Consider the following 144,179-nt stretch of genomic DNA (forward strand, 5'->3'; position numbering starts at 1 on the left):
GCCCTGGTCTGGGATTTAGGATCAATCTGTTAGGAAAGCAGTAGAAAAGAAAGTGTCTTAGGTATTCATTTATTTTGGGGTCTTTTTCAATGAAGGTTTATCTCTCTTTCCCAGTGAGGCGTCATCCTCTGTGTAACTTTTTGCCCTTCATCTTTGCTTGCTCTCTGCTATTTCTCTTTTCCCTCTTGTCTCCTTTCATCTTCATGCCTCTTTTTCCTGACTGCATTCCCCAAATCCCATTCCATTCTAACCTCTTCCTCTACTCCCACCTGCCAGAAGGATCACCAGAGGAGAAAGTAACCTTTGTTGCTCAAATCTCTTGCTAGATTTTCCAGGTTAGACCCAGTTATGGTTTAGTTAGCAGAATCAGTGAACCAGGGAGATTGCCTCTCCCAGTTATTGTTTTAGTCTTCTGGAGATGTGTCTGAATTCTGTCCTTCTTCACTGGAAACAAACTTTTCCTTTGTTTGAATGATCAATTTGCATCTGTTATGTGATGAACTGTTTTGTCCTGATGTGTTTAGCAGAGCTGGCTGAAAGCTTCTCAGCTATGCAGGAAAAATAACCAAAATTTGACACATTCTCCTATAAACAAGGATATTGGCCAGGTGTCTTCTGCAATAGGAAAGAAGAATACTAGGGGGGAGATTCTGGCTTGGTGTCCCTACAGTTGTGGTGGAAATGTGCCTGTATGAGGGCCAAAAAGATCTTCCTTTTACCGCAGCAGGATCCACACCTTCTGGTCTGGCTTTCTAGAGCTTTGCCAAAGGGAATAGAGACGCTGGAACTGGTGGTCATTTGGCTACGTCTGGTTGCCTGCTGCTTGCTTTGCCAGTGGCTGTAACTGGTCCTGCTCTTCATTTCCCCCATTTATGTTGACTCCTGGCTCAGAATGGCCCAGAGATATATTGGTAAGCCCATAGGAGCCTCATGTGCCAGTAGAGTATTTGTAGCTTGAAAATGTCTGGGTCAGAATGGGTACAGAAGGAGTGCTTTTCCAGTTTAGGGAACCATTTGGAGTTTGAACTGTCGTATTTTGCAAGAACCTGTCATCACTTTTTGTGTCATAGGCTCTCCAGCAATGTTTTCCATGTGCAAGACTGATTCTCTCACACCCCCTTTCTGCCTTGTTTCACAGAAAACTGCATCGATTCTCCTTCTCTTTCTCAGGCTGTCAGCACCCTGACAGTGATTCAGGTCTTCACCCTTTCTATCCTAGGACAGAGAAAAGACTATATGTAGCCAAAAGTTCAGTGGAAAGATGAATAACTAGAAAAAGAAGGGTTTTCTGAAGAAGATCAATCAATTAATTGATTAATTAATTAATCAATCTTGGCACTTGATTTTAAAACTTCCTTTGTAAAGCACCTTCATGCAGGATGGGGTGGGGTGAGGTGGGGAGAAAAAGAACTATTGATGGTCTGCTGTTTATTTACTGGACATTGTGGATTGAGAACTGGCTGAATGGCAGGTCTCAGAGGATTATGTGCACAGAGAGAATGTGCTTCTGTGTCCAGTTCTGGGTTCTCAGTGCAGGGGATATGAGCTCCTGGAATGAATCCAGTGGAGGGCAATGACAATGTTTAAAGGACTGCAGCATCTCTCTTGTGAGGAAAGGCTGAGGGGGCTGGGCCTGTTCAGCTTCAAGAAGAAACGACTGAGAGGGGACCTCACCAGTGTATGTAAATATCTGAAGGGGAGGTGTCAAGAGGACGTAGCCAGGCTCTTCTTGGTACTGCTGAGCCACAGGATGAGGTGCAATGGGCAGAAACTGGAACACAGAAACTGCCACCTGATCTTGAAGAATAACTTCTTTAATGTGCAGATGACTGAGCACTGGAACAGGCTTCAGAGAAAGGTTGTGGAATCCCCCTCACTGAAAATATTCAAAAGCTGTTTGGACACAATCCTGAGTAACCTGCTCCAAGGAACCCTGCTTGATCATTGAGGTTGGACCAGACGGCCTCCAGTGGCCGCTTCCAACCCAAACCGTTCTGTGGTTCTGCGAAATGTGCTTTTTGTGGGGACGTTTTCTAACGTGCAGAGCTCACGGCCGCATTCCCTTAGTGCCATGCCGGCATTCCCGGTGTCCCGGTGCCGTGTCCCGGAGCCCCCGAGCGCCCGCGCCCCGCTCGGCGCGGCCCGGCCGGTTCCTGGCGGGGCAGCGCCACCTGCCGGGAGCGCCCGGCACCGGCCCGGAGCGCCGCGGGGAGCGAGGGATGATGGATGGATGGATGGATGGATGGATGGATGGATGGATGGATGGATGGATGGATGGATGGATGGATGGATGGATGGATGGATGGATGGATGGATGGATGGATGGATGGATGGATGGATGGATGGATGGATGGATGGATGGATGGATGGATGGATGGATGGATTACCACTGTCTTTCAATCAAAAAATTCCTGCCTATTTCAGTGAGTGGTATCTGCTCTGAGGAGCCACGCATTTGATGAAATATAAACACCTGACTTATTCTGCACCTCTCACTGTGGCAAAACAGCTTCTTCTCAGTTGAGAGACAAAATTTTCTCTTTTCAAATAAATATATTTTAAAATTTGATTTAGGAAATTGAGTGTCTCTGCTTGGTTAAAGGATTAATATGTTGGCTTTGGTTGGTGCCGTTAGAAAAATGCACTCAAGACTTGATGTGGTGTAGGAAATAAAATCAGCAATTTCTCAGTAAGTAAGCTCCACTAAGTGAACTGAGAAGATATACGAGACCACAACAAGCTCTCTGTAGTACATTTTTTGACTTTGTTGCTTAGGATATAATCTTCATTGCGTAGAAGAGGATAAGGGACACGAGGAAGCTTCACTTCCAGGCTATGCATGGCCAGCAAAGCTGAATCTTTCTGCTGCAGCTCCTTGGGTATTCTCATGATTGTTGTGGTGCCATTTTACCTTTGATGGAAATATGGTTGTGTCGATGCTTCCTTTTAAAGCGAGCCTTTTGTCACAAGGCAGACTGTCCCTGGGAATGCCTCTGTGTGCACCCTACTGGGGAGATGGGGAACTCTGAGTAAGGCTGGAAGTCAGCGCTGGTTTATTTCCTTTTTCTTTGCCCTCTCCCCTGCATGAAGTCTTCCTTTGTTCCCGTTTCCTGTCCGGGATTCTCACAGCCCCACAGGAGGGTTTCCCAGTCATCCGGAGTCACTCTGCTAATGTAAGGAAGAGGAGGACACTTGATCAATGCCAGTTCACACCCCTGCAGCAGAGCCGAGTTAGCCCGTGGCACTCTGCAACTGGGCAGCGCGGGGCTGCTGCCTTGTTTAATGAACAGGTGATTTTCCTTGCTTCTCCCGCTGTTTGTGCGGGCTCGATAATGCAAACGTGTCGCGGGAGAGAGCAGAACAATCCTCTAAGCTCCACTTCTGCGGGAGCGTCCGTCACCACCAATCCCTCGCAGCCCGCAGGATCCCTCTGCCAAACCCACAAGGACACTGAGCCGCAGCGCCCAGCTGCTGTCAAAAGATGTTTTTTGTTTGACATCTGCCCGCCACCGAGGCGGGGCCGTGCGAGCATCTCTGGGTTCCCCGCAGAGGGAGCGGCGCTGGCGCGGGGCCGGAGCGGGGCCGCTCTCCAGGGTGCTGAACCCTGAGCAGCCGCCGCGGGTTCCCGTCCCTGCCGGCAGCCCGGAATGGGACCAGCCTTTGTGCCCAGCCCCTGTACTGCACAGCCGAGCCAGGACTCCCCGCAAGCGTGTCCCGCACCGTGGCAGGCAGAGCACGGAAAAAGTAATCCTCACTCCTACCCTCCCATTTAAAAACCACCCAACCAAATATTTAAAAGGAGGCCGTTGTGGGCTTTGGGAGTTTTCGTTTTGTTTGTTTTTGGTTTGTTTCTTTGTTTTCCACTCTTCCTACAGGCTGTGGCTGCTCAAATGCATCTGGGTAGAAGTCATTGGAATAGTATTAGAACCTCAAATCTACAGTGCAAGCAGGACACATTATTAGTGTGCCTGGGCAAGCTGTTTCACAGAGGAGATGGTAGCTAAGGCTGAGAATAACAAACACGTAGGCAAGCAAGTGAGGGTTAAACTGGCATGATTAGGGTGACGAGAAACTAAACACGAGACGATGGACGGCATACTGTCTCTCTTTATGACTTGCAAATTAGAATGGAAATTAAAAAGCTTGAACACAGAGATCCCCACGCCTCCCAGACACGGACAACTGAGCAAAAGATTGTCTGTAACTGTCTTTCATTAAGTAGTGTCAGGCTTTCATTCCCCCAACCTTCACCAGTTGTTTACAGGAGGGTTTTCCATCTCGCGTTGGAGAGTAGGGTCACGAAGAGGCAAGAGACTAGGACAGAGAAGACCCGAGACCAGCTCTGAGTTGCCAGGCCCAGAGAGGGACAGGAGAGCCCTTGGACCAAGCTTTTTTACCCAGCTCTCCCTACGAGGCAGGTCACGACCTGGGGAATACTAAAGCCTCTGCTTTGCTCCAGACTGGGAGATCCACGTTGTGGCCTGCCCTAAGTGCAGGCGGGACATGATCTTGGAACCCCTTACTGTGGTGGGAACTGGAAAGGGGCTCTGTAGGCTGGGCTGGGCTCCGCAGGACAACAGGTATGGTGAAGAAGCACTGTTAAGGTGAGCAGAGAGCAGAGCTCCAGGAAGAGGCGCCCAAGCGCAAAGCTGGAGGGAGAGCTACCCAGAGGCAGGATGGAGCTGGCTAGCCCGACTCACCTCGGGGACAGAGAGGAAATCTGCCTCTGGGGGTGAATTTAGCCACACTTCTCCGTGTGTTCCCCCCGTCCCTTCTGGTGCAGGCGTATCCCCCGTGCGGAACCACTGCTGAGCCGTTGCAGTCACCCGGAGCTGGTACTGGTATCCTCCTGACTGGTGACCCGGAGAGGGCCGGGGGCTTCTGCGAACGGCCTCCCCCCGGGCCCCAGGGGTGTCCCAGCCCAGCCCTGCAGCTTCAGCCGGGCACCCTCAGCTCCTCCGGGGCAGCCGCGTCCCCTCCTGCGTGCGAACAGGCGGGGGAAGGCGGGGGGCTGTGTCTGCCTTTCACGCCGGTTTCACCGATACCATCGTTATTTTCTCCGCAGTCTGCAAGGGCTGAAGTTTCCCTTGATGGTCTCAACTGCCCGCCCCGCAGATCAATTAAACCCAGAGCCGGCCCGATCAACATGAAGGGGAGGCCACACAGCAAACAAACAAACCAACCCCAAACAAACGGGCGCCCCCGCGGCTCCCAGGGCTCCCCCAGCCCCCGGGCTGCCCGCGGTGGAGAGCGCCCGGGAACGCCCCGAAACCTGCAGCGCCCTGCGGGGAAACAGCTCCCCTTCAGCCGCAGGGAGCGGGTCCGGACACCCTCGGAGCACCCCCGGCTGCCCCGCGGGTCCCGAGAGGGATGGGGCCGGAGAAGGGGTCCCCGAGGGGTCCTGCTGCCCCTCTAAATTCTGGGTCCCGCTTGGTTTGCCTCGGGGCCGACTTTGAATCGGGCTGTGCCCGCCTCCCCTGCCCACCCTGCCAGCCCGCTTCGCCATCGCTCTCTTTAAAGAACCACTCATTTATCGTGTTTTCCTAATTATGTTTTATTTAGCTATTCATGAGCTATTTGGTGTTCCACTGACTAGGGTTATTCCTGCTCTGCTTTCCTTTCTCTCCCTCCTCCTCTTCCCTCGCTTTGATGTCCTCTTGCATATTATACAAACAAGATCAAAAGCTACTTTTACCACCTCCGCCCACCTCACACAATATTTGTTACGGGAGAAAGTGTGTTTCGGGTCAAAACGCTGGCTTGTTAGAGAGAGGTACTAACCAGCTGAAACCGGGGGGAGGGAGGGGAGAGCGGGAAGGGGGGGCACAACATCAAGTACATGAACTTTAAAGTGAGCCCTATTACCACGTTATTTAAAGGTCTGATCGTGTCAGGTATAACACTGAAGAAAAATGTTATGTCGGACAAAATGCTTATATTTTGCTGCAGTATTAATGAGAAGTTTGCCCTGGGCTATTTCCCCATCTCAGAGGGCAGCAGATGCAGAAAGTCCTTGGGGAGCAGATCTTTGAAATTTCATCAGCATTCATGGGTGACCTAGCCTTTTCAAGCACAATGATAGACATGATAAATCATCTTTGCAACGAATTCTAATTATCCTCTATATGGCCAGGTTGCCTCTCGAAAAGCAGATATCTAACACTTTTCCATATTGCTTCCAGATTTCAGTGAGGGTGTCAAAAGTCTTGTGCCATCCTTCTTCTCTGCTGCTGACCATGTTATGTGACATCAGCCCTAAACCCCTGAGTGTGCTGGAGTCAAACTACTCTATTAAGTTACATGCTTGCCTGTATTGAACTAAATTTAATTCCTTTCCTCTCTTACCCAATGAAATTATGTGGTGCAGTGTAAGATAGGATTAGAAGTATATCATTATAGCAATTAATACTATAATGCCTCCATGATTAGTGTGCTACATTGAATTTCATGGATTTTTTGCTCACTCTTGCCTAGATTTCCCTTGGGTCCTCTAGCCCAAACCATTGTATTCTTAGTAAATTAAATGTGAAATCACAGCAATATACTTAATAAATCCACTATCACCTGTATGGTGTATTAATAAAGGGGTCCAGTGCAACCTGTACAGCATCACCTTGCAGCCTGGGATGCACACACTGGGAAGGCCTTTTCCCTTGAGATGGGAGCTGCTTGCTGTGTCCCTCCTTTCCTGCCCAACTTTCTCTCTGCTTGCAGAGCAGGCCCAGGGGAGCCCAGCACTGCTCACCCCAAAGCAGGGCACAAGGGGGATGGATTTGGGCTTGTGCTAGCAGGAAGAACACCTTGCTCCATGGTTATTTGTGCAAAGGAATGTATTGCAATGCATTAACCCCACACCATGCTTGGGGACTTGGATGAAATCCCCCACCCAGGGAGGTTCAAGCCTTTTCCCACCTTCCCTCGGGAAAGAGGCGAGGGTCTTTAAAGAGAAGCCTGTTTGAAGTGGCCCTGATGGAAATGGGGTTATTTCAGAGGTACAGTAATGGCTGTCTGGTTATCTGCAGCCAGGGCTCTGTGGCAGGGAGATAAGATATTTATTAAGAGACCCATTTTAATGCTCAGGGATCGCTTTCAGAGGGCCCAAGAAAAATGGACTTTATCTAGTATATTATTATGTACAGTCACCCTGTTGATGTTTTACTTTAGTTTAGACACCATGAATAAAAGGTAATAACTTTCCCTTCAGCTTGTTTATCTGCAAGACACCTGAGGGCAGCGAGGTGGGGAGATATTTGCTTTAATAGGGGTGATTAAAGGGAGACTCTCCAGGATTAGGGGTGAGATTGGGGTTGCACAGGGACCCTCAGTGCCTGACATTCAGGGCATATTTTAGACCCAGACCTTCCTAGGGACTTTGCCAAGAGTCAGGAAAGAGGGATAAACTGTGTTGGGGAAGGAAGTAATGGTGGGCTGTAGGTGGCATGAGGACAGGGCTGGGCTGTCTTTGAGTATGGCGTGAGTGATTAAATTTGGTTGATCTGAAAATGTGGGGGATGGAGACAGATACCTCAGACCTTCTCCAGAGCAGGCAACAAGCCTTCCTGGCTTGGCTGAATTTTTCTCTGCTGTTGAATGTTTCCAAGCCAAGGTGGGGAAGACTTCAGTGAATGGGAAATGACATTTCACGCTTCTGGTTCTGGTGATGGGCACTGTTCTACCTCATGCTGAGCACCTGAACTGAGTACCTGGGTGGGGACACTTTTTACCTGGATTTTGCTTGAATAGTTTTTCCTTCTGCATTCCTCTTCACCCACTTTTTCCTCCTCCCTTGGTAATGTGAGGCCTTCCAAGCACAGGGATCTTCTTTATTAGGGGAACATCTCACTTGTGCAGGGGAGGGTGGGGGAAGACTTTGAATGCATAGTGGTGCTCAGCATGACAAGACGCTACAACAGGGTTGGTGGGGGTGAGAAGGTGGGTCTGGGCAAGGTGGCTCAGGAACTGAGTCCCTGCAGATACCATTCCCACAGGGGCTTGGGGACCACCTCACACATTGGCACATCTCTGGTCTGATAGCTGGACATCAGGAGGGAATGCAACGAGGAGCCCAACAAATCCTTGCACCTTTGCTGGTGCATCTCACCACTCTCAACCTCCTCTCCTCCCTCCCAGCACTGCTTTAGTGCCTGTCTATTACATCTGCACATCTCCGTCCTACAGAGCCACCCATTAACCCCTTCCTTCATCCAACACACGGAATCATCATGAGCTGGGAAGCCCATAACTGAGAATATTCAGAATAAACTACGGTGTCCTTTTGTGGCCATAGAGACTTAAGGCTTCTCTCCTCTTCCTTTATCTCCTTTCCCTCCCTCCCTCCCTCACCCTTTATTCCCTCGATTCCCTTCCTCATCTCCATCCCTCCTTTCCTCCTTTCCTCCCCGCTCCCCAGCAGCCGGCATCGTCCCGTGGCTCCCTCCCGACGTGCCGGGCTCTCTAGGGCCAGGCTGCGGGCAGGACCCCAGCCCTGCCCCTGGCAGCAGCAGCCGGTGTCCGGGCGGGGCGGCGGAGCCGGGATAAACAGATTATTCCACTCCCTTTCACTGCAGGCCATATGAAGCTGGATAATGCTTTTGTCAGGGGGTGGGATTATTTGTTTAGCGGGAAAATAGGCGGGAAGGGATTAGCGCTTTGCCCGGGGGCCCCTCCCCGCTTCCATCCATCCATCCCGCCCTCCCCGATGGGTTCCCTCAGCGGGACCCCCGAGCCCTGCCCGGCCCCAGGCAGGGACACGCGGTGAGGAGAGGCAGGCAGCCTGCAGGGAGGGCTGCCCGAGCCGGGAGCAGCCATCGGGCACCTGTGTCTCGGCCCCTCGATGAGGAGGAGCTCGCTCCCTCCTGCCGCCCGCACCCACTGCAAATACAATTAAGCAGTGGGGAGAAAAGAGGGGGAAGCTTTTGGAGGAGTGAAAGGCCGCGTGCCTTCAGGAAAGTGCTTTACTCTGCTCCCTCAGGCTTTCTTTCTTTTTTTTTTTTTTTTTTTTTTTTACACCTTTCCCTATTTTCTTTCTGTATTTTTGTGCGTGTCTTTCTTCCCTCCTAAACTGACTTCATCGGCAGCTTTTCCCTCCTTGGGCTCACCCCGGAGGAGGAGGAGGAGGAGAAGGAGGAGGGAAAAAACAACCCACCAACCCAGGCACTAAACCCACCCAGCAGTGGATGGGGGCAGGCAGGAGGCTCGCAGTGCGGGCTGGTGGCCAGCGGGCGGTGGGAGCCCCCTCGCTGGGCTGGCGGATGGCCGGCGGCGGGGGAGCTGGGCGCTGCGGGCCCCGCGCACCCCGCGCAGCGGCGGCCCCGGCCGCGGCCCCGGCGCCTGCGGGGCGCTGAGCGCTCCGCGCCCGCGCTCGCTCGTCAGGCAAGGTGCGCTGAGGGGGGATAAAACGGGAGCGAGAGCGGCGGAGAGCAGCAGAGAGACTGGCGGGTCTGCCCGGCTGCTGGCTACCTCACCCCGGCGGCGCATCCTGGCAGATGACGGAGTAACTCACCCGCGTCTGGCTTTTTTATTTTTTTTTTTTTTTTTTTTATTTCTCTCCCCCTTCTCTTTTTAAGGAGTGGGAGGTGTCTGCTATTTTATCCTTTTTAAATTTTTTCCCCTCTGCGCGCGTGTGTGTATACAAATACATCGCCTCCGCTCAGGGAGCAGGATATTTCAAACCCCAAACTATGGCTTTTCAAAAATCGCCCGATGCCTCCAACGCCACGAGGAAAAATCCCAGCCTCTTGGAGATAGGAGCCTTGTGCTTGGACTCGGAGATCATCTTCGGCTTCACCAGCCACCTCCTTCGGAGGAAAGCCAGGGTAAGGGGATCTTGCGGCGGTCCGGGGGAGCTGGGTCCCGGAGGGGGTCGAGGGCCGGCTCAGGGGAAGGGGGTGGCAAACTTGGCGGTGCGGAGTTGCGGGCGGCGGTGCCGGGCAGCTTTCAGCACCACGAACAGTCCTGGCGGCTCCGCGGAGGAACCGCGCTGCCGGACCCCTCCTGGGGCTTCCAGGGGACCGCGGCACCTTATGTGACCCCGCTGTCAGATGGGGAGTGGTGGCACCGCGTCCCGCTGTTTCCACGAGGGTTTTGTAGTTACTAAGAAAAGGAGATTGCTCAGCCCAGCGTCGGCCGGGGAGCCCACCCCTTTACCCCCCGCCCCGTCCAACCCGAGCCCTGGAGCCGCGGGAGGGTTTTGCGGAGATTGTTTGGGCACGGGAAATTTCGGAGCGACTTCCCAGAGAGCAGCATTGCCCCGAGCAGGCGGGAGAAAGGGAGAAAGGGAGCCGGGGCGCGGTGCCCTGGCGTGTGTCTGTGCCAGTCCCGGATCCCCGCCGGCCCCAAGAGGGGCACAGGCAGCCCCCGGGCACCAGCCCGTGTCCCGCGTCTCCGCTTTACTCCCGCACCCAAACTTTTCCCGGGCTGCCGGCGGGCGGTCCGGGAGGCGGGGGGCGGCAATCCCAGTGCAGGGGGGCTCTCTGCCCGCCGTGAGGGGCGCGCCTCGGGGCTGTGCTTGTCGCCCACGGGGCATGCACCCTTAGCGGTGGGGCCGGTGGGGCGCTTCACACACATGCTCGGGAGAGCCAGAAAAGTTTAAGCGGCGGCGGAAAGGTGTTTTTTGGGGTGGGATTTTTTTTTCCCCCCATATGTACGTGTTTCCCCACTCTTTGTGCTCGGTGGTGCTCACTTCACACCAGCACCCACGCGCGTGGTGGAGGGGAAGGGGCTCAGAAGCCACGTTGGCATCTCAGGGGAGCGGCTGCTGTCACCCGGCGCTCCCCGCGGGGCTCCGGCTGCAGCTCCGGTTCCAGCGGCGGCTCCGGCTGCTCCGGCTCCGTCCCGGGCGGGAGCGCGGCGCGGCGGTGCCGGCAGGGGGCGCTCTGGTCACAGGGACGGGCCCAGCCCGCGGGCCGCGCGCGTCCCGGCCCCGCCGCGCCGCCAGACAGCGGCGAGCGCCCCGCTCTCGGGGGCAGAGAACTGAAAAAAGGGAGAAAAGTGCTAAATACACGAGCCGGAGCGGCAGCCAAGTAGACAATTAGCCGCGAACGTTAATTTCTCCATCTGTCAGGTCAATTTTCGCGTGTAGGAGCATCCCGTCGTGCCCGCCGAGCGGCGGGAGGGTCGGTCCCTCGGGACCTGTGCCCCCCGGCACCGCGCATCTGCCCGCGGAGGGAGGGCACCGCATCGCAGCCCGCGCAGGAGAGCGGCGGAGCGGGGGGAGCGGAGCCAAGCCCGGCCGGACCCCTGACCCCCGCTGGCAGCTGGTCCGCACCCCCAGCGCCGCTTTTCTGACTCTGTGCCCTGCGGCGGGACCGCACCCCGCGCCCGGCCCTTTTTCCCCACTCCCAAGGAACTTGGGTTTTAGTGTGTGAAGGAAGCAACGACTTAAGTCACATTGATTTTGGCACTGTCCCGTAGGGTCGTTATGAAGTGGCATCTTCTTTCCCTCGCCGCTATCCCAAACCTAAACCCAAGCCCGCCCCGGCCGAGGCTCCCCCGCCCCCCTTACCCCACCCCACCCGCCCCCGCCCAGCTCCTCCTCCCCTGCCCTCGGAGCACTTTTCCAGCTTTTTTTGCCGACGTGCTCCCGTGCTCTCGGTCCTTCCCCGTGCCGCCGTGGGGAGCTCACTCTGCCTCCCTCTCCCATCCCAAACTTCGTCCCGTCTCAACATGGGAGGCAGCATCACCTAGAGCGGCAGCGCGGGCGGCGGGGACCCGGCGCGATCGCTGTTGGCAGCCCTGACCCCGCCATGGGCGCCCCGGGCCGGCGCCGCCGGGCAGCGCGCCCGCACTAGCGGAGCGGAGCGGGGCAGGGGAGCATCCCCCGCTGCCATGATCGCGGCCGCCGGCAGGAAGGCTCTGGGAGCTGATCCCCGGGCGCCGGGGGTAAGTTCCTACAACACTCATCTCCTCCCCGCGGCTGAGCTTTTCCCGTTTTTTTTTTTTTTTTACTCTTCCTCACTTTTTTTTTTTTTTTTTTCCCCTCGCGAGGAGGAGGGTGGGAGCAGCGCTGCCTGCGCGTCCCGCGTTGCTGAGCTGTGCTGTCTCCGCAGGTGGCGGAGGGGAGAGCGGTGCGGGAGCTCTCCCCGCGGAAGAGGCCGCCGGCCGCCGCCGAGGAGGAGCGCTGCGCCAGCCGCCCGCCGCCCGAGGGAGCGGGAGCCGCCGCGGGGGCCGAGCCGCGGCCGCTGGAGCGGGCGGCGGCCGGGGGCTGGTGCCGGAGCTGCCAGGCGCAGCTGGCCGAGCTGAGGAGGCAGGCGGCCCGGCTGGCTGCCGGCGGCTGCCCGCCCAACGCCCCGCTGGTAAGTGCAGCCCGGCACCGCGGGGAAGGGGGCGCGGAGCCTGGCACGGGCTCACAGCTACATCCCCAAAGGATCTGGGAGGGGAGCGTGAGGGCACAGCCGGAGATTTCCAACCGAGGAGGGTTCTTCAAAAGTTCAAGGATTTTCTGGACTTTTATGAAAAAGCGAAACTGTGTGGCTGGAACAGTTAACAATAAAACAGGGAGTTTGGGAAGAGCCGAGGAGCGGCTGTGCAGGTGCCGTCGGGGCCGTCCCAGTGCCCGGTTCCCGGGGAGCTTCCCGTGTCCCCCCGCAGGAGCCGGAGCTGCCCCAGTGCCCGGTTCCCGTGTCCCCCCGCAGGAGCCGGAGCTGCCCCAGTGCCCGGTTCCTGGAGCTCCCCGTGTCCCCGTGGGAGCCAGGGCCGTCCCAGTGCCCGGTTCCCGGAGCTCCCCGTGTCCCCGTGGGAGCCAGGGCCGTCCCAGTGCCCGGTTCCCGTGTCCCCCCGCAGGAGCCGGGGCCACCCAGCCCCGCTGACACCGCCCCGGGGATGCCGGCTCGGTGTGCGACTGGGCTTTGCCTTCATCCTTACTAAGAGAAGCTGCCGGTGGCACGCGTTCAGCTCCTCCTTCCGAGAAGCCCATAAAGTGCAGCTGAGAATCAAACACTTGTGTCTGTGGCGCTGGAGGAAACTTTGAGTGGGATGTGATTTTGCCCTCTGGATGCTTGAATGTGCCTGCCTGGCTGATAGGCTCACTCCTGTCCTTAATGTCCCTCGGGCAAGCACTGGCTGTGTCATTTTCTTCCAGTTTGTGCTGCACGGTGGCACTTAATACCCAGTAGGGAATGGAGAAAGTGCATGAGGATGCCAAGAGGTTCCCTCTAATACAGGTGCAGCTTTATTAGCATGTATTGTAATTGTCTGCACAGCTTTTCCTTCTCATGTTTTTTTTTTTTTTTTTTTTTTTTTTTCTGTCTATCAAAGGCCTTTATTATCTTTGTCCCTTTTTATTTGTCAGAGTAGGTAAAGCAAAGCTTTTGAGAGGTGTAAAAGTATTGATACAGAGTCTTGCCTAGACATCTGAAGAGATCCTGACAATTAGTTGATGGGGCAAAATGCAACAGAAGACCCTGAGCTTCTGTTTCAGGACACACAAAATGTGTGTTGGGGTTTTGATAACGTTTGGAAGTAACGTATTGTTTTCTAAACAATGCTTATCTGGATGTTTGCAAGAATAGGGGGGAGGGTCTGAAGAGGAAGCCAAACCCTACTGACCTTCGTTTTCATTCAAAGAGTTCCTGTATGATCTACAGAATTCCCATTGAATCTAAATATAGTTTTGTTTGGAAGTGCATTGTGGAGCAGTGTCCAAATGCACAGTGAGGTTTGCATTTTCAGGCCAGATCCAAAGCCTTTTGAAATCTACAGGAGTCTCTCTTTTGACTTGCTGCGTTTGGAGCAGGCTCTTATTTCTGTGGTGTAAAAGGTCACATATCTTATCTCATTGGATTCAGGACTGCTGGACCTTTTGTTTTCTGGATTGCTGCAAATGGTGGAAAGTTTAGTTTCCCTTGTGAAGTGCCTGAGATAGGCTGCTTCAATGAGGAGCACAGAAACCCCCGTTCCTGCTGCTGGGGTGGGCCTCTGCCATAAAGAACTGGGTCCTATCTGTGAGCGGATCTCTGCCATGGGAAAAAAAAAAATCCCAGTTTAGGAGTCAGGGGCCTCAGCCAGGTGTTCAGGTGAGGAGACCTGTGAGCAAAGGCCTGTTTGTGTGGTCTCCTTCCTGCAAGTCTCAGGAGACTTCCTTGATAAGCACTCGATGATGGGTAAATTAATCCCCCTTTTCTGCAGGGTTTCAAAGCATGCCCAGGAACGCAGTAAAATGGGAATCATCACAGTGTCAGAACCTCAGCAGACCTGAGCATGGAGTAACAGATACCTGGAATTTACTCACTGTGCAGCATGCAGCAAGGCTCAGTGGCTGAAATTTCTTGAAAACTGCTTTCTCTGACACTTGTGAGACCTGTAGCCTAATTGCAAGCTCAGATTCCCTCCAATCCTGGTGTGGTGAGCAGCTCCTCAGGAAGGAAGATGCAATAAACAGTTGCACTTACTGCCTTGTGAGTGTGAAGTAGCTTAGTGGGAGATAACAGTCAGGGGTTCGGCTACTCAGCTGCTGAGAATTGGCCTTGCAGTGGGAATCTGATGCAATATGTTGGCAGGGTGAGCACTGTGTAATGTCTGTGCCAAAAAGGCAGCTTGCTCGATCCCCCCCTCCTCTCTTTCTTGTTTAATTATATAACAAGACATCTGAAAAAGCAGCTCCTCTCTGGAAGAGTTTCATGCCCATACAATGCAAGTCCAAAGTTTCCTGCAAAGCTCTTCCAATGCACTGTCAAACTAAGCAACTACTGGATGAGTAAACACCAGAAGGCTGCTGCTTGGAGCATGCTGCTCTCAAAGGATTTACCTCCTTTGCCATAATAATTAAGAGATCTTTCAGCACAGATTCAGAAGGGTTTCCACACCTGGTTGAAAACCCTTTGGAAAGGTGGGTGGGTGCCTCTGAGATGAAAGAAGGGCTAGTTTCCTGCTGTTGATATCTTTCCTGATGAAAGAGTGGAGGTGTATTCTCATGTGTGGGGCAGCTGACAAGGGATTGAATTCACATTAGAATAGAAAACCAACATACTGTTTGCAGTCTGCTGGGATAACAAATCTAATTACTTGAGAGGGCTATGATTCATACAGTTTGTGTTGCTATCCTTTCAATTAGACATATTTAAAATATATAAATAATGTAAAGTTTCAGTGCTCAGATGATGTGCATTGATTACAGAATACTGTTAGTTGTTTGTGTCTCTTCAAAGTCCTCCAAATCTCTGTGGACAGCTGATAAAAAGATACACCTCTTTGCTTATGTTAAAACTCTTTAAACAGTCTCCCTAGCACTAGATTTACTGCAGCCTACACTCTCAATTCCCTTCATATTACTGCTGCTGCCTTTACAGTTTTCCACCACAGTGAGGCCTGTGTGTGAATCAAAATGTGATTTCCATTAAGTGTGGATGGAACCAAGCAAAGTTTAATCTGAAATTATCCCAGATTAACATTTTGGTATTACAGTGTTGGCATTAGTTACCAGGTCATGTACTGAACTAATGTAGGAGGGAAAAACAAGGTGTCTTGGTTTATCCCTAATTGAAAGTTTTGCTGGCTGTGTCCCTGGAGAGTTGGTAATGGGATACAGGATCTCCTACTGCCAGGGGTCTGGCTGGAGTGGAGAGCAGGTTGCTGTGCCTGGAAGTTGTTGCTGTTGGCAGCTGTGGGACAATCCATGGGAAATGGGTTGGTGGTCTGTGTTTCACTCCCAGTTGGCGAATAGCCTTGTCACAAACCACAATTACCACTAATTGGCATTATTGTTGGCAGTTTCAGGGAGACACTGAGGACTGAATGGGATGTAGATTAAATTGGTAATAATATTACTTAGCACCTAAATTCTTCATTGTGCTTCATAAATGCTAATTAATCAATTTGTGTGATTGCCCCTGTTAGGTAAAACCCAAACATGCTGTCATTTCTGAAGAGGTGTGTGCCAGGGTGAGGTGTGTGTCTCCAGAAGGAAGTGGAGAGGCAGGGACTGTTCAGTATGAGAGATGTGCTCTTGTAGCTGCATTTCTGGAGGTAAACTGTGCTGCCTCTGGCACAGGCAATAGCCTTTAGGATATACAGCTACTGTAAAATGGTTTTAGCTAATCCCTTATGAGCAGAGGAAAAAATCTCTCCTGGTGTTAGGAATACACTCACAGATGCAACTACATCCACAGAAGGGATTTATACTGGTGTAAATATTTTGGTTGTAGAAAAGTAATGCTTGTGCCCAGGTATACTGTATTAGAAGAATTTTTTATTGGTACTGAAAGGAGGCCAAGACCAGCAGAAGTTCACTTTGAAAGTGATTAGCTTTGATGATCATGTTTGTCCCAGCCCAGGGATTCAGACACTGCATTTCACTTATCCCCATCCACCCTCACCCCCTGACACCCCCAGCCTGAGCAGTTTATACTGTACCTACTGCCAGTGCAGGCAGGTGCTAAAGGCAACATCAAACAGAGCAGAAACATTCTTTTTGTGATATAGCTTGAGTTCAGGAAGTTCTTGCTGTCTTTGTTTTTTAAGAGCTTCTTTTCTTCCCTGTTCTGTTGTTTTAATTTTTTATCCCCATTGCATTATCTGCACTGTGTGTTACATGAGGCACACCACTGGATGGCTTCCAAGGGCCTGAAGGACCAAGAAGAGCGTGGCTGTATTGCTGGTGGGGTTGGCAATCTTTGTTCCTCAATACCTGGAAAGTCCTGTGCTCCCAGTTGCCCAGGTAAACTGCAGCTGGGTACAAAGGGTCACACTGCCAGCCCTGGTCTGCAGGGAGCCTCAGTCACCAGGACAGGTTATGCCTTTGTTGCTGGTGAGCCATGAATCATTTGAGGGAGCTAAGCAAGTCCTGGCCTGCTGTATCCTTGTCAGGGCTCAGTGTTACACCAGCCAGAGTTGGAGGAATCTCTGGTGCTCTGGAAAAAGAGGGAAGATGGCACTGGCTTTAGATGTGCTGTTTATGTGGCTGTGTCACCTGTGCAGATGCCAGGCAGCACTGCTGGATGAGCTCCCACACTCCTCCTTCTGGCCAAAGTGGTGGTCTCTTGGTGGCACACCTGTGTGTGCTGCTGATGGCATCACCTGAAGGGGAGATGAAAAACAGAGTTTTGGGATGGGAAGGCTCTTTCCTGTGGGTTTCTCCTGTATGCTAAATAACTCCCCCATGTTTCCACCACAGCAGAACTAGGGAAGGAGGGTTTAATAGGATGGATGTTCACTGCACTTTTTCTCCCCATACTTCTGCATTAATCCCAGCTGTTCCCTCATTGTCCCAGATGGCTCCATAAGAGGGAGCATCTTCTCTGCAGCTGCACAGTTTGGTTGACAGTAAGCTAGTACTTAGACATCTGGCTTCTGCCAAACAGCTAACAACACGTGGGTACTGCCCAATATCTCTCATAGTTTGTGGGAGTTGTAGGAACTTTTTCTGAGCCTTCTACCTAAATTTAAAGTCATTTGACAGGTTCAAAAGCTGTTAAGGAGGGCTGTCAGTAAGAATGATGGGAACAAGGACCATGCAGTAGTTCTTACTGCTTTGGGAAACCAGGCCGAGAGGACAGGCATGGGATTGAGGACTGTAGTCTTGATGTGTGAGAGTCAGGGATGCTTTGTAATTCCCACCTTGGCCACTCTGATGGCCTGAAATTGAGGCAAGGAGAGCTCATGTGATCTCTGGCTGCCAGTACCTGTCTCCTCACTGTGCATTGTTGGGTGTTCCAGGAGCCTGTGCTGCGTGTGGAGGACCCTGGCAGAGGCTCTGTGTCCTGAGTGTTTTTCTGCAGGGTCATGCTTCCCAGAAAGAACAAGGATTCAGAGCACAAGGGGGCTTCTTGCAAGACTTGAGGTGCATGTGCAATTGGTCTAAGCTTTTAGGAGCAGTCCCTGGCTTCATTGAGTTTTCCTGCCTGTGCCCATTGTTTTCTGTTAGTGTCTCACTCCTTACTAGTGGGGTAGCCCTTACTGCCTGGAATTTGGGAGTCACAGTGGTGACACAGCTGAGTCTTGACTAAGTTCGGAGTCCTCTGTTACATAGGGGCTCTTCTTATTGTCATGGGAGGTCTTTGTGCAACTGGGTTGATGTGGATAAGGGGAATTGAGTGGGAGAGCTGTCTCTTACAGGTTGCTCTCTAGAGGAATCCAATTTTCATGGCTCTTTACAAGCACTAAATGCACCTTAAAATGTTCTATATTTAACATTTCAAAAAGGTGTAAGTGGAGAAGTAATGTCTTCGTTAATAAATACGAAACTACGGGGCATTTTTTTAAGATGCACATTTAATATTTAATTTTGTGAGAGAGGCTCTTGCAGAGACTTGGCTGTGGAGTGCTCCAGGCAATGAGCTCAGATGTGGATTTCAGGTACGTGTGCAGTCTAATAACAGGGTTAGTGACAGCACTGTGTCAGATGTGTTGACATGAGCAGTTCCCTCCTGTGACTGGCGCAGTCGTTCCCCGTGTGACAGCGCGGGCTGCGGAAACTAATTGTAATGAGTTTGCTTTAGACGCTTAGGATTTTCAAGCATGCCCTTTTAAAGTACAGGTGAGAGGGATTATCTTGCAGTTTGGATGCTGGAGGCAAGAGACCTTCTCACTGGGGGATCTGGAGTGGGGGAGTGGGGATTGCACAATTAGCTGAAGGTACTGTGGTCTCCCGGGTAGCCGAGGGTAATTAGTGTTTCTCTGGCTCTTTCTCTGGCTAATTCCTTCAGCACCCTGCCCTATTAGGGGAAAGGGAGGAAACACATAAACCATTTCAAAATCCCAGGGGGTGGAAAAGAGCATCTGCTCCTAACATCTGAGGTTACTTTGAACCTGTTGAAATATGTAGTAGCTGCTTTATTGTTTTTGCCAAGAGTTTCCACCTACAGTGATCCCAACCTCTGACTTGTTAACAGTGAGGTTGTTGCAGGCAGTAGTCATCCTCCTCCTCTTCCCTGGCTCACAGCAGCTGACGGTGGCTGCTGCCCTGGACCTGGCACTGCAGGGTACAGGAGTGGGGATGACTGAAACCAACAAGATTTTCTTTCTTTTTTATGTTTCCCCCCAAGACCAGGATTATCCTGTTCACAGTTGCTGCATGTGTCTCCTGCTGCTCGGGTACCCCAAAATAGCTGCACTCTGTAGTCTGAGCTGTCCTTGCCACAGTGAAGATGCTGATGTAGGGAAGAGCCAGGTTAGTCCCTGGGTTTTCAGCTGGCATGTGAACATTTTGTCATGAAAAGTGAGCAGAGATTTTGCTTCACCCTGGTTAGACAAGGAGAATCTCTCTGAAAGCGTCTCCATGTCTTAAGGAATATTTTTCCATGCCAGTGATGTTCCCTTTCTCAAACCTGGATTACCTTCAGGAACTAGATCTGTTTGGATATTGGTCACACCGAGTATGGCAGGCAGCTGTCCAGTTGGAAGTACTGTATCTGCTCTTTATGATTTACTGGAAATCAGTGGAATTTAACTTGTCTGGATATTTGTCTTCTTGCCCTCTGACTGCAGACCTGCAGCACTGGAATAACTATTTTGTATTCATGTGTCCAAATATCCCCAAGTGGAAGAGGCATCATTAGGAGGGTGGGAATCTTGTCTGGTATTGGCTGTGCTTGTGATCAGGACCTGCCTGACTTCTTTTACAAGTGTCTACTAATTTTGTATAGTGACTTAAGGGAGAAAACTTGAGCCTTACTTTAAGGAGAATCATACCTCCTGTTGCTTCTCTTAACAGGAATTGTCCTACTGCAGGGATGCAAAATCTGAATTAATCCTTGGATCTGTCACTGAGTCTGTGAATTTGGGCAAGCAGCTTAATATCCATGGGCTTAATTTCTCCTTTGCTCAGCAAAGAGAAAATGCTTCCATCTTTTGTTCATTTCCAGTAAAAACATTTTTTTTATGGTGGAGACTCTCTTGCTTGTCTCATTAAGCATCATCAAATGCTGTTAGTAGAGCTGATCACTCCTGTAATGTGCATAATAAGAATATATAACATAGGGACATGTTATATAACATAGAAAACAGTGGACTCTGTGACTTGCAACTGACCTTTCAGGTCAGGTGTCTGGAAGGAGTTTCTGGAACTGGGGTCACTGCAACAGCAGAAAGAGCTGAAAAAGCCAGGGACTTCAGGTAAACTGTAAAGTAGTAACAGATAGTCCTGAAAATCTGCTAGTTCATCAGGAGAGGAGTGGTGAGGCTGGAAGGAGACTGAAGGTCTGTGGTGTGTGTCCAGTTGAAGTGGAGCTTCAGCAAGCAGCAGGTATCAGATCAGGAACAGGGGTTAGAGCTGTGCTGATGGTACCTAAAAAGGTGTTATCTGCATACTGCACAATGCCTCCCTGTGATGAAACTGGGAAGCTGCCTTTTGGAAATGTGATGTGGCCTTGTGGACTGGGGGCTCTCAGTGGCTTCAGTCCCTCCCACTGCTGTTGGAGTTTATGCCAAGGTGTATTAATTAATAGTTTTTCTTTATGTTTTACTTTTAAATTGAAAGAAAGCTCAATTTTATAGAGGAACTTAAGAGCAAAGGTTCAAATTATTATTGGTATAATTTGGAATATGGTGGGAAAATGTCACTTAGCAGGAGTAATATATTCTTTTCTAGGATAAGCTAAAGGGAATGTAAATCTTTGGCATATAGTTCTTTGGACTGACTTTGCTTTGAAACTGCTTGAGCCTTTAAGACATAGCTGGCAGATGTTCATTCTCATGTAGGAGAAAGAAGTGTTTAGTATAAATATATCCATCTATTTTAGGCAGCATAATGCCATTGTTGTGTGTTTGTTTTATCACCAAGAGTCTGGCTGCTGTATGCATTACCCTTATGTACAGTGAATCAGAGAAATCTCAGCTCTTGCTCACAGAAAGAGGCTTATTGAGTACAACCCTCCTTCTTTGAGTCAAGTCTTGAAATTTGTCTTTGATCAGCATTCCTGGAGTTTGTAAGCTGCTCTGGGTTTTGGCTGGGCTGGGCTGCTATTACCAAACATTAATACCTGTGCAGGATTGACTGGAGCACCAGACAGCTGTGGGAAGATGATCAATTTTCATTTACTCTTGGCACATCTTCCCCTGATGCTGCTGAGGGATTTTACACTGCTGGGTGAATGGGATGAGAGGCCCAGTACAAAACTGAAATGTGATACTTCTGGCTAGGCTGGGCATAGACTTGGCTTTCAGCATGGAATGGTGAAAGAGGAGCATTAGTAATGGTTCTCACAGCATTCAAAAGGTTATGTTTAAATGTGTTTCCTGTTCTATTGCAACATACCATTTGTTACAACATGGTTTGTGTTGCTGTCTGTGTGCATAAATTCATCAGTGCTGATTATACTGTAAATGGGCAGCGTTTGGCTTTGTGTTTGAACTCATTTGGGATGTTAAATGTACTCAGTTTGTATTGTGTTCTGGTTTTATTGCCTTATGTTGTTCTCACTGTATTGTATGTTGTAGCATGTCCTTTTGGCATTGCTGCTTTTCTCCTGCATCTCAGAATACAGCAGTTTCCTACAGCTTGCACATGGCTTTATCAAGTAAAAATTTCTTCTCAGGGGTTGTCTGGTGCTTTTGCGTCTTGTGTAGCTCCTGAGGAGTTCAGGGATGGTGTCTATACCCATGGCACATCACATGGCTTTCAGCAGAGTGGTGCTGCTGAGTGTTTTGGAGGAGGTGAGACTGCTGAAGTGGTTGAGATCAGTGGCACGATGCCAGACTGGTGGCACCTGTCCAATTCCCACCCCAAAGCAGGAGCTGTCTCTGGAGACTGTGGAATGTCACAGTCATAACAACTGTCAGAAACTTGAGGGCTGACAGGTTGTGTCTAGGGTCAGGAAATCTGGTCATCCTTGTTTGAGTCACTCTGCTCCTCCTGGGTCACCCTTGGTGTTCCCATACTGCTGGGAACTGCTGGCTCCAGGGAAACACTCATTAATGATGGGAAACAAATCTGCTCTACAAAGTTTGGCCTTTGAAGGATGGAGGTGAAGGACAGATGTCTTTGTCACTCTCATTTCTGGTCAATGCTTGGTGCTATTTCTCTGGTCAGTGAGCAGAAGATGGAAGGGCTGGTTTGTCCAAAATACCCTTTTTAGAAGATGTACCTTAGTGTGATCTACAGGTACTGCAGAGCTTATCTAAGCCATCTTGAAAAATATGCTGTGGGCAAAACATGGGGCAGGATTTGGCCTATAACTGTTTTGCCTGTAGCTTGAAATTCAGAGTTAAACCCAGAATCTCAGTTAAAATGTTCAGGTGTTAGTGTAACTTGTGTAATTGTAAATTATGAACTATTTGTTTGTCTTTCTCTGAAGATTTTGTTGCAAAGGCAGGCAAATACATTTGACATTCCTCCAACAAGCTCTCACATGGGTAATTTTGTGTGGATGATTGAGTGGCATGGAAGCACTGTAAGATATCGTACTTTTGTGGATTTTGTAAAGAGGAGATACAGTTGAAATAATTCATAATATACACAGAATCTCAGCAGACTGCTGAGAGAGCTTCTTTCAGCAATTACCTGTAAGAATAAAGTAAAAAGCATTTATTATTGATATTCACTTTTTATATGAAAAGAAATATTCTTTCTGATACTTTAAATTTTTTATTTGTTGCCTCCAAAGGAGTGTAGAGCAAGACAAATATGTTCAAGGAAGAAAAAGATATGAGTTAATACATTAAGTTTACATATTTTTCGTTTGATGGATTTATGGTTTTTAATTACATCTTCATGTCTTGCACTGGGATCCCTGGGGGCCCTTTCTGAGTTTCATACTTGTACTCTTGTACACAAGAGATGCTTTAACCTGCCACCTCGTGCATCTTACTGCTGCTCGACTGACCCCTGCTGAAGTTACTTGTTCTTCAAGTTTAAAATCTGAGACTTCCACAAAGAGCTCAATTATTAGAATATTTGTGTGGCTGAGAGAGTTTCTCATGCTGTCATGTTGTGCAACACAGGCTGTGAATGGGTTTCTCTGATTTTTGTGTGGGAGGTGGAGTTTGTGCTCAGCATTTGCTCAGTTGATCTCAAGGAGCAACACCCTGGCTCAGTCCTACAGGCTCCCTGAGGGCAGTTTGGCAGTGGGAAGTAGTCATGTCTTTGGTAACAGCCCTTTGGGGAGCCATAGCTGGGTTTAGGGAGGAGTATTTTCAGCATGCATCATCCTGAATGTGCATCTCCCGACTTCTGTCTCCGGTTACATGCAACGCTGGATTTTCATCTCCTAGCAGTTTGCATCGTGGTTCTTCTGTTGGCAGTGGAATCAATAACCTGTGTTAACAGGTGCAAAATGAAGCCTGTTTGCTCTGTGCAGTTTCAGTTGATTTACATGGGTGAATTGCAGAGGAAGCCAGGCTGCAGAACTGGTCAATGTTTATTCCAAATCCATCTCTCCGTGTTGGTACCATTACCTCTGTCTGCTTTTCTCCAGCCCATCCTCTTCATTTTTCTGTTCACTGGGAACATAATTACCTGTTTATGTGTATGTGTGTGGAAGTAGTGTCAGGATCTGTTTTTTATAACAATGAAAACTTATTGAAGAGGCAGCAATCTCTGGCTGACAATATTCAGGCTTTCCAAAAGAAACTTGCTTTTGGGACTGACAAGGAGCATGAATATTCAGGCACAACTTGAACTCCTGTTCTCAGATTTGTGCTGTGTGTTCTTTTATTATTCTGGTCATGGCTGCTCATAAGCGCATACAGCTCAAAAGCAAAATATCTCTGTGCTATAAAAATTTAGCTGGGTTTCATCTTCTTATTGCCAAGTCTTTTGATGACATGAAAGATGTGTTATATGCAGGATTGGCTTTCTGACTCACCCTGAGTTCTTCACTGAGTGTTTTATTCTTGTGGGAGGGTTTGGCTGTTGGAGGATTGGGTGCAGTGAGAAGTGTGGAGTAGATAGTTGAAGAACTGAAATGCAGAACACTTAACCCTGGGAAGTGAACACAAGTGAGAACACAAAGGCATTGTCCTCTGAGGTGCTTCATTGGAAGTCTCTACTTTTTTGTTCTGTTTTTACAGTTTTTATTTTAATTTCTTGTGTTAGAATCGTGGAATATCCTGTGTTAGAAGGTCCAACTCCAGGCCCAGGACAGGACCACTCCAAGAATCACAGCACACTGGTCCAGGCTCAATCTGATTTTTCCTTCTTGTTGCTGTAGCAACAGTCCTGTTTGCTAGTGTTAGAAAATTGTCCATGGCATTCTGTCCTCCTAAGAGGCTGTGCTTGTGCTTTCCTTGGGAAAGCTGTCTCACTGAGCATAATGGTAAGAAATGGTCCACCTGCTGCTAAGGAAGTGAGCTGAAAATGTCTGGTTATTCAATGAGAAAAAAAACATAGATTCACTGAGTGAAAAACATACTTCTTTCTGTACCTGAACAGGATTCCTGAAGTCTGTGCAACAACAGAGAGTTAAGGTAATCCTGATCTTACAGAGTGAGTTAACCCAGGAGTTTTGCAGCTCAGTTGAGTACAATACAGGAGTGACATCAGTGAGAGATTAGAATAAGCTCTGTTATCTTCAAAGGCTGTTTACTTAGTGGTTGGAGAATCGCTGTGTTTGTAGGCAGAGGTAGGAAATGTCCTGGGGCAGGTGGGAGCTGACAGCATTACACAGAGCATGAAGTGTTTCTGCTCATGCATCCCTGCATTGCCTGCTGGCTGCCACTGCCTTTGTGTACACCACCCATGCAGAGATCTTGAAGAGATTGCCAAGGTTATTTTGGATGCTGAACACTGAATCCAAGGAGCATCCTTCATTTCTACAAATCTTGGAACAGATCAGTGGTATTTTTCTTAAGTTTTCCTTAAAATACTGGTGAGAAGTATTTTAAAAATCTCAGAATTGAGTTCTGAGGATAGTTACCTACCCTTGTGTATTTCAACTGTTGCATTTTATCACAAGAAAGACAATTTGGGTTTGGGTTTTTGGATGATTCTTGGTGCAGCTCTTGGGTCTTTTCTGCAGTATTCCTTTTGACATCAGTTAAGTTACTTCTGATCTCCAGAAAGAGAACAACCTGATTTGCAGATTTATGAATAAAAGCTGCAATAAACTTAATTTGGAGCCCACTGGGATGCATGTCCCACATGCAAGTGTTTAGCAAGTCCTTTTTTTCTCATGAAAACATCCCTGTAAAAGTGGTCTTGAAAGTGAATTTTTGCCTCATTGGCATTTTTCAAAAGACAAAACACAGATGTAGTGTTCCAGGCAGATATATTCTTGTTCCCAGCTGTTTTGAATGCTCATTTGATGTTAAGTCTTTGTTCAATCCAGTCCTATGTCATTAATGACTCTGGAGTAAGTAGGTATGCAGAGCTGGAGGAAATCCTGTTTTATGTGTTCCTATTCTAGGAGAGCCTCAGAAAGAATAACAATAATGCAGCTCAGTGAGGTAATGGGTAAACATAGTAAGAAATAAAACGTGCTTGCTCCTTACTGAAGCAGAAAAATAGCTTATGAAGCATAATGTCTTTGATAAGTGTAGATAATCTGACCTGCCTTAGTGTGTGGATTAAGACATTAGCTGGGGAAGGTGAAATGGCTTCTTGTAAAGAACCTGTCCCTCTGGTTGTAAAGGAGGTGTCAGCAAATGTTAATGAGAATTAAAAAGGAGTGGGAGCCCAGTCATAACCCAGCAGAGTCACATGAGAGGCTCTCCCTGGTCAGTGAATTCCCACCTGAGGTCCAGGGCTGTGTTGGGCAGTTCAGCCTCCCCCTGACTCCAGGTGGGTGCTGCTTCCAGGCAAAGGGTGGGTGGTGCAGAGCAAAGCTTGGGTCTGTAGGTGTCCTCTTCATGGTCCTCCCAAGATGCTGTGGGAAGGAGAAAATGGGAGCATCCCCCAGCTTTTCCTTCCCTCTGCTGGGTGAAGCTTAGGGTAGTGTTCGTTTCCAAGAGGAGCCAGGGTTCTTGTAGGAAGTTCTTCATCAAGTTCTGGAGGAAGTTAAGGCTGGATTTAGAGCTTTTGAGCTGGTCAATGGATGGATAGCAGATAAAAAAGAGGATGAATATTTTGTGGACTGCTTTTCTTTGAGAAGAAAATGTGAAATTGTGTAGTTTTTCCATCACCCAGCTTCCACAGCAGCATGTGTGAATACAGCGAAACATCTGAACTCCAGCCCACTCACACTGTGCTGCAGGCCTCCCCAGGGGCCCAGGGCAATTCAGCTAGCATTACATTTTTAGATAAGCTTACCCCATTTAGCACATGCATTTTGATCAGCCTGTGATTACAGACCAGTGACTTGCATGCATATGTACCAGAGCCCTGGTGTTGGTGTTCCTTAGATATGCACTGGTTTTATGGACATTAATCTGGTGTGTGCACTTCAACTGTATTTCTGTTTCTCTACCTTCATCTTTTTGGCTGCAAAACAGCAGAGATCCCTTTTCCTTGAGTGAGTAGGCAGAATCATACTTGTGACATATTTTAAGACTGCTTAGAAGATATAAACTTCTTCAAGTGCTTGTGATCTATCTAGTTTTGCTTTGATTCCTTAAATGTCAGCTACTCTGAACAGTTCTAGGATTTTCCTCCTTTATTTGGGAAGTGTCAATTGATGAGAAGGCAGCTGATGTGCTGAAAGCATCACTCCCTTAGGAATTTGGTGTGTGAAGTGTTTAGCTGGGAAGAGAGCCCTGTGACAGTTACCCTTTTGTTTTTGTTTTCTTTTGCTTTTCTCCCCCTCCCTCCCTCTGCAAAAGCTTCGGTTTTGCCCGGCTGGTTTAATGGTTGAAGAATGCTGCAGCTCTGTTCAGCTGTGCAATGCCTTTCAGGTAGTGAGAGGTATCTGAGGAAGGAGAGGGATCCCATGGGAGTAACTGGCTGGCACTTGGTTGACCTAATCTGCTGGGTCTATACATAGTCCCAGCTCCTGCCAGGAGAGCATCTGGTGCTGCAGCAGCAGCCGGGGGTGTGACCCCTGCTGGTACCTGCGTGGGCATGTGCCTCCCTACCTGTCTGGGGTGTGGCTGCCTCCAGCACCTCCTGTGCTCCTGGAGAAGGCAGCTCCTTCAGGGGACCTTGGCTGGGTGGAAGGAGCTGTTGGAGCCCTGCTGGCAGGAGGGAACTGGGATACCTGAGCGTGTCTTGTGTAGAGGAGCAGCTGGTCTGGCTCCCTTATGCACACAGTGCAGCGCTCAGGGGAGGGGAGGGAAGGGTGGAAATGCATTTGGCATCACCAGCTTGTAAATGCCTGGTGGAAAGTGCAAGGTGGGAGGTGGCTTGAAGCATCTCCCTCTCCTAGACCCCAGCTGTGTTTCTGCTCCAGGAGGGGCTCCAGGAAGGATGGAAACCATCCAATTGCTGCTGCTTTCCAGAAACACTTGAGATCAGAGTCTTAGGAGTGTGTATCACCTCTCATGTATCCTGCTTGTTTCAGGTTATGTTGTGATGGCAGTCCTGATGATTATCTCATTTTAATTTTCAAGAGCATGATGTATGTGGATCCACCTACTGCGCTCAGAGATTTCACTGGGAGATTAGAGACATGTTTAGGAAATTAGTAATGAGAGAAAAACACGTAATTAAAAATGATATCAGTTTGGAAGCTCATCCATCTTCAGCCAGCTTGCTGGAAGAGAAAGAAGTCTTACACAATGCCTAGTGGTGGGAAAATGCATTTGGCTCTCCACATTTTAAACAGGAAGGAACTATTTAAATGACAGACTTACAATAGTAATTGGGGCATTTACTTTTGAACACTGGATAACATATTGTAGATGAATAATACTGCAGTAATTCTGTATAAAGTTAAGGCAGATCTTGCTGTATTTGTTTACTTTTAATGATACCTTCACACAATTTTTTTAGAACTTATTTGGAGCCTTTCTAAAACAATTGGGTAATTGTACTGAAAATAGCATTCATATTTTGAGGTAGTCATATTTACATATGCCAAATATTGTCTGTAGCATTATGAGGATGCACACTTAACAATTTATTTGTTTCCTGAGATACGCAATTTTATGTGAAATGTCTGAAATTCAAAATCTGCAACAGAATTTTAGCTCTTCATCTCCAATGACCATTATAAAATTGCCATATGTCTTAAAATATGCTCTACACAACTGCACTTGTTCAGACTGTGAATTTCCTCCCATTTTATGATTAAATCCTTAGTTTAGAATAATTTTATTCTTTAGTAGGAGAAACACCATTTGGTCATATATGGTGCATTATAAAATGTGGTAACTTTTAAGCATTTCAAACACTACATGTGCTTCATTTGAGTTTTTATGCCATTTTTCATGAACAATTAGCAGTACTTTGTTGTCATTTTTGTCATGAAATGCCCATAAACTCAATTATCTTCCTGTTTGGTCCCACTTACAAACACACAGAAAACCTAAGCAGATGTCAGAGCAATAACCAGGTGTACATTGTAGTACTTTGCAAACTTCTAATTGCTGCAGGGATGTTTCCCAGTTAATGGCTGTGTTTATTAAGTGCTGCTATCTGTTGTGCCTTGCTCAGGAGTGTACCTTACATGTGGTGTGCTCAGGCTGGTTTATCCAGTGACAGGTTGGTGTAGCCTTGCAGAGGGGTGTGCTTTTTCAGTTTTGTTGTTTGCAGTGTAGTTAGCAAAACTGCTGAATTGCTTGTGGTGTAGGGGCCTGTGTGATCAGGTATTCTGTGATCTTGGGGTGTGCTAATGGTGCTGTTGACTGTCCACCTCTCCAGAGGTGATGAGTGCTCTTATCTGGGAGGATGGACAGTAGTTGAGGATGGTGTGACCAAAATGACTCACCAAAGGTCAGCAGTTCTTGATGGTGCTTGGAGCAGGGAGCCCTTAGTTGGTGGCTGAGGGACCCTTTGTGTCTCAGAGCTGTGAGTGGAAAGGGTGGGGAATGCTCCTTGGCATTCCCTGTTGGGCTTACCCATGGAGAGCTGGCTTTCCTGGAGGGCTGTGAGGGAAAGCACAGGCTTACCTGACAGCCTGCTTGGGGTCTGTGCTGTTGTGCATGCCTGGGGAGATACAGGTGTGGGCTGAGGATACCTCCAGTTGCTCTGTGTTCACTGCCTAGGAGCAGTGGCAGCACAGGAAAAGGAGACTCTTGATTCATGACTCTCTGCAGTCCTGCAGGTTTGTACCCAGACCAGGCCAGAATGCCAGGATTGCTTCTGAGATATATTATGTATTGATGAAACAATGAGAGGGATCATCTTGTCCCAGGAATTAAATAATTGCTTCCTGGATGAAAGGACCCAACATCTGGCTCTTGGGTTTCATCTATTTTATCATGTAGATGTAACTGTTTGCTTTGTTCCTGCAGTAATGTTAACCTACTAATGTATGAAGCTGTTTCAGGTCAGTGAAAAACTGCATATAAATCTTCATTACATGTACTTGATTGTCTTTAACTCTTTGTAAGATATAATTAGCACTCTGTAATCATATTGGAGTGCTGTTTCTGTGATTACCCTGGCAGTTAGTGTGCAGTGCAATCCTGGATTTATAGACTGGAGTTAACATTAACTTGATTGGAATAAAGGACAAACAAGGGCCTGTGTTGTTGGCCAGGTAATTTTCTCACCTTTCTGCTGCCCAGTTCCATTGCCTCCTGCAGTTCTGAGATGTGGCTTCTGATTCAAAAGCTGTGACCTTCAGAATGTGGCCACTGATGGTGTCTGTGATGGGAGGGAAGAGGAGGATTGTGGCAGGTCTTCAAGGATGGTAACTTGGCAAAGCACTAGTGCCTAGAAATGTTTTGATCCTATTGTAATGAATAGCTGCTAGTTCCTGTTGTTGTTTCTGTTTTGATTGAGTGCCCAGCTGGTGTGTGGTGCAGATAGGATGTTGGGGCAGGGAAAGGAAGTAACTGTCAAAAGTGCATCTCCCTCAGGAAAGCAAGAATGTGGAGGCATGGTAGAATTGGTGTTTAAATAGCACTTATTTTTCCTTGGTTTTCATAGTGCACTGACCGTGTGCAATTTTCCACATGCTGGGTAATGGAAAATTGGCCCCAGAGGAAGTCACTTTGTAAGTCAAGTTTGGGATTATAAAATCAATCACTCTTGGGTCACTAATTGATGTGGAAGATAGGAATTTCCTATACAGTATGATAAGTTCTTTGGTTTTCTGGCAGGGTGTGCACAGTGCACTGTTTAGCCAACGATATTCTTTCCTGATTCTGTTGTTAACTCAGGAAAAGCATCAGGTCATTTGCAGCTACACCCAAATTGTGGGTTTGTTTCTGAGTGGTAAGGGGAGGGTGGAGGGAGTTTCTCATGTAGGATCTACATGTGTTTTATGAAGCTTGTTTTCATCTCTTTGTGGCATAACAGAGAAGCTTGGCAGCCATGTGGGAATCGTGAAGATTGATTGCTCTTGGTGTTAAGCATCTCGTATCTCTGAGTTTATATCAACACTCCCCCTCTTCCAGCAGCAGCATCTGGCTCATTGGCAAGCTCTGTGGACAGTTGTTTTCACTGCTCTGGAGATGCCTCTGGCTGTCATGTGGCTGCTGCCTTGGCCATGCTGCTTTGTTATTCTAGCTGGTCCCATTTTCATTATTTAGTTTTTGGCTTACCTTTGATTCTGATTGATTGCTACAGAGACTGTAGTCTTGAGTAAATCTTGCCTAATACTCTCATGCAGGGACCTCTATGAGATGCTGATGTTAATTTATTTCAGTGACTGTTTGCTGATGGAGCTTGGAGCAGTAACATCCCAGCCTGTGCCTTCTGTGCAGGTTTTCCCTGTGAATCACAGCATCAGGCATGTGGAGTAAAACACACATCTTTGAGCATATCCTGCATAATGGCTTTCTCTGAGACTGGTGCTGCAAGCATACATCAAATATTAACAGTGCACAGTCATTGCCTGGAATGGTGCTGAGAGTCTTGGAATCAGCCACTTGGATTTTTCAAGTTGACCATTGGGAGCAGAGTTTCTGGCCCTGCTGATATAAACTGTCACAGGAGCAAAGAGTAGTGTGTGTCAGTTCTGGATTTATATCCTCAATTGCTGTCCTTACCTGCTTGATTGTGTTTTTTATTCATATACTGTGTACTTTAAAAAACATTATTTTTTTCAGCAGTAGTGTGGTTTGGAAGACTCATGGGCTCAAATAAACGTGTTTCTTAAAATACTAAAGCATCTATTTTTATTAAAGAAGCCTATCAGGGTCACTACTTCTCATGGTTGAAATTACCAGAGCTGTGATGTGCAGGAGGTGGGACAAGGTACTTGTCTTCACTGCTCTTTAACACTGATGATCTCTAGAATTGCTTCAGTGCTGCCCACAATGGGGACTACTTGACAAGCTGTGAGATTTTATAAGGATGTTAGCAAGACATAAATGATTGCACAACTAGTTTTAAATGTGTATTTACGTCTGTAATGATAATACTAAGGCAACTTGGGTGTCAGGTTTTTTTTTAATGATTCACTGCAAATTTGACACATAATGCCAGAAAACCTTGTTTTAAAAAGAATGGGGAAATTGTCACACCGAGATGTAGCTCAACTCATCACCCAACAACTGCAAAAAGGCATTTTATTAGAAAGGGAGGAAGGCTGGTGAAAGAGTTCACTGCTAATTTGAAATTAGGAACAGAGATATTTCAATTTATGCATTCTGTATGAATGTTGCCATGGATTTCTTTAGGGCCCAGGTCTCACTCTGGGGCTATAATTTCTATTCTTGAAAGAGCCCTTTCTTCCTCTGTACTTGGCCTTTTCCAGCAGGTGATGAGGCAGCTTCTTTTCCAAGGTCCCAGAATACAAATTAAAATAAAAACATCCTTTTATGTAGTACCTTCAATTGAACGGAAACATAAATGTATCCTATGATGTTAGGCATTGTCTACAGTTGTGGAATTTCTATAGAGGTAACTTGGATACAGTAAATGTTTAAGAGCCTTGTTAAGTGTGACTGGTAGGACGAGCTAGTGCCTTTCATCTCTGAGTTGCTGGTTTTATTAGGATCTGGCTCGAAGGGTTTTGAAAGTTGTTGCCAGGTATTTGATTGCTTCAGTGTCTTGGGAGACAAGGTTTGTTTTGTGTGTGTGTGAGGAGCCTGAAAGAGTTTGCAGAGGTATTTTTGCCAATCATCTGTGGGCAGGTCTATGTGTGCGTGTGTTACAGGCAGACATAAGCTCACTTTGCCCATGGGTTTAATATGTTTATATCCCATGTCTCATCAGTTTACAAACCCTATTAACATGGCTTTTGAGATGCTTTGAGCATGGGTAAAGTGGGTTTCTGTCTGCCTGTGGGCACAGCCCTATGGATTTATGTTTGTAGAAGACAGACCTTAGGCAACGGGAGCTGCTCCTCTTTGGTTACACCAGTCCTTTGGATGGTGAGAGGTTGCACATCTTTAAGTTTTCACAGGACCACTGCAGGGCTTTCTAACAAGAGGGTTATGGGTGGATATTGATCACCAGACTTGTCATTCCACTCACGTGAGTGTGATGTGCTGGGCTGACAAAGGCAGTTCTCACCCAAGCCCTTCTTCTGGGAGCTGCTCTGGCTGTTCATCCCCAGCCTGGATTGGTGCTGGGGCTTGTCCTGACCCAGGTGCAGCCCAGCACTTGGCCTTGTTAAACCTCATGAGATTCCCATCAAATGGAGCTTGTCCAGCTCTCTCTGGGTGGCATCCCACCCTTCAGGTGTCTCAACAGCACCACTCAGCCGGGTGTCATCTGTAAATCTGCTGAGGCTGCACTCAATTGACCTTGATAAAGATGTTAAATAACACCAGTCCCAATATGGACCCTGAGGGACACCACTTGCACCTGATGTCCACTGAGATGGACAGTTAGGAGTAGCTGGACTTGCACCTTCTACTTTAGATATCTCATTTGGATTCCTAGAACTGATTCCTGAAGTTGTAGGGAATAAAACGTAGCGATTCTATAGTTTGCATCTGTAAAGGAAGATTGAAACTGGGATATAAAATGTAGCATAATTAATAATAAAATAAAGTTTTGGGTGTGGTGATGATGGGCTGTATTTGACAGAATTTCTCAAAGTGTATAGAGGGTCACAACTAGGACAAGAGGTATGAGATTAATATAGGAATGATGCAAGTGGGAAAACTTGCTGTGGGTAGGTTACTAATAGTAACTAGCAGTCATCTAAGTAGAGGAGTATTTTGAAGTTTGTGGCACTTGGACCTGAGCAGCAAATCTGTGCACAGATATGTTGCCCATCTTTCCAAAACTAGTATCATAGGGCTGGGGAGTGATCTTTAAAAGTAGTCCAGCTTCCTCCACTGGAATGGGGTCATCTATCTCTTGATCACCTCCCATGGATGTTTTTCACCTGCTCTTCAGAAATTCTTCAGAAAAGAACAAGTTTTCTCTACACCATTCTGTAGCAATTGCCATTACTTACTCACCTTTGACAGTTTTTCCTGAGTTACCTTTGCTTAAAAGTAGAATTATTTCCTATTTTCCATACCCAAGTGGATCTAGAAAGCAGTTTGTCACCAGTCTGTCTATGACCACTTTTTGTATTGGAGGACTCTGATTACTTTCCACTCTTCTAAAATAAATAAACCAAACTCCTTTAACTTCCTGCAACATCCTTGTTTTTTAAACTGCTATTTGTCCTGTAGACACTCCTCAAATGGTCTGTCTCCAGCTGTGTTTTATCTGGCTGGGATACTTCACCCTAATGGGATTCCATAGGAGGATCACTTGGTTCTTTGTGCAGTGTCCTCCACCAGCAGATATCCCTTTGGTTCTGCATATTTATCTTTTCTAATGTAGGCTGGGGTGAGCAGAATGAGATGAATTACTTCTATGCCCTAGCATCCTACCTGAAACTGAGGGACAGCAATGGACCATACTTCCATCCTAGTCCAGAGATACTGAAGACACAGGACCAACAGGTGGCTGAGGGCAGATTTGTGAATTTACTTGCTGAAGTTGTGCTGCTGAAGAGTGGTATTAAAAAAAGCCATCCAAGAATCCACTTTAAAGAGCTGCTGGATGAACAGCTTGGAGAGGGAGATGGTTTCTCATCCATGCCACCTAGTATGCAAAGGAACTGAAGCAGACTCTTCAGGCAGAGCGTGGCCAGCTTGTGGTTGAGGAGTTAGATGCTCTTCATCATTCCTTGACTATTCATCCCTGTTAGGTTTTTTTTTTCCTTTCCCCCCCCACCCTTGGTTAAGTCCAGGCAAGGAGAAAAAGTTAAAACTCAACTCCACTACAGTACTCCTTAAATTCATTGTAAACCTGAAATTTTTCAGCCAAGGAGGTTTTTGGGTTTTTTTGGTTTTTTTTGTGAAGCAGTCAAACTGAGGCACTGAAACTTAATTAGGATGAAGAATAAGTGAAATCCTCTTTTGTAATAATAAGAACTGCATGGTGTGCTAACTGTGCACTGTATGCAGTAATTTGTAGCATGCAAGGGAGTGCACAATGGGCAGCCTCTTGGTTGTGAAGGCTAAATCGTTTCTGTACAGTCTTCAAGTATTCATCTACCAAATAATTGATAAAATGAGCAAGTGAATGGGACACTAAGAGAGTGTGATCCAATGCCAAGTGCTGGTTTTCATAGTTGATTTTAAATCTGCATTATGCTAATGATGTTCATTTGGAAAATGTGTCCACTCCCTAACTTCTGCCGCTGAGTGTTCTGTTAATTGGATTCAGATGGTTGGACTGAAAAAGTGGCAGGGTTCATATACAGGGGAGTGTTCCAAGCACTTTTTTTTTCCTATGCAGTCTTTCTAAGCTAGAGTTGCTTTCACTGTGGCTGGTGTCCAGCTGTTCTTGAACTCTCTCATCAAAGGTCTGTCTGATACAAATGGGCACAGTTCTGCTGGGATAAATGAAGTTATGATCACTTAAACATGCTGAAGATCTCATCTGGGCGTGACTGCTCTCCCAGTCCATTGGGCTGGCTGGGCTGGGCTGCTGGTCAGAGTTCATCAGTGAGGGAGCCCATTTCACCAGGCTCACAGTGCAATTTGTAATTCTGGAAACACAGGCTGTCGACTGAATTCCAATAGCAGGAACAGCCTTTTGTTTCCCATGAAATGATATTAAGAGCTGGTGTTTCTGAGGCATTTTGACAAGGCAGCACGTTTCTGTGTAGTGGTGCTGTGCTCTGATTTTCATCCCTATGCTGACATTCAGAGCTATTCAATTACCTGGGCAGCCTCACTGAACTCAAACTGTTTGTGGGGTTGGTGGCATTCAATGTGATGGCATCAGACAGCATCATTTTCCCAAGCAGCTGTTCTAACCCATGAGCACTTGGTTTGCTTTGAAGAGGAAAGAGAAGTTGTGACTTTTTATGCAGTTGGGACTCTAATAGGCAGAGTTTTTATAATAAGATTTACTGTGCTCATAGGCTAACCAAAACTTATTCCCTGGTTTCAAAGAAAAAATAATTAGGGATGGAAAGCTCTTTATCTTTTAAACAAAAGTGTCTAATTTCTGTAAGAGGTTTTTTTGTCTGAATTTCTGAAAGTCAGCTTCATCCAAGTGGCTGTTTCTGTAGAATCAAACAAAGGCTTTTCAGACACAAAGTATTATGTAGTGATAGATATGCAACTATTTCTACACATACTTGCTGCTGTTCCAAGTGATAATACTTTTCTGAAGGTTTATTAAAAAATAAGAGGGAAATTAAAAAAGACACAATGTGTGTTGGAAGATGGTGTTTTCACATGAACAAAATCAGTACTGAATTTACATTGAGAAGTTATAGTAAGCCTCAGACCCAAGAGGGAAAATTAAAAGATTACTTAAAACCAACAATAAACATGCAAATTAAAAGTCATAAATTTTAAATGAAGTCATATGCTATTAAAAATAAGCATAAAATTGCATACTAGTTTGGATGTGTAGTTTATAGAACACACCAAATGTTAAAATTGGATGAAATTAAGAAAAACATTTTCCAAAGGCAAGTAAAATATCTGTTTAATTAGATTGTAAAGAAAGAAGATTAAAAGTAATATTTTGTGAAACAGTAATTACTGTTTTTCAGAAGTAGTCAGGTTCCTGTGTGTTGATCTAAATTTACCGGTGATAGCAGATCTCTTTGGGGTCTTTTGTTTTGTTTGTGTCTTTTAATTAATTTAAATGGCAACCACTACCTTTATGTTGTTTTCTTTGCACTGAACACACTGCATGGCTGTTTGCTCCAGTGCTCTGCCAGCTCATGAAAGCAAATCTGGGAGATCAGCTCATCCCCTCTGGTTCTGAGAGGTTAAAAGCCAACTCATTGCAGGGGACTATCCAGCAAGATAACAGGAAAGGCAGCTGAAGCCATTGGGAGGTGGGTTGAGGTGCTGATGGGAGCCTGAGATGTAAATAAACCAGATTGCTCTCATTTCCTCTTTCCACTGTATTATGCATTCCAATAGCACTATTCATCTTTATGACAGACACCTATTGCTTTAACTTTACTGCAGGCCACTGAAGTACGTTAAAGTGGGCAGGAAATGGAAATAAATAGAGTTCAGTGGAGCTGCCGAATAACTAAACAGTGCAGTCGTTTTTAGTGCAGGGCCATGCGGTTTTGAGCAGATTTATTGTATTGCTTGGCTTTTGTTAGAAAGATGGTAGCTCTTTAAAAGAGATACTGTGTAATTTTTCTCTATAAGTAAGAAAATGTGCTTGGATTTTTTTTTTTTTTTTTTTTTTTTTTTTTTTTTTTTTTTTTCAGAACTCTTTGGGATGCCAGAAATGAAAAGAAATTGGGTTGAGTCTCAGCTGGGTAGAGTCAGGGGGATGTGTCTGTGTGCACTACCTCAGGTTGTGGCTGGAAGCAGAATAATGGTATTGGAGATTTGAAGAAATCCTGCTAGGAGACAGAATGGGAGGAGAGCCACAGTCCATTGGCTTAAATTAACCTTCCACCTAAAGGTAGTGAGACACTACTGTAAAAAGGCCAAATGGAATTCAGCCTTAAAAATCTATCTACTTTCCTAATGCCTGCACATTTTGCTCACTTTGGAAATGTGGATTGCTCTCCTGCTTGTTCAGAGGAATGTTTTCAAGGACAGTGAAGTTACACTGCAAGTTCCAGATACCCTTAACCCGCAGGAGATGGGACTTCAGGTGAATTCTGTTTTTGTGAGAGCTTCATGTGTTTGTTTTTCCTTGATTGTTTATATTCTGATAAGATGAGGTTGGTGACTGAATGAATTCACAACATGGGTTACTTGAAGACTTAAAGCTCATATTTTCACTCCCTTGAGATTCGTCAGATAATTGGAAACTTTTCTTAGAAAGAAATCTTTAGCACTGTTTTTTTTTTTTTTTTTCCCCTTGATTACATTGAACACTCTTTGGGTTTGCTGAATATACTGCTTGCACTTTTAAATTTTGTTTTATTTTTTGTTTGTTTTCACAATGACTGCTGTATAGTTGAAAGCAGGCATCAGCCTTCAAGGTATTTGTCAATATAGAAGATATTAGGTGATATTTCACAATGCCATGTAAGATAAAAACTAATTTGTAAGCAGTGTGGCAGAGATCTGGAAGGACAATTAAGACAATCATTAACATTGATTCTTGTGCACTGGGATAGTACATTCCTTTTTCCAAAAGCATCCTTTTAAAATATTGTTCACCTCAGTGTGTATTTAATTATATATTTCAGTGTGACATTCAACAATTCTTTCTCTTAAATAATACTTAGCTCAAGACTTTAATTCAGTTCAATTCAGAATACTGCTCTGGATACACTTGCACTGCAGAAGGCAGTGCCAGGCAGAATTGCAGTAATTACTGAGGACGGTTGTTGGCAATTTGACTTTTCATCGTTTGTTCGTCATCGTTTGTTCGCACTCTGTGCATAGTTCCTCGCTGAAAGGATTAGGTTACAGATGGGTGGGTATTACTTCAGGGACTTCTTAAGTGAGAATCCAGATGCTTTTCTGCCTCCTCTTCTCTTGCTTAGTTTGGGAGTTAGAAGTCAGTAGCTGCAGGTAAGATTCAAAGCTTGTATCTTTGTTTCTCTTTTGCAATGGGGAAAAGCTCTCTATTCTTTATTGTTAGTTGAGCAGAAAATCAGCTGCAAACTCTGAGTAGCTGGGAAATTGCAGATTGAGCTATAATTTAAAAAGAATTTAATAATTTAATTTAAGTGCTGACTAACTGCTTCAAGTTCTCATAATAGTTCAGGTCCAGGAAGGTAATTTTGTGTTTCATGCTTTGAAAACCTGGCTATGACTTTGGTGTCTAAGCTGTAGCAGGGATTTTTGGAGATACTGGCCTCTGGCCACATGCCAGTTGCTTGGAGTTATGTCTGTAGTTTCAAGGGCAGTGGTCTGGGGATGTAGTGTTCTACATTTGTGAGCTGTGGGTTTTGTTGGTGTGCCCCACATGCTGCACCCCAGTATCTGAGACCTTGCTGGGTCCCCCGTTGCTTTCATGGGGAGGCAGCAGAGCTGAGCTTTATACCAGGGAGGGAATCCTGGATTACAGAGACTGTTCCCTTCTGGCTGGTGCAAATTGCTGATGTGCTTTCAGATCTGTGCTCCTTTTCCCCACTCCTGCTTTCAGAGGCAATGCCTGAAGGCAGGCTTCAGGCTCAATGCTCCAGCGCTGAAGGAAATGGGTGTTTTGCTGTGTGTTATACCGGGAGCACAATCCTGGTTTCCCAAGTTTGCCATCCTGCCAGCTGAACTTGCAGACCATTTCTGTGAGCTCCTCTCATGTGGGCAGGTTCCATGTGTGTGTTTAATCTCCCAGCAGCAGTTGGCAAACTGGCTTGTGTCTGTAAGAACTGCTTGCTGAAAAGCAGTGCTAAATTCAAGCATTCAGAAAATTTGTCCTCATATAAGAACATGTAATTATCTCATGCCCTGACCTTGCTGGGGGCTGCTGTGCTCCTCAGTTCCTAGGGGGACCATTTATTTTACAATTCTAACAGTCTGTGATGTTTGAATATCTGAAACTTGTATGCAAAAGTTATCAAGCTGAGTCTGAAATCAGGGTTTTCGTTCCTGCAGTGGGTGGGGAAGCTGTGAATGTTACAGCATCACAGTGATCTGCTTATCCTGCTTGTTCAGGAGGAAAGAGGAGCATTTGGAAAGTAGGTGTGACAAAGACAGCACAGTTTATTTATGCTGTGGAGGAACAAAAGAATCGTGTTCTTTGTAGCACAGCAGACTAAAGAGGTTTTGGAGCACTGTTTGGATCAGAGGCTTGTGTGTTGTATGTTTAATTTTTGTGCCATTCCCCTCAGCTATTTGCACACCTCTTTTGTTTGGTTTGCCTGTCTGCTGGTGGAGCTGGAGTGAGGATGGCTTTGGCTGTTTCACCCCTCCCACGTGTGTGTCACACATTTGGTCACTCTGGGTTTATTTCTTCCCTCTGTTAAACACAAGAGTGTAACTTCCACCCCAGCCTTGCTGAAGCAGGGGCTCCCCAGGAGCAGGCATTGTCACCGGGCAGGAAAAGCTCTTTAATGGGGCTGGATAAACTTTTAAGTTATGGTTAATGTTTTTAACATAACTCTTGTTTCCTCTGGCCTTCACGCCCAACCATTAGCCAGGTGTTTTTGTCTCTCAGAGTGGAAAAATAAAAGTAATCTAACTATGCAGCCTGGCCCTCCCTGAGGTGCTGGAGAAGGTTGGCCACAATGCAAACTGGGGGTCACAGAGGCTGGATGTGGGGGTTAAGAGGCTCCTTGTAAAGCTTGGCAAAATACAAGCATTAGAAATGAGATGCGCCCCCCCATTTTTTTTTTTTTTTACTATAAATAAATTATGAGGTTTAAATTTGGCATGCTGTGTGCCTATAAGCTTTGCTCTGTGTAATTTTATATATATATATATTTTTTTTTAAATGTATTTTTGTTCCCCCGTTTAATATGACATCCACTTGATTTCTTTGTAACTGTGAGACAGAGCTGACTCTGATCTGCCTTATGCTGTAAACTCTGTTTATGGAGCTAGAATTGGGGTCATTAATTTTCTTCACATCAAAAGAAGTAATTTCTTTTAAATGAGAAGCCTGTTTCACCTAGTAATTCGCTTTAATTGCTTATGTGAAACTTTTGACATTTGATAGCAATTTAAGCATTGCCAGATGAGGCTCCTGCAGTTGGGACGTGCAGGTGCTTCCTTGTGTGCCCAACTTGGATCAGAGATCCAAGCCCAGGGATGTGCCTGGCCACAGACAGGGCACCCAGTGCTGAAGGAGCTGTGTTTTGGGGCTGCTTGAATAGATGCTGTGTGTCAGCTCAGCAAGTGTTTGCTCAGAGGGCTCTCCCTTGGAGTAGTTTCTGAGGAGCACTGAGCACGGTGCTGTTTGTTTTTCTTGGGAGATAGACTGCATGGCCTTTGTTTTGCCCGAGGCTAAATAGTGCTTGCAGCACTGAGTGTCTGTTTTTTTAAAGTCTAACAAATAGCACTTTCTGCTGAAGGGATAGAAAAAAGTTTCTAAAATATGAATCACTTTTTTTTATTTTTATTTTTTTTTTTTGCCTGACTAATATCTCTTAATTTAGTATTACCATCTTCTGGGAGGTTTGGTGGGAAAGAATTTTCTTCCTCATGAGGGTAAGCAAATGGTGCAACTTCAAAGGCATTTCTAGCAGGATCTAAACCTCAATAAAGAGAAGAGACAAAAAATGAAGCAGTGTCTTACCCTTCACTTTTTATGCTGGTTCACAAATGTGAATCAATTTATTGTTCAGTCAGTGGCAGGAGTAGCTTTTCTTAGCCTGAGAAGTATGTTTTATTTTAAGTCAATAAACAATAATTTAGATTATTGTGGAAAGAGCAACTTTGGTTAATTGCTTTTGGCTGTGGAATAACTTGATGCTAGATATACTTACAATGGTTTCTATCAATTTTACTGTGCCTCGTGAGAGATTAAAACTATTGCAGGAGTAGTCCAACAGCTGAACATGAGATAAATTCTGTACTGCTGCTGCAGAAGTTAAGCAGTATTTTAGTACTTTTTGATTTCAGAGCAAAGCCAAAGCACCAGTGCCAAGACTTCTTTAAAGAGTTTTATTGATGTGCATTGTAATTAAAACCAGAATTAGTTTTCTAATAGGACATTCATTTCCTAGAGAGAAATTGCAGCTTGGCATAAAGTAATACATTTTTAAAAACAAGTGCCAATCTGGGGATATCCCCAACATATGTTGGATGGCTGATTTACCAGCTATGTGTGTCCTACTTATTAACAAGAAAATCAAATATTTTCATTTAAAATAATTATATAAATAAACCTTTGGCTGTGCTGTGATTTCATTAAAACCTTAATTGTTTGGAGAGCTCTGTGAGAGTGTGTGAAGTTGGGTCAGTTTTACAGCCTGATGTTAGTCTCGATAGCAGATTTACGACAGGGCTGGATTTAATCTCTCGACTAATCTTTACAGTAGCAGGCCTGGGATGGGAAGGCGTTTGTGTGTTTCAGGAGATAGGAAACTCTATCTCTGAAGTGGAAACACAGTGCTGGCTTCTAAAATGTCTCAGCAGCCTTAAAATGAACTAGCCAAGGGGTGGTGGGGAATTGCTCTGTGGAAACAAAATAGGTGTTGCTTTTAAATCAGGTCGCAGTGTGCTCATTGTCACACCTTCACACATGGCTGTGGGCTCAAATCTATTTCTCATTAAAGCAACTGTAGTGGAAGGGAATATTGCAACCATCTGGTTTGCAAAGATCAGAAATAACAGTCCTGTGGGCAGCCCCATGTAAACTGGCTTTTATGCCACTTGATTAATCATTTCTCAGGGTAAGAGCAGCAAGATGTTTACCAGGTCACACATTAATTTTTAAAAATACTTTCAAGTCTAATTTTCCTGGGTTTCTAATGGTGGTATGCCTTTGAATCAAGTTACCATATTTGTAGGTTCAGCATCTCAACTAACATTGTTCCTGAGCGGGGGAAACACGGGTGCCTTAGATGTCTCCAAAGGAGAGTTAATTAGAAGAATGAGCAGTTATTAAGAGCACCACTGCTCCACTGTTTAATTCTGATGATAATTTTCATGCTGGGTCTAATACAAATGAATTCACTTATGGTTTATTAATCGACTGCGGGCCTGTTAGGGTATTTAGCAGGAAAAATGCTGAGAGTTACCAGAACAGATTTAAAGCACTTCCGTGAGCGGAGAGCAAATCAGAGAACTTTATTTTCCTCTCTCCTTTTTATCTTTCTGCACTGCTGTAACTGAGTATGGTGTTTTTTCTCCCTTTTCTTCACTTCTTTAGGACCCACGATTATCAGCTTTAATTTTTGACAAGCTTCAAGTGCCTGACTATTTACAGAAAAACAGGAATGAAGGAGAGAGCAGATGTGAGACTTGTGCCACTCACTTGAATCAGCTGAAGCAGGAGGCCATTCAGATGATGCACACCCTGAGCCAAGGCAGCTACCCAGAGATGCCCGACCTGCCGCCCGGCGCCGGGGCGGTGGCCAGCATGGTACCCAGGATGGTCACTGTCTCTTCCCAGAGGGACCTGCCACTCCTTGCTGGGCAGGTGGGCAGGCAGCCTGGGAAGTCTCCCAGTCTCTTCTCTGCGGCAGAGAGGAAGAAAGGACTCGGGTGGTCTCAAGGCGTGGGCGGATTTCCCAACTCCAGTGTTCAAGTGACGGTGGCGCCCAGCGGTCTCAGTGGTGCCCTGAGCTCTGTCACCATCCAGGCTCAGCAGTACCTCGAGGGCATGTGGAGTATCTCCAGGGTGAACAGCTTCCTGCCTCAGGCTTGTCTAGTAAGTAGTGATAATTCAGCCACTTGAGTTGTGTTTGTGTGTGGACATACAGAGAGATACAGATAAAGTTTGAAATCTATACATATTTATCTTTTATCAGCTAGTGGTATTCTAAGCCATGTTTCATGAGTTGAAGAGCTTTGAAAGATGTTCTGTCAGATTTTCTTTCTTATCTCACATGGTGAGATCCTTTCCTCAGATGATTTTGCAGCTATTTTAGCTTCATGTATGCAGGTGATGTTATTTGTCTGTCACATACCTGGTAACCCCTTTAGAAGAACACAAAAGGCCAAGTTTGTCACACCTAAAGCTCTGGGAGCTTCATGGGATTATATCAAAGATGAACTTGACCCTCAAGTCTAGTGCTGAGCTTCTAACACTATGTGCAGTTCAGCAGTGGCTGCTGATGGGCTGTGATGCACAGCATTAATCTGCAGCTTAGATATCTTGCAAAACAGTTTGCTGCTGAGGAAGGGGCTCAGGAGGTTGCTTCAGAGCCACATGCCTGTAAATGTCACTGCACTTGGATTTTAAGCCTTGATGTTGATTTCTTGTATTCTGTGTGCATTTTACGAACTCTTGTGGGAAATGGAGAAGCTTTATAGAGGTGCATGTTACCTTTAAAGCAAGTTCATTATGTGGCTATCTATGGAACTGTGCTAAGAAGAAGAATACAGTATGTGGCTGGTTTTGACTAAGATTTATTCCTGACCAGTTTTCAGGTAGTGAATGGGGGAATGTGTGTAATAATGAAATGTGTACAATTTGAAGTAATGGTTTTCACTTAAAGATGACATAGCAGATCTTGTGAGATCAGGTCTTTTGGTGCCAAGCAGCTTTAAATTTGACATAATGCCTTACATGCTGTTGTATGTAAACACTACCTAATACTGCTTGGTAGCTTCAGCTGGTTGGGCTCCAAGATCACCAGAGATAAACATTTGAGTGCTGCTGTGTAACATTACTTTTTCAGGCTGACTTGTGTTTCCTTCCAGAAAAGGCTTGGAGACTTGATTCCTCCCTCCCATACTTTTCTCTCTTAAGGAAATTTGTGAATTCACATACATTCCACCTCTGAGGGATTCCCATTTAAATCCAGTGCATCACTGAGAAAAAGGAAAATTGCCCATTCAGCTCTTCACACTTTATAAGGAACTTCTGCTATGAGAGCTTTTCTCTAAATTGTTGCTCCATTCATTAGGGATCAATTTGGCCATGTAAGGTGTATGATGTTACCTTTAAATTGTCTTCTAGGTTATTTGTATATCACAGAAATAGAGAAGGAAAAATGGCTGGACTAAGAAGCCTGCACTCTGAAAGCAGAAGTATTTCCATTTGTCTGCTCATTCTCTGTCTGCCCTTATTCTTGTCCTAAATAATTCAGTAACAGCCAGCTGCAGATTTCCTCCTGCTTAACCATGCTGACTGATAGATGTGGTCTTCCCTAACCACTATGCTATCCTGAGATAAAACTGTTGCCTCATTTAACCCCTGTGAAGGAAAAATGTGTATAATGCAGCAGAGCTTAAGTGTGATTTAGAAATGTGCAAAGAAACTCAGTAGCCTGGAAAAGAGTGACCTTTAACGAAAGGACAAGCACTGTGAGTGTTGGAGGCAGCTTGGATGTGATCCAGTCATCTGCAGGGTTCATTTAGATTTATAAGCAATTTTTGGAGAGTCTTCAGTTTTTTATCTCTCTTCTCTCTTTCTTAATTTTATTCATTTAAACCCAAATGTAGTTACTGAAGACTGTGAGTGCATCTCTTTCCAGATGGTGCTTGTGTCTGTCAGAATTCTTCCACTGCCTTTTGTATTGTTAAGAGCCTTGTGTCTGATGAAGTTGTTTGGGTGGGTGAGGCCGAGAGTGCTTCCCCTACGCTCTTCCCCTGAGGAACCACAGGTGTTGAAGAAAATAGGGTTGGAGAGATTTCAGGAAACAGTTAGTCTAGCCCTTGTCTAGCACAGTATCCACTGCAGGACATTCTTGTCCAATGCTTATCTTACACCATTTTACAATTTTTCAAAGACTGAGATTTTCCGAGTTCTGTTGATTCTCACAGCTGAACTTCCTTTCCTATTAGAAATGTTTATTTGATTTATTTATTTATTTATTTTTTACTGGTTAGAGAGATAATTTTGTCATTTTTTCCCTGAAGTTAGAGACAGGGTTTAGGTTTCAGATTAACCCAGAAGAGAACTGTGCATATACATACTTTTAGTGATGTCTGTCTTTAGCAATACTTCCTGTCTTGTGGAGCAAAGCTGGTCTGGCTAGAGGAATTCTGCAGCAAGAACTAGGGCAGAAAGAACAGCATTGAATGTACTATTTATTGTATTGTGACTGGGTTTTGAAGACTTCAGCCCCCATTTAGGCAACATACTGAACAAATGCAGAAGGAAAATATGGTTCTTTTCCCAGGGAGTTTCTACTCTTGGTTGTGACACCAGTTATTTTGAACACCCTGTAAATACTCCTGTTTCACTGGGCACCTGTACTTAAGCCTTTTTTCCCTACCAAAGGGTGCTTGAAACAGGTGCTGAACTCCTGGTGGGAGGCCCCTACCCAAGCCTACCCTCCCAGTGATTTAACTCACTGCTGCATATGAAGTGGGCATGATTAATTTTATTCATTTGAGAAGGCAAAGGTAAAGGCTGGGGTTCATCTCAAGTATTTTTAATTGCCAGAAACCCAGGTGTTTATTATAACATAATTACTGAGGCTTCCTTTGTGGCTGTGGAAGACCAACAGGCACTTCCAAGAGGTTGTCTCTCCTTCTCATCTGGGATGTCTGTCTTGGCCTGCCTTGTCCACCAGTGGTGCCTGTGGCTTCCAGCTGGTGCTCCTAGAGCCCAGGTAGGTCATGTGGAGCAAATAAATCCCTTTTTGGATCCTTTTTTTCTGGGTGTGAAAAGACACCCCAGTGTACAACTGCCAGACCTCAGGAGACTCTGCAGCCACACACATTTCTCCAGAATCCGTATTTTTTATTCATGGTTAGTTCTAATAGTGGTGGTAGTAGAATTGTCTGTGGAGATTAAAAAAAGATTTGATTCTGCTCCTTTCATCTCCCCCCCAAACTCTCATGTATTACCTGTAATGTCACGGTTGTGAAAACACTTCTGGGCTGAACGTTTGGGGGTCAGAAGTGCAGGACATCATAAATTTTTAATATGTGCTTGGAGTTCAAGTGTGAAAAATCCATTTTATAGATTATAAATTTTTTGAACAGGAACGTGTGTTTGAAGCGTAGTGTGGGTGCTGCTCAAACCAAAATAATGACCATGGGCTTTGGGAGCTGTGAAGAGGAACAGTAATTAAGGATCTGGAGGAAGGTTCAGGGAGGGGAAGACTAGGATTGCAACCAAGGTGCAAAAGGTGAAGATGTAATCAGCTGCTTTACCCAAGTGGCCTGTTGTGAAAAATTACAAAAAATAATCACCAGTAGCAGTGATAAGTTGTCTGAGCAGACAGTGAACACAGTGGAGGGGAGGGAGCTGGTATAACTCTGGGTAGAGCACGTGATTTGTGCTGGACACCTGACAGCTATAATTAATAAATAGTTTTATATTGATGTTTTTAGTTCTAGACCTGACAAGTGAATATAAGGTTACTACTCAAATTAAAAAAAAAAAAAAAAGCCATTACCAGTGCTCAGCACTGCCACCCAGTTAATGCAAAAGGAGAGTACTGAGGGGAATTTGGGCTTCCCAGATGTGTTGGAATCTGGCTGAGAGGTTGGACATGAAAACCACTGAAAATACCTTGTATGCCTATTAGAAATATTTGCATTTATTGTGTATTGTAGAAAAAAAGAGGTCTTACTATATATTTTAAATTAACTGTGTTATTATTATGCAGTGTTATGTACTGCATAAAAGTGCTAAAGTAGCCATGCCATGTGCTATAAAGACATCTCAGTGAAATAGAGCTTATTTACAAATTGATTTTTCTTTCATCTTACACAAAATGAAATCCCAGTCACACTGCATTTCCTACTTGAATGTATACAATTGGTACTGGTTATAAGGCAAAGTGTTGTGGCTCCTTGAATACTTACCAGTTTGTAAGTGGATTTAAAAATATATTAAAAAATGCACCATTAAGAAATTGAAAAAGTTGGAGCACTGAAGAATTTGAAGTGCCTTAAGTAAAACTTTTAAAGCCTATGTATGCAAAATTGTAAAATTATCAAAAGTTTAATGTATGTTCCTGAGAGTATTCACAAATTTAAATTTAGGTATGAGTTTATTGCTTGGGTCTGTGAGTTTCAAAGAGGGAGGGTTCACCCACAGCAGAGCACATGTAAATGGGTGCATAGACTCTAAAATTAAAGAACTTAACGTTTATTTGTCTTATGTGAAAAACCTATGAGTTATTTTAGTCACAAATTCAAGCTTTCCTGTAGTTTGAATAAGTCTTCTCCTTACCCTAATCTAAACCAGATGGATTTGTCTGAGAGTAGCTCAGCCTCTGTTGACTTTCCTTAAAGCCTCTTTGTTTGTTTATAGCCAGGGTGACTTACATTTTGTTTAAAAGATGCAATAAAGGGCTGACTGTGGAAAACAGAACAATGACAAGATTTACTTTCCAGCATTTACTTTTTTACTTTGATAAATGTCATGCCAGATGGATTTTTAAATTAATTTTTAAAACCTTTCTTGATAGCTTTCTCAGTGACCTTTTATTAATACAATGTGGGAAATATATTTTGTAATGAAACAATTAGAATACAGTGCATTGACCATAAATCTTGTCTGTGAGACGTATGGATGTCTTTGAGCTTTGGGACATTTCTCAGACTCCACGTATAACATCTTGATCCTCAAGAAGTCAGTGTTAGACAGATGGTGAGGCAGGCACTGCACAGAGGCTTTTTTGTTTTCCCTTTAGCTCCAGTAGTGCTGGTGTCACTGCTCTTACAGGGGAAGTACATAAAGGAAAGGGGGTGGCAAAAATGACTAATTTTCAAAGTTGGTATTGGTCACCCTCCATAACAAGTCTCAACAGCAGAAGGAAACCTTTTGGTCCAAGTTACTAAATGCCTTCTCATGCTAACCTACTTTGTGTTCCCATGGAAAAGAGCTTTGCTGTGACTGCTGCACATCAGCTGGGCAGTCATCCTTGCTTTGGGCTGTGCTGCCTTGGCAGATGCAGAGGGAGGGTGTGGTGTGGGAGGACAGACTGCCACTGCCAGGGGGACCCTGCCCAGACTGGCGTGGAAAGAGTGGGCTGGAAATTCAGCCTTAAACGTGCAGCTGAAAGTGTAGCTCTCTGTTTTGTGTAGTTGGTGGGACCTTTGTGCTCTCTTATTCTGAATTATCCCCAGTGCAGGGTGCTGAAGGTGAAAATGAGGTTCCTTTTTAATGTATTTTCAGGTATCAGAGTGATACTGGAAAAAGAGTTAACAAAAAGGTTATTGGCTACAAGATGGAAATGAACATTTTCTTGGGTGAAGGTGTGGATTGCATTTCTTTTTACTGTGTTTGACATTTCCACCATAGTACTGCTTTTACAGTTGTGGGACAGGGTAACTATTTGAGGACTCAGACCCTCTTGTGGCTCAAATTACCACCTCAAACCAGTTCTTTTGATCTTTCACCCCTCCAGGCTATGCAGTTGTTATTACAGCTCTCATGAGGAAACAAGTCCATACTTGCCTCTGTTGACAATTGAAGTCAACAGGCAATAATAAAGAAAATGTTTGCCCAGACTTCACCTGTAACTCATCAGAGATAGATTAAGACAAGCAGACTTTGGAGATTATGTGGAAATGATAATCCACTGGATTTACCTTTGGCCCACAGTTCATTCTCTCATCTGGCAAGTGTATGATAAGCTACACTAAATACCCCAAATATTTACATTTTCTACTCTTGCCTTTCACTTGTTTCTTTGGCCTTTTCTGTTCAGTTTGCTCTTTCCAGCTTCTTTTGCTTCCTACTGGTTCATTTATACTCTGAAGTTGCTCCAGTATCCATCCTCCAGTGAACTGATAATCCGTGCATCCCGTGCCACCCCAGCACTAGAAGTCACCATACAAAGAAGGTTCATCCTTTCTGGCTGAAGCTGAGGAGTGGTGTCATCCAAGATTTGAGAAGGGACAGTTTTTATGAGGCTACTGTTGCACAGACCATATGGGTTAAGGGTGGGCTGCAGATGAATAATATCCTTTGGCTTCAGAATTAATGCAGCAGAGAAACCAAATAAATTCAGGCAGAGCTCAGACTTCAGTTGTGTGCAGGCTGGTGGAGGGAAAAGTCTTGCAGTGGTGTCTGTGTAGCACATGAAAGGAACTGATTTGTACAGCTGTGTGCAGGTAGCATTGCCCAGCTGTCCTGCTTGTGTAGAATAGTATTTGAACATAATCTATTTTTTTTTTTTTTGGATAGTGCTTTGAATTTGACATTTTCTCAACAGACTGTTTACTGGAATGATGGCATGTTGAGGGTGTGGGCCTTCAGCTGTGCACAGTATGAGCATTGCTGAAAGCATCTCCTGTTGCTTTGTGGCATGACCAGCTGAGCATGGGGCAAAAATCGGTGCTCTTTGTTACTTGCAGCTAGAGTCACTGAAGCACCCTGTCTGGTTTAAAAAGCATCAATAGAAAATGATGTATCTATTTTTGTGTTTCAGCACTTAGGAGAGAATTTATGATGTATGGATAGAGTTCATAGATATTTCAAGCATTTCTTATGTGTGTGTTTAATGGAATGGATTGCCACTTTAGTGAACATAGCATCAAATCAGCTCTGTTAATTGAAAAAGATTTTTCACATTATTGCTAATGATGTGACACAGTTTTGTTAGAGATGGTGCATAAAATAGCACTACTTCAAGTGACATTAATGTATGCATTTAAATTCCTTTTCTCCCATTTACGTGCATTATTGATTTTATTTCATTGTTGAGCAGCTAATGGATTTATAATTTGAATACAGTCACTGTAATCAATGATGGGATTATTAGATTTATAAATAGAACTTTAAAACTGCGATGAGATAATTTCACAATGACATTGTAGAGAGTGGGCTGCCCAACCAGGAGTACTGAGTGGATGAGGTCCTGCAAAGACAGACAGGAACAACCTTGTTTTCAGAGTCCTGGTCCTCATGAGGGACTTCAACCACCCTGATACCTGTTGGAGGGACAGCACAGCAGGGTGTAAGCAATCTAGGAGTTCCTGGAATGTGTTGATGATAATTTTCTTCTCCCAATGACAAAAGAGCCAGAGGAGAGGTGCTGTGCTGGACCATGGACAAGTTAACCAGGAGCCAGCACTGCCCTTGTGAACAAGAAGGCCAGTGGTGTTCAGGGCTGCATTAGGAAGAGCATTGCCAGCAGGTTGAGGGGGGATCCTGCTCTTCTGCTCAGCCCTGGTTCAGACCACATCTGGAGTGCTGTGTCCTGTTCTAGAACAGCTCCCCTGTTCAAGAAGGACACAGAGCTCCTGGGGAGCGTCCCATGGAGGGGCTGAGAAGATGAGGAGAGGACTGGAGCATCTCTTATTAGAAAAGGCTGAGAACTGGGCTTGTTTAGCTTGGAGAAGAGACAACTGAGTGAGTTAATTCTTCTGGATTGGCATAGCTGCTACTGTTTCAAATCTGGATGAGCTTGTTATTTTGTGATACCTTATCTGGAGGAAGAATTTGAAAGGTGCTGTAGGCATGAGTCTGTTGCTGTGTTTTTGTTGTTGCTGGGCACAGATAATGGATCTGTCATTCACAACTGTCTCTGTTGTGCTTCTCAAAAAAGAAGGTGATGAAGGTGTGCAAGGTGATGAAGTTGTACAAGGCTGTTTTAGGAGTCAGGTGGCAGTGGAAGGGTAAAGAAGGGGAGATGGCCCTTGAGATGCCTGGCTTGGGAAAGGTCTAAGTTTAGTTTGTTCATGCAAGGTAGCTGTGTGGACAAACCTTTGAGTCTTGTCACCCTCTCCTGATGACTCTGGAGTACTGATGGGGGATACAGAAATAGTGCAACCTCCTGTTGCTAGTTACTCTGAGATTCTCTTGAGAAGACTGAATGGGAATGATAAGAACATTAGTAATATCCTGCTGAGTCTCAGCTGCAGCCTGTCTAGCCCAGGGCTGTCTCCAGCAGTGAAGCTGGAAATGGTATTTAGGGAGAGCTGTGGAGCCTGGCTGTTTCCTGTTTCATACTCCCCAGCATGCTCAGTTGGAGAATTCATAGGGACACGTACCTGTCTGCTCCCTTTAGGATCTGTTTAGAGACCTGCTGTGCAGGAATTTATCCAAACCCTCTCTGACCCTGAACCACCAACTCCACAGCCTTCTGTATGGCAGCAGGTTCCATGACTTCACTACCCCAGTGCAAAGAAGTATTCACTTTTATTCCATTTATTCTGTACCTCCATGACTTTGTAATCCTCTGTCAGGTTGTCCTCAATCTTTCCTTCTCCAAGCAAGAGTCCCAGCCTATTTCATCTCTCCTCCTGGGGTAGCTGCTTTATCTTCTTGACTATTTAGTTGTTTGTCTCTGTCATTTCCCTTACTCCACTACCCTGTCTTGAGATGTAGTACTAGACTCAATTATGTGGATGCTCTCTTTGTTCTTTGTGCCCTGCCTTGTGATGCCCAAAATTTGCTTTCTGGTTTTTTTGGGTTTTTTTTGGCTGCTGCTACATCTTGATTTAAAGGAACTGTCAATGATCCTTGGATTTTCCAAGTTGTAGCTGCAAGTTTTGAGCTCAGTATTGCAGAGGAGTCATTTAGGTTGTTTTTCCCCTTTAACATGGTCTTATCTATGTCAAATCTTACCTGACACTTCTTTGCACAGTCACACTTTGGAATTTCTTCTGGAATTCCTTATTATTGGCATTTGGTTACTTGAAAAAACTTGGGGACATCTGCAGGCTGGCAGTTGTCACTCTAGTCATGGTGAATCACGTCTGGGTTACTTGGCCCCAGCTCTGGGAGAAAACAGTGGGGTCAGCAGGAACACCCACAAGAAGAGAGTGTCATCTGCACAGCTCTATCCCTAATTTGGGACTTTGTTGTCCTTCAACAATGATCACAGCTGTCCTTGTCTTTGCAAACCTAATGCTGCTTCATGAGCTTACCTTGGTCTCTAAATATGGGAGTGATAAACAGCCAGTTTTCCCTTCAGATAATGAGGGCTTGTACCTCTTCAAGTGAGCTACTAGTCAATGGGTGCCTTCCATGTGGTAGCTGTCAGGCAAATTGATCCCAAGGGATGTTCTTTTTAAAGCAGCTACATCTAATGTAGAAGCAGTTCAAGAGTGATTGAGATAGAAATTAGGTATGACAATCTCCGTCCACCTTTGCTTTATTTGATGACATTGTATGTCAGTCATTATAACAATACAGTGATTTTAACAAAATTTAGAACATGATAATTTCTTTTGCTGAATAGGGAGTAATCAAGATATAGTGAAATTTTTGTTGGGTTGCCCAAATCATTGAGAAATGCTGTTGTAGAGTCAGGAAGGTGACACAAAATCTCCCAGTTCAAAGCTCTGCATGTATCCTGGGTTTAGTGGCTTAGAAACACTTCTGGCCCATGGAAGTCAGTCCTAATGGAAAAGCATTTGTCTTCTTGTAGGAAACCCAATCCTGAAATGACAGAAATTTGCATTATTATGAACCTGTTAATGAATTCCTTTGCTTGCTCTTATCAGCCTTTGACAAAAAGCAGGTATTTTTATTGTATATTTGTCCATTTGTGTACTCAGGGAAGTACACAGCTAGATATTTTGGCTTTGGAGGTTGTAGCTATTGTGATAGAAGTCAACAGGGAGGGCTCTGGGCAACATTTCTGATGCTTACCTAGAGGCATTAGAAGAAACAGTTCCTCTAGCCTGGCTTTTTTAAATCCACTGCACATGAGAAGTCTTGATTTGAGAGTGTTAATGTGCAGCAGGATCTATGTCCTTGTTGGCAGCTTATTTCATGACCTCTTGACTTTCCAGGTGGTGGGTTTACATGTGCAGACAGGAGGGTGTTGTTCATGTCACTGGCAGTCAGATTGCTGTGAAGAAGGAAAGAAAAAAGAGAATTGCTTGCTGTGTCTTTTAGATGGGTGTCCTGAATAGCTGAAATGTGAAGGAATTGGTCTGTCTCTGCCTGCTGATATCTTTGCACCACCAGAACCCTGCCTGCAGGAATTGCTCACATTCTCAATCTGAAGGAAGGAAGGAAAGAATGAATGACATTTCATTTTGTAGATTGAGGCCTGCCCAGAACCCTAGTAAATTTTTCAAGGACCAAGTAGCATGGTTTGTGAGAGATCTGGGTCAGATTGAGATGAAAAGCCCTTGGTGACAAGGGAGAAGCTGCTGATTCTACATCCTGGTACTGCCAAGGACGCCAGGGCTGGATGTGGCTGTGTGTGTGCCCTGCCCAAAAAGAGATGAGGTCCTTTCTGCATGGAGCACAGGCTGCTAATGATTCTTGGTGGTAAAGATCCAGACCTTAAACCTACCTTAGTAATTCAGATGTTATTTCAAAAAGCAAGTGCTCTGAAGTTGCCTTTGGATTGCCTATATTACTCTCCAGTCTGTGACAGCAGATGGGTCTCCTATTTCTATTTAATTCTGCTTCTCTATAATTTTTCTCCTTCTGCTTCATCTTCAGAGATTGATCATAAGCCAGACATTAGCAATTCTTGTAGCTGAAAAACCGTTTTTGAGAGAAGGGATATTATGCTCTGCATTTGATTTACGTTGAACACGAGATGCATGTAAAAGTCTGAAACCACAGGTTTAGGCATTCTTGTTACCACATTGCAGCTGCAGGTTATAAATGACTACAGTAGTGTCTTGTAGTTATAAAATGCCCTACTTATTTCATAATGAGCCCTGGCAGAAACAAAGCCAAATGGCAGGAAGAAGTTTATCCAGAACACGTTTCACTTCAGCCTGGCATTTGCTGCCCTGTTAACTCTGTGATGCTCGTCAGTCAGGAGGAGACATTTCTCACTGGAGACACGTGCAGAACTTACCCACACTCATGGGAAAGAAGGGTTTATAGTGTGAGCATTATCCAGCTCCAGATTTACGTCATGTTTGTTCCAGTCAGTGGTAGTAGGTCTTAGAAGTCTTTGCATGAGTCATTTAGGTGGAAAATTATTGTTTTATCATATATAAACAGTAGGTTTAATATTTTGCAAAATCATTGCATCAAGCAGCTTCTACGGTTTAATTGACCATGATGTTCTAGTCAGAAAGGGGAAAATAGTAAGTTAGAGCAAATTCTCAAAGTTTTCTCTCTGCCTAACAGTTAGAAAGGGGTATAAAAAGTTAGAAAAGGGGAAAAAATCACCAATACAGACTCAGGCTTTACCAGAGCAGTTAGTGCTTCACCTGCACTGCCCCGTTAAGTGCTTTTATTATGGCACCAATTTTTTAAAGTAAAATAATTTATATTGAATTGTGATTCTGATAAACAGATGTGTGTCAGATTCATAAAGGCTCTTGTAATTTTCTTCATTCCCTCGTTAGCGATTCTGTTCTCAATACTCTTTTGCAGCTCTATCCAACCTTCTGGTTCTCTTTTGCCATGACAGCATTATCCTGGGACTGGTCTATTTTTCTATAGGTTTTTATGTTTTTCTTGCCTGTTGCCAGATACATATTTTGCATGCATTTCAGAGACCAAGTGGCATGACCTCGTTTGACTTCTTTGGATTCCTGCACATTCTCACATTCTCACAAAGGTCAATGTCCAGAGAATGGAAATACTCAGAAAACTTGAAACATTATGGCTTAGTTTTTGGCTTTGCACTTCAAATGTGTAAAGAGCTTGTTAGAATTGTAATTGTCCTTTGGATGATCATGGCCTGACAGAGTCCTGTGTATCTGGGAATTTCATCTAGGGCCAACTTCTTTATAGTGTAATTTTGGACTAGTCTGGCTTGCTTAAGCCTGGGCAGATGTTTCCTGCCATGTATCACAACAGTGAGCCCATATGCTGGGAATCAGGGATGGGACAGGGGGTGCCCCATTCTGCCCAGCACACCTCCACCTCTATAGCCTGAGGATGTCATGTCACCTCCATCTAATCCTGCCCTTTCCCCTTGACCCTCCTAACTGGGAACAACTCACACTGTAACTGCTTCTTGTGTGGCCCTGCCAGCTTCAGCTGTGTGTGTGGATGCTGCCAGCTGGGAATGCAGACCTGCCCCCATGTTCTCAGGGTGGGTGCTGGGACTTGGTCCCAAAACCCTCCTGTCCATGACACAGGCATGACACAAAGCACTCCCAAACCCTCCTGTCCATGACACAGGCATGACACAAAGCACTCCCAAACCCTCCTGTCCATGACACAGGCATGACACAAAGCACTTCCCAAACCCTCCTGTCCATGACACAGGCATGACACAAAGCACTCCCAAAACCCTCCTGTCCATGACACAGCCATGACACAAAGCACTCCCAAACCCTCCTGTCCATGACACAGGCACTGACACAAAGCACTCCCAAACCCTCCTGTCCATGACACAGCCATGACACAAAGCACTCCCAAACCCTCCTGTCCATGACACAGCCATGACACAAAGCACTCCCAAACCCTCCTGTCCATGACACAGCCATGACACAAAGCACTCCCAAACCCTCCTGTCCATGACACAGGCATGACACAAAGCACTCCCCAAACCCTCCTGTCCATGACACAGGCACTGACACAAAGCACTCCCCAAACCCTCCTGTCCGTGACACAGGCATGACACAAAGCACTCCCAAACCCTCCTGTCCATGACACAAAGCACCAAGACATTGCTGGTTCCTGCACATGCAGAATGCTTGGTGTGGCATTTTCAAATGTTGTCCTTGACATGCTCCTACTGGTGCCAGCTTTCATGTGGTTTTGGAGAGAGTAGAGGGAAGGGGTCTTATAGAGCAGTTTTGGAAATCCTTCCTTTGAGGTTTAGCTTCTTTCCAGAGGGTTTTTGGTTTTTTCCGATGGCTTTTGTCCAGCAAATACTTTCTTAAAAAATTGAAACAAACATTACACTCTGGATGTGGAGCCCTATGACATTTTAAATATTCAGTGCAGTCAGTAACACTTTGTAGTGACAAGGTTGTGCTTTCTGAATTTGATCATTAATGATTTATGAAAATTTATTAAATGGAGAGTCACAGTTCCCTCTCAGCTGCAGTCTGGAGCCTTCTCTCTGTGCAGACTTGAATGCTTGGAAAAGTCTAAAGTTGCTCAAATTCCTCTAAAGAATTCTGTTTTCCACACACAGTTCTCAGAAAAGTATTTGTTGAGATGAGGCAGGTGCATTTAGGAAAAAAAAAAACCAAACCAAACAAAAATAACAAAAAAAGCCTCTTTCTTTTTTTGTGGTGTGGCAAACTGGAGTGTCCAGGGCCAGGAGGGTCACATTACTGGTCTTTGGTTTTCTTGCCTCGGGGTAAATGACCTGGACCTGACAAATTTGCTCATACCTGAGCCTTGCTCATCAGCTGAGAGATGTTGCCTCTCAGGGAGAGCTGTATATGGCTGTGCTGGAAAATCCTGTCACTTTGGATGGTGGGAACAGTCCTTGAAATGAATCCTAAACTTGGAAGAACTTTTGCTGCTTTTCAGCTTCTCACCATGCAGCAAAACTGATGTTACCTCTGTGTTTAATATTAATTGGGTAGTTGAAGACAACTAAAATTACATAGGTTGTCTTCTGCAGTAGTTTTCTGATGATTTTATCTTGTCTGTCTTCACTTTTTGTTCCTTTACAAGAATCAGTGCCTTCTCAGTGGCTTCCCCTCATTCTCTTTATATGTTCATACAGAACTGAGAATAAAACTTACAGAAACAGAAATTAAGTTTGAGTTTTCAAAGGTATTTAATGTGGGAATAGCAATTTATCCAACTTAGATATGTTGGTTTGGAAAGCATATTAACCATCTGCCATCTGAAATACCAGGCTTGATTTGAATATTTGAAGTTACATGCCTGATATAGCATTTACACAGCCATTGGTCTCAGAAATGTAGGCTTTTAACTTCTCACAGAAATAAACAAGCAGTGTAAAAGGAATGTGTGTTACATGTGGCTTATCTTTTTGTTAAATGTGAATAGTTTATACAGGAATTGATCTGTTAACAGATTCCAGTCAGTTCTTACAAGTCTGTTACACTTTGCTGTAAGATTTAATGAAGCTTTCTGCTAACTCTACAGAGTTTAGCTTTAGATCATGCCATCATTTAGATTATACATTAACGAGTGTGATTGGTTAGAAACATGTTGCTGCTCCTATCTTTTTTTCAAAATGTGGCTTAAACACAATTGTTTTGTGTTAAGGTCTCTTGTCTAGTGTAGTGCCTCTTGAAAGTGAGTGAAAAATTATGTATTGAGAATTCAACTTGAGCCTGTAATTTTTAATTTGAGACAGCAGCTTCTGTGGCAGAGGATTGTGGTTGTACTCCTGACAGTGTATGGGGCAGTTTGACACAGATGTTGTCCTGCCAGTGGCTGCAGGTTGGCTCCTCCTCTTGCTGGCCATTGTGCCACTGCTGCTGAGCATGGCAGTCCCTGCTGTGCCACGCTGTAGGCTGCAGAGGCTGTGGTGTAGATTTTTTTAGTTTGTAAATTGCTGAAACCAGTGCTTTGCATGACTTCATGTACTCTGAAGGTCAGATGTCCTGCTGGATTTTACCCATCTCCATGTTGTCCCACATGCCATATTCTTTCTGTGACTGCTACAGGTCAAGACCACACGTTTGTTGCTTCAGTGCATTAATGATCAAATACCTGCTTTATCGACCCCCTCAAGGTTCATTACTCCATCACTTAGTTATAAGCAATTAACCACATGAGTGGATCTGATCCTTTTCCAAGCTTCCCTGTTCCTGGCTGTCATTGCCAGTGCATCATGGACAGCATGGACAGACAAACTCCCTTTTTAAAGTACTTTTTCCTGCCTCACCATTTCTTTGTGCCTGTCGTGATCTCTAGCAGTGCTTGGTCTTTCTGCTTTCATCACAGAGAAATCTGATGTCATGAAATTTCTGTATTACAAAGTGAAGGGTTTTGCAGAGGGTTGTTCAAAGTTTCCAGTTTGGCTTCTAGCGTGAGCAGCTCACTAGGATTAAGTTAATCTGCATGAATATTATTCTGTGTCTCAGCCTCAGGTCTCTTTGGTGAGCTCTATAAAAGAACTTTTTTGTGTAGCACTCTATGGTAAAGCATTAGTCAGCCACTCCATAATACTGATAATAGTACTAATCTTGAAAGAGCAGACCTTCAAAAGAGCTGGGTGCACTTTCTTCTTGTTGACTTTGTTGGGAATTGGGAATATAGCACTCAACCAACAGGAATGAGTCCAGATGAAACTCTAGAGAGGCTTTCATGCATCAGTTGAGCACTGCTTGGTTGGCAAAGTTTCTGTCCTTGGAACCTAATAACTGGGTTGCCTCAGTTCTCATGAGAAAATCTTTATTTGTATTGTCAGTGTATGAGAAAATTGAGGGTGTGTATGTAACTGGGAGTGCCCTATTGCCATGTCTGCATAACTGTAGTTGTAAAGCATGATCTATGGCAGCTCAAAATTTAAAATTTGGTGGCATCCCAGGAAGTACCTAATTGTGCTTGTGCTTCATTACCAGGCTGTCTCCTTTCCTGGAGTCTATTTTACCTAATTAGTTGGAAATGTCAAAGTAGTATTTCAGATGACAGAAACATCATATATTATCATACATGAAGCAATTAACTCTTTTGACAAATATTTATTGTGGTGTCATCTTTAATTAAATCTTCAGGACTCCCAGGCAGAGAGCAGGTTCTTCTGAAGAGGAGGCTTCCCAGCACTGTCAATGAGCATTTGACTGATGGGGCTTAATTGAACTCGGTGGTTGAAAGAGTTGGTGGCCTAAACATAAAGATACAGACCTGACACAATTTCACAATACAGATGTCTAAAATTTTGGCAAAATCTCAAAACAACTGCCCCCTTCCAAACTGTGTCTCAGACACTGCAAAAGCTTTATGCTGGAGAAAATGCATCTCCAGTCTCTCCTGTCCCTCCACTGGAACGTTTGCAGGAGAAAAGTGTTGTACACTTGTGCTGCTAAGAAAAATAATACTGATAAACAGGGCTGTATATATGTTTCTGAAAAAATCAATTTTCTTTTATTTAGTTCTTGGGGTTATTCATGTGGAAACATATCACAAGTGTGACTGTTTGGTTAGTTCCTCTTAAACAGATAGGTCTTGTAGGTGATGTGCCACTGAGAAATAATTCCTGACAGTCATAACTGAACCAGATAAACAGTTCTGCCAGCTCCCAAATAACACTGTAAAACAAAAGGGTTCTGCTTATCGTTTTCATTTCTTCATGCCTGTCAAACTATTTAACTGTGCATTACTCCTCACAAAGGTTCTCTGTGTTTTTCTGCTCCTCTGCTGTGGTGGTTTTTCATTTCTCTGTTGCTGAACCTTCTGCACTGATCTTCGCCTTCACCTTGCAAAGCCTCTCTTTGGAGGTGCTGTGTGTTTCCCCGTTGTGGACGTGTGTTGCAGTGCACTAACCTGCAGGTGTGTTTTTGTCTTTACCAGGCAGACGCGGTGCCCGAGAGCGGCCGAGACGCTCCCGGGGCTCAGATCGGCGCGGGGCAGAGCCCGGAGCCCGCGGGCGGCTCAGCCGCGGCTCCCGTCCCGGCCGGCGCCTCGGCCGCAGCCTCCTTCTTCATCAGGTACGCTCTCCTCCTGCTGTCCATAACTGCTCCTGGTCTGCTGACACCTGGCAAGTGCTGTGCAGTGTTTGCCGTGGTGCTGCTTGCTGGAGGGTGGGGTTGGTCACCACCACCAGTGGCTTTCTGCCGCCGCTGCAGAGCAGGGATGGGATGGGGACACCCCAATTCTCTCTGTAATCTCTACTGACCAAAACCCTAGAAAACATGCCTTGGGCTTTGTGTACTTCTCAATGGCCATCTTCACCACAAGTCTGCTATTCTATAGGTTTCTTTCGAGCAAAAGCTGAAATAACAAATCTTTTTCACTCAGATCTAGATTAAAAAAAGGTATTTTTTTATTCAGTAGCATGGTCTATGTGTCCAAATAAAAGTTTCCATGGTTAGTAGAAACAGTTAAAATAGTTTGACGTTGTTCTTTTAGCAATAGTCAAAAACAATCTTTTTTTTTTTCCATTCTGGTGTCTTATCATAAAAATATGATAGTTTTGTTTGGATGTTTGTTGTAATTAGCAGTGTTGATTAAATGTAATACGTTGTCAAGCAGATGGTATTTAAAACAACAAAACTCAGGGCTTTGTACTTGCATTCCAACTCCTTTTTTAATTCAGAACTGAACATATTTTGAGACAATATTGAAAAGCGTATGTCTGTGAATGGCACTGAAGTAAAATTTATGCACCGAGAATCCCTCGTAGAATGTAATCACAATAGTAATTGTATTGTTTCCTTTTCATTGGTCTTTAACATGTTTTGTACCATTAAATAAATGATGTTTGCTATAAGTTACAATCTTAACCTCAGAAAGGGCTTGACTTTCCAAGTTCTGTTTTTTTTGAAGAACATAGTACAATGATTTGAAGTGTCAAATGCCTGCGTGTCACAGTCTGTCTGTACACAAGAGGTTGGGAAATGACTGCCCCAAGAGCAGTATGTAAGTTAGTGGATTGTCTCTGTGCTGTAAAGTCAACACAGAGAAATGGTGGCATGCAGAGGATTTGTTTCATTTAAAGATAGGTATCTGAAATAGTCAGTGGGAATGGAGAGGAAAGGTAAAGGGAGAAGCTCAGACATCTCTTTGCTTGTTTAGTTAACTAAGCAAGGACAGATGCATCCTTTGCAAAGTATTTAGATGGGGCTGCAGCACAGCTTTTGTTACTGTATTTCATATTATGGGTGTGATTTTAGCTTAATCTACTTTGGATTTATTTCAGTGTTAATCTGTGTGTCATAAGCAAATGAAAAAAAAAAATTCCCTTTCACTGGGGAAGGCAAAAAGTAGGATTCCTTCCTTGAAACTGAGAGAAATTAGTGTCTAATAGTATAACATAAAACCCAAAATATTTTCTCTCAGTGATGCTTTTGTCACTGGTCAGCAAAACTCAGTTCTGTATTTATTGTGAAGTGAGTTTCGTTGGCTTAATTCAAAGATTCTTGAAGTCAGCAGCAAGACTGCAAATGACATCATTGTATGTTGGATCAGGCCCTAATTGCTTCTCATGAATCTGTCTTTACCTTGAGTGAATCAGAATTTTATAGCTTTAGCAGCTCTGTGCTAGCTAAAACATTTTAAAACCCCATTAGTTCATTGCTTATTCCCTACCCATGTTTCCTATGTTCAAAATTGATTCTCTTGAATTTTTTAACTGATGGATGGAGCTGATGGAAATTTTTTTGCACAAAGCACTTTTGTTCCTTATTCTGTTGTTGTTGAAACATAAGAAAAAAGAGGTTTTGTGGGGGAGAGAGATCCATCATTGATCCCTGGCACTTGTGGATAGGTTGAGCAGATCCTCAGGTGGGTACAAAGGCGTGGCCAGGCTGCTCCCCCAACTTTGGCACTGATCTCAGGAGAGGCTCACTCTCCCATTGCTGCTTCTCTTCTGCCATTGGGCCTTAATGGATCACAGTTTCCATGCTGAGTCCTCCACCCTCAAGCCATGCAGTCCTCTCAGCAGGAGGGGAAAGGAAGAGGAGGAAATCCTCAAGGATGGGTGAGAGACCACACAAGTACTGGCAGAAATGGCTTATCCAGCAGCCACAAATATTAGGATATCACCAGTTTGAGGGGTTTTGTTCAGTAAATGGGCTCTCAGGGTTCTTTGCTTCAACCCTTCCATTCCTTTCTGCTTCCCTTTGCACCCTCCAGCCTTGAACATGTTGAAGATCATCCCTGCCTGGACTCTTTTACAGCAGCATTCACTTGTTTCTCCTTCATCTCTCTGTTCAGCTAATCCTCTCTCAGGAACCACCTGGAGATGAAAGAAGAGTCATGGCTGCAGTACCATGCTGTAGTCCCTGTTCATTATATTTGCTGGTTTGTTTTTTTTTTTTTTTTCATACTGAAAACTCCTCAGCCACTTAAAATCTGAACTTCATACCAAGGCCAGTGTGTGACTCACCTTATGCAGAGCCTGGCAGATTTTGTTCTTGTTCTCTACTGGAATAAATGCAGTTAATATATTGACAATCACACAGGCATACCATAAATATATTTTTTGCAAATAATTGGCCTCTCTTTGGCCAAATCTGCTGAGGACCTTCAACTTTTTACATGAGCCTTTTGTAAGAGGAGCTGTGGTTGAAACTTTGGCTTCTTAAAAGGGCTGTTTTGCCTTAAGAATGAAGTAGCTAGGCAAAAATATGCATATATGTTAATGTCCAGTGTATTTGGGTGCAGGGTTAGTTACTTTGGAAGACAAAGCCTTCATAGGGTGCTTGTGGAAGCTGCATCTGTGGTTTCCTGAGCCACAGCAACACTAGATACAAATTTTTTTCCAAATGAATTAAGTATTCCATTCTTATTTTTCATGAAACAGCATTCACTGTGTTTGTACACATCCTAGTACAATTAGCTTTTGGGTTGAGACATGGTTTCTTGGCCACATATAAATGCCTTTTCCACGTAAAAAATGGAGTTTCTATTTGCTGAAATAACACCCTTACTCTCTTGCTTGTGGACTGTTTTGTGCCTGGGAAGGGAGATCTGTGACAGATTTTTTTGATTGGTTGTTTTCTTTTTTTACTCCAGTTTGTTCTCCCATGAGAATCAGTTTTGTGTTTGTAAGGTCACAAACTCTGAGGACAGGACAGAGTTCATGTCTTCACCTGGAAAATAATAGCTGAGAGATGCAACAAAAAGGATACCTGGTCATGAGAAGTCCCCATGGTTAAAATAAATATCTTTAAGATAACACTTTGCAGGGAATGCATTGATTTTGTTAAGCATATGTGCAGCCTGAATCTACATATTCATCCAAAGCTCTTTCTCATTTGAATGTCATATTTAATTTCTTCAAGCTTAATTATGTTCTTCTTTCAAAAAAAGTATTTTATTCATTACCAAGAAATGCAGAGAAGCACTAAGTATTCGAAATCAAAGCCAAATATTAAAGACAGCAGACAGAAGCGTATTAAGAAATTAAATCAGTTTTAAGCTTTTTTCCTCGCTGTGATCTGTCACAGAAGGAGGAAAGCTTTGATTAACATCTGACTGTCACGCAAGCAAATTGCCAGACATTTCTCAGTGGTTGTGTTACCAGAGGACCAGAGGATTTACCAGAAAATGGAGCTTCTCAGTAGGTCACTGGCAGAGTGAGAAAGCCAGGGTGAAAAGCACAGCTTATGTTCATGGATGGCTGTGAAGAGACTCCCAGTTCACCCCTACATTTCAAGAGAAGTTTATTCTTGCATTCTTCAGATTTAAGAAGAATGCAGCTGGCTTTGTCCCTCGGTGTGGCATGAGCTGTGCCTTGCCTAGTGCTCCACACTTCATACCAGTTTCCTGGAGGTTTTTTTGTGTGAGCAAACTGAACAAACTTTATATTACTAAGAGAAAATATGTGAGATAGTTGTAGGATCTCACCTTGTGTGGGCTATGCTTGCAGCTAAGTAAATATTGGCATATTTTGTTATAAAGCTGTAAAAAGCTTTTTAACAAAGTTGGGTTTTCTTGTCACGCGAACAGCGGGGGAAGAGAGGAAATTGTGTTTCCAAGATCAGGCAGGAGAAGGGCAGCAAGGAGAATGGGCATGCACTTGGGAAGAGGTTAATGGGCTCTCTGACAAAAAAGAAAATAGCAGTCCCTTGGGAGAGGAATGAAGACCCCAATAAATCGAAGCTGTCACCATGAAGGTGCCGTTTCCGCCCGTGGGTGGCTGGTGACGGGTGGCAGCAGTGGCTGTGCAGCTGGATGGGGTGTGGGGTTTGCAGAACAGGGATGCCTGCCCTCAGTGCACAAGCTGGAAGGCAGATCTGAGCAGTGACAGGGCAGTGAGCAGGAATTAAAATTATTTAGAAGAAAATCTGTGTCTAAGCAAGCAACCCTGAGCAGCCCTGAGCAGAAGACAAACTGCATTAAGTCCCTCGTCTAAAATTCTCATCTTGTTTGATGTTGCTGATCTTTTCAAACTGGTTTGCTTACAAGGTTGCATTTGCTGCTGTGGGACTGATGCCTTTGAAGTGGGGAATAACTGTATAGGTGCAACTCCATTCCCTTTTATCCACCTGCTTTTGTTTAAAAAATTAATCTTCCAAACATAGCACTCATTAGTTTCCAGGTTTCTAAATTATTTGTGATGTTGCTGGGCTTTGCTAGATGAAACCCATTTAAGATAATAAATCTGGAGAATCACAGTGGTGAATCACACACATTATCTTTCTGTTCTCGTCATCCTGCTGCCTGTTTGGGAAAGCTGTGTCAATTTAGGCATGATATAAAACATTGCACATGATATGCTATTTGCAAGCAGATTTTCTTAACAAAATATACAATCTCTGAGTAATGTAACTGAACATCTGAAGAGTTAAAATAAGCGTAGTTGTCTTTTTACAGAGTCAGGATATTCCATCATATTTTAATGCCTGTGAATTTGGATTAAAGAATCTAATTATTCACTAATGAGCAGTAATGGTACATATAAACTAAGGGTCACTATCCTATTACAGGCACCTGATGGTTCACTGATAAGCATTTGGTCATTAGATTGACCATAAAATATAGTCAATAATTGAGGTTACTCATAGAGCAGACACCTTATCAGCTTTAGGCATGGTGGGACAGCTTGTCAGTACTCTCTGTCCTGATTGTGCTGTGACTGAGCATATGATTAGGGTATTGAAGCAGTCTGTATCTAATGAAACTGCAGGAAAGGCATAGCAATATTAGCACAACCACTAAATGACTAATGTGTTTTTGTTCCAAGCCTTAGACACTTCAATTAGTTCCAATAAACTCTGATCTAATGTAGTGGTAGGCAGAGAATTCAGATATTTTTTGTACAAGCTTTCAGTACACTAGTCAAAATTTGTAACGTTTAGGGGACAGATGAAATCTGTGTGGCTTTGAATAGAAAATGGTGAAAATAATAAAGCCTGTCATTACTGGTTTTACTTCATGTTTTTTCAGTGTTTTTTTTTGCATCTTTTAAATTTAGAGTACTGGAACAATGCCTCATGCCTGATTTAAAAGATGAACCTGATGGCAGCAAATTAGATGTCTACATTTTGCTTTAAAGTCCATTCATGCAGTTCATGTAAGCTTGTGCATATAGATCTAAACTTAGAATGTATTCTTTAGCATTTTGTACCATATGGAACATTAGTCAAATAGTCTCATCTTGAAAGCTTTTGTAGAGATATTGATTTTGCTGTGCTTCAAACTGTTGCAAAGAAAATAACCTCAGAACCTATTCTTTTATGATTTTTTTCCTCGAGGATGCCTTAACTTTCATAAATTATTTAATATGGTGAAGGATGCAAAATGCCTTTTGTCTTTCTGTTCAGGCTTCTCTGATGCGACCTTGGAAAGTAACCATAGAAACATGTTAAAAGCATCAACTGAAAATCAGTAGTTCAGTTTGACAGTGATACAAATTCTGTGAAAGAAGATTATGATGTATTAGGAACACTTGAGGCATATATTACTGCTAACCTGTTAAACCTGATTATTCCATGACTATCAGTACTTTCAGAATTTAATTCAGGGAGAAAAAAAAAAAAAGAGAAACATATTTTTTTTAATAAGTTGCCATGTTTAAGATGTTTCTAGGTAAATCACTTCAGCCTGTCATCCTCTGTCCTGTTAAAAGCAAGAATTATATTTCTGCTAAGCTCATAATGTAATTCACAGTTCCCTGAATTTAATAGCTGTAAACTTCTGCCCAGTACTCTGCTGGGGTGCATGGGTATCCTGGCTTTGTGCAGAGCTGACAAATTAAATCTCTTTGACAGATAATATGAATAACTGGATTATGAATAAGTAGTAGTTCATCAAAAGGTGAAGAAAATCTATGATTCATTGTATCTTGAGTTAGAGATTTTTGTGCTGACCTGTGATAGTTAAGCTAGTCTGTGAGGCTGAAACAGAAATCCCTGCTGTAGTTGCAGGTAGCCACAGTAATTCTTGATGAATCATGGGTCAAGAGAAGAAGCAGAGTCACTTGTTAGAGCTTCCTCAGTAAGCATAACCCCCACCCAGGAAATCATGTGTTGATGTGATGTGGGAAAATTCAATTTGAGCTAGTTACCTCAGAAAGTGGGGTACAAGTCCCTCCTGGTTGGGGCTGCTTTGCTGTCAGATACATTCAAGCCCCATGCATGGTTTGTCCCTATTTCACAGTGCCAAATGATAGGAGCTGCAGGGCTCCTCAGGGATGTGATGGCATTAATGCCAGCACCCCTCAGTGCCACCCCTTCTGTGTTAAATCCCCCAAAAGCCCCACTTTCTCCTGCTACCATTTGGTCACTGCTCAGGAATGGTGGCTGAGAAATCCACAGCTCTCCCTCAAGCTGTGGATATGCAGATGAAGTGGAGCATCCAGCCATTTCAGGGGCAGCCAGATACATAATTAATGTTTTCTCCTTAATGTTTCCCTACTCTGGATTTAGAGTAGAGGACTGGATCAGCCTGATCCCTGTGGTGTCCTCCCCACTGCATGGGGCTGGAGAGGGGATGCCCTCCTGTCCCCCTCTTCCTCTGCATGGAGGCAGGAGAGCAATACAGCCCTGATGCAGATGTGCAAATGGAGAGGGAGCAGGTGTCACCAGGGGCTGGTCTCAGCTCCCAGTGCCATGCCACGCTGCTGGAATGTGCTGTCCCTGTCCCTGCAGAGCAAACGTGACCTGCACGTCTCACAGCACAGTGGGGACAGGAGATGGGGCAGGGTGTGAGGCTTTGTGCAGTGTCTTGTATCACTTAGGGCAGCTTAAGCTTTCCTAGTTGCTGTGGCAGCATAATACTGCCTGTAATTAGGGACAAACAGAGAGTGTATGCTTTAGGTATATCCCATTTCACGTTAGCCTGTGAGGAGGATAAATTAGGAGATAAGCCTGAATTTTTTGGGCTTTGTTCTTGGAAGCACAAATGACTCTCAGGACAGTGTGTTTAACAGCAGAACATCATTGCTGGTATCACTGCTAATACAGCACCATGCATTTACACAGTGCATTACTGGTGTGGGGTGAGCCAGGCTCCCTGCTAGGAACAGCTCATCTGTGATACTGGGACTGGCAGGGCAGGGATGAGACACTGAGCTCTAGTTCAGCTAAGGGAGAGCTGAGGAAATTGGAGTAGCTGAGACAAGAGGGAAAGTAGAGTTTGGAAATGAATAGTGCTGAGTTAGAATGCTACACAAAGCATGGAAAGGTCCCAGAGGCTGACAGATCTGTGGTCAGGGTCTGCCTGCTGGTTTAGAGGGATGAGGTTCTGGTGATCAGCCAAGGTGGGGAGCCCATGGTGAGGGTTTGACAGAGTCTCAGGGAGAGCTGGGTGGTGACCAGATGGAGCAGGACTGGGCATCTGTGAATCCAAGCCATTGCCTTGGAAAATGAATCTTCTGTATGGGATGTTAGGGATCATGGTATGGGAGAGATCATGGAAGACAGCAGTGTCAGGGAGATGTTTGGAAGGAGAAGCCTCTGTTGGATAGCACAGACTGTGGGACTTTTGTGGGAGCAGGTTGGAATGTGCAGGAGGTGGCAGATTAAGGAAAGGAGGGAACCTGGAGCCAACCAGATTGGCAAGAAATGTGAAAAGAAAGAGGCTGTGAAAGAGGGAGAAAAGTGGATCTAGTAATGTTGGGACCACGTGATGAAGTCAGGATTTTGGAGAGGATGTTCCAGGTCTTAACTCCAGTTTGAGAGCAGAAGCAGAATTGGGGCACATCAAAGCACTTCCAGTGTTTTCTGCTGACCAAATACCTTAAAAATCTTTGTAATTTGAGGCCACACCTGAGGAGGGCTGATTTTTGTCAGCCCTGAGTGCCTTGATGAATGATAATACAGGAGGTTCTGCAGCAGCAGAGGCAGCCCTCCCAGGGGATGTGGGGACTCCTTGAGCTGCTGTAGGTGGCTCAGTGCAGACAGTGTTGGCAGCAGTTGGGTCTTGCATTAGCTCTATATACTGAGGCATTCTTGATGCCCATGAGAAAGAAAAAAAAAGAATTTAAAACAGATGTGCCCACAAGTAGGAGAGAATTTGTGCCTTCAGAGCTGCCAAGGTTTGCATTTACTTATGAGGGTAAATGGTGGTCAGTGGATTTTAAGCTAGGAAAAGGTCTGAAATACTTGACTGGAGTCATGCAGATATTTCTTCTTCCTTTGTCCTCTCTTATATCTTCTGCTTGCCTGGACTTAATATTTTCTCCCTTAATTTTTTTTTTTCTTCTTTTCTTTTCTGCATGACCCTTTCTTTATTTTGTCCTTTCTCCCTAGCTGAATGCACTTGATTATTCTATATTCCTGAGTGTGTGGAATCTCACTGCTGCCTAGCTACCAGAGTCTGTCTTTCCCCTTGGATTTTTCCTTTCTTTCTGCCCTTCCTAGCCTGTCAAGAGGAGCACTTCTCCTGCCTCCCCCTCAGCCCAGCCCTCCCAGTCTGCCTGCTTTTTTGGTTCCTGGACTCCTGAACACCAGCACTTGCTCTGACTCCGTAATTTGGGGCTCCTCAGCTTGGCAGCAGTGGCAGCTGCACTGGTGGTTTTTCTGCAGTGGAATCGGAGCATTCCATAGGTAAAATGATAATGGTGACTTTCCTGTGGGGATGTAATTTGACAGTTTGCACCTGTTTTACAACTTTATTAGTGACTTTCAGACTCTTCCAATAACTATTTTAATACCATTGTTAAGACAGACAGACTTAGCAGGTGAAATAGTTTTATATCAGACTGATAGTTGATTGAATATTTAATTTTCATGGCGAACTTGGAGTCACTCTAACACTCAGTTTATGGTCTGCAAGATGTGGTTTGCAGGGCAGATGGACTTTGAAGTGGCACTGTCTCTTTTCAGAGCTAAACTGCTTTGCTTGCTTGTGCTTGTCGCAAAACAAGACATCCCACATCAGCATTTATTACAACAACAAAATGTCAAGCCAAAACAATGCACCAGCACTAGAGCTGCAGTGCTTGATCAACTGCAGGATTACTCTGATGCTACTTTTTAATTCTCTATGAAATATCTAATTCTCTGTGAAATACTAAATTTTGGCTTTCTAAAACTTCCTTCATCCTTCCTGATGGAGTATGGAAGGTGTTTCTTTTGGCAGGACATTTCAAAGAGCTTAGCCAGATCTCACTCATCATTAGTTAGTGCTGCTACTTGATTTGCTTTTTGCTTTGTTTTTGGCTTTTTTATGTCCTCAGTGTTGGAACTCACTTATTAGGAAGCACTTGACCTCTGGAGAAAAGGACTCCATGGATGTTAATCAGCATATAATAAATCTAATCTAAATGTTATTAGTGGAGCTTTCTGGACTTTAGGGCAAGCTTCAGAATATTGTTTGATTATGCATCTCAAGCAGGTCTTCAGGAGTTGCTCATTTTTACTGAAATTTGAAGTTACCATCTTTGGGTCAGAAATAGTCAGATCTCTCCATCTGCAGTGATGGAAAAACATGCATCTCAAATTTTCCTTCCAAGTGCTGTTTTAAAGGGCGCTGCAGTATCAGCCTGTTATACCTCTGAGAAGTATCACTTCAGAACTGATGTCAGTTAAATAAATCATAGTAGCCCTGGGTTTAGAAGCCCATGTGTCCCTCCTCTGTTTAAAAATACTCATTGTGTAGGCATAGCACTTCTGTACTTGGATGATTTCCACTTCATCATTTAGTGCTGTCAGTGACCATTTAACTCACTAACAGTAGGAATAAGTAAATTCCCCCCTGAGAAGTTATGTGCTTGGCAGTATAGGTGTCAGGCCTTTGACTAAGCATCTGAAATAAAACCCAGCTGAAGTGGGAATGGATCCTCTGTGGATTTTCTAGATGTGCAATAAAATATGGTACTGAGGGAGCTGGAATTGATGAGAAAGGTGTATCTGTGGGGATGGTGTCTTGGGTCAAAGGAAGGTAACAGGAGAATGTAACCCACCTCAGAGCTTTTATTGTGAAGAAGGCATTCTATTCAAAGATGCTAGCTTGTATCCAGATTGCTATATGCAATCAGGAACATGTCTTCTGGTCCTTCTCTTTCCTGTTACATATTTGTCTGAACCTGGTGTTCCAGACAAACCCTTGTTAGCCATGTCATGTGTTTTATCTCTCATCTTTTCCACTTACAAATACATCTACCTCTTCCCTGGAGCAGCCTGAATGAGCAGAATGATTTTTGTACACCAGGAGCTGATACTACAAAGCAAAATTTTAAGTAATCGATTTAAGTGTTACTTCAATAGTGAAGGGCTAGTTAGCACCATTGTTTAAATTGCATTACTTTGTAGTTTTAAAAATGTCTTTCTTACTTTTTCTTGACAGAATACAAATGAGACTAGAATTCTGTTTTGCTCAACCTGACTGTTTAATGCATCTGTGTCTTGCTGGCAAATAAGTCCAAGTTTTTTTTTTGTTTTTTTTTGCCTAAGGAGTGAGCTTAGATTGATGTGGTTCTGCCTGCTTTAGCTCAGTTAGCTCATGAAACAGAGTGGGGAAATATTGCTGGCATTCAGGTAGCTGTATTTTCAGTACATAGCTATCCATGCAGTGTGCAGCCTGGGAACTGACATATTTCTGTATTAGGTGTTGACAGTCTTGCTTACTTAAAGATTAACCTACACAGGTTTTCAGCAGTTTGTCATATGGTACAGTTGTAAACAGCAAGTGTGGAAGTGCAGCAATATGTTCATCTGCTCTTGCTTTGTTTAACATCATTAGTGAGCAGAGCTGGAAATGGTATGTGGCAGGCTGCTGTGACTAGCTGTTATTCTGATGTGTGTATATATATATATACTCATATAAAAGTCAGTTCTTTAACACCGGTTCTGGCTGCTGAAGCAATATTCTTTGGCCAGAAAAATGTCTTAAACCTGCAAGCTGAAGAGCATATGGCAGTGACAATTTTGTACCAGCAACCTCAGAAGCTGCTGGTTTGGGAAGAATGGTTGAAGTGCAATTGTCAGTGCTTGTGAGGATCTCCCCCTTTGTGTTTCTTAAACTTGGGGAAAAATTACAGAGAAGTGGTGAAAATTTCTTCTTGGATACCTGTATGCAAATTGATTGAATGCTTGAAGATGGGCTAGATTGGTTGCTTCTGTTAATTTAATAACCAGCTGAGTGGAGGGACCAGCTCTTGGGTCTCTACAGCATGAGGGATCTCTTCTGATGTCAGGAGTACATTGCAGGTTTGTTTTATCTTCTCATCTTCTGGAGATTGTTTTGAGTTTATCCCAGAGTGGCTTTGCCTGGCCTTTCTGTACTGTGCCTGAATTCAGGTGAGCCTTGATTATTGCTCACTGATGCACAAAGCCTTTATTCCATACTTATGTTCAGTTATGAGCAGAGTAGGGGGCAAGCAGCAAGGATGGTCAGAAATCAAGGAAACCTGACATGTGAGGAGAGGTTGGATGGATTGGGACTTCTTAATTTGAAAAGAGGAGGCTGACTGGGGTGTGGTAGTGGTTTTCATCCAGGTAACAGCTGCTGAGAGGGAAGTAAGCTCCTGCATTTCTGCTGGTGGGGTGGGGGAAAAATAGGGAATGGGAGACATGAGATGTGAATTTCCTGAGTAAGTGAAGTTAAAAACTGTGTAGTAAAAAACTGTGAAACGATGATGTTCCTAATATGTCAACACTGCTGATTTTTATTTCTGCCTTGCTGATTTTAATAACAGATAGTAAGAGAAAATTACAAGGTCAAAGTGAGAGGCTGAAATTCAAGTCTGAATTTCAAGATTATGCTATGTGCACGAGGCAATGCATGAACTTTGTCTGGAATTGGAGATACTTGCTCTCACAGTGTTGGTGAGGTAACATCCTCAAAATACTAAATGTGGTTTGACATTTTGGAATGTTTCAGAATAATGGGTTTCTATTGAAACTTTATTACCCTCACCCATTATAAAAATGCCATTGTTTAAGGCTGTGCATTGTGATCCAGATGAACTAATTATTTATTGAGGAAGTCAAAACACAGAAATAAGGAACATTAATTGTTTGTTCTTCCTGGTAGTGAGTCTCAGCAACATTGCTGGGACAGCTAAGCAAACAAAGGTTTGGTGCAGAATTTGTGTAATGGTATGAAATGGGGAAAGTGTCTATGTCCTCCAGAAGTTGTACATCCATCACAGGAACTGACTAAACTTGAAGGAGGAAGAGACCATACCTTCAAAGTTTATCATATGCTTTATAAGAGGCTCCTTGGGCAAAATTTACTCTAGAAATATAGATGGTGCCTGTTCTTTCCAAACCTTCATGATGTATTTAGACATTCCTTGTTTTCTTTTTAAAAATGGGTTTTCTAAACCACACTTTTTTTTCCAAGGTGAATGCTGTTAGTGGAAACAGATACCTTGCTAGTTTTCAATTTTCCTTGGGGTTTTGGGTAGCAGCTGCATTGTTGTTTTTTTTTTTTCCCATTGTGCTGCTTTCTAATTTTTGACCCACAAATCAAACAGCAATAGCAGTAATAAAAATAATAATGCCAAGCAAGTTTATCCTGTGAGTTGTGGAAGGCTGGGACAGGGTGCTGGAGGATGTATTGTAGGACATCCGTCTATTTGTTGCCTATTTTGATGAGTGATTAAGGAAACAATAACTGGAACTGCAGATAGGATGACAGGCTGTGACTTTCCCACTGCTTCCTTTGGAACTGGCTGGCAGCAGGAAAAGATTGGGATATTGGTTATGTGGGGGGATTTATGCCTTGTTGAGCTGAGAACTGGGAAAGTTTGGGAAGGCTTTGCTTTAAAGTCAACTGCTTCTCAGTGTAAGCCTGCATCCATAATTTTTCAAACTTGGGAGATGGCTCAGATTCAGGCTAAAAATCACTTCTGTGATGTCTGTCAAGGTCAAACCAAAAGTCTTGAGTAAGCATACTCTTGTGTAAAGTCCAGAGTTCAGGATATTTAAGGCTTGGACTGTACACTTCTTTGGCCTTGACCCTTTCAGTGAAGCCCTTCAGCATTTTCACATTATGAATAATGATAGTGATCTCTGAAAGATAAGACTGGCTAATAACACTAGAACTGTTAATATTTCATGAGTAAAGTTGAAATGAATGTGCAGAAGTTTTCTTTTATTATTCTTGTCAGTGGAGCTTGATAATGGGAATCAGGACTCCCAGTTCCATTTCTGACTTAAGGCAGTTTGTCCATAAATGTACTGTGTCCACTGAGTCCTCTGCCTTTATCTCAGTTGACCCATTTATAGTATATGTCCCAAAGTATATTTCATAGCTCTCTTCCTTCTGAAGGTTAACAAAATTCACAAAGTTTTGAGAAAAATTTTATAACTTTGCATAGTTATGAAAGTTTCAAATATAATTTTCTTTTTTTTTTGGTGGAGAAATTATGCTCAGAAAGAGTGCTTTAGGGATTTAAATTGTGCTGTTTACTTTCACAGTTATAATGTGCAGACTGTGTGCAGGGAGTGCAAGCCAGAAGCAGCTTGCTGTACATCAGAATATCTGAAATGTCATGCTAACAACATAGGCAGAATTTAAAATTAAAAATGGCATGGCTCTTTCAATGAGCAGGCTTTGTAGCTACTGTTGTTGCACAGTCTTGTTCCCTAGGTGCTGAGCATTATGTAATTGATCTGGCCATGGTTTTCCTCACTGGTCTCATCCATGCATGGCAGAAAACCCAGTAATCTGTAAATTGTGTGGGGGAAGGAGCAGGTTAGAGACTGTCCCTCGTCATTTGATATTTGAGTGCCCCTGCATGTGCCATATATTAGTTTTATTTTCTACCATGACGCCTAGCTATGAGGAAAGAACTCTCCAGAGCATCTTAAAAGACATCTTCTATTAAAGAGGGAAAGAGTTAAGCAAAATGCAGACAGTAGATCTCACAACTAAAAGCAATATACATGGATGTCCCTCATGCTTTAACTGGAAGAGAAGTGTAGGAGTGTGGGGCTTAGTTTCCCTTGTCAGAATGTTCTGTAGAAGAGTTTTTGTGAAGGCTGAGTGGGGAAAGACAGAATAGATGGGAAGAGTAAAACTCTGTCAGAGCTATGGCAAATGTTTGGCACATGCCTGGAGAAACAAATGACTGTAATGCTTAAGTTTTGTGTAGAATTCCCTAAAGGTCATCATTTTCCCTATGAGGAAGCAGAATTAGATATTTAACAAGGTTATTGTGGTGCTGAAGATGTGTGTGATTAAATTTGAGAAAAAGCAGGAGGTCAGGCAATGGCAGCAAGTCAGGCTCCCTACAGAAAGTGATCTGCTGTGAGCTTGAGTTCTGTCTTTCTGGTGCTAGGCAAAAAGGGCTCAGTTTAGGAGAGCTTTTCCAACCCTGTCTCCATGGAACAAATTCTCCCTGAGAAAAGCAATTCTGGAGAAAAGACACAACTGAAAACTTAAGTGTAAATTCAGAAATTGTTGTTGGATAAGGACTGCAGAAAGTCTGGCACTCTGGAGTGTCTCAGGGCTGGCTCCATGCAAATGAATCCTCTCATGAATTTTACTGAAGTAAAGAAGTTTCTAAAGTTAGATTTTGTTTGATTTATTTGGGCCCATGTCCAAACCAGCTTGACCTATATTTTGGTCTAATGAGTAAGTGCCTGGGATGCCACCAAGTGTATTGTTTGTTCTGCAAGAAGCACACAGGGCTTGGTGAGTGTTCCTGTTGTGCTCTTTGCCTGGACCTGCCCAGGAGCCCAAGCAAAGCATGTGAAAGGGGCTGCCCAACTGGATTTTTGTTCAGAACTTACTGTGCTTTTTGTAGGAGCTGAGGATGACAATTACTTGAATTCATATTCAGAGTCTGCAGTTTGATAGTGATGTTTTGTTTTGCCTGAATTGCCCTATGCTTTCAATTAGATCCTTACCCTTTCCCTTTCAGAAAAAAACCCAAAACAACAAACAAAATAAAACCCAGCAAGCTGTTTGATACTGCTTTTGCTGTGGTGTTCCAACTCCAGAAATAACCTTGTTTGAATGTCAGGCAAAGCCATTCTTGCATTCAAACACAGAGAGGTTGTAATTAAGCTTTGTGCACTGTTACCTGACAAGAGATGCTTTTTAAGTGTGAACCACACACATCATTATTAGTGCAGTTGGCTGGTTGCCCATCAAAGCACTGATTTTCTACAACAGCTACTCCAGTTCCTCTGTTTTGTTTCCTGTTATCTCACATGGACATCAACAATCCCTTTGCCAAATTTCTTAGTAAAATCATCACCCTCCAGACTCACAGGAAGAGGATTTATCAGCACTATAGCAGTTAATTGCTTTAGGTAGCATGTGCCACTGTCCTTTGAACAGTGGAGGTGCAGGAAGGTTGTGCATGCTGTCAATGTGAACCAATTTGAAAGTGGTTCTGGCTTGGTGCAGAAGTTAAGGTAATTAGTAACAAATTCAGTATCTTGGATCTGCTTATCAAAATGTCCCAGAAATGTGCTATTGAGGTATTTTGAGAAATGCTGTATTTTTAAAAAATTGCATTTTCTGTTCATTGTTTGTATGTTTTGCTTAGCTTGGCCTTTTTGGCTGCAGTTACTCATTGGGTGTTAATGCTTAGTTAGCTGCTTGAACACACAATTCCCGAGTAAATTTGTCCTTTGTATCTCATTCCCTTTCATGTATGTTTCCCAGAGGAGCTCCTCCAGCCTGATCTGTTGCAGGAGTAATTATTTCATCAGGATTTAATGTATATCTTGATTGCACTTTGAAGACATTCTCTTGAGGAGTTTTTATAATTTCAACAAGGGATCATAGCATGTAAACAAGAAAATAAACATTATCTTTCATATTAATCAACAAGATGATTAAATAATAAGCAGGATTGTTAATTGGTACTTGGAGATAGATGCTAATGACTGTCTTGAGTTCCACAATGACAGTACCAACAGGTAGACACTTTTCTTCTGCACAGTAAAGCTGCACATAATTTAGGAGGCATTACGGTTTTAATGTGCAGCTGCAACCACAGTGAAGTTGTACAACTGTGTTCCTGGTGTCCTATTTCAGCATATGTTTTCATAGTGAATGAAGTATTAGCAAGGGGCTTTGAGATTTAGGCAGTTAAATCAGTTCTCATTGCCACCAAACCCTTGAGGTTCTGTATAAACCCATGCTTGTGGTATTTTGCTTCGCTGTGGGATGCAGCTCCTGCTGGTTTCAGGATGCAGGAGTAGTCAAAAGCTGCTTCTTTCCTCAGAGGCAGAAGTCCAGCTTCTTCCTCAAAAGACATTGCTTTGGGCTCCCTCTGAGTTTGGAACTAGAGCCTCATTTTTTCATCAGATGAATCTTTGTCTTTTTCTATATGCTGTAGTGTTTATAGAGGGAGAAGGAAGCATGTAGGAGGTCTGCATCTCTAGAAGCTGAAGTAAAAAAGTTCAGGAGTTTAACACACAAGTTTAGGAATATAGAGAAAAGGGCTGGGAATTTTGGAGATCTGTATTGAGAGGGTTGCTGTTGTACTAACTAGCTGTCTAATTTTGACTCAGGTGTCCAGTTTTGCTCCTCAGACAAAGCCAGTTCTTTTTGCTGTTGCTCATTTGAAGCCAATAGTACAGCTGGGAGAAAATGTGCAGCCCTTCTGCTCTTGGTGTTAATTTTTATTTCTAACCTAAAATAAATATAGGCAAAGGAACAGTTTCCCTCTCTGATCACTTTACTGAGGTGACTAAGCCCAAGGCTGCCTGACAATGATGACAAGATTTGTAGCAAGGTTGGGGTTTTAGATTTACCCTTAATTCATGATGACAGCAAAACACTGCCTTGGTTTCTCCATAGGTCTCTTGCTTATAATACTTCACAGATGCTAGTGCCAGTTTGATCTCACTGAAAAATACTTGGAGATCTTGGGCTGAGAGACATGAGGAAAATATAAAGTAGTCATTGTATAAAGATGCTTATTAATTTGTTCAAAGTGACAAGACTTTAAATTGCAAACATGGACCAGAGTTGTGGTTTGTCCCTGAAGACCTGCTGGCATCAGTAGTGTGGTCTCAGCATGTCCACAGATGTGGTAGGGGGACACCTTGTGCTTTTGCTGCCCTAACAGTCTTCAAAGTAATGCTGAAGGTAACAATTTGGGTGCTTTTATGGTATTTATCTGTCAGTGGACTGCCTACTGACAGTCTCAGGGTTGCATCACATGTGTCTTTTTCAGGTGGTAAAGCTCTCCTTGACTTGGAGAGAACTGAGATTTCACCCTCATTGCCATGCCCAGTTGCCCAGCATGTGCTTGCAAATATTTTTATTTTGTTCTGCTTAAAATAATCATTCTGCAGGGTAAATTTTATTTTCCTATGTGGGTTTTGATATAGGGAAAAGTTTCTGTTTTGATTTCTTGCTGTCTTGTTTGGTGCTGCTGATGGGGAATAGCAGAAAAAACAGATTATGTTCCTATTTTTATTCACAAGGAAGAATGTTACAATTTTACTTCTATGTTCTAATTTTTCATCCTTCTTCATCTTTTATGTTTTGGAATTCTACATTTCAAAAGCAGGATCATTATCATTCAGCACATTACAGCATGTCTTTTTAATAGCTTTCCATTTTAATATGAAAGAATGGAGTTGGGGAGGAAAAACCAATCTGTCTTGAAGGAAATGTTTTGTTATCTATGGATTTTCTGTGCAGCCAACAGAAGAGGATCTTGAGCTCAGCTGACTTGGAGTGCTATTCTCTGTCTTGAGTAACTTGTAGAGTACAAAGAACCACTTTCATAATGTTATCACCAGCAAAGTCCATCTGGTTCTGCCAGTGACAAGGGGATTATTTCAGCTTTTTATTACACTGGTGAGATGTTAGTTTTCAGGATTCAGATGTCAGGCTGTTGGGGGAAAGGAGGGCAAGTTAGATTATAATTGAAATTCTGCTGGTGCAGAAAATAACTGAATATTTTGCCAGTGATTTTTCTACCCATATTTCCTTTATTAGTGTCCTGATGACTTGTCTTTATGAAATCAGATTAGAATGCAATTTGTTAAACAGGCAATGATGACAATGAGCGTCTGTTTGTCTGGTTCAGATTCCTGTTAGCACCTAAATAACATTGTCTTTTCTTCCTATTACTTTTATACAGAGCAGCACAGAAGCTTAACCTGTCTTCGAAGAGAAAGAAATACCATCCGCCCCTGCCACACACACACGACTTCTCTATTTATGCCACTAACTTTAGTGGCATCCTGCAGCTCTGTCCTCCCCCAGCACCACCATGCCTTCTGAGAGCTGTGTCCAAGATCAAGGACAACCCTGGCATTGGAAAGGTAACTTTGCATTTCAATGTTTTAAAATATTTTTATAGACAAAATTTAACTGGGCTGGAAGCTTCCAGGCTAGAACTGAGCTGGATAGATTCAAGAAAAGGGTCTTGGGATAGAGAGAGAGTCACATCCATTTGAATGTGCCTGAGTCCTCTTACCTCCTGTGGACTTTGCAAAGAGTAAGAGACAAAATTTCCTTTGGCATCCCAACCCACTGGTCCAAATCCATTGCCCATTCAGGCTTCAGCTGTGGAAGGAGGAGTCTCTGTGTTGGCAGCAGGACTCAGGCACTGGTGCTCTCTCTGCTGAGGTTAAGGAGATATGCTCAGGGGGCTTTGTTTCCCTCTGCTTCACATGTCATTGTAAGAGTAGGGAAATGGAGTAGCAGTCTCACCAACTTAGGAAATGCAGCACCTTTGAAATTGAAAAATTCTTGATAAGTTTATCTAAAATTAATTAAAATACAACCCAATTACTTGGAGCTTTATTCACATTTATAACTGTTTAATCACTCACACAACAGAGTCTGAATACTTATTTACATAGGCTACAAGAGACTGGTGTTTGAAGATAGAATTGAAGTATGTAATGTGCACAGGAGAGCTAAAATATGCACCTAGAGTAACTCTGCAAATCAGCACTAACATAAAGAGTTTGTCAGTCTAACTGCCTGGAGCTGACACTTGCTCACAGAAGATACTCTGAATTTTCTGAGTTAGTGCTTATTGGAAAATGAAGGAGTAATTTCAGCTGTTTTAAGCAGGTGAAAAGTCACAGAGGAAAAGGGATTGGTTTTTTTTCTCCTGCTTTTCCAGTGTTTTAGAAAAGATGTACTGATGGAATACAGTAAACCTGGCACAGTAATGTAGACATTCCTGGGTGGAGGAGGGTTTGCTAAACTATGTCCTTTTTTAAGAAAACCCATTTGTTGTGCCTGTTTTTTTTTTTTTTTTTTTGGTTTTTTTTTGGTTTTTTTTTGTTTGTTTGTTTGTTTGGTTTTTTTTGTTTTGTTTTTTTTGTTTTGTTTTGTTTTGTTTCGTTTTGTTTTTTTTGTTTTTCTTCTGTGAGACAGTACTTGGCCGTGGCACCAGGAATAACAGGGATTATGGCATTTCTGAGGCACTTTGCCTTTGAAACCTTTAAAGTATGATTGTATATCCTTGTGCCTGCAGCTCAATAAAACTGGCTCTGCACTTGTGTGCCTGCAGCTGTGTGTAGCCAAGAGACTGCTTGGCTTGTCCCTGTGCTTTGAGGGTGGCTGGTGGAACTTCCCTACATGACTTGTAAAGCACTGGCTTATCTGGTGTCCTCAAACAGATTAACAGTCTGTGATCAAGTGCATGATTCCAGAAGGGAGGAGATAATATGGGTTATGTGCTCTACCTGCTGTTTTCCTTAGTGAGTAGAGTGGAGAACTTTTCAAGGGAACATCTCCACCAGAATTCCAAGGATATGGCAGGACCCTGATCAGCTCAGTTGTGGGAGTTTCTCCTCCAGCACAGGACATGTCTTTTCTTTATTCTCAGCTGAAAAAATTTAAAACATAGAATTACAGAATATCCTGAGTTGGAAGGAACCTACAAGGATCATAGAGCATTGAAGATTCTGTTTGTTGTGATTCTTGGGGATGGTCCTCTACAGGGCCAGGAGTTGCACTTGATGATCCTTGTGGGTTCCTTCCAACTCAGCGTCTTCTGTGAATCTGTGAGAGTTCCAGCTATGTCCTTCTCACCAAATACTTGTTGACTACAGTTTGGAAGAATCCTGTGCTTTGCTGGACAGGATAAGAGCTCTCTGCTGCTAATTGAATCAGCCCTTTAGTTGAGATTTAGAGCATCCAAATGGTGATGGGGTAGGCTAGTTTACCAGTTTTAATGCTCCTCAAAACCCAAAGTAGCCATTTCTGAAACACAGTGTAAGATATACAGTACATGCTAAATGTCTCTTGACCCATTCCTCTTTTGCAACTTTATAAATATCAGCGTTTGCCTTAAAGACCTTCCAGCAACACAGATTTTTCTAAAAACTATGGGTCATCACAAATGAAATTTCATGTGTCTGAATTCTTAGAACTTGTGATCCAAGGAGGAGAAGTGTCATTCCTCTATAGGTATTCTTAAGTACTAAAAATTAATAGTTTCACCTTTTCTGAGCAATGCCAAATGACTTTTGGTAGAATTTAGCTCACTGTGTATTAGCACTCTCCATTATTTCCCACTCAACAGCTTCTGCTGTTCAAGATTTACTCAGCTGCTATCTCATGATGAGGGTGATGGGAATAAAGTAATTACTTTTCTTCCTCACTGCTTTAAGTATCCCAGCAATGGAGAGAGCAGTCAGTAAACACTGGCAGTTGTGCTGTGGTCCTCTGTTAACATCAGTCTCTCTTCTAGCAGCTTTTTACTTTACACTCCTCCTGGTTATCATTTTCCTTGGCTTTTTCTTGCAGCCTGTCCAATACTGAATATAAGATACACATATGGAACAGAATCAGTGATGAATTCTGGAGTCACTTTTTCCTACCACAGCATCTGTGGCTGTGGTTGGTACTCCATGTGGTTTGGGTGATCATTCCCATTTCAGCAGTGGCCCTCACTATTACTGAGTGGTTACTGTGGGTTAAGCAGCTGGTGAGGCAGACTTTGCCTCCCTCACCTCCGAGGAGAAGTTGCAAGAATGAAAAATAGAAGTAATAAACTGGAAACCCATGCAGTGTCCAGGATGTTTCAATGAGAGGAATGTGCCTCCCTTTATAAAAACATGATGAGATGAATGATATGTCAGCTATGCCAGAATACTATTTATTCTATGTGAGTAGTGCCTGAATACTACAGTGCATAATTATTGTTTGTACTGACACATTCTGTGCAGTCCCATTTCTCTGGTGAATCCACTGGAAGCTTAGAGTAAAGTACATGTTGAAGCATTTACAATGGCAGCTATGACTGGCTTTCTGTATTGTCTCTGCAATGGTAATTCTTAACATTTTTTCCATCCACTGATACTCAGGGTTGGTTCAATATATTCTGAGAGACACAGAAACAATGTGGAAAATGTGATGTAATTTTTGGGGCCATCAGATAAATAAATTATTCTGAACTGGGTGATGGGACAGTTGAATCCAAGGAGCTGACTGAAAGTAGCATCTGGAGTATTTTGTGTTCTTCTGGGGTGTCAAGAGCTGAACAGGTCCTGCCACTAGTGGAATCTTTTCTTGAGCATTTGAGCACAACAGACATTTGGGGAAAGGAAGAGGCTTGAGTTCTTGCTTTTGATAATGCACTTACTGTGCATTGTGAGCACTGCTGGGCAAAGCAGGAATGTGGAGAGATAGTGATGGCCAGTTCTTGCATTTGAACTCAGTTATTGATTATTTGAGCCCAAGATCTAAATTTATCCTTAATTTCACATCATCATCTCCATGTGTATCATGCAGTTCTTCTGTGGTGAAATTGCTATATGGCTTTTATGGTTGAATAGATTTGTTATTAGATACTTAACTGCAGCAGAGAGCCCTTACATATCTTTTGCAATTTGTATTTATAATTTCTCACTGTTTCAAGTATTTTTCTGGAAGGTGGAAAATAAATCTTATTAATTGCTTTTACATTTCTGAAATACCGATTTTTTTCTGCTTATAATAATTTCAGCAGCAGTGTGTGGACTTCTCCTGTGATACAAATCTTTAATTAAGCCTTTTGCTTAATTTTCTTTAGTAAGATTGTAAAGTGTTACACACTTTCACAGGTGCTTGCTAGGGTTGTCAACACGCAGGAATACCAAGCAGGGAAAAGTTGAAAAAAAAAAAAAAAAAAAGCAACAATTTAGAGCAGTAGGTCTGCCTGGGACCTGTGTTTCATATAATCAACAGTAATCAGCCTCATGCACAAAGGGAGATCCCACTATCAATTCAAACTGGATACTGAGAGGAGCTTTGCACACTACTGATAAATGTTATGTAGCAAAATTCATACCTTTCTCTTGAATGTGCCAAAAGCATCAGAGTCCAAACCATTTAGTTGAATCTTACTTAAAAGGCAATGATCCAGTGCACCATGATTCTTGTAACTGAATCATTTTTGTGGTCTCTCTGGGTGTTATTAAATTTAATGTCAGAATAGTAGGAAAGATGTCTGAAAGCCATTTAATATTGTCACTGGCAAGAAGTTAGATTATGCTCAATTTCTGACATTAATGTGCTACTTAAGATAATTTATCATATTGTGGTATTAAGAAAGACATCCTTTTTACAGTGGCTGCTGTATAGCATTCTAATGTGCTATTTTTCTTTAGCATGGTGGGAAGCCTTTTTCATGCAAAATGTTATTTTCTGGGGTTCTATTCAGCCCATTCTTTATAATACTGCATCACTTACAACAGCAACTTTAAGTGCTTGTCTCTTCCAAGGATTCTGTCAATTTTTTTTAATGTTAGAATGACAGAATGCTCCTATGTGAGACAATTGAAGTGGAGCATTTAAAGAGAGCCTGAATTGTCAGACATGTTTCTTGGACAGGTGTATGCATACTGCTCTCCATTTATGAGTTTTAGACATTTACTTCCTTTTATGCTTTACTAAGCCATAGCTGAGGTACTGCTAAGATGATTTACTGATCATGCAGGGTTGTTTTAAGTGTGCTGTGTGTCCCATTCACTGGTTCTTACGATGGTTTGGTGATGGATAACAAATAGGAACTTAATTTTGTCATCTTTACTGCTCCTTGTTCCCTAATGACTGCAGCATTATTTCTGATATAAGTCATGTATCACAGTAAGTACTCACCTATCGGTGTAGGTAGTGCTGTATCATCCAAGGTACTTGCCAAAACACCTTCAACTGCTTAAACAAAAGTGTGGAAAAGTGAGATAAAAATACAGAAGTTCTCAAGCTTTGTTTTCACCTTGAAAAAATGAAATAGTTTTCCATAATGTTTTCTGAGAGTACTGAATCAATTATTTTTTTAGCAGAGTAAAATATAGAAGTGATTTTTTTTTTTCTTTTTATTTTAGGTTCTCCCAGGGGAGGTAGATGGTCTATGCTAGCGTGGCAATTTTTGCATATAAATTTGCCATCCATTGGTAGTGGCAGTATATAAAAGGCTTGTAAGAACCACCCACAGTAAAACAATTTAGCAAGGGTTATATATCTGTCAGTTACAATTAAATCCATGAAAAATATTGGCTCTGTACTAGGACTTCTGTAATTTGATTTACACTGTAGTTGAAAAATAAGTGATTTCATTGGAAAATGGTCTTTATTCAATGGAATGTGAATTCTTTGTAATTTCTTGGTGAGAAATCTTAATTCAGAATGGTGGGTGTCTAAACATAGTTATTTAATTAACCTGCTGTTACACACCATTTTGTGAACATTGCACAAAATTAACTTCTTGGCTGCACAATGCCTGTCAAGGATGTGTGTTTCTAGGGAATATTTAGTGTCCATTCAAATTTGTTATAATGACATTTATTGCTAAAGACCAAATTGCTTGTTCATTTAGGGATTATCATACTGCTATAATGCAGAATATGATCAGCATTTTTAAAATGGATTCCAGTGTAGTGCCAGCACCTTCCCAAAATACAGAGTTTATTTTAGTAAGAAAGGCTTGAGCACATTTAAAAATTTTAAAATTTTATATGCTTTTAATCCATTCCTTTTACTTTTTTCCTTCTCATTATGTCTAATATGAAACTTGACAAGTATATAAGCATCAGATGCTAACAAAGCATCACTACAAAAACATAAACACTGCACATCCATTGATTTCAAAGGAGGTACCATATGTTGCAGTTATGCCTGTGCTAACATACTTGGCTGGGTCAGGATCCTAATTTCCTCAACATTCAAAGTGCCACAGAGTCTAGTCATTACCTAGTGAATTAGTGGAGTCTTCTCTGTCTACATGTCTGTCCCTAATTAAACTGTGTAGAGTGTTTCCACTGAAAGATGAATGACCAGTTTTCTGTATATATGTATATATAATATTTTTTTGTATTTGTTGTCTAAAAGATGTAATAGAGGTCCATGATAGTCTTAGGAACAGAATTCAGATCATCTGGTTCTTTAAGTGTGAGATGGTCCTTCCCTTTCCTTTAAATCAGAGTTTAAAGCCTTTCTATCTCCCTTGCTTAGGGGGTAATAATCTATGAGAGCCTGATTGTCAATCTCCTGGCTGTTTCTAGTTTCTGTCTAGAATTATGTGGAATTGTGTCATTCTGTTGATCAGTGGTTCTTTTCTCTGCAAATTCAGGCTTGGACACAATTTCTTCTGGGACAACACGTGCCTCATTGCTCTTGGAGTTTTGTATTTTGGTGTGTGGTTTTGCAATAGCTCCATTCAGTTCAGATCCAAAATATCTGGGCCTTACTAGATACAATTGCTAGCTTGCTTCTGACCATCAGTCTCACCTTCAGCTGTCAGTTGCTTCAAATATTTGGTTTCACAGGTTTCTGGTCTGTCTCTTCCTTTTTGCAGCCCTGCTTTCTGGCACTGTCATACTCTTGATGCTCTGTGCTGTGTTGATCTGGAGCCAGCCCATTATTTTGGTTGGTGACTCCTCTGTCCTGTTCTCCTCAACTCCTGCTGGTTCAGTGTGTTGGGGACATCTGGAAATGGTGAGCCCACACCAGCAGGTGATGTGGCAGTGCTGGAGAAGGTCACAGCGTGGGAGCAGTGACTCCTCATGGCAGTGGGGCAGAGGGGCTCTCCTGTGACCCTCTGCTGTGGAATGGGGTAGCCAGGATCAGAGGAGGAGGAGCACTGCAGGGGGAGGAAGGGCTGGTGCCAGCCAGAGGTACATCCCTCAGTTTCTCAGGTATTTTGGTGTTCAGGTGAAAACTGTTAAATACCCATCTAGATTTGATTTTCATAAAGGGTAAAGATCTCAATGTCTAGGGTTTTGTCTCAGGACTCCCAGCAGGTTACTGATATTTGAGTGGATCTGTGATTCTCTAGTGATCTCATTGGATGTTTATAAAACTTTATGGGGTTTGGCCCCAGAGTTCTCCACATAGCCTTGTCTTCCACACAGAGGACTTTTCTTTTTCCCCCTCATTTATTTTTTTTAGAAATCCTTTTAGAATCCCTTTTGCCAATTAGTCTCCTTAAAATCCCATATGTTTGGGATTAAACTGGTGTGATTTTTGTTTTTATGCTTCAGCATCCATCCCTTAGGTTTGCCCTTCCATAGCTGGAGTAAATGAATTCTAGGAGCTGTTTTCTTTTGTTGCCTTTCTTTGCCCTGATTTCCACTGCAAACTGACAGATAAACTTAAAAAAAAAAAAAAAAATTCCTTGATTGCTCGAAAACTTTCTCATCTTTGCCGGTGAGGGTTAAAATTACATCCATTGTTGTGCTGGGTGAGGGGGCCTCTGACCTTATGCCACCCATTTCTAAAGCTTTTCCAAATTAGATGCTTGTTTATTTATTTTTTGGAATTCTTTATCTTTTAATGACATATTCAAGATATATTTACCATTTTAGTTTCCTAAGCACTTTTGATTTTAATAGTATTTCCTTCAGCAATTCTGCTGACCTCCTGATTTCTGCATATACACAAATTTGGAAAAGTTCAGTAATGGAGTGTGAACCCTCAGTGTACAAACCCCACCAGATTAGAATCAGCTAATTAATGAGATACTTCAGTTGTTTCCATGATTTAAGCTGTCTTAAGGCACTGAGAAAAATGTTAATAATACAAAAATATTGTGATATTTATGTTTCTTTTATTTTTGTTTGCAGAAATTGAACTCAAATACAAACATAGCCTCTTTTTCTATCAACATCCTCATTAAAATAGAGCCTCTCTCCAGTATTCAATGCCTGCATGAATGTCTGTGTATACCCTTCATAATTATAAACTTCCACTTGTAATTCTTTTTTACTTTGTGTCATTCTCTGCATAGAAGAAGAAACAACAAAAGGGAGGGGAAAGGTAGTAATAATACCAAATTTTAGCAAAAAGGATCATTCCCATCACAAGATGGATGTATGTGTTAGCTCTCCTTAAGGAGTATAAAAATGTGGGGTGCCCTAAGCCTGAGATGACTTTTCTGAAGTCCCCAAATTTGTATTTTCTTTCCTTTTTTGTATTCTCTCTCTCTCCCCCCTTTCCCCCAGTCCTTTTAGGTCTCTTCGATTCCCACCCCCTGACCTGTTCTTTTTCCTTCAGACCTGTCTTATTCTTCCCTTTATTCCTTCTCCTCTAAATTCCTTTTCTTGTGCTTCTTTGCTTGTACAAATGTTAGCAGTAGCTGGTAGCACTGCAGCTGGAGTTTAGCCTAGTACATACTGTCAAATAATCACCCACAAAGGTGAGAAATTAATTGTGCTTAATTCTAATAATTAATTGTCATAAGCAAATAAGAGCATTAGAGTGCAGTCATTGCTGATTTGCTCCCTAGTTATGGGCCAAAGTTACTTTCAAATTGACAGGCCCTGTGTTATCCTGAATCCTCCCCTCCCTGCAAGCCCTTGTTTCTGGATGATTTCCTGCACCTGCTGTCTCTACAGGTGAGCATGCCTTTTGTATGAGATCTAGAAGAAGAGACCCAGGAGAAGCTGCAGTTAAATTGATCCTTAAGGCAAGAGCCATGCTGGCTCTGTAGTACTCACACTGTACTGTTTTCCTGCAGTATTAACTCCAGAAGAATACTGGGATGAGCTTCGGAGCTGAGAATATAAACCTGTCACTTAAGATTGGTCCTCAACCACAGGCATGCAGGAAGTGTGAGAAGAATAAACAGTATTGCACCAAACCTTTCCTGTATACACACAGAAGCATGTGCATGCACCCAGCATCTGCCTGCTGTGAAGGGATGTGTTTGAGTAATCTTTGTGCTTGATGGCACTTCCATGAGCATTTCTGCTTTATTTCTGAGTGAAATCAGGCTGGCTCAGCATCATGAATGAGTGTGGCACATTACAACTACTGATATATCACTTACAGATATATTTAGTGGGCAGGGAAACTAAACGTGAAATCAGTGTTTTTCTACTCTGCAAATCAGCTTTTATGCACAAAACACTAAAAGAGGAAGTTCCTCAAACTGCTTTTCTCTGCCCCCTCACATTCATCTTGAAAGCTCACTTTTATTGTAAAAATGATGACCCTTGAGGCCTGTTAAGTTTGGGATCTGATCCATTATGGGAAGCTATTTTAGTATTTTTCTCATTCAGAGAGGTGCTCTTAAAAACCTAATTTGTCACACAAGGATTTTCTGTGGGTGAAGCCATCATTGTGTTTAGGGGGAGCAATGCTCTAATAAGAGGTAACTGGCTGTTTAGGTCAGGAGCAAACCAATTTTCCTCTTATGCAAGCTCTGGTTGCTATAATCTAATAATAGATGGAAGAGAGAACAGAAATGACTGTTTAGATAAGTGCTTTGAAAACAGCATATATTTTAAAATTCATTTTAATCAAGTGACCCTGAAGTGGGCATTTATACTTACATACATTTATATATTTAGGTTTTGTTTCTTTTTTTTGCCCTGAGGGAGGTTATTTTTTATGAGCACCTTGGTAGCATGTCAAGGTTGAGCTGGCAGGCTAATACACAAAGCTGGCTTCATGCAGCTTTTATGGGGAAACAGCCTTGAGTGTGTCACCTCTGATGCACTTTGCTTTTGAGGCAGCTGTTTCATTTATTCGAAGGTTTGCTTGTTTTCTGGGACTGTATTTTCATATTTATATTACTGTGAAAGGCAAAATAAAAAAAAGTGTTGAATCAGGGGATAGCTTGAGTCAATAGGTGGAAGAATTTGCTGCTGTGTTTGGTGGAGCAGTGTTTATTGGAATGGTTGGTTGTTTCTTAACCTTTTGTTTGGAAGAAATGTTTGGGAAAAGCTTTTAGAGCTGCTTTGTGGAAAATATTTCCTTTGAGGGTGCTTGAGGAGTTGTGTAGGGATGCCTGTGTGCAGCTTAGCCCCCATAGAGAGAAGGAGATAGTTCTTCATGGGAGAAGAAGGGACAGCTGAGAACTTAAATGTCAGAATTACCTGCCCTCCCCAGCTGGTAAAGGCAGGGCCAGTTCAGCATGGTGCTTCCTGCTGCTCCCACGTCTGCTGTGGATCATCCTGGCTTGGCCACTGCATTTCACTGCCCATGCTGGGTGCAGATGTGTCTGCTGTCACCTTTTCATCCTGTCTGGTACGAGGGGCAGTGCCCCAGGGTGGCTCAGCCTGCTCTGGTCTCTGCTTGTTGCCTGCATTTCACATGCTGTGCTTTGCTGAAGTAGGTTTTCAGCTTTGGTTCTTCCTTTGCCAGTTTCTCTGTGGACACAGAAGTGACAGGGAAGTGCTGACTGCAAAGTCCATTTTTTTGATAAAGACACAATGTGTTCATGGAGTAAGTGCACACCATTTTAATGACACAATGTTCTTGAAACAAGTAAGTAGGAATCAAATTGTTCTGGCATATTTAAGGTTACACTTAGCAAAAGACTTACTGAAGTGGAGAATCATTCTATATCAGAGAAGTGCTTTTGAACCCCATTTCTACATGCAATATCCAGCTCAGGGCTAAAAGTGAGCCTGACTCATAGAACCATGGAATTGTCTAGGTTGGAAAGGGTCTTCAAGATCAAGTCTAGCTGTTAACCCAGCACTGCCAAGCCCACCACTAAACCATGTGCTTTAACAGGAGTGGCTGTTTCGTGGCTCAGTGCTGCAGAAGATGAAGGTGCTGATGGGTGCTGTGGAAATGCATCTATAAATTGTTCCAGCAGTGGTTTATCACAGCCATGGAGGATCTTCAACCAGCTGGTTAACTCTGGTGCTGTGAGAGCTGTCTGGTAGCTGAATAAGGAGATATATTGTTCAGCTTGTTACTGAAACATTTCATACACCGTGGAAAAAGTAATTCTCACTGAACATTGCTTTTCTCTGAAGCCTGTTCTGCAGGGCAGTTCAGAGTTGAAGTTGCACCTGTAATAGTAATTTACTTCAGTGCAAGGTGTATAAAACATGCTGGCTCTGACATGGGAGCATTTCATAAGGATAAATGGTTGTAAGTGGGTGTGAGGCAGTATTTCACAGGTTTTTAAAGTAAGAGCATGATTTCCAGGAAGCTTAAAAGAAGCAGGTGTGCAGCTGTTATGGAATTTTCCTGAGACCCAGTCACTTGGCTCCCATAAGGTGCTTTGGAAATCACAGCTAACATGTCAGAGCTTTCTAAAGATGTGTCTTATAAACCTGTGTGTAGGACATCATAATTTGTAGTGCTACAATAGAAGTGGACCTTGTGATAGGTTTCTTTTCGAACTTTTTTGACCTTTTAGTGGTTTGTGGTTTGGTTTTTTTTCTTCCTTTTTTTCTCCCCCCCATTAAATCTGCCACTAACCACTGAAGAGCCTAGCAATGACAGCATAAAGGCAACTGCCTGGGACAGTTGTAAGAGAAACACCTTTTTATTAGAGTAATATGAGTGAGAAATTGAAAGTTTCTAGACTTCTTTCAAATGCAGTAGCTGCCTGAGCCTTGTGTTATTCAGACTGATTTTCAAAGTGTCCTTTTGGTCACACTGAGTACTTGAAAGGCAGGAGACTAGAATTCTCTTTTCTTTGGCATCGTGTTACACCTACAGTGGATCATATTTGCAGATCAGACATTTATAAATTGAATTAGTAAAACTGGAATTGCATCAACTGAAGAGACAAAGTGCACCTTTGAAACCTAATTAGTTCAGTGAAGATCCCAGGCTGGAAAATATGGCTCTGTTTTTGTCCCATGGTTGTTCTGACACACCTAAACATTGCAAACAAACACATCATAGGAGGGGGAGTGGGTTTTGGAGGAATGCTTTGCATATGTTTATCTGTAGTTGGGAACTCAAGTTGTTGCTTTCTTCTGAATCCTTGCAGGTGAAAGTGATGGTAAGGATTTGTTCCTCTCAAGGAGCACACGAAACATCTGAGTCCATGTCCTTCCTAAAGGTAGACCCACGAAAAAAGCAAATCACATTTTATGATCCAGCAACAACTGGGCCTTCCAATGCAGGTCACAGAAGAGGTGTTGTTGCTGTCCCAAAGATGTTTGCCTTTGATGCAGTTTTCCCCCAGGACGCTTCACAGGTACTGGAATCACATAAAACTCTTGAGTCTTCTCTTGGCCACTGCATTTGATTGCCTGAAGAGTTCCTCCTGTTTCTGGGGAATTTTATTTGAATGAGTTGCCTTAATGCTTGGAAAAAAACATGGTAATTAATAGACAAGTGGGTAAATTTGTTACATCATCTGTTTAGTTGAGATGTAAAATTAAGGAATAATAGCTGGGGAGATATATTTGCTGACTAAATTACCTTCTTGTGTATTTTCTTGTTAGAGAAAGGCACACACCCAGCTTGAAATCCAGTTTTTCATCCAGCTAGGTTTTAACCCATTTGATGGGACTGAAATAATGTCCTTCCCCACAGCTTTCAATGGGAAATAAACCTGTGCTTAATGTTAAACTAAATGCTGTTAGGAGGAAAGATAAAGCTAACCCCTTGGGATTGTAATACTGGAACAAGGAGCTTTTACATTATCTGCCCCCTTTCCAGTTTGTTTATCCTGTGGTTTTGACTGATTATTTTATGTTGATGGCTGTGCTGATGGTGGTGCATGTCTTTCTTTTGGCCTCTAAAAGGGAGCATTTATTCAGTAATGGCCTCAGACCTGAAGCCTCTACACAGACAGGATGGCTGGTCTGAGAGGATTGGGGTCTGCAGTATATTCAGTGAGATTACACTCATGGACATCTGATAATTCCTTCTGTGAAAAATCTTTGGTTCAGAAAATAAAATCCTAGAACAGCTTTAAAAATAACTAATTCAACAGCATTTGGAGAAATCTGAACCAAGTCTGAACTGCTGAAACAAAAAATCAGGGTGAAAAATACAGGGCAAAGCATCCAAAGTAAAAACAGTCTGTTAATGCTGAGAAAATATGACAAGGTCTAGATCATAATCTCCTCCTCTTCTCCTTATTTTTTGGGGTCCCAGACTGTAGATAGGAAAATACCTATTGAGTCTAAGTTCTAGACAAGCACTAAAGATGGAGAATAACTTCCCACACACATCAGTGCTCAAAGCACCTGTAACCACATCCAAAAGCTGTTTGTAGATCCTGCCTAGGTTCAAACAGGGTCTTTGTGCAGAAGAGAGCAACAGCAATCTCAGCATTAAGTCCAGAACTGGAAGTGAGGTTTTTTTACTTGTGCTGCCAGCCCTGCTGCAAGGTCACAGCCTGTGTGCCTGCTGGTTTTGGCACCAGTCCTTGAGGCTGTTGACCCTGGTTTGGGATGACTTTTCAGTTCCTTGTAGCAGGCCTGTTGGGTGGCCTGTTGTGATGTATTTGGGTGATGTTGGCCACTGCAGCCCCTTCTGTGGAGGCATTATTGCTAGAGGCAAGCTTGCTGCCATGCACCTGCAAACAGAGCCTTATCATTTCTCTGTAGTTACATATTTACAGCATCCCCCTCCCCTGCCCCCAGCTGCTGTACTTAATAGATCATCTTATTGTGTATTTGAAACCTTCCCTGACGTGGATAAACTGGTTTTAGCACAAATAGGTATTTTAGCAAGTTCTCTTTATTGATGATGATGTTTCCACTGGAAGAGGAAAATGTAATACTATGAAATCTTATTCAGGGATCTTAATGCATTTTCTCCAGTATGGATGTCTTTTTAATTCCTGTGAGCACTCCTGAGTAGCTTAATTTCAGTGGAGTTGCTACCATTACTGAATAGCCTTGGCTAAGCTATTATACCAGTAGGAAACCTGGTTGGATAGCATTCAGTTTGGTACATTAGTCATAGAATCAATATTCCAAGAGAATAGGTTTAATAGAATTGAAAACTATTTTAGGCTGTAGTAGCATATTTTATTATTTTTTAAGATAGCATGGTTACTAAAATAATAGGACTGATGCCATAAAAATGGGGAGAATATTGCGCCTCAAAAATATTGAGTCATTCATTTCATTACAGAAGAGCAGTAAAAACCACAGCAGTATGTGCTCTTTCACTTATTTGTCTCCAATTTTTCTTTCAGGCTGAGGTATGCTCTGGAACAGTAGCAGAAGTAATCCAGTCTGTTGTGAATGGTGCAGATGGTTGCATATTTTGCTTTGGTCATGTCAAGCTTGGTGAGCTCCCAAATTCGTTACAGTTAATTACTATGTCAGTCTGGTAATTACATGCTGTCAGCTCCTGGAACAATAAACCTGGAGTATATGAATAGATTAGAATTTCTTTTTAATTAGCTTTGCAAACTTATCACGGTTTATTTCTACACTGTGATTGTGAGTTTTAATTTGAAAAGGTGAAATGTAGCATCAGATTAGCTTATTCAAGAGCAAGTTTATGTAGGTGCACTGTGATAAAAATCAAAAGATCAGAGGTGTTTTTAACATTGATTTACTGTGGGTCTGACATACAAAACTTGCAAACCTAATTGAATAAATAGTAATGGGTTATTAATTACATACTTAGAATTTTTTCATCCGTTCTTTCCCTTATTTGTACATGTAATGTACCATGGTGATATCAGGTGGCAATATAAAGAAATGTTGCCTTGTACAAGAAAGGTTAATTGTGTTTATGTTTGTCTTTTTGTTCTAGGAAAATCTTTTACCATGATTGGGAAAGATAACTCCACACAAAGCCTTGGTATCATCCCCTGTGCAATTTCTTGGCTCTTCAAATTGATCAATGAACGTAAAGAAAAAACTGGAACTCGTTTCTCTATTAGAGTATCTGCTGTAGAGATCAGTGGCAAAGATGAAAACCTTAAGGATTTGTTAGCTGAAGTAGCCACTGGCAGCCTGCAGGATGGCCAGTCTCCTGGGGTTTATCTGAGAGAAGATCCAATATGTGGAACCCAGGTATAATGAATATCACAACATAGATTTTTCTGAGCCTTTCTTCTACTTTTTATTTCCTTTTATCTGACAACAATTATGACAACTTTTAAGCCAGTAAAAAAAATTTATTGCTTTCAATTTATAAGCTCTTCTCCCATGGTGTACATATTTGTTTCTCTTAGTGCCCTGGAGATTTAGCATGTTCAGCAAAAAATAATTGAAAAAATGCCCCGTGCTAATTTGTCATTTTCTTGTTTATATTCAAGCTTCAAAACCAAAGTGAGCTAAGGGCCCCAACAGCAGAGAAAGCTGCCTTTTTCCTTGATGCTGCAATTGCTGCCAGAAGCACCAGCAAGCCTGAATGTGAGGAGGAAGACAGGAGGAATTCACACATGCTCTTTACTCTTCACATATACCAGTATCGCATGGAGAAGAGTGGCAAAGGAGGAAGTATGAATGTTCTTACCATATTGCTTATTTTTAAATGATGTGGTCTTGCATTAGTTTTAATAATGATCTGCAATTAACTTAAAAAGAAGAAAATGAACTCTCAAGCCAGTTGAGTCACCTTTAACTTTTGTAGCTGTGACTAATATCTGGTTTCCGTACAATTAAGTATTAATTTGGTCATTATCCCATGCTGTATTCATTATTCTCCTCATTTGAATGCCTTTTGAATACCAGTTTGGCTTGAGTCCACACAAGAACGTGATGTACAACTGTTTTTCCCCTTTTTGTTTTAGTGTCTGGAGGACGCAGTCGTTTGCATCTCATTGATCTGGGGAGCTGTGAAAAAGTGCTGAGCAAGAGCCGAGATGGAGGAGGCTCTCTGTGTCTGTCTCTCTCTGCCCTGGGCAACGTAATTTTGGCCTTAATTAATGGTGCTAAGCATGTGCCATATAAGTAAGTGAATTCTAGTCTGCATGATCTTAAATATGTGGCTGGTGTTACCTGAGAAATGCATCAACAATTTATTGTTTAACTAATATGAAGTTTAAGGAAATTCTGTCTTATCTTCTGTTAAGGTCACTTCTACAGGTACACATATCTGTTCATCTTTTTGTCCATATTAACATACACACAGGTTTTTAAATGTTCCAGTAATGTGAAATTCTTAGTAAGATGGCCAAAAATGATACATACTGAATTGGGGTGAAGGGTTGGGGAGGATTTGATTGTTGGAAAAAGTGAGGGAAAATGGCTAAGATGTTTTCTTTCTTTCTCTCTCCTCTTTGTTTCCTGGATTTGGAATTTTTGGCTGATCTCAACCAGCTGGACATTAGTGAATATTTGAACTCAAATTTAGTAGGATTTTCTCTTCTTTTTGCAAATGTAAAAATTTTACTGAAATTTTGGAAAACAATTTTAGTATTGATCAAGTGTGGTCGTCAAAGGTTGTTACTTTTACATGTCTTTTTGGATGATGCATCTTTTCAATTAAAAAAAAAAAAGAAAAAAGACCACCATGTTGCACCTTAGTTTAGCAGAAGTGAATGTTTAGGTGTGTTCCTTTGTGGAGTGTCTGTGACAACAATTTTGTGTCAAGCACACCTGTGGGGAGCCCAGCTAAAAGATAACAGCCACACTGTAAGCACCCTTACCAGAACTTGGCCTTCAGTCCTGAAATTTAATTGCTGCTTGTCTTAACAACAGCACAAAGTTATAATGCATTATCAATCATGTCATTTCACATATTTATCTAGTGATGCATCTCAAGCAGGTGTTTTTTTCTTTCTCTATTAGGCAGAGAGATTTTCCTCAGGGTACTTGCTAGCATTGTGTGAAGAGGATGGATGGGTTAGAATAGGGAAGGGCAGATCCTCAACTTTGTCACCTACTGTGGTTTAGTGACCAGACATGACAGGAGTTCCCTCAGGCTGGGACTAATCAGAGGGGGCAGCAGGAATCAGGGAGCTTCCTACTCCAAGGAGCCATGGGGAAAGATGTCTTGGAGACCAGGGGAGGACAAAATGCCACTTGTCTTGTCAGATTTACTGTCCACAGTGGAGGCCTTGCATCACCAGGAAAGCCTCCAGAAACAAGTTCTGCTTCCCTTTTGCTATGTCAGAGCAGACCACAGGTGGCAGAATGGAAAGTAGATTAGTTGGGGTGACACTTGTATTTCTGGTATCTAACACTGTTATATCTGTTTAGAGATTTCTCACCATTTCTGTTGACTTCTTTTATTTCTTATTGTTAAAAGTGTTTTTGTAGAGCTCACAGAGTGTAACTATCTAGGTACTAAATCTGTTCAGCTAAAAATACAGCACTGACAAGTTCTTTTGGGTAGTATGACCTAAACCTGAGAAAATTAGCTAACAGTCAATTGGTTAACAATTTTCTAAGCAGCAAAATGACTTACCATACTGTAAATACACAGGCCTATAAATTAAAATATTGGTACCTTTGTATGTGTACATTTAGACACATTTTAAGTGTGCTCAATAACAGGAGCATATTTCTTATCCACATGTACCATGCATGCCCAACAGTGAAAGGACAGCTTGTGGTATAAAATTCTGCAGAAAAAGGTGGTGGTTTCTTTAAATAATCCTCGTGTTTTCATTTTTTTGCACAGGGACAACAAGTTGACAATGTTGTTGAGGGAATCACTTGGGAACATCAACTGCAGGACTACTATGATTGCACACATTTCTGATTCCCCAGCCAATTATGCAGAGACTCTCACCACTGTTCAGCTGGCATCGCGAATCCACCGCATGAGAAAGAAGAAATCCAAGGTTGGTTCATAAACAAGCAGAAATTAATTCATTTGAAAATGAGTTTTCCTAACCTCTCAGTAGGGAAACATGGGATTTCTCGATGGTAGGAAGTAATACAAAATGCATAGAATCTCAGGAGAGAAACTGACAAATGACTTGGCACGGAGCCATCATCCTGCCCCCAATCCTTAATCCTGAAATTCCCTTCTTTTTGTTTAAAACACGTATTCTTTCTTTGCTTACATGTGGAACTATCTCAAAAGCTTCTATCAATATTAATTAAAAATCAATAGAGGAGGAACAGAAAACTTATTGAGGAGAAAGACAATGCGTAATATTTAATGGAAATTATCTGAAAAGGTGTGATTGTTATATTATTACTAATAAAGTAAAATCTATGTAGCATGTTATTTCAATTTACCCTCCCCTCTAATATTTTCCCACTAGATGTAGTTGTGATAGTATACAGAGTATATTGCAACCTGACCTTTTAATAATAATACTGTACATGAATATACTTATTTGCAATTGATAGTAATAACATTTCTTGTCATTTGCAGTATGCATCCAGCTCGTCTGGAGGAGAGAGTTCATGTGAAGAAGGACATGTCCGGAGACCGCCGCATTTGCGACCATTCCACCCACGAACTGTTGCCCTTGACCCTGACATTCCTGTCCTGAATATATCCAGTGATCCTGATTATTCCTCCAGCAGTGAACAGTCTTGTGATACTGTCATCTATGTTGGTCCCAATGGTGCAGCTTTGTCTGACAGGGAATTGACAGATAATGAAGGTCCACCAGAGTTTGTTCCTATTATCCCGTCCCTGAATAAGAAGAGAAATAAAGACAATTCTGCTATTGGTAGGAGTTCTGACAAGGACCATTTCAAATGCAACACTTTTGCTGAACTGCAGGAAAGGTTGGAGTGCATTGATGGAAGTGAGGAACCCATGAAGTTTGCTTGTGGAGAAATCTCTGTTGGGTCCAATTGTAGTCCTGTTTCTGGAAGTACAGAAAATGCACAGTCTAAGTTGATAAAGGAGAAAGTATCCTCTCCTTCTGGAGGATTTAAGAAACCAATTCCACAAGAAATGGCATCTCCCAAAAAAGGACATAACTTTCCTTTCCAGGCTGTTGCACCAAGGAGTGGCAATGGCAACTGTCAAGAAAATGGCACACCTCACTTGAAAGCAGAGCTTTCCAAGCTGCAGAGCAGAGCTGACAACAAAATAATAGACTCTATTCTAGAGGGGGAGAGAGAGACAATCTCTGATTCCCTGCAGACTTCAAGGTGTAGCCCTTTGAGGAATCCAGAGCAGAATAAGGCCACAGGTGAATGTGTCACTAAGGAAAAGTCCTTGTATGTGAAGAGACCCTTGCCAAGCCCAGCGCCTCCCCCTCCCCAGCAGAGAGAACACTCCCCAAGCTCCAAAGCTGAGAATTTGGAGCTGGACAATAGCAATGCAGTTCGGACTCCTCCCGTGGGAATGAGCAAACAGATGGGGAACAAACCTGAGCAGAACCCTTTAGGAAGCACATTACTTGTTGGTGGCAACACCCAGAGTCAGTCAGGTGCGATAGAGGTACACAGCTTCAGGTCAGCATTCCGAGGGAAGTGTTTTGATCGGGATATACTGACCACCACAGTGACTTTGCAGCAGCCTGTTGAGCTGAATGGAGAGGATGAGCTTGTTTTCACAGTGGTGGAAGAGCTCTCTATTAGTGGAATTATGGATAATGGGAGACCTTCCAGTATCATTAGCTTTAACAGTGACTGCTCCCTTCAGGCCCTTGCATCGGGTTCGAGGCCGGTCAGTATTATCAGCAGCATAAATGATGAGTTTGATGCTTATACCTCACAGGAGACTTCTACTGGTGTAAATATTGATATTGTTGTGCCCTTTGCTAAGGATCCCTTTACCAGCAGCAGACGTTCCTCCATCAGTTCATGGCTTAGTGAAGTCAGCATTTGTACAATTGAAAGTGATGGAGCCCAGTCTAGTGACAGTTTTGTAGCACAGTCATCTTACAATTGCAGTAACTCCGAGGAACCCTTCAGCTTGGACTCATCCCATTTATGTGTCCCCCTGAAAAGTGCTCTGAATGACAGTGGATTTTGCTTCTCTGAGCTGGAGAGTGAGAGCTTGAGTTCCAGCAAGCTTTCCTCAGGCAAAAGCCCTCAAACCTCTGAAACTACCAAAGCATCTCAGATAAAAAGTGCTTTTTGTGTCACTGATCAGCCAGTAAAAATTAAATTCAGCAATTCTCGTGATGCACCTGTGATAGAAACAATACATTCTAGTCTTCCTAGGAAAACAAAAACTACCTCTTCTGCAATCCACAATAATACTGTCCTCAGCTATAAAGAGCTGCAGAATCCACATGGCATATTTGAAGATCCTTGGCTATTACGCTCTGATTATCACTTGGAAGCAAAACCTGCAGAGTCACTGCTGTCTCCAAAACCTCACATGTTTGGTACTGAGAAGCAGCCAGAAAAAGCTGCCCAGTGTTTTGGCACAGCATCCAGGCCAGCAAAGTCACAGACGATGCTTGCCTGCTCGCAGAGGGTTGTGGATGGTTGTGAGATGGCCTGCAAATCCTCCAGCGGAGCTGCAAAGAAGTCAGAAGCTGTGATGAAGATGCCACAGCTGAAGAGAGGAGCCACCACGCTGGGAGTGATGCCGGTGTCACACACTAACAGTACTTTGCCCGAGGCTGTGACCCGAGGGAATTCGGATGTTCCCTTGGCCACAGGCAGCTTGAAATCGTCCCTGGGAAAGAAGAGTGCACCACAGAAATCAACCATGTTGCCCAGACCAGGTGGGCCAACACCTCCAACACCTCCTGTACGTAAATCGAGCCTGGAGCAGAAACCTGTAGGTCTGGGTAATGGTGGGGGGAAAGCTTCTGGCCTGGACTTTGCCAGAGCTGCCACGCCAAAGGCTGAGGATGAAGCAGATTTGCGGTTGAAAGCTGGCTCGTACTTTAGTGAAAGTGCCAGCTGCAAAATGAACTTGAAGGGTGACCACTCTTTGCCCAAGATGACATCCAGCTTAAAGGTGAAGGCATCAAAGAGTGAAACTGTGCACCGCTACGGGAGCCACATGTCTCTGGAGAGGTGTGACAGCCTGACATCAGTTGGATCCAAAGCAAGCATGGTGAGGGACGGTGGGAGCACTGGCAGCAGCCGGGCAGGGCGCTCTGTCCCCAGGCTGGGGGTCCCTCCTGTTGCTTCCAGTATGGGTTTGCCACTGCCCTTCACCGCCCCTGCACCGGGTAAAAGCAGCCAGGCAAAACCCACGGCTAGCCAGAAGGTGCAGGCCAGCGGGAATAAAAGCCGGGGCCTCTCTGCCAGCGGCTCCAAGTCTCTCAGCTCCTCAGTGAAGTCGCTGGCCCAGCCTGCAGGGAAGGGCTCTGGCATGGCCCCCGGTGGGAAGGCAGCCCCCCGGGCGGTGCAGCCTGTCGGCAAACCCGGCCGCGGGACCATCATGGGCACCAAGCAGGCCATGAGGGCGGCCAACAGCCGCGTCAACGAGCTGGCGGCGGGCGGCCCTGCCAAGGGGCACTTCCGAGGCTCCACCGACTCCGACAGCGGCAACGACAGCGGCATCAACCTCAGCGACGAGAAGGCGCCGGTGCTGCCGTCTCCCTACAGCAAGATCACGGCGCCGCGGCGGCCGCAGCGCTACAGCAGCGGGCACGGCAGCGACAACAGCAGCGTCCTGAGCGGCGAGCTGCCGCCGGCCATGGGCAGGACGGCTCTCTTCTACCACAGCGGCGGCAGCAGCGGCTACGAGAGCATGATCCGGGACAGCGAGGCCACCGGCAGCGCCTCCTCGGCGCACGACTCCATGAGCGAGAGCGGCATGTCGTCACCGGGCCGCATGAGGAGCCTCAAATCCCCCAAGAAACGGTCCACAGGTAAGGCATGAAGGTGGCCAGATGTTCCCTGGTGCTCCACTGCATCCTGAGGATGGAGGCGTTCTGGGGCATCACTGACAGAGAGGAGTGGAGGAGCTGAAAGCAGGGAGCTGAACTGACGGCGTGTGCTTGTGTGTGCATGTGTATTGCTGTGACAGCAGCTACTTGTCATTTATTTTACTTCAAAGCTGCAGGTGTGACACAGGTGCTGTGGTGGGGAGGGCAGCAGAGTGCGGGTGCCCCGGGGTGCAGCCTCCCTGCGAGGGAGGAGGCAGCAGGTGGGGGACATTCCTTCATCCCTCAGCATGGACCAGGGTGGCCCAAGTAGGAGGGAGTTATGGGAGGGTTGGGAGATGTGAGGGGCTGGGTGAGTGCTGATGAGTTTTTGTGAGGACTGAGTGAGTGATACTGGACGACTGGTGGGAGAAGGGCAGTGAGGAGAGGAGGAGCTCTGCTGCTAGGTGTGTATGAGGGAATGCCAGAGACACCAGCTAGGACTGTAGTTCAGAAACAACAGAATGGGCCCAGAGGGGAGAAGAGTGTTTGTGAATTACTGAGGATTGCCAAACACGTGTTAGATTACCCAAAGGTAAGGCTTGGAGTAGTAGGGCACAGTAGATGCAGCAACTCTTAGGTTAATGCTACCAGCTAATAGAAACATTGTTGAATTGCACTCTAATAGTATTTATATTAAGAAATTTTAGGGGATGTGTGTAGGCACTATAAGTAGTAGGAAACTGGCTGGGAGAGTTGCTTGGGAGAGGCAGCTCTGGCTCGCTGTGTCTGACCACACCAAGCACAGGTGGGTGTGTGGGGCCAGGTTGCCTTTCCTTCCCTCTGGTGCCTTTCCTTCTTGCTTTCACTGCTGGTGTTCATGTAAGTGCAGCTGCAGTCAGGTGTATTTATAGTCAGCTTCAAAATCTGGCTCTTACGATTGGTGTTACAGTGTTAATTTCTCAGATCTAGGTTGAGATCCTGTGGTGTTGTAAAGAATCCATGGCAAGCAGTGCCATGTAGATGATGACCAGCAGCCTCCTTCAGCAGCCTGGGCATACTGACTGGTGGAAATACAGTAGGAACTAAAACCAGCAGTGTGCTGGATCTGGTCTTCTGGTTGGAAAGTGGCAATTACTGCAATCCTTGTAGATACCCACGATGTTCAGGCAGTAAAATCAAATCAATGAAGTTGATCTCATGGTGCTTTCTGGTAAAGAAAACTGAGTTGCTTCAGCAAGTGATAAATTCTTTTGGAAACTTAGTGCAACATTTGCTGCACTTCTCTTTCCACAGCATATCAGCCTCTTAAACCTTTCCTACAAATCAATATTAACAGCTGTGTAAGTTGCACACATATTGAGAAGGCATTACCCACTGATGGATTTGTATTTGTTTTTGCCCCAGGAAATACTTATAAGGTCTTTAAAAATGACAAACTATTTCTTTTTCCAGTTGTAATTGCTCTATATCAGTAAATTATGTATTACTTTTTTGGAGTGCTGTAGACTTTGAGAAAATAATGTGTTTTATGCATGAAATGTGCTTTTACCAGGAAGCACATCAAATATTTCTTACGAGAAATGTTTGGTTCAGACCTATTACTGTTCTAAAATAACTGTTATCTTTGCACATTATTAGATATTCTTGGAGTAGCTTATATAACACCAGACTATGTTGGAGTCTCTGGATTTAAGGGTGGATCCTACTCCCATGTATGTCACTGTAAACCTGTCCCCTTATCCTGTAACTTTTTTTCTTGGAGAAATGACATTGGCTTGTACAGTGGAAGGAGATGATGTTTGCCTGCTTATTGTATGTGTTTGACCACATCTTTTTGGTGTCCTCCTCAGAGGGATCTCCTGTCACCAAAGCAGTTACAGGATCAGGGTTACAGTGTGTGGCTTCATCTGACAGGGCTGTAATGGTGTTTCAGGCTAAATGGATTTGGCTTGTGAGAACAGTTTTGTAGAAGTAAAATCTTCCCCTTTGAAAACATTCCCATTTTGTTCTTGCTACTTAGAAAGCAGCAAAGATGCAATTAGAAAGCAGGTAACTTTTGGGGTATCAGTGGAGGTATGTTTGGGGATGCCTGCTGGGATTTTGTCTTCATTTCATGTTGAAGTTGATAACAGGATTTATATGATAGCCTTAACTTGCACCTACCTCTCCTGTAGAGGTCTCAGCCCAGAAGTTATTTTGGCAGCATTGTTCTTTGAGCAGCTGCCTTCTTTGTTTGATGTGCTCCCTTTGGTAAGAGCAGAAGAAACAAGACTCTTGACCTCTGAGTTGGTTTTTAATAAGAGGAGGCAATTAAGTACTTAAATTTATTGTCACCAGTCACCTCAATCCATTTTATACTTACTGCTACCTTGTGTTATTTCAGCTTGTTTCTGGTGGCCTTCATCCCTCCTCTTCTTAAGGATTGGACTGCAGGCTTGTTAGTGTTGCCTGACCAGCTCTATGCATGCACTTATGCTTGAGACATGTACTGTAAAGGTCAGAGTTTTAGAGAATGGTAAGAGACTTAATAATCACAAAAACCCTCCTCTAGTCTCCAGAGTGCCAACTCTTGCAATCTAAAGCATCAGCATTTTGGAAGGATATAACTCAGTCTCTGCTTCATGAAACTTGAACCCTAGCAGGAGCATAATGGAGCAGTATGATTTCCTTGGAAGATCTGTGAGTGTTGTATTGAAGGCTCCCAGAATTGCTGAGTTTTGTCATGCACTGAGCTTCTGGGTACTGGTGCAAAGGTGTGAGAAGTCTCAACATTGGAGGTGCTCAAGTTGCAGCTTGGTTGGTGCCTTCTGAATGCCTCTCAGTCCCATAAAGTCACTGGAAACTGCTGGTATTTAGCACCCTAAAATAGCAGTAGTAGTTCTGGAGGGAACTGTTTGAGCTTTGCAAAGATGTAATGCAATGACAGGGATCTTAGCCTTGCTTGGCTTTAACTGGGGGAGCAGGAGATTTCCAGATAAGTAAGCCATTATCAGTATTATTTTTAGATTATTCACTATCTTACTGCCTTCACAAGGTAAAGAATACCATTGTAGTCCACCAAAGAAAAATCAATCCAAAATATTACTGCAAGGAGAGAATAAAAGACCTGATGTTCAGACATCTGCTCTGGGAGAGGAACTGCTGTTGTTCCCATCTGGGAACCAAGTGAAACCTATTTTGTCAAGGCAGTAACTCAATTAGCAGCCTGAGGGTATTTTACTGAAAGGAAAAGATGAAGAAAAGCATTTCTTCCTAAGTATGCTGAGAAGCTAGGTCTTTCCTTAATTCACTGCAGTAAGTTCTGCAGCGTGTTTGTCTCTTAGAGCCTGAGAAATGTTTGTTTTGTATTTTAGGTCTCCAGCGTCGCAGACTGATTCCTGCACCATTGCCAGATGCTGCCTCCTTAGGAAGAAAACCCAGTGTCACTGGCCAGTGGGTTGATCTACCACCTTTGCCAGGCACTTTGAAAGAGCCATTTGAAATTAAAGTTTATGAGATTGATGATGTGGAACGATTACAGCGACACAGACAAGAGGAAACTGAGGTCAGCACATATTTTACAACTGTAGACAACTTAAATTACAATATACAGACAAAGTCCTTGCTTGAATGCCAGAATGGTGTTCAGGAAATTGAGTGCAATTAAAGTACTGTAATTATTAATTTTAAAATTCGTATGTTGGAGTACCCTTAACACAGCAAATGAAAATGATTACTGTCTAAAATTAATTGTGGCTAACATGACTGATGGTGTAAATGGAAGTTACCAATGAATACATTATGGAAAGACTTCATAATCCTAGCCTGGCTGGTGGAACCTTACAGCCTCCCTCAATGATAGGATCATTAACTCTTTATGTAATTGACAGGATTCTATTAAATCAGGGATACACTGAGTTTAACTTACTTGTAATTGGAAAACACTTCAACTAATTCTATTTTAGAGATCAGAATTCTATGTTCTACTGATGCCTTTTTCCCCTTTCTTTTGTAATAGCCTTTCCAGGATGTTGAGAAGGTAGGAATGCTTTATAGAAAATAAGAATTCATGTTTTAGTATTAACTGTAGCTCTGACATTATCATTAGGCTGTGTTTATAATGTTAACTACTGGAAAAAAAAAATCTTCAAACAGTAGTAATTTCAGAATGTATTAAGAGATGTTTGTTAAGTCAGAGAAGTGCAGCAAATGCTCAAGTGATGTAGCTTGCAGTTCCTCTAGATTAGAATCCATTAATGTAAGCTTCAAATAAAAAGACCCCCCAAAAACCCATAAAAACCCCACCAACCCCACAACCAAGTAAAACAAACCACCTGCTCACTCTTACAAGTAGTGAGCTGGGAGCAATTTTTGTCAGACTGTTATGGGCCAGCTCACAACAGGAAAACTCATGGAATGGTCTTTCTGTGTCTTAAAAGGGTCTGATGTATTTCCATACCAAGCTGAAGATACTGGAGAGGCGCCAGCAGCGAATCAGAGAAATAAAGGCAAAGCATGAATTCTTGAAGGAAGAGTTGGAAGAGACGAAGTGCAGGTTGATGATGGATCCAAATAAGTGGAAAGAAGACTGTAAGTATTTTGCAATAACAGCAGTATCATCAGCCTCTCACAGATTTTCAGTATGTTAGCAGTCCCACTGAAAAATTTAATCACTTGCTAAGATATTTTGCTGAATTGAGTCCTAAAATACTCTGACTCAATCTGTGTTTCTGTAATATGCTATTTGAACAAAAAAACCATCCAAACCAGCCAGAAGAGAACATCAAAATGGTGCTGTTAATATTAAATACAATGTTTTTTAAAATTAAATATATACTCTTTTATTATTCTTTTTTGCAAAGAAGGAAAAAAATGTTTCCATATCCATGCTTTAGCTGGGAAATTGAGGCATGAGATTTGTTCCCAGACTGAGTGCTGTGCATAACTGGAGCCTCGAGGCAGAGTTTTGCATCTGCTGAACAAAGGGGAAAAAAAATCTTAGTTCAAGAAAAACTAAACTTTGCTCTACCGTATTGGCTCCTTTGTGATAGAATAAATGTTTTATGATAAGCTGTTTCTCTTACTCAGTACTTTTTTGTCCGACAGTTGAAGTGGATCCTGATCTTGATAAGGAGTCACAGGAGTACCTGGAGGCACTGGAACAAGTGACAGAGGAACTGGAGCAGTGTGTGAATCTGTGCAAGTCCCATATCATGATCGTGACGTGTTTTGATATCGGGATAAGCGACACGCAGGATGGAGCCAGGGAAGTGGAGGTTTGAAGAGAGGATTTCCAAGGGACTGGGGGAAGTGGAGCTGGGTCGTCTGACATGAAGAAGTAAAGGGATAAAGTAGCTGGGAAGTGAAGGAGGAAAGGTGAAGACTAAAAAGCAACAATGAATGTTGTAAGAGAAAGAAACAGCTGAGGAATGGGAATGTTCATAAATCATTTGGTGCCTCAACATGACCTGAGCTGTACAAAGATAAAAGTAAGATCAAGTATTGCTTCTGGTATTCTGGTATTCTACCAGAGGGAAGTGAAGAAATTTAGTACAAACCCTGATGTTAATTAAAAAACAAACAAACAAACATGAAATGGAAGTGCCTTTAAAGTTCATTTGATTTTCATTTTTGTATTTGGTGCTAGAATTAAAGCCAGCAAACCTAAGCAGACCACAAAATGTATTCCTACGAAATATTTTATACTGTATAGTGTATTTATGACTATATGTAAAAAACAAACAACATTGTAGCAAAAGCAATAAGTAAATTATGTTTTCATACCTGAACTTGCCTTCTTGTTTCATAGAAAAGCTGTTTTATGTAGCAGAATTAAAATTGTATTATAATTGTTTTCTTGGTTAGGGTTCAAGATATTTTTATGAACATTTATCTATTGAAAAGGAGTATTATGGCATTTTGAGATGATTGTTTTACCTTCAGGTTTTGTATTATTACTTTTTCAGATCAAAATAAATGTTTGTTTTCCATTTGATATATACATATATAGATATATATTAACTGCTTACCTACTTCCTTGGTTACTAACCTCACTTTTCACAGACCTGGTCTTTTTTGGAGTCGTAATCTTAATGTGAGGAAGTCTACAAAGGGCACTGTGGTTAGTTTTGGTTTTCTTTTTTCCTCTGTGACTGCAGGAATTGAGAATTATGTTTATTACCAAAACCATAAAACAAGCAAAAAAAAGGAGCAAAAAGTTTTTGTAAATGTTAAGTTAGGTCCATATTTTTATATAGTTTTGACTATAAATATAACATTTGCATTTTGAACTTTTAAGACAAATAGTATATCTTTTTACAGTTTTTCTAAGGAAGGCAAACCCTCAGGATCAAGTTTATACATGCTGCATGAGATTTGTGCTTTTTTGAAGGAGGCCACTTAAGTGTGGAAACTATTGATAAATTGTTGCCAAACAAATACTTTTGAAAAGGTTTAATAGTGTATGTAATACCACATTTCATAATGAATCATATTTTCTAATCATCTTCCTTTTTATGGTTTTTTCAAATCCTTTGTATAAATATGTATTATAACAGCTTGCTTCAGTTTTTATCTGTGAATAAAAGATACATTTATTGTTACAAGTGCTTTTTCTGTGTATGTGATTTTAATATTCAGAAGAGGGAGGATGGTCTCTGGTACACTGTGTTAAATGTCACATTGCATTGTCTCTTTGCCCAAGAGGTATATAACTGGGAGCAGAGTTCTGACATTTGTCATCTTAAACCAATCAGGAAAAAGAGACAAAACACCAAAGGGTGAAATAAATAGCAGTGATAATACTTACATTCTCTTAGCACTTAATAGTTTACAGAACAAAGACTTGTGGCTCACATACTTGTTTTCCCTGATGAGAAAAATCAATTAAAAATGGGTCTGAAACCACAAGAAAAAACAAAGAAGTGGAATCAAGCCCTGGGCTGCATAGGTCCATCATGGCAACCTGCTGCATTCATTTCTGTGTGGCTCTGCTGTGCTTGCACACTGTTTGTGTCACTTGTGTTTTTGTGGCTGGACAGCAGCTGTGCCTGGTTCTCAGCTCCTGCTGCAGGCTGGAGTCTCCCCAGGCAGGGTTGATGCAAAGCTTGTGTTTCTCATGACACCATCTCTGGTGTTTTCCAGCCATTTGGCCAAAAGGCCAATATGTGGGAAGTTTTCCCCTCCCTCTTTCTCTCTCCTTAGGTCTAACAGCATGGCATCCATGCACTGTTTTCTTACCCTCACAAGAGACCTGTGAAGTAGGGTCAATTCCCTCCTCCTCATTCTTCAGCTGCAGAAGTGGGAGAACCAGAGTCAGAGTTTGATGTTTAAATAGCTTTTTGACTGCATGGGTTGCAGAGTGCCCTTCTCTATGCCTCAGATTTATCCCTGGAAAAGGGTGCACCATATTTGTTTACTGATACTTGGCACTGTGTCTGGTTGTATGCAAGGGAATATGGCATCTAGAATTTCTGGAGGATCCCTTTGCTGATACCCTTGAATACCAGCTATATTTACTAACTTGTAAATTCCATCTAAATTTACTTTCTGTGTGCAGAAAGTCGCAGTTCTTCAAATATAGAATCAAAACCATGTAGTGATTCAATACATTGTGGGTTTTTGAGAGCAAGGATTAGATAAATAAAAGCAACCAAAATAAAAAAAAAGGAGCAGCATGCTGAGGAACAAATATTTATCAGCAAAAGGGAAAACTTCCACAAACATGATGGCAAAAATAGAATGTATTCATGAGAAGCTCTGCACTTGGTGTTGGGTTCTGCACTGGTGCCATTGCTCTCTCTGGAGATGCACATCTCAGTGGTGCTGTGGCAGGATGAGTTGACTTGTGGTGCCTCTGGGCCCTGGGCACAGCAGGGCTGGGCACACTCTCTTTTTCAAGGTAGTCTCTAACACCATCTTGAATGGACCCAAGGGTTTTTGTTTCTTTTATTTATTTGCCAGCCACTTCGTCCTCTCCTTGGAGGTCTTCATTGTTTCTCCCCCACCCTGGCATTATGACCATCCTCTGAAATAAAAATCAAGCTGCTAATCATCCATCCCATTTTTTATAAACATGATAATTTGTTTAAATATTCCCCTCTGTACAGTGTTTGCTGATCAGACTTGTATCCTTTGGTATTTTCTCCTTCGTTTCTAACTATGGTTATGCTTGCCTCAAAGAAACAAATGAGACATTTCAGGGCTACTGAGTTCCATGTCAACATGGCGATAATATGCATATTAAATGCATTTGGCCTCTGACTTGGTGGCATAAAGCAAGCCTGAGATGCAAAATCAGGTGAGGCACTGATGGATGAAATAGAGAGTTCTCCCTATGCAAATACTTGGTAATTTGGGGTAGTAAATTATCCTTCATATCTCAACACCTGAGATAATATTTTAGTTTACTGTTTTAGCTGTTGCAGTTTGTCCAGCTAAAACTTACACAAATATATACTTAGTTTATTATTTGAGTGTATTTTACAAAGACTTAATTATATCAGATTACAGAAGATAATTTCAAAATTATTCTGGGTGCTTTATTTAATTCCTTGTCTATTTAAATTTGATGATATAGCTATTAAATTGCACACTTAAACACCTGATTGTGTTGAGCTTGTTATGGTATCAAATAAAGCTTTAGAAACCCACTGGCTTTGGAGAGCTGCCTGAATAACTTTTGGCAGGGATTGTTCACACTGGAATTCTTTCTCCTTTTCTTGCAGTTCTTCCCATGAAATCCCTCACCATCTTCTTTCTGGGACAACACTTTCTAGGTCCCTTGATGACCCAGTTTATCAAGTAACTCACATCACACCTATTTCCCAAAAACAGGGAAAAAAAGTATTGGGTTTTTTGGAACCAGTGCTATGGTGATTCAAAGCTTAAATTTCAGGGACACAAATTCCCTTTTCCTCAAACTTATATCTCACTAGGTTTCCCAAGGAGGCCAGAAGGAAGCATGCCTGTGTGAAGGGGAGGAGAGGAGAGGTCCCCACAGGGTCAGGCCTATTTCAATATGAGATGAAATATGGACTGGAACAGAAATCAAGTGAGAAAGCAGGACTCTCATCTAGTGACCAGGGATTGGAGAAAGTGAGGAGGAACTTGTGTTCTGGACATGGTTGTTCCCAACTTTTGCCTTTTCCAATTTAATGGTCATGGTTCAATACATAAAACTACTCCTGGGAGATGGGATGTCAGCTGAGATTTCACATTGCTACAAGCGTTTGGAATAGCAGTTAGTACAAACATAGATTTCCTGTAGAAAAGTAAGATGTTCTGTAGACAAAAACTTGTTTAATGTGTGTGTAAACCCTTTTCCCATACAGTGTTTCTGGTGTAACCAGTTCCAGCTAGGGCAGTGCTAGGACACTGTAACTGCAGTATTGAAACATCAGTACTAAAAGAGAATGCAGTAGAAATACAAGATTGTGAGTTCTTTTCTCAGCATGCAGAAAATGTTTCATTTATTTCTATTTCAAGGTACCCTTATATTCTCTTTCTAGTTATAAACCCACCTTTTCCAGTCACTTGCATTTTATTTTTAAAGTTATGTGTGGAACATAACTCCACAGGCAGCTGTTCTTTAGTGTGGCTATAGGCAGGGTTTAAGACAAAAATGTTAGCTATAAGATGACCCTTGTATCAGATGTCCAAGCTGGCAGAAGTGGACATAAATAAAAAATGCTTTCATATTTGGGACCCAGTTCACTACAGCACTTAGGCACCTGTTTAAGCAAGCAAGTAAATCTGGTTTGTATCCAGCAAAACACTCCAATTTTGGCTTATATCCCACTGACTTGGATTTTTTTTTTTTGCTCCAGGGCTCCAGATGGTGTAAATTCTTTTAGCAGTGGTTCAGTGGAGCTACCCTGACTTTCACCAGATGAAAATCCTGCTAAAAACATTTTATTTATCAGCATTATTTAGGAGAAAGGAAAGATATTGATGTGCAATGATATCACGAGTGCAAATTAGGAAGCAAAACTGCCTTCCAGCCTGCTCCATGTGCAGCATCTCATGGCTTCATGCAGAATTTGACTTGCAGAAATACACTTGTGGAATACACAGAATAAGACATAACTCTTGGCAGTTTAAATGCTCAGAGATTTATTATCAGACCTGGGGAACTGCTGGCTTGTGGGGTGTGTTTGGCTTGACAGTGACCTTAGAGCAGCTTACAGGGAAGCCAATGGCTTCACTCCTTGTTTCCCCTTCCCAAGAGCTTCCCTGCAAGCAGAGTGTGGGTGGGACAGCTGGAGCAGGGAGCCAAGAAGAAGGGAATATTTCAGAGCAACCCAGAGAAGGACTCCAGGTGATGCACTCCCTCAGCAGCCTGTTTTTAACCTTGTTTATATGTCTTGTGCTTCTGAATTTAGCTTGAGACAGGTAATTCCTGGTTTTATTATTTTCCTGGGACCCCCATATGGGAAGAAGGGCAAGTATCACTAGACTGCATTCCACTGGGGGATGGAGAGTAAAGGGATGCTCTTAGAGCAGACTCAAACAACATTTCTGCCATCTCTCCACTGCATCAACACTTACTCAGTAGCATAATTCACTTACTGCACTTTTATATTTATATTTATAAAATATTTATATTTTATATTCTCTCTTGCAGCTAGGACCTTTCAAGTCTCAGTTGGAAGGAGTTCTCTCTGAGACAGGTTTTGTTTGTTTGCTTTGTCTTCCAGGTAGACAGCCCAGGTCCTGGCATGAACCAGTACAACTACACCCTGCCAAGGTTTTGCTTCATTTATTTCTTTAATGTGAAAATTTATTTGGGAGCTTCCTATCAGGTCTGGAAAAGGACAGCAGCAGCTGTCTCTGACTTTTGAAAGACTTGGTTTTGGAGTTCTGCTGTTGACTTCAGCAGGGAAAGAACCAGGTCAACCAGTTAACTCCTGGCATCTCTGGTATTTTAAAGCAATATTAGATGACCAGATGGAGCAAAGCTTTCAGTCCCAGGGTAGGGAAAATGCAGGTCCTGCCTCCTTGTTATCTGGCTCTCCTGCCCGAGGTCAGCAGATTGTCTCAGACTCTGCCCTTCAGTGTGTCAGGGATCTAATCAGGCTGTGAGTTCCTGCACACAGCTCACGTGACTCTATTTAAAGCACATTTTAATTGATCTGACCTTGCATAGGAAATACCTTTGGAGCCCTCATGTGCTGCTCTCTGGGAGGCAGGCACAGTGCTTCAGGGCAGAGGCAGCAGAGAAATAAGCAGACATTTTAGAGTTTGGCCTTTGACTGGAAAAACTGACTTTTAAATATTGTCTCACTGAGACCTTTCCCTTTGCCTGCTACCATGACCTTCCATTTGTCAGCACCTGGCAGGGATACACTTACAAATGCTGCTTGTTTTGAAGAGTGCCACTCATTTTGTTGTATATTACCATTTAAATGAGTTACATTTGTACCTAAAGGCTTCAGTCTCATGGGGCTAAGTGCTGTACAAACACAATTTTTTAGTCTAAAAAGACAGGGAACGAGAGGGAAGGACAATGTGGACTATTGTGTCTGCCTTTAAACTGAGCACATAAAAGTTCTTAAAAATACATCTCTTCCAATGTCCTTTGCTGAATAGAGAGGAAAATATTCAACTGTGGCAGCTGAAACCCTGCAGACAGGTTTCAATGGGATGCCATTTTCAAACTGCTCAGTTTTCAAAGTGAAGATAATATTATTTACTTATGCAACAGGAAATGAGGGAGAGATTTGAATCGGCTTTTGGTGAGAAAAACAGAAGGAGGAAAATGTAATACCGTATACAAATACATTCATAATGGAAGAAAATGCCAGTACATGGATTGTGCACTTCTTTGCAAAGCCATCATTCTGGGCAAGATTGAGGGCAGCTGTGTGTTGCTCCCCCATTTATATCCTTGCTGACATTTCTGCTCAGCCTCATACCAACCAAATAATTCACAGCTCCCCTGTGTATTCATCAGATTTGATGTAGAAATTTTCTAAAACACTTTTGCAAACACAAGGTTTCTCTGTTTTCTCCTTTTCCCAGATTTGTTTGGTAGGACTGTGCCAATTCTTGCTGCTGCCTCTTTGGATGCCTCACTTGGTCTCTGATCTGCTCTTTAGTATCTAAACTCTCCCTTTTCTTCTGTCTCTTCTTTACTAAAAATCCTGCTGTAAATGCAGTTTACTGTTAGGTGTTGTGAAATGGTAATGAAGTTACTTAATGGGGTTATCCTTGATATATAGGTGACCCAACAGAAACCAAACTCTGAAATAGCATCAAAGCATTAAACTTCAATGACTTGTCTCACTTATTTTTGATCCAAAATCAGAACTAAGAAATCCATCCATGTCTAGGTAAAGAAGGTCTTCCAATATACTGACAACACACTGACTAATTTACTATAGCAACTAAAGATCCCTTTTCAGGTGTGTAAATTGTAAATACAGGATTGAAAGTTTTTTATAAAATTAACCCCTCCACGGTGTGGACGTGCTGTTTGAACCACTGATGTTATAAAACCCATTAATGTAGTAGATAGGTCTGTACATGTTGGGAATCTTGGCTCTGTGTGCACCAGGCTTGCAGCTCTACAGCCCTTGTCTTCCAAGGCCTCTCCCCATTAGCAGTGTTAATAATCAGGCTGGAAAGGAGCACAGCAATCTGACTGTATGCAAACTGACTGGGAACCTTTGGAAACACCAGTGCCCTGCCTCCCTCTCCCTGGCAGAAGCCTCTCTCTGCTCTTTGCATGGATGCAGCTGGTCAATAGTTTTCCAGCTGATGGTAACTGAGGTGCAAGGCTGCTGGTGGCACTTGGGCAAGTTGTTGCATGCATTTCAAGGGGCTGCCACTCGTGTTGCTGCTTGCACAGAGCCCCTGATGCTTTGCAGGGGGTGATTTAGCTGCAGCCCACCCCAGCCACACACTGCAGTAGTTCTGCTGTTTGTATGTATGTAGGTTTAAAATGTGGCAATACTTCAACAAAGCCAGCATGGCTCTGTGTTTACAAAGGTGTTGCATCAGCCTTGCCTTTGTTGTGCTATCATTTTATCAGAGTGAATGAGTGATGAGTTTTGCCAGCCTGCAGTGCCCTGGCATGAGCTGTTCCAAGGAACCTGCTGCTCCTTTTCCTTTCTGAAGTGCACCCACGTAGGCTGGGGAGGGTCAGTGCATGACCGAGCAGCTCCACTGGTTGACAGAAATATCTGTGGCAACCAGACTATAACTCAGCTTCCCAGTCTTTGGGAAGTCCCAGGTCTAGTTTAGCAATATCACAGATGCCAGTGCCAGGCTGGCAGAACCCTGTAGGCCACCTGAAACCTGCCAGTTTTTGTCATTGCTACACTGCATTTGCTGTTTTATAGGTTTTAAACCGTTTAATGCCAAGATGGGAGTTTTGTTAGCATTTACATGCATCAGATGATGAGCACTCCCATTGCCCAGGGGGATGTGAGACTGATGAAGAAATAACAGATTTCCCTGTGCATTTGGATAAAAGGAGTGAAAAGGCTGTAGTCTTTATTTGCACGCAGAGAGGGGAGTGGTGACCATGTGGAAGGACTCAGCTTTGTACTGCAGCCAGCTAAAGTGACAACTTGACAGCCCTGGCAATGTGCTGGTGACTCACCACACCTATCAATCCAACAAGAGCTGGAGATTTGCTCTATATTAAAAGAAACTGCTCTTTTTATTTGCTTTATGTTGATTTTTGCCTCCTCTAAGATTCATAATGAACCAAGGACAGTGGTAAGATGTTTCATACCTTAGCAAACAGGCACCCATTTTGTCCAAACCTGAACTTGTCCAGCAGCCTTTGAATAGAAACACAGTTTGCTTTTTATGCTGGGTGTTTCAGACATGTTCTGACTGCATCATGAAATGAGAGTAGAACTGCAGAACACTAGAGCAGAAGAGAACCTACTGCTATTAGTAACTGTCTCTGAGCTGATTGTTCTGCACTAGACCAGCACTGTTCCCACACACGCCAGTAATAGACTCAATATTAATATTAAAGCAAGAGAGCTTTGTCCCATGGTTTGCCCTTCAGGCTGTGCATGGTGTCTGGCAGGAGGAGCAGACTAGCACGGTGTCTTACGGATTTGAAAACCCCTCCCACTACAGCTGATCTCCTGACACGCTCCCAGTGACAGTCCCAGCAGACAAAAGGCAGCGTGTGCCTTGGCTAGTGCAGAGCAAATTGTGTTCTGGCTGCCTGGCCAATTGCTGCCACAGGGATAGCGAGATGCCTGACTTGCCTCCCCTTGGTGGAGGAGTTAATTTCCTCCTCTATCTCACTGCCAGCTTTCATGAAACCCTGTGGGAATATAATTATCACTGAGATTTCTGTCCTTGGTCACATTTGTTTGATGTTGGCCAACCCTTCTCCCAGTTACTGTGGAAAGGGGGAGAGTGGTGGGATGTGTAGTGCTATTGAATAATTCGGCTCAGCAGTTAGATGCATTCCTGTGTGCGGTACATATCTAAATAATTTGCTTTCAGAGCTGAGCATGGTATTAGAACAGAAAAATACACAATGAAGCTACACAGTCCTGAGTGATTCAGTGACTTCTTGTCCTAAACCTGAGGTCATCTGCCTATAATGAGATCTGCCTATAATGAGATACAGCTGAAATAGGGTTTTGCTTTTCTCGGTAAATAACACCTTTCTCTGCTTTATTCCCAGGAATGAATTGTAAGTAGCTGAGGAGAGAGCATATCAGTGCAGCCTGTTGGTCTGTGCTCTGTGGGGTTAGAAAAGCTGAAAATAGCACTCCTGGCATTTGCTTACGAGGATTTCTGACAGCTCCAGATTATGCTGGCACAGGTTTACCTGAGAGTACACTCAGGTAAATGCAGTTTGTTTGAACTTACATCAGTATTGATGAAAAGAGGATTTGGTCCTCAGTCCTTCTTTCAGGAAATCACCTGTGTTTTAGAAAGGATGCTCACACACTGTCTCAGCTCCCTGCCATGCTTCAGGAAGCACTTCTCTAATTTACGGGCTTCGTGCACATTATTGAATGGAACCGAATTAACTGGAGGTGAAAACAATTCTAGCACATTTCTTCAGCTGCTGGCAATACATGTAACTCCATTGTCTTTAATAACAAGTGCTAATTTTACACCTGTTAAGGACTTGATAAAGAGCAGCTTGGCAGTGCTGTGCCTTCTGGGGTAGATAATGAGCCATTTTGTATCTCTCAGTCCTGGCTTTCTCACTTGCTTGTGCTGGCTGGAGTGCCAGGAGGGTGAGATGTGGATTTTATTTGCTGCCAAGGCTCTTCTGTTATTATTCTGCCTCTCCCTTGCTGCTGGTAGCCATATGGGTGACTCTTCTGGGAATGTGCAGGGACTGTATTTTGACTTGCAGCCCTGTGTGAATGGACCTGTGTGATAAGTCTTAATATGAGAGCATTTGAAAATAGTCTTGACTTGCACATACCTTTGTCTCAAAAAGTGAGAGGAGCTTCGGAGGAGTTCTAGTGAGAATTTTTTGAAGTCAGTAATTGTATGGGCCATCTGCTGTGAGGGGGAGAGCTGAAAAATGGTAGGTATTGTCTTAAGTGTGAGTAATCCAATTTTTTTTTGTGAATGCAGTCTTTAATCACCACTCTTGCAAAGTGAGGCATCTGCTTCTGAATTTAAGTAGCTGAGACTAATCACACTAATTCAAGTCTTTCTGCAATAGGCCTTATTGATCAACCTAATATCTTTGAAAAAAAAAAAAAAAAAGAATAATTATTTATTTGATACTTTTTGCAATAACTAAGATGAATATTTTAATCACTTTGCAGGGTAGTCTTGAAAGTTGATATAGAAATTTGTTTACAAAATACACCTGTTCTTATTTGTTGCTACTTCAAAGCCTGCACTGTGCTTAAAGGAAGAAGAAAGTGCTGATGTGTGTATTTTCTACTGGAGTCCTCTTATTCTCATCATAGTGCAAAAAGTTGTGTTAGTTTGAAATACAACTTAGCCTGAAGTGGGTGTGAAGTATTCTAATGCAAATTGCTAATTTGAACTGAAGTATTTAGTCTGAGGAGAATTTTTTAGTTCAGCCTTTTCTCATGTTTGCATGCCATACCAAAATTCTTTTGAGAGCTGAGCACCCTGTTGTGAAATCATTTGTATACTATCTGTATACTTTGTATGTTTGTATTTATGTGCACAGGACATGTGTTCAGTATGTTTTGCAAATATTAAAGTAAGCTATTATTAGAAGAGTGCTTTTGAGGGTAAACTGAGGAAAAGCAAAGGCAAGTATGTCTTGGCTCCTTGTTCCTCACTCTGGCTGTTGGAAGATATACCACCTCCCACAGCTCCCAGTGAATTATTGCCTGGACCTGCCCAAAAGTTTTTGAATCAAATACAGAAATGTTATTTACAGGACAAAAATGTGCTTCTGAGAAAAGGGTGCTTATCACTGTAACACTAACAAATCTGAATTCTCCTCAGCTTGCCTCAGGTAGGAATTCACTGATATTTTTACAATTGGATATTGTCACATTCCTGAAGTAAGTTGATGTGGATGAAATGATTAATTTTATTGTACACATAGACACACATTCAGGCAGAAAATTGTGGTAGCAACGACATTGCATTGCTCTGCTTTGAGATCTTGTTAAAATAAGATGTTATATTTGCTGGTGTTGAAAGCTAGGACAGACCCCCCCCTTATAGCTTCAGATAAATCCTGACATTTCACACAACCTCAACCCTGGGCAGATTATTAACCCTTGAGTGAAGTCTAATGCATAGTGAGAGTTATTCATACACCTAAGTCTTTATCTTAATTATTGTTTGCCTACTGTATTAGGGAATGGCTTAATGTGCCAAGGGCAAAAAGCATTTCAATTCAGCAAGTGCCCATGGCACCAGAACTTCTTTTTAAAGGTAGAGAGAATAGCTCTCCTCTCACTGTCCTTGTGATGGTAACATAAAAAGAGAGGAAACAATAGTATTGAGTATAGCAATTAAATAATGCCTATTGGTTTGTAAGGCTGCAGTGGAAAATAATCAGGGGAAATGGCAAGAGTAAGCCAGTGAGACTTAACTAGAAAAACCTAGCATTATACAAAGTCAGAAACATATGAAAGCTTTCAGCTTGCTTTATTTCACTTAGTTAATGTTTTGCAGAGTGTTTGCATGTGTGGTGCTGATCTGAACTAAGATCTAGTCCATGTAAGCCTTTTATAAGGTAAATAAACCAACATCCTCCAAAGAATATTTAAGCACAGATAATCATCTTGGCTTAATATGTCATGAACATTTGTTACAAGTGTTCTCATCCTTTCCCCTCCTATCTTTTAAAAAAACAGCCTAATAGCATTTGTAGGACATATCAGGAATGTTTCTTAACTCCCAGAAATTGTAGCACAAATCTTTTTACTAAATGATGTTATTTGAACACTATTTTTGACTTTTCTTTTCTTTGATGTAGCCAGGAAGCACATTTCTATCCCTGCAGTGGTAGAAAGGGATACCTTGCTTTCACAGCCCGAGATGTATTTCATCACTTTGAAAAATTAAGTCCTGGGACAAAAATTAAATCTTGATCATAGTAATGGTGCTTTCATGTGGTTTGCTATTCTATTGGTGGTGTTGTTGGAAGTCTATTACATTGTAATGCTGGAAGGAATTTTTACTCTCAAGTGTCTCATCTATTAGTAAGTAGTGATCCAGTTCTGTTTAACATCTTATCAATGTTCAGGGTGAGGGGATTGAGGGCATCCTCAGTCAACTTGTTGATGACACCAAACTGAGTGGGAGAGCTGATCTGCTGGAGGGCAGGGAGGCTCTTCAGAGGGTTCTGGACAGGCTGAATGGATGGGCCCAAGGCCAATGGTGTGAGGTTCAACAAGGTGAAGTGCCAGGTGCTGCCCTTGGGTCACAGCAACCCCTGCAGTGCTACAGGCTGGGGCAGAGTGGCTGGAAAATGGCACAGGGACAGAGGACCTGGGTGCTGCTGGCATGAGCCAGCAGTGTGTGCAAGTGGCCAAAAAGGCCAGTGGCATCCTGGCCTGACTGGGAATAGTGTGGCCACAGGGCCAGGGCAGGGATTGTCCCCCTGCACTCAGCACTGGTGAGGCCACACCCCAAATTCTGTGTCCAGTCCTGGGCCCCTCATTTCAGTGGAGACATTGAGGTGCTGGAACAAGTCCAGAGAAAGGCAATGGAGCTGGAGAAGGTCTGGAGTACCATTGTTATGAGGAGCAGCTGAGGGAGCTGGGGGTGTTGAACTGGAGAGAGTGAGACTTGGGGGGACCTTCTCACCCTCTACATCTGCCTGAAAGGAAACTGCAGCAGAGTGGCCTCTTCTCCCAGCCAGCAAGCAATAGGATGAGAGGAAGCTGCCACAAGCTATGCCAGGGAAGGTTTAGATTGGATATTAGGAAAACTTTCTTCACAAGAAGGGCTGTCAAGCACTGGAACTGGCTGTGAGGGAAATGGTGCAGCTAATTCTGGGGATATTCAGAAGATGTGTGGATGTTGTGCTTAAGGACATGGCTTGGCAATGCTGGGTAATGGTTGGACTGAATGATCTTAAAAGTCTTTTCCAACCTGAGTGATTCTATGATCTAGATAAATTTGTTAAATGGAGTGTCTGTAGTGCTGTTACCAGAGGCTGCCTGGGCACTGGGCTGGAGTTGATATTGTGATCAGTGATACTGATGGGTCCCTTCCAACTCAGCCCCTTCTGTGATTCCAGGGGATGTTTTAGTCAGGGGGCTCTTTATGAGCTGAGAGGCTTTTCTGGAAAACAGAGGGACTGGACAGCAAGTGAGTTTTTCTTTTGCACATGAAGTGGCAAAAAGGTAAGGAAACAGTTGTGAAAGTGAAGGAAACAGAAGGAGAATTTGGAGAGATAAATAAAAGGTGAACTAGGCAGGACTGTACCAAAGCTGTTACTGTCAAGTAGTGGGTTGCATGGATAGCAATAAATGGGAGCACTATGTGTCTTGCTATTTGGTTGCAGTCTCTATCATGATATAATTTTTTCGTTTTTTACTGGTGGCTATGAACAGGATTCTTTATTATGTGAGAAGACCCTTCCCACCCTCACTCTGATGTTACCATCCTTTCTGAAGAGGAGATCATTATATTCTCCTCACCTCAGCAATCTGCAACAGCAGGAGGTGAGAAGGTATTTTCACTCTGGATGAATGATGATGTGGTTTGGCTCAGCTGACTAAACTTAATTTCCAGTCTTCTGGTGTGCAGCCACTTGCTTCAAAGAAACAGCATTTGAGAGACAGAAGCTCTGAGTCTTCCTAGCAAGAACATACAATATAGTCCTCTTCTACTTTACTACTTGTTTAATAATCTTTCAAGGCACACTTCTGATCTCTGACCCAGAACTGCCAAGATTGGAGTAATGCTGGTGTTTTCAGTATAGAAGCAGTTTATACTTCTAATTCTTCTCCTGTAGGCATTTTTGCTGTCTACCTTAAAGTGATTTAAGGTTGCTATGTGTCTCTAGAAGGAGTGAGCATCAATTTAAAATGAAGTTAAGTTTTGATTTTGGTAAAATAAGTAGGCTTGCACGGTTGGTTCAGTCTTATTAATCTGCAAACACCTCAAGTGATACAACTCGACAGGAAAAATGATATATTTACTCTGTATCCTGTGCTGTGGAGGGATGTTTCTCTCCCTGCTCCACACTCCAAGTTCAGGTCTACCTGAAGCAAGCCTAACAGATTTGAAAGTAGCAATTCAAACCCTGCTCTACTAAATTATTTTTTGAGGAAGCTGTAATCTGAGCATTGCTTCATGAATGTAGTAATGTCTGTAAGAGTTCATGAGGTTCTTCTTGCACATACTTTTGCTCATGGATCATAAAATTAAACCCTAGCATTTAGTTAGGATGTTGCAAACAAAACCTGCACACCAGTATGGTGGTTTAAAAGAAGCTGCATAATCTATTCACTTTTGAACATGTCTTGCAATTTTCCTTGCTGGTTAAATCCATTTCTGTGCTAGTAGTTCAAGTCTACAAAGACTTGAGTAGTTCATGTGTGGTTAAAACCACGATAATTTCTTTGACATTCTATCCAGATTAATCCATCTCAGCCAAATTTGTTAGCTGAGGTATTTAGAATCCTTCCCTTACAGGGCACCATTTGATGCTGCAAATGTCTTTGTAAGGATTCTGACAAATGTGAATCTGGTTAAGGGATAAAGGGAAATCAAGATGTCCTTAAAGCAGTTTTAGGGATTCCTTATGTTGGAATAGTTCTGGTGTTGAAGAGCTTTGAGATCATTAGAACAAATGGGGAAGAACTGGCAACCAATTATGGTTGTTTTGTTGGTTTGTGGGTTTTTTTGGTTTTTTTTGGTTTTTTTTGGGTTTTTTGGCTTTTTTTTTGGACACAGGCACTTCCTTAGATTTCCCTTTATGGGAGAAATGTAGATACTTAGGCTGTCTCCTTATTGAAGGTAAAGCAGTGTGGTTTTACTGAAGTTAGACTGATACTGCCTCTATATGAGCTGTCTTTTACCTTGAAGTCTTTTTCATCAGTTTGCAGGGCAAAACAAATGTACTTTTCTCCAAAAGACATTGTGTTTTCTGTGGAGCTTCAGTACTGAGCAAAGAGAAGTCTTTCCATTTAAATAACTATAATTTATTTTGATGACAATATGCTGAATTCCATAACCCCTTCCATCTCTCAGAAGGACCTTAATACATGCTTGAATTTTGGGACACCGTTTCATCTGGGTGTAGTAGATGGATGTAGATGTCATGGGGTCTTTAATTTTCACTCTTTAGATTCATTCCCCTTCTTTCTGATTAATTTCTCTATGGGGTGTCTGCCTTTTGCATCACAGCAAATGGAGTGCCTGGGGGAGAGAGATGTAATGTTTTATCAGCAGCCTCAGTTTAATGTAACTGTGCTAGTCCTGTGAACTAAATATGCTATCACATGTAACTCCCCTGAGATGAGCAGACTTAGTGATACTGGGAGAGATGCAGAAGAACACATACAGGAAAGCCTGAAAAGCCAAATCTTTCCTGTGCCTTTTTTCTAAGCCTGATCCAGGGGTCTTTTCTGTTAATCTTAAATTTTTCTTCCTTGTAGACAAGGAAAGGTATTTTATTGTATAGTGTGTATGTGACAGCTGATTGAATGAAAAGGTTGAAGCTGATGTGTGATATGTACTGCAGCAGCCCTGGGAAGGTATCAAAGACAGGCTGAAACCAAGACAGTGTTATTAGGTGCCCACATGCATGAGGTGTGTTCTCTCTAAGTTTTTGAACAAGTCTATTGGTAGCACAGAACTGAAGGAATTGTGGAGTCAAGGCCAAGATCTCTCTGTTACATCTCTGCTCTCACATCTTTAATTCAATAAGACTAGATAAGACCTGTATTGCTCCTTCTGTAGATTGTTTCCCCCATTAGTGTGAGGTGGGATGTTGGCACAGCTGCTGGAGCACATGGGAATGAACATTTATCCTAGAGCATCTCCCTGCTGGAAGAGGTTAGCTGAGTCCCAGCAGCATTCACAAGTCTTCCTGCAGAGCCTTCTGTGCATTTCCTTGTGTGTCCCAGTACCTCTGCTGCCAAGAGCAGCTGCACATCCCCAAGGGGTGTAGGACAGTCCACATGGCATGAGCAGCAAGTCATGATGTGAAGTTGCAGTGCACTAGCACGAACTTGCCCACATTCTTGGGGCTCCCAAACTGCCTCGATGTGAAGTCATTTTCTGCTTTGAAAGGTTAGGTGGAATAAGCTGCTTTGTGTACCTGCACTGGGGGTGGTATGTAATCTCCTTGGATTAACCTGTGCTTTGGTTCTTATTGTCTAAGACTAAGCAGTTAGCAATTAAAAGAAGAATTATTTTTCCCTTCTTACACATGAGCAATAATATTGCTGCACAAACAGTACTGGCTTAGGCTGTGTGTGGCTGGGTTACTTTGATGCTTTCTATATTTGTCTAGCTCCTGTTTAATCAGTTTCACTCACTTGTACTAAGGATGAACCTGGAGATATTTGGAAGCCTGCCAGACACAAAACAAAAGGTGTATGGGAAAGAAGGGACTTCAGATCTCCCAAGTATCAATCTGGTGCTTAGCTGTTAAGCTGCCTTCCTTTGCTATAAAGAAGACTTTGAATCTGCCACAGACTGTTTAAGAGATCTGAGGCCAAGATACTTGGTTTCTCAATCTCTGTTTACTTCTGCAGTGGTACAGTAATAGTAACTGGAATATTATGAAGCTTGTGGTGATTAATAAGCGTCCTTGAGAAACCCAGTTGCAATATGGCTTAGCAATGGTGTAATAATGGTATCTCTACTCATCAAAAGGTGATACATTTTAATATATTATAACTACACTCTAAATTTTTGTAGCCAGTACTGGCAGATTTCATTGCCCAGAGACCTTCCCGCTCTATAATCCAACAGTTTGGATGCTACAGTGACAAGCTAAATTTATATTAACTAGAAGTATGGTCAAGAACTTAAAACATCCCTAGTCATATGTAAAGAAGTATTTTTAAAAGAAAGTAGCATCCTATGAAGAGCTAGGAAGAGGTCTTTTTCAGTTAGAAGAAGGGGAAAGTAATGCATACTACTGCAAATTCCAGTTGAAGTTTTGAAATTTAGTTTCTGCATGTGATGTTGGAGCTAAGCAAGTGATCTTTTGATGCATACCTGCCTCTCATGACAACTGTTCCAGTAAGCACCCTACCCTGCTTCAATCATTGATTTAACACCATGGCTTCCCCTGATCTCTGCTTTCCTGAGCCACCTGCTGTGATGGTATTGTAGTCAGTAGGGAAACAATTCAGTGATCAGTACAGTTCTATCTCAAAAAGTCCTTATTCTTGAAGGGCATTTTGCTGGGGTTGTTACAGGCACTCTGCAGAGGCATCTGTGGTCACTGACAATTCCACACAGTTTTTGCACTGTATCTGGTTTTCATTCTTGTAATTTTTGTTTGAATTCACTGTCTTGGCCTTTAAAGCAAAAAGCCAGAAAATGGGGAATAGTTGTTCTGGTCTCTCACTGGGTTTTCTCTTCAGTGGATGGGGTTTCTTAGGCCTTCATATATCCACCCATTCTTCTTAAAAGGCTGAGGGGACTTTTGATGCTTGATTTCTAATTCCTTTAGAGTTGAAGAAATGACTGAATCTTCTCCTGGAGCCAAACTGCTGCTTTGTTGTCTTGGGGGACAAATCAATTGATCTCCTCAATAGCTTTGCTTGTGGCAAAAGGTTGGATATAAACCTGGAGTCATGTTTAGTGACTGCTTTGCAATAGCACCTCCTGGCACCACACAGGGAGTGCTGTTTCACATGGGAATGTCCACCCAGTTTGGGGGAATTGGACCTTTAGTTCTTGCACATGCACCCTTAAAGACACAAGATCATGCACTGCTTTCTCTCCCTGTTGTGACAGTGTAAGGGACACAAGTCACCAGGTTTAAGCAGTGAGGGTTTGCAGTGGTGATCTGTTTGAGTGGGTCATGAATTGTGCTGTGATGTGACTTCTGCTGCCATTCACCTCTGTGGCAGCTGAAAACACCTGAAAAGGTGGGCACTCACCATGGGCCAAAACCTCAGCCACTTAATCCGTGTGGTTTTCCTGCTCAAATGCAGTTAAACTAGAAATATTTTTTTAATGAAAGATTGATGGTGCTCCCTAGACCTTCTGTGCTACCCATCACCTCACTGGGCTAATTTTGACTGAAAATAGGGCAAGCTGATACTGGAGAGTGGACACAATATGTGCTTTATTTAAGAAAAAAGGCAAACCACAAACCAAAAAACCCCACTGCATTATTTGTGTATACATGCCCTTTTTTTCAATGCCCAAATTAGTGTTCAGAAATGTGTATCATTTAGTAAGAGATGAAATAAAATTCTCCTGACTTGAGTGTTTCTGATGACAGTAGAAAGGTTAAAGCTGGTAAACTTGTTTTAAAAGCATGCTAGCAGATCACAAGGCTCTGAAAATGAGTGTTGGGTGCTTAGAGGAGCTTTATGAGCATGCTTTTGTTAAATAGCTGCTCTGATCTTGCTTATTCAGTCTTTAAATTAATGTGTAAAGGATGCCCATAAGCAACCAGCAACTGAATTGACTGTGATTAGATGGATTATTACTATTACTCAGCCCAACAAGTTGCTATATGTTTTGTGTACTCAAGCAAATTTTGCTGTGCAGGCAAGTGGAATGATATGCACATGGGCTATCATAAAAGCCCTCAAAATATCCCAGGATTAGACAAACAGATTTATGGAGTTGAAATAGAAAGGAATTGCCTGTGTTTCTAAGTTAGAGGCTTTCTGGCATTTATGAACACAAATAGCTTCCATCTCAAAATACTTTGTTTCAAGCAAGCATCAACTCAGTTGCTCTTTTTTTCCCCCTGCTAGTAAATAAGAGTCGATTTATCAGAGCATAAAACTGACTAAAAAGACATTATCTGCTGTAGGGGCTCAATTAAAGAGGTCTGGAGCTTCCGCTGGGTTGCAGTGTTTGGTTGAATTCATTTCACACAGTAAAACTCCAATCTCTTGGCTTTAAAATTCTTTAACTCTTTATTTGGGGTGAAATACCTAAGAAGTTATTAGTTATTATTAGAAATAACTAAGATACAATGATTGCATTACCAAGCAGGGAATCAGAGTAACACACTGGGAATGAAGGGAACTGACTTCATGTCCAGTTCCTTTCCAGACCTTGGGGTTGGAATGAAGTGTTTAGGTCTTAATCTTATATTCAAATTGTGTTTTAAATAGCTGACTGGATTTTTTTAGATACCAATCTATCATGTGTTTTCTAGGAGAAAATAGCCTTACTGCAAGACTAGGAAATGGCCATGAAGAAAAACTCTTATTTCATAATTTCCAGGTGTTCTTTGGGGAAACTGTATGGCAGGGAATTCAAGCCATGAGTCAAACAGTTATAACACAAACAGTATCACTCTAATCAAGGAAGCCTCTTCTGAAATAAACAGTGAAAATAGAGGAGAACATTTCTTCTTTAAGCTGTTGTTCAGGAAAGCATTTAATAACTTTAAGGCTCAGTGAGTGCAATGTGTCTTACACATATGTTAAAGTGTTTTCTTGACCAGAGGCATATTCCCAGTGAGAGGCAATCACTCGTGGACTATGTGTCTTGCTCCACAGGCCTCCTATTTGCTTTGAATTTGTATTTGCTATTACAATACAGTTATTTTTTTTATACTTTTTTCATTGGTCTGTTGGAGCCTGCTGGGCTGATGCTCGGACTGCTGGGTTTGGGAAGAGAAGGAAATTATTTTAGCCTACACTTTCCCGAATCTCCCTGAGTCTGGGAGAATGTATTTGCTGATGGTTTTTGGGCAGATGATAGCTGGGGATCAAGAAGTATACATTTTGTGAGAACACAATAGCAATGCACTGGAATGCTGTGGTACTTTTTGTACAATTTCATAGCAAGCCTGGATCACATTGTCATTAAAGTAGCATCTGCTGGATCTGGAGGGGAGGCCACCAGTGTAATGGTGATTTTTGTCCTTTGCAGTGATTTCTGACCAACAGCTTACAGAGAAAATTCTTTCTATGTATTTTTCTAGTCCTGTAAATCCCCTGCAGGGCTGGCTTTTTTTTAACATTATGCAGCCCTTGGGAAGGCCCTTGTAGCTGAGACCTCTCTGATGTCTGTTGTGTGTTTATAATCAAGGTAAGGCAGGCAGAGAAATAGTGGGAGATGAAAGACATGGGACAACATATTCAGAAAGGCAGTCACCTCTGAGTGTTCTTGCAGCACACACCTGAGTTCCTCCTGCTCTTTCCTGACTATTTCAAAAGCACTTTCCACTGAATGCTGCATAAATGTGAAATTGTCTAAGCAAAAGCTTCGGACTTGTTGAGAGTGTGGCAAGCTGAAAGTGGGGCTTTCTTGCTTAACTTTTTTATTCCTTAACACCCTACTGTGGTTTGCTATGCTGATAAAGATACTAAGGTGAAATAAAGTCAAGAAATGGCACTTGTGCAGCCTGAAGAATATCCACTCAGTTGGTAAAACCTAGCTAAGTGGGTTCAATGTTTAAGTGAATCTTCAGTCATCTTTTTAAAGCTTGGAGATCAATGTGTTTTAATAATATTGCATGCTATCAGTCAAGTGTAAAAACAAACTTCCTTTTAAATGGACTAATTTACTTAATTTGCAAAATCCATACACTTAATGTTCAGGAATTTTGATTTTTTTGGAGAGCTCTTTGAATGTTAATTGAAGTAAGATTTCTATTTATATTTTCCATTTATATTTTATTAGAGTTGACAGAGGGGAAAAAATGAATAGCCATCTGCTAATCAGTTTATTTCCCATAATGAAAACAAATCTGCAGTTTCCCTAATCTGAAGGGCATAGAGCATTAACTGTACAGGGAACCAGTTACTCTCTGTCCAGGGAGGCTGCTTTCATCTGGCAGGAATAACTGTTTGTGCAGGACCTTGATTGTGAAATGCTGCTGCTCAAATCACCATGACTCTTGGCTGAAGCCAGAAGAGGTTGGTAGAAGTTTCAATGTGCAAGGCCTGTAAAACAGATATCAGTGAGTGTTCTCAGAGGCTCTGGACCTGTCTCCAGCCTAGTCCTGCCTAAAAGTCATGCAGTTGTTACTGAAACTAACCCAACAAATCCTGCTTTGAAATACAGCACCACACACTAAGGGATGGGATAATGTGAATATGGAGATTTTGAAGCTGTGGACAGGCTTAGCCTCAGTTTCTGGGTCTAAGATGAGAAAAAACTGAGACTCATAGTTCCCTCTTCCCCTGCAGCTCGTCCAATGCTACAGGAAGCATGGACTACAAATTAGAAGCTGTGTCAGGTGATGTCTGAGTAGTGTGAGAGTGAGCTCTTGCAAATCCTCCTAATTTCAAGTGCATTGTAAAGTGGAGGTTGTTTTTCTCTGATCTAGTGGCTTGTAGTGTGTTAGCAGCAAAACTCAGAATTTCTTGCTTCAAGATTTGGGATCTGGATTTAGGAGGAAAGTTAATCTGAACAGACAGGATGTGTCAGTGACAGACCCTGTACAAAATTAATTTCTCTGCACAAGCACAAAACAAAGTCTAGCTATCTCCTAATCTCATGGTAGAACAGCTCATATACCTAAAAATCTGTCTCTATAAAGGTGATAGTGAGAGAGGTAAAAATTTATGTATTGAAAGTAATTCTTATTGATGTTTAATGCAGTGAAGATGATATTGGAAGATTTTAGTGTTACTGTCAGGCTAATAAAAAAAAAAAAGGCAGCTTTAGGATCTTTAGAATGCTTGTGGCCTGTGTTAGTCTGGCCAGCATCTTGTTGTAGGGAGAATTTCCAATATCAGAGTACTGGTGTGAGAAAAAAGTGAGAAAAAAGAAAAAAATTCCTTGCCAGCATGTTGGTAGAGGGAACAATTTTCCTTGCCAGCATCCTGGAGCAAGGATTTTCTGTTTTCTGTCTATAGTAGCTCTTGCAAAAAAAAACTATTTCAGCATATAAAATGTGCATGCTGAACAGTAGCAGTTGTGACCCTTTTTGCTGCTGCTGTTCTCCTAAAGCAGAATCAAGTGAGGAGCTGGCAAGGTATTCTTCAGTCCATGAGCTGTGGCTCAGATGCTGAAAAGCAGCAGTAAAATTTGGTCTGTGTGGAACTGGTGCTGGTGGGAGCTGTGCTGGTCCAGGGTGGAGCAGATAGAGGGGATGGAGGCCCAGGAGCCCACAGAGAGCTTGGACAGGGGAGGACTGTAGCAGCTGGGAGGGAGGTAACATGAGACAGCTCTCTCCACAAAATTTTGGGTGCAGAAGTTACATGCTGCTGTTGAATTGTATGTTGTGCTGCTTCCTGCTTTTCAATCTTCCTGCAATGGGAATAAATCAGTGATCCCAGTTTTCTGTCAATTTAGCATGATGACTGTGATTGTACCAAATGAATGCTTGAGTGATGAATACTGAAGAGTGAAAAATAAAACCCTTCCAAGCAGATTGGAACCCTGTTATTTTTCCCCTGGCTGCTCTGGCAGAGAGGAAGTCTGTGGAACAGGGACAGATTTGGTAGCCTCATGCATCAAGGCTGTGTGAGCTTAGCAGTGCCATTTGGACTGGTCTGCTGAGAGACTGGATGAGACTTGTCTTTTGACACAAACTGAGAAAAGAACCATCAAATTGGAATAGAAATATGGAAGCTCATTTCTGTGCTGAAAGCTTTTGGAAGCTGCAGCTTTGTGACATGCCTCGTTCACAGCTTTGTGCTGTGTTGGTCATGTTTCCTACATGGAATCTGCAGTGAGGAAACAAGGAAAAACATTTATCACTATGAGCACAGAGGTGTTCACAGTTGCTTGTTAAGGAAAATTTGTAGCTAAGTGGAAATCTGTGGGATTGGGAAAATATTTTAGAGCTTTTGAGCTGATTGAGCATCAAAGATTCTCCAGAGTCCATGGGGATAGCTTTATCAGAGATCTTTAAAAAGATGGTAGGATATTTTCATATTTGACCTCTTCATGTTAATGTGGAAATTACCTAGATTGATCAACAACATGACAACAAAATCATAGTGCTTATATAGTTTTGAAATGTTTGCTTCCTTTTGAAGTAACTTCTCTCTTCACTCATAGTTCACATTAGCTGCTTTAGTTTGGAAGGGTGTAGAATAATATTTGAAAGTGAATGTAGATCATCATCTCAAACATGCCAGGGTTTGTTCAGCCTTTCAACATCTGTGTATTTTTATATGAACTGCACTTTAAGTGCTACATAAGCAGAAAAATGAGCTTTGTGTCAGTTCATATAGGAATAAAATGGGCCAGGACATCCTCAGCTGAAATAACGTGACGTACCATGGATTCATGCTTTAGCCTGCCTGGACTGGAGTGCTTTCTAGTCTTTCTCCTTTGATACCTAATTTTAAGGCTTCTCTTGTGGCTGTCCTGATGTAACATGAATGCAACCATTCTTGTGAACCCTGTCAGCTCCCCAGGGGTTTCTCTCCTTTTCCAGTATTTTAGGAAAGTGCTCATGAAGGAGGTATCACAGAAAAGAGATTCCCTGTTAAGTGTTTCTTTGGAGAGATGCTAAATCAGGTTGTCTCCACATAACTCTGACTTTTAGACATAAATCTTCTAGAGAACCTGAAATGCATGGCTGTTTTCCCCTCAGTGAATGAACCAAGTGCTAAATTCATAAGCAGTCTAAGTTTGCCTGTAGCTTTTGGTTTGAACTACTCAGCTGATGCCCTTTGCTGACATTTGGCTTGCCTCTAGCCTATAAACCACTGTTGCTCAGGTATCTGTGCTTCACCATGGAGCTCATGGGCAGGGACACAGATGGGTGCAGTAAACCTTTCCACAGAGGAGCAGCCCAGCAGTTACTGGCTGAGAAGTGACCCCTGTAGGTTGTATGCAAAGACATGAATTCAAAGTTCTGCACGTAATTCTGGCTCAATTCTGCTCCTTGTCCATGTACTTAGTGAATATTTTTAAAGGTTGATTTTGGCCCAGGTTTATCAACTCTGTTTAGAATGAGCTAGTAGGAGAAGTCTTGGAGGTCTTTGAATTGCAGCTCCAGGAGAGTTCATTTTTACATCAGTTAAGATCTGGTAATATCTTTAGCTTGTAAAAAGGAACCTTGTAAGAAGAGTAGTGAATCAGTTTAATGTTCATTTGGTAATTACCTATTTTGGGGTGACATTTAGTAGACTGAAGTTCACTGCTCTTCATTTTATCCTTTTGTATGGGGATTGCTGGAAAAGAACGTGTACTTAACATTTTGGGATGTAACAAAGGAGGAGAAAATTACACCCCTTGGCTTTGCTCTTTTGATCTTGTATTTTACCAAGGTGAAAATGTAGTGTGAGTCAGATTTAGCTACAAAGTACATCTAGGGTATTTTTGGGTGGGACCTGCAGAGAAACTGGTCATTCAGATAGCAAAAGCATTTCTTTCATGGAGTAGAATATTTTTTTTTGACACCTATCAGTCCTGTGAACATTTGTGGTTATTCAGACTGTGCAGTTGCTTTGCAGCAGCCAGGAACTCAGTTAAGTTGAGTGAAATTTGAAATAGAGTGGAGATATTAAATCTACATTATGTCCAATTATGCCTGAATTTCAATTTCATATTTTCATCAAATTAAAGGATCTGTGACTTGTTTTATTTTACTGTTACATATTAAATCCACATCAACATATCCATGACTTTTAAATGTAAGTAACTAGCATGTGTCCAAATAACTATAAGAGGGGTACAAACCTCAATTTCAAGCAGTGAAAACTAAACCATTAGTGTTTTCCTCCATTTTTATCCCTCTTTGTTTTAGTGTTTGAGCAATTAGACATTTGAGAATTAGTGATTTTTAACAACAACCAAAATTAAATTTTCTGGCACCTTGGCAGGATATGGTGTGCTTGAAAATGTCTCATAAAGCTTTATGGGAGGCTACCAGCAGGAAAGGGAATTACCTGGAGCCTCACTTCCTTACCATGAGTCTGTCTACTGTAAAATGAAGGGTGGATATACAGAAGAAAAGTGAACCCATCATGTCTTCAAGTTACACGTGTAAAACTTGTGGTGACTTTTCTCTGTATTCTTTTTTCTACCTTTAAATATCCTCTCTCATGAAGTAGGTAGATATCTGTTTTCAAAAAAGCAACAAATTGATGCCTGGGGAAATACAAGCAGCAAAAGGTGAGAGGAAAATGGGCAAAGAAAGAACTTGGATGTTGATAACAACACAGCCTAAGAGGCATATTTAAAGCAGCAATTCCCCTTTTCAGACACCCTGCAGAATAGCAGGGAGATTTTCTTGTGTTGCTGATAGAAATGGTGGAGTGTTTCCTTTGAAAAGGTCTTTTCTTGGATGGCTGTGTGAGAAGTGAAGTTTTACTGTTATTCCTGCAGTGTGTTGAAAATGAAGATGCCCAAATAATTTAAAAAAATTCCTAAATGATAAACTCTTAGAATGTATCATAGGTCAGGATTTGTAGGGAGGAATGAGATTGTTGGACCAAATCATTGTCTCATCCAAACTGATGGGGAGTAATCTCCTGAAATCACCAATTTTTCTGCTGGCAATGGGTCTGGTGCATTCATCACTGCTTCTGCTTGAGCCTCTAGTGTGGAACAAAATCCACATAACTGCTGATCAAAATGAATTGGATTAGTACCCTTGGAAGAACTACACCAGATGATCATAGCTGTTTGTTTAAAAAAAGTATTGTATACTGCTGTACAAAATATGTTTTCTGAACAAATGATAAAAGCAAAGTTTGCTGCTGAAATGAAATGCCAGAATCTGTCTGGTACAAATCTACCAGCCAGAGAAGTTACTGTATATTATACCAGCTTAAGGATCTGTCTCAGTTTGTATTGTTCTGATAGAGGTAGTGTCTGAAAAGAGAGGCCAGTACAATTGGCTGCAGTTTAAACCAAATTCTGCAAACAAATTTTTATGTAAAGTTACATTAAGTGAACTGATTTGCTTTAAAAAAATCAAATCTACTGGAAAGCCAACCAAATTAACCCAAACAGTCAAACATTTGGATTATAGCTGGTGATTTCATCTAGCTGAGAATTTTTACATTTAGAGATTTTTCCAATTTATCTAAAATTGGTGTTATTAGTTTTAAAATTAACAACAATAACAAAGAGAAGATTCACATTCAAATTTAAGTGGAAGTGGTCACTTTGAAATTGAACCAGAAGTACTTTTAAAAGCTTGTTCTTCCTCTAATGTTATGGGATATCTTGTGTTGAGTTGAGATTCTTTCATTAGGAAAGTGAGAACCAGTTGCTCACTACATTTAACACATATGTTACAGTAACTTTCAGATGCATTTTCTTTCAGACTCTGAAACATCCCTGTTAACTAAAGAGCAGAAGTGTAATATAAAGTAGAGATATTTGCTGAATAGAAATGTTCCACAGTCTCATCTCTAAAAAACCTACTGTACCAGAAGGGGAAGATCAGACTCTTTCCTCTTCCCTAAGAAGAGGAATTTTATTATTAAAATGTTTCTTCAGAGTGTCTAGCAGTGTCAGAAATCAAAGGTCATGAAGGTAGAAGCCAGGCTTTATTTATTTCTACCCTGCTGCTCTAATTAAAGTGTCAGAAGCAACCAGAGAGTCCCAGTTCCTTTTGGCTCTCAGTAAGCCTCTGCAATTTATTCTGGAATGGGTGGAGAGAAGGGAGAAAAAAATAGACATGTCATTCTGGCTGCTGATCTTTTAAAGTCTTTGATTTCTGTCTGTTTGATTTTTGTCTCCTTTGCAAGAGGAAGGAGCAGTAAATTAAATAAATAAATTTAAATAATTATCCATCTGATGTAGAGAGGAGTCCTGGAAGAGGAAAGGAGTGCTACTGCTGCTGTGAGCTGCAGAAAGAACCATGTAGCAGTTTCATAATTGCCTGTCTGCTCTTGCTTTAATATTTGTCTTTAATATTACTCAAATGTATGCATGCTTTTAAATGTCTTTGTTCTTGTTTTTATGTCAAAAAAATGTGCTGGAGAAGTAAACCCATCAGGTGGCTCAGTCAGTGAGTGTAGCTGCAGCTGTGCAGTGATGGATGCAGTGGATCTCAGGATCTGAAGGGAGTGTTTATGGACAGAAGGGGTGTGAACCCTGCACCAAGGCATTTGACCCAGGATGTCATGGTCTTGGGGTGTCCTCACAGGCTGGTGTGCTGCAGGAACCCTGGGGCTGTTCTAGTGTGCAGCAGGATTGTGCCCACTCTCCTTTCCTTGCACTGAGTGCTTGGAAGTTTTTACTTATGATGGAGACTGTGCTTTGTGTTTCTGTATGTAAATGAAATCTTTGTGTAACCTTGACTAACTGTGGCAGGTAATTGATTTACCTCACTCATTAATTTGCAGAACCCATTGCCATAAGTACTGAGGCTGAGGGTTTACACATTCCTGAAACAATTACACTGTCATGGCTAAATCTCAATTGTGCAAGTTGAGGTTGGAGAGGAAGCAGCACTTTGGTCAGTCAGTAGTGAAGGTCTGTTTGCTGGCTGCCAGCCTGGGGTGTTTGGTCACCCTGTTTTGCACTTGGGTGAATTGCCTGAAATGAAGGGTAGAGAGGCAATTAATGCTTGAAGATTTGCTTCCTAATCCCATCTTCAGAGCATTGGGTTGCAAACATTATTTTTTGACTGCAGAACTGGTAACATGAGTTATGTTTCTTTGGAGTCATCTCTTGCTATTACAAGGAAGCACTGATGTTTTCAGTTTTTCAGCTTTATACCTTAAAGTCCTGTCAGTCTCATTTCAAGCTACTATTTGAGACCCTTGGTTAAGCTTTTTGGTAGGAAGTTTGAAAAAGTGGTTCAGTTACTGAAATAATGTCTCCATATGTGTGTGAACCATGATGGCATTTCTGATTGCTTCCTCAGTGTTGGAAACAGCTCATTAGGGTCTGGTTTTTTTGGAGGTGGATGATGCTAGCTGTACCAGCTGTAGAAGACCTGGCTTTCAGCCTATGGCTAATCTGTGAAGATTTTCTTAAATTTGATTTTGTTTTAAAAAAGATTTAAAGTAAGTATGTGGTCTGTGTCTGCTTCTATTTATCCAAGTTCCTTTTGAACAGTGTAAGCACAAAACTATACATTAAATTAAGCTTTTTACAGGTCCCAACATTGTCAAACTTCTGAAACCATTATTTGGGGAAGGAGGAAGATAATATGGGGAAAAAATTGATCAAATGTGAGGTAAAGGGAAACTTTAATGTTGGACTGAAGGCCTGAAACAGGCTCACATGAAGACAATTAGTGTAGGAAGTGATGATAAATGATGCTACACAATGCACAGCAAATATCTATGGCCAGGCTGGTGGCTGATTTCAGCCTCCTGGAAGCATTAGAGAATTCATATTTTATTCTGCTCTAGAGGAACTATTTTTGCAGAACCACTTGGGGACAGTGGCCACAGCACCATGGTAGCAGTTGGAGTGTAGTCAGTCCATGGCCAGGTAGCTGATGAAGACATTGCATTGTATCACCCACTATTTTAATTTATGCAGAAATTATATAGAAATGCCAGGTGCCCCAACCACAGTGCTGAAAAACATGAGCTTCATGTGTGTTAGGGGGTTCTTGCTCTGTTGTAAGTGGCATATTACAGAAGGGTAAATGGAACTTCTCTCCTAAGCAGTTTTTCTAAGCTTGTTGAATGCTGATGTTCCATCTTTTTAATTGCAACAAGCTGGCATTTGTGGTTGTGTGTAATCAAGAAATGGAAGATTTTATAACACCTTTTATCCCCTGACATGTGGTGAGGGAAAATACCAGCCTCTCTTTATCCATGTGCTTCATCTGTCATAGAGCAACGTTTGTCCAGTTTTCCCATGCACAAAGGTTTTCATTGCTTGTGCAGTTTCTGGGAACATCCACATTGCCAGTCTGTTTTTGTTTCTGAAGTGAACCTAATTGTACATTATTAGGTGATGTGTACTAATCTACTGGCCTGTGCTTAATAAAACAACTGTGCATGCATTGTAATGGCATATTTAGCTGAGTGGTGTTGCTCATTTTGTTGTGCTTCTGCTGTTGCCAGTAGTTCCAGGATGCTATTGCATTGTATGTGAATCATTCCTGTTCCCAGGCCCCCATCCCTACTGCCAGACTTTGTGTGGGGCTGGAGTGACAGGTTGTGGTGATTAATGCATGGTTAGTTACTCTAAATAGTTTTCATTACTATTTAATGTCTATTCTAGAATGGTCTTTTCCCCAATTTTTTGCACCTCTTTGCTGTACACCTTAATCCCCTCTTCTTCATTTATGATCTTTGTAAATGATCAACTATAGCCCCCCTGAAATGCTTAATGTTCTGTTTCTGCTCAAGAATTTCCAAGCTGAAAAATCAAATTGTGCTTCTTGGTTTTGGGCAGGTGGAGAGTTTAAATGTCACAGAAATGGAATGTGCAGACTTTAAGGGTAAAGCTGGTGTACTACTGACTGTACATATCCAGTGCTGGTTGTGAATGAACTGTTAACAGCTCTGTTTTTCTGACTGAAACAAGAATGGAAATTAAAGAAAAAGGAGACCAGTTAAAAGCACAACAGGTAAAATGTCATCTCAGTAACTTGTATCATAGGTTTTAACCTGTGCTCTTAGATGCAAGAGACTTGTGTTCCTTACAGTTTAGGGATAAAATTGCAGTTGCTGGTATTCAAGCAGAATTAATTAATTTTTATGAATATGTAAAAAAGATAGATACTATAGACTTCCAGTCATCCCAATTTTATATTTACCAGATTGATTGAAGAGCTATTTGATTTTGTTTTTGGGCTGGGATTGGCAAATGCAGATGCCTGCCTGAAGTTTCACTGGTTGCTGCTGCCCAAGAGCTTCCCAGGCCTTTTTTGTAGTCAGAAGCTGTTAAATACACACATATCTGCATGAAGGGGCATTTTATTGGGTAAACTAAAACTAAGTTACCAATAACCCCCCTAAGGGTCCAATTCCCAAAATTCCTCTCAGAACAAAACCTATGGATTCTCTAGGGATTCATGCCCTAAATTTACAGTAGTTCTTTTCAGAGGTTTGTCCATAAACTTTGGGATGAGATGATCTTTAAATGTGGGTCTCTAGACATTGGACCATGTCTTCAGGTGAGATGGACTCTGAGGTTTAACATGCTGTTTTCCCCTTTCCATGACAGCTGCTTTCAGGTGCAATGTTGCAAGGGGGTGTAGGTCTTGTAGAGGGTGAAGCCTTGTACCATTGGGAATGGACCATAACCATCCTGGACAGTTTAGCTACCAAAGGTTTGGCTGCTTGTAAAGGGATCAAGTAAAGGAATCCAAGATCTGTGGCTGCTGTTTACACAGGGTTGTAAGTGAATGCACCATGTGAAAACTCTTGATTAGTTTTACATTTAAGTGATGCTTCTCACTGGGCTTTGAAAACATTCTACTAAAATCTGTAGATTCCCACACTGTGGAAAATCTTCCCTGTTGTGCCAAGGCTTTTTAAATTAGAGCTTCTGATTTCTGCACACATCCTTCTATTTGGCCTTGAAACTACACAATGCTATTTTGCTTTCTTTGGGCAAGAATTCTTTTCTGTTTATTCTCACATAAAAGAAAGAGAATGTAGTGATAAAATATAGTCAGTTTCTCAGCTGGCATAAATGGGCATAGTTCACTGGTTGCCCTAATTTAAATCCAAATTTTATCAAATTGCTTCAAACAGGCTCACAGAATGAATTAAGTTGATAGGGAAAAAATCCTTAGGTGCTCAAAACCCAAGTCTAATTTTCCAGTAGAAGGGCATCAGCTGCTGCATTGTGCATTCACAGCCTCATGTTGGCTGCTTATGGCTCAGTGGCTGATATTGGCTGCAAAGGAGACACTTGGCTGCTCCTTTGGCCAGTGGAGAAGAAATGTTGGCTGCTGGCTCTTGTGAAAGAGCAGAGCTATAAAATGAGGAAATAATAAAACATGATGAGTAGGTTAGGGTCACAAAATATTGTAAATAGAAGCATATTGGCCTCTCTGCTCTTTTTAAAGTACTTTGTGTGTTGGCTAGCCTGCTTCCTGGATGTCTGCCTTGCTTTAACTCTTTGGTTGTCCAAAGGTCATATATAAGGGGAGGAATAAACTGTTGGTGACCTTTTGTGTAAATTAAGGATTGAAACAGCTGTTTTCTTGAAATAGTTTCCTTTCAGACCTTTATCTCCCTTTGACAATGATGATTTCTCTGTCCAGCTCTCATGCCCAGAAGCCTTGGTAGTGTATAGGGCAGTACAGATGAATTGCAGTGACCAGTACTTCTTTTAACATGTTTTGACTGGAACTTTCAGCCTATCTAATTTTGTGCAATTTCTACTTTGTCTGAGAATTACAGGAAAGCAAATATGAAAGAACAGTGTAGCTTGTCAGAGGCTGCTGTGCCAGGAAATGTGAGCAATTGCCAGCAGTGCTGCCCTGCCACAACTCTGTGTTTACATGTGAGCTTTTTGCTTCTCAGGGGTAAGCTGGGCTGGCTTTCATAAATCCCTGAGCAGCCTGAAGATATGGAGTCAGCAGGAGTTCTGTTACCAATAGCTCTGAATACGAGTGTGTGAGCACTGAGCAGTGCTGGGTGTTCCAGGGTGAGGGAAAAGAAGGAATAAATATAAAACTGCAAGTCAGGCCCACTGCACTGTACCTGTAATGTCTATGTGGATTTCACAGGGAAGTTGCACAAGAGTGTGTAGGGCTTTACTGCTGACTCTTATATGGATGACCTGGTACTGTGTGAAGGATTTGATTTAAAGCAAAAGCTTGGAAGTGTTATGTATTACTATCCTTTTTGCCCCAAAGCTCAATATTGTGGATTCCACATTTATTTTTGTGGATTTTTCCTGAGCTTTTACAAGCTACTATCTTGTAATTTTTCAGGGGTAAAAATAATTAATTTTTTCCTCTCCTTTTTCTGCTGCATGCAAATACCAGGGTAAATATGGGATGGTACAGAGAGTTGTAATGTGAAGAGATGTTTGGTAAGAAGACTAGCTAGGAAGACTAAGTGGTTTTTGAGCTTGGTGTTCAACAACCAGTCAGCTCCTGTCCAGGTGAGCTGGAGAGATGGGTTAAAGCCTTTCTGTGTGAAAACTCAGTATCCTGTTATTAGGGCACAATAGCTTTATGAGCCATGAGAAGCTCTTCTGCTGATTCCCACCTAGGAATGTCCACCTGTGTGCAATTCCACCAGGTCTGCAGCCTAACAGATGGTCCTAACTAATGAAAAGAGTCATTTTAATTAGTCCATCTAAAGACATTTATTCACACTGGTGGGCTCTCCCAATAAAGTTTCACTGACTAGGATCTGTGTTGCTGGCTTCCAGCAGTCACCATCTGTTTGGTGGCAGGAGCTGGCTGTGGTATCACTGCACGTATTTCCCACTCCAGTGGGCTGGAAACAGGTTTAAAGCGTGGGGAAGGAGGGGGAAAGGTCTCCTGGTTGCTGCCTACAGCAGTTTGAGAGATGTGGTATCCCTGCTTCCAGACCTAGGATTACAACAGCTTATCCTGCTATCTCTAGCAGCAGTTTCAGAAAGCAGCTTTGGAAATCATGCTCATTTCCTCTGGCAGCAGTTTTTAAATATTTGAGAATACCTTAAGTGTATTTGCTAAGGTTCTTTCTTAGGCTGTTGGCCTATTTCTTAATTGAATATAGAAAATCCCTCTATTTTTAATGACTGTTAGAAAATAATCTAAAATAATTAGAATTAGAAATGTCATGCAAGTAATGCTTATTCTGGGAGTACAGTAGTTTGCATGCTAAAGGAACCTTACTGGCTGCATATTAAAGGGAACCATTTAATGGTAACATTCAATTAAAAATTAGAGGTATGGTAGGGAGTTGGAGCAGTACAATAGAAGATTTGCAAGGCTTTATTGCCCATGACTAGTTTATTTGTGTCCTCTGCATACTGACAAACTAGTTTAGTTAAAGGGATAATTATGCCAGGGGGAAATTACAAAATTTCTTGGAGAAGAAACACAGGCTATGGATGAGACAGGAATTGTGGGAGCTGAGCATCCTTCAGGATAATTCTGACAGTAAGGGTTGTTTATATATTTGATCTTACAGCCCTTCCCTGGGTGATTCCTAGATCCTCCTCACTCTCAAGCCCTACACAAACTCTGTTTTATTCAAGCTTTAATTTTCAGGTCTGTTTTAACAAAAGCTTTTTACAGGAAAAGGATAATGGTAATATTAGATTTAATAAACTTCTGGATAAGCTTTGATCAGGCAAAGTCAGAAGTTTGAACTGTTGAGAGATCATGTAAATCAGTGTGCCTGATGTCTTTCTACTCCTAGTAAATAAAGGTATATTCCATTTGTTTTATGATTTATGTGTTTAATTTTCATGTCTTTCAGCTTTTACTGAAATTCTTTTTCTATGTAAAAGCCAAGGCACTGATGCCAATAGCATTTCTCTAGGAAGTACTGCTTACATAATGAAATCATGAAACATACTAAAATAACAAGGTTTGGCATTATTTTTATAATAGTCAAAGGCAAAGATCTGGTAGAAGCAGACATTTATTTTGATATCCCCTCCCTCCCCTGTGTTAATGTGATCAGATTTTCATTGTTAATCATCTGCCATTCTCAAATGGCCTGAAGGGCAGCCTTGAGGTCATCTTCACTCCAGCTGTCAGTATTGCTTGTGGAACTCCTCCTCCTTCAAACCACATTTACCTGTTGTGTGGTAGTTGCCATTTTGCTGACACTGAGACTGACTTTTGGCAGATAAATGTGGCTGACCTTTCCTGGGAAGGACCCAGATTTTTTCCTCAGACACAAATTGGTTTAGAAGGCAGTCTCATGCCAGGGTGTGTGCAAACCACTTTACAAATGTTTCCCACTCTCCAAACCCTACAGCTTGGCTACCCAAGCTGTAATTTTTTTGTTGCTGCACTGTCTAGTCATGGGACAATTCTCCTGTTTGTCAAACACAGATCCAGGGTGTCCTCACCCTGTTGTGTCTGTTAAGCACAAGATGTCAACAGATTGGCAAACAACATGATGTAGCTCTGGGCAGACCCAGCTGTTGCTGCAGGCTGTTCTCAAGCACCACACACAGCCATGGTCATGAAAATTAAAGGATGTCCATGTTTGCCATGAGGAGCCTCATAAGGGAGAACCTTGGGATATATCTGAGAGCTTAGTAATGAGTATTAGATTGGCTTGTGGGCTGGTTGCAGGTAGAACCCAGGTGAGAAATGACATGTAAGAGTTTAAGAAAAATAACAGTTATATAAATTAATGGGAAAATATCTCATAGGAACTCTTAAATGAGAAAAGAAATCCCTGGTTCAGGAAACAGAACAGTAAAACTAGGGAAATTTGACTACAGATTTTCTCAGTTCTAATAGGTTTCCTGTGACATCCACTGCCATCATTTTAGATTTATTTGGCTAGGTTTGTTTCAGAGTAATCTTGATTTTATATTTATATGTAGGTAAAATCTGCTTAAGATGCTACACTGGACCAAGGGCTGATGTCAGAGGTGCTCCATTGCTCATGCCCAGAAGACTGGGACAGAGTTGAAGGTGACACTTTAATGGCTAAAAGGAGGACTCATCAGAAGGTCTCTGTCTTGGGCTACCTCCTCTGCCACTCAGAGCCCACCAAAGCCAGTCCCATGGTTCCCACACAGGGAAGAAATTCCAGGAGCTGATTTGGGGTATGACTGGAAAGGAGAATGTGAGAATAATTTGGACAGTCAAAGATGCTTTGTGAAGACCAGATAAATGGTGAAAATCTTAAGCTTGATGGTTATCTTCAGGCAAGCTGCAGCTGAGGAGCACTGGAGGCACTTTTGGGTGGAGAGGAACTGTAGGGGACAACTGAGGTTAAAGCTGATAAATGTTTTTTATATCAGTTTTCTATTGAAACCTTACCTGTTTGAGGCCATATTTGTCTCAATATTATTTTTTGGGAGAAAGGAAGTAAAGTGGTGCTGGGTTCCTATTTTAGCCCTGAGCACAATATGAAAATCATTAATCTGGGTGATCCTTTGAAATATTCTCATGCTAATTAGGTAGACTGAGATTTTCCCATATGAGTACCTTTGCAAGACTTATTGTCTAGTCTGAGATAGATATCTCTGTCTCTGCTTTAATAAAAATATCAAATGATGTCAGTTTTATCTCATTGTGAAAGCAAAAAAGAAGACAATTAAAGCTCAGGATGTTTCGTGGCATGGGAAAACTGATTGACATCCAGTTCTACTTCAGGCAGACTAGACATCAGAGTTCATGTTTTGAGGTTAAAAACAATACCATGAAAAGAGTTGGTAGCTGGATAATATAAACTGGACTGAAGGGTGGATTTTGTAAAGGCCAAGATCTTAAAATACTCGTAACTTGGGAAAGAAGATCCTCATAGGGATAAACTTTCATAAGAAGAGGAAAAATTGGGTGAAAGTAGACATGAGGGAGATGGGAGTTTATTGAGGAGGTATTGGGCTAAAAATTAGGAAACCAAGAATCTGTGTGATGAGAGAAGTAGTGGAAAGTGAGTAGCAGATGGGACAGATTTCAACTGTGAAAGTTGAAAGATCCTGTGAAAAAGGAGGTGTGATGGCAGGAGGAGGAGAGGCACAGCAGAAGAGACCCCTGGTTTGAAGACCTGTCAGTCCAAACCCTTGATCCAAAAGTCATCATAGTGTGAATTTTCACATAGGCTTTCTCTCAAGCCTTTAGGCTTCTGAGGTTTCATCTAAACCAGATTGATTATTTATTTATTGAAAGGCAATGCAGTTACACCTGTCATCAGTTATTTTTCATGGTATTTAAGTGGTTTATATTCTTGCTGCTGCTGCTACATTGTTGTTGCATTTCTTGTACCATATGTCCTCATTGGGATGTCCAGCTTGTATGAACATCCTTAAATTTCTTCAGTAATCTGTGTTGCCTCAAATGCACAGACTGAGATCAAGTGAAGCTGTTTTTTTCTTTCCTGATCACATTTATGGTCCAGATTGGCTTGGGTTGGTCTCTCAGGCTTGAAGCTCCATTTACAAATTCCCTGCTGGGGAGAGTTTGTTTCTAAGCCTTTTACAAGGCAAATCCTGTGTTGTTAAAGGAGAATCTCATTTTAATCCTTATAGTAACTGACAATTGTAAGGATTCTGTATATCTAAAGGAAAGGTGTAGCACTAACCCTGACCTTCACTTATATGACCTTCACTGATGTGCTGGAATAAGTTTGTAGGCTTGTTCTCCTACAGTAAATTTCTTTCAGTGCCTTTGGCCACAGAGATTCTTTCTACAGAAAATATGCCTGGAAAGCCTGGCTGAGTTAATGCTCTTGTTGCATGTGTTTGGATTTTCTGTCTCTATCCCTATTTGAGCTCTGAAGATTATAGTGATTTGGGAAGGTTTTAGTTGAAAAAGCCTAAAATTGAGGATGATCTGGAGATATGAGGAGCAGAAAATCTTCTCAATAGATCTTCATGAGAGATGCAGCAGCAATGCACATTTGTTCAAGTTCTTGGAATATCAGACAAGGATTCAGCTCTGTTCCTTTAACTGCCTCAAATAATAGATGTAATCTCTGATGCTTTTAGCTCCAGTTGTAGGCATTTTTGTTAGTGATATCTGAGTAATTTTCAAAGTAGTACAGGTTTCTGAATTTTCTTCTGCATTTCACTGAATTCCTGTCATGCTCAAGTACCCAAGTGTTTGCATTTCTAAAAGCTGATTCTTGGTAAGATAGAGACAGGTCTTGGCCAGGGAACACATTCTGACATTTTAAAGTTTATTTTACTTTATAGCAGAATAAAATGTATCTTCTTGTGTGAATTGAACCTGGATTAAAGCATTATTTTCCAGAAAAAGCCCTACTTTCACTTTGAAACTCTGAAAATGAGAGAATTTCATCATGGACCATGCCAAGTCTATTATCAAAAATGTCATTAAAATCAGTAACATTCTATGCAACATCTTTTAACAGAAATTGCATGGTCAGAGCTTGCATGAGCAGAGCCATTCATTACTATTCCAGCCTGTGTACTTAATTTTTTAGAGTTTTTGTAGTTTGAAGTTTTCCAAATGATTAAGTTCCTCTGTGAAGGAGCATAAATCAGCAACACACAGAACAAAAAGAGGAGGGAAAGAGGATGTGAAAATGGGTTGCTGAGAGAAAAACCCCCATCATAATTACAATCCAAATTGAAAACCAATGCAAGGATATATTTTTCTCTTTTTTTTTAGCTGTCTTCATCTGGGTTACTCTTCCCTTTTCATTCATGCACATTATCTGAGCTTTAGTTATAAAGCATGAACAAGAGAAGTTAATTTTAGCTTTTGTGAGTTATGGTTGTGCTTTTCATTTTCCTGCAGGTGTTCTGCACAGCAAGACAGGCTTGTTGGGTCTGTTGCATGCTGCCCACAGAACATTACTAACATGCAGCTGTGCAGAAACATCTGGACAGCTTGACTTGAAAGCACGTAGAACGTGTGCATGTGAATTTTTCCTCTAGTCATGTAGGCATGGTATGTAGTGAGTTCCATGGGCATTGCTTCTCTGGCCTGAGCAGTGGAGGACTTTGTGTTCTTGTTTCTGGTTTGCTATTTTTGTCTCTTGCAGTTTTTTTTTTTTTTTAAAATACTTCTTGCCTTTTCGAGTAAGGCTGGAGCACACGTGAGCTTTATATGTGGGATGGAGAAATGGGAAGCTGCTTGTTCTCAGCTGTCCTGTAAGCTTTTCTGTAAATAGAGAACTTTTTTGAGAATTCAGCAATTCCTGAAGCAGATCTAGGTAATATCAAGTTTAAAGGTATAATTTTTAAAATTGGATTACAGATTGGATTTACAACCAAACCCCAAATACCTGTGTTTTCAGTCCCAAGGTGTGAAAAACCCTCAATCCTCTTGTCCAGTATCTTGGAGGAGAGTGTTTGAAGTTATAGTTCATTACTAATATATTGCTTATTGTTCTTTGAGAGTGGGCTATCAGTTGCAATGAAAGTTTATGCACATGGACAGCCCCTGGAGAGGCAGTTAGGGTTAGCAAGGTTATTGTTTTGCAAATGTTTGGTGTAAGATAAGCTTTATCTGTTTAAAGCAATTTTATGGTTGGCAGTACAATGTATATAAATTATTCCATGAGCTCCTGTTGCAGGACAAAGCATTATTATCCACTCTGGATTCCTCTGCCATTTCAGGCAAAGACCCTTTTTAAAGCCCAAGAATGATGTCTTTCTGTCTTGTTAATGGAGGAGAGATTAAATCCTGCTTGACCAGTGAAAATCTGAAGGCAGTCCTACATGTGTTAGTGACATCCAGATTGGATTAGTGTAATTCTTTGTTTGTAGTTCTGCCAGCATCATCACTCAGAAATTACTGCTTCAAAACACAGGAACAAGAATGATCTCTGGCTCTGCACAAATAAACGAGCTAAACAATCCAGGCTTCTCTCTTCAGAATCTCCCAGCTCTGACAAAATTGGCTGGAATATCTGTTTTCTGTCTTAAACTCTTTAATGATTAGGATCCTAATTGTTTGACTGGGTGCCTGTGTAAGCACAGACACAGGCATTCTTGCTTTTGGCATGAAAAAACCAATAGTGAATAGATAAAATACAATCAATTTATATGAAGCACTTTTAAAATAATGTCTTCTTTGCTGGGGATTTTCTGGGAGAGTTTTCTCAAAATTGGTTTCTTGTTAGTTGTAGCCAGTATGGTTACTCAGCTAATGGTATGTTGCAAATTTTAGGATTAGTGTTTAAAGAGCTGCAGCCCTGCTTTGGGATACCTCCTTAGAGGTATTTGATATATAGAGTCAGTTGTCATAGATGGAATTGTTTGCTGTTTCTTACTTATAACACATGAGGACTGAAGAGTGTCTGCTCATTGCTTTGTAGTTTGGGAAAGAACAAAAGCAAATGCTTAACTTCAACCACATGTTCTGCTAGAACATGAGAAAGTGTTCCAATGTTTTCCTGTGCACTTCTGCATTTAGGTTGTACTGAAATTATGCTTTGCCAACCTAAATGAGACTTCTGCATATTGCTTTTCCCCCTCCTACTGAGAGCTTGGTCTGAAGGAATGTTTCCTGCCCTTTCTTTCAGCCATTGCATCTTTGCAGGTAAAGACTAATCTAGAAATTTCCTTTTCTGAACTGATATGTGGGAAAAATCACCCACCAAGGAGAATATATATCAAGTGTTTCTAGTTTGCAGTGGTTCCACCCACAGAAAACGAATATTTTCTCTGATTATCTTATTTTTTCTTTAAAAAAAACAAAACAAAACAAAAAAAAAACCAAGCCAAAAAAACCACAAAAAAACAACTGATACCAGAGAGGAGATCAATAGTAAGCTCAGGGAAAACCTCACTTAGTTTTGATAGTATCATTTC

General features: G+C 42.4%; 1 protein-coding gene across 1 annotated transcript; it reads left to right on the plus strand.

Annotated features, from left to right (window-relative positions):
• Positions 1 to 11,558: 11,558 nt before the first annotated feature.
• On the plus strand, positions 11,559 to 105,967 carry KIF26A (kinesin family member 26A). Its single transcript, XM_056493388.1, has 15 exons — positions 11,559 to 11,880; positions 12,048 to 12,293; positions 42,074 to 42,574; positions 59,108 to 59,244; positions 77,712 to 77,895; positions 89,757 to 89,966; positions 91,926 to 92,019; positions 92,495 to 92,757; positions 93,003 to 93,186; positions 93,480 to 93,639; positions 95,315 to 95,477; positions 96,020 to 99,386; positions 102,737 to 102,927; positions 103,802 to 103,952; positions 104,469 to 105,967. Exons 1-15 carry the CDS (start codon positions 11,827 to 11,829, stop codon positions 104,642 to 104,644), a joined length of 6,081 nt encoding a protein of 2,026 aa, XP_056349363.1. The 5' UTR covers positions 11,559 to 11,826; the 3' UTR covers positions 104,645 to 105,967.
• Positions 105,968 to 144,179: the final 38,212 nt, after the last annotated feature.

This window comes from Oenanthe melanoleuca, chromosome 5 (genome assembly GCF_029582105.1).
Source record: "Oenanthe melanoleuca isolate GR-GAL-2019-014 chromosome 5, OMel1.0, whole genome shotgun sequence".
NCBI lineage: Eukaryota > Metazoa > Chordata > Aves > Passeriformes > Muscicapidae > Oenanthe > Oenanthe melanoleuca.

Excerpts from the sequence above, each read along its gene's own strand:
- KIF26A (XM_056493388.1), top strand. The coding sequence starts at position 11,827 with ATGATCGCGGCCGCCGGCAGGAAGGCTCTGGGAGCTGATCCCCGGGCG. Across the intron at positions 92,020-92,494 it reads CTTTGGTCATGTCAAGCTTG|GAAAATCTTTTACCATGATT; the intron begins GTGAGCTCCCAA and ends TTTTTGTTCTAG. Across the intron at positions 93,187-93,479 it reads GAAGAGTGGCAAAGGAGGAA|TGTCTGGAGGACGCAGTCGT; the intron begins GTATGAATGTTC and ends TTTTTGTTTTAG.